The 110,744-nt window shown below is 38.0% G+C and overlaps 5 protein-coding genes and 1 non-coding gene across 6 annotated transcripts; 3 read left to right on the plus strand and 3 right to left on the minus strand.

Annotated features, from left to right (window-relative positions):
• The first annotated feature begins 6,489 nt into the window (after positions 1–6,489).
• GYS2 (glycogen synthase 2) lies at positions 6,490–39,796 on the plus strand. Its single transcript, XM_016197488.2, has 16 exons — positions 6,490–6,610; positions 10,541–10,722; positions 13,096–13,287; positions 14,913–15,095; positions 18,500–18,644; positions 19,072–19,189; positions 19,374–19,494; positions 22,250–22,356; positions 23,248–23,307; positions 24,411–24,489; positions 25,444–25,557; positions 32,795–32,921; positions 34,699–34,794; positions 35,776–35,939; positions 37,419–37,499; positions 39,575–39,796. Exons 1-16 carry the CDS (start codon positions 6,490–6,492, stop codon positions 39,794–39,796), a joined length of 2,112 nt encoding a protein of 703 aa, XP_016052974.1.
• On the plus strand, positions 24,726–24,882 carry LOC148093894 (U1 spliceosomal RNA). The gene has a single exon (XR_015714110.1). It is a non-coding gene; the product is annotated as a U1 spliceosomal RNA (small nuclear RNA).
• Positions 39,797–42,618: 2,822 nt separating the features above from the next.
• Positions 42,619–51,777, minus strand: SPX (spexin hormone). The gene is made up of 5 exons (XM_087813780.1): positions 51,721–51,777; positions 48,802–48,877; positions 47,143–47,226; positions 45,214–45,297; positions 42,619–42,907 (listed from the first exon to the last, which is right to left on the minus strand). Exons 1-5 carry the CDS (start codon positions 51,775–51,777, stop codon positions 42,849–42,851), a joined length of 360 nt encoding a protein of 119 aa, XP_087669906.1. The 3' UTR covers positions 42,619–42,848.
• Positions 51,778–56,394: 4,617 nt separating this feature from the next.
• On the minus strand, positions 56,395–66,885 carry GOLT1B (golgi transport 1B). The gene is made up of 5 exons (XM_016197403.2): positions 66,744–66,885; positions 61,134–61,225; positions 59,832–60,010; positions 58,895–58,976; positions 56,395–57,099 (listed from the first exon to the last, which is right to left on the minus strand). Exons 1-5 carry the CDS (start codon positions 66,766–66,768, stop codon positions 57,061–57,063), a joined length of 417 nt encoding a protein of 138 aa, XP_016052889.1. The 5' UTR covers positions 66,769–66,885; the 3' UTR covers positions 56,395–57,060.
• RECQL (RecQ like helicase) lies at positions 66,838–90,406 on the plus strand. Its single transcript, XM_016197404.2, has 15 exons — positions 66,838–67,129; positions 69,346–69,393; positions 75,437–75,634; positions 76,890–77,069; positions 77,949–78,055; positions 80,084–80,282; positions 82,669–82,835; positions 83,280–83,361; positions 84,089–84,237; positions 84,329–84,446; positions 85,147–85,285; positions 86,681–86,772; positions 87,802–88,021; positions 88,756–88,885; positions 89,448–90,406. Exons 1-15 carry the CDS (start codon positions 66,838–66,840, stop codon positions 89,598–89,600), a joined length of 2,274 nt encoding a protein of 757 aa, XP_016052890.2. The 3' UTR covers positions 89,601–90,406.
• PYROXD1 (pyridine nucleotide-disulphide oxidoreductase domain 1) lies at positions 87,566–109,081 on the minus strand. The gene is made up of 12 exons (XM_016197408.2): positions 108,973–109,081; positions 106,746–106,826; positions 104,183–104,302; positions 101,306–101,434; positions 99,315–99,388; positions 97,651–97,811; positions 96,890–96,990; positions 96,398–96,533; positions 95,271–95,383; positions 94,302–94,424; positions 91,674–91,811; positions 87,566–90,710 (listed from the first exon to the last, which is right to left on the minus strand). Exons 1-12 carry the CDS (start codon positions 109,054–109,056, stop codon positions 90,462–90,464), a joined length of 1,509 nt encoding a protein of 502 aa, XP_016052894.2. The 5' UTR covers positions 109,057–109,081; the 3' UTR covers positions 87,566–90,461.
• Between the last annotated feature and the right edge of the window lie 1,663 nt (positions 109,082–110,744).

Here is a 110,744-nt window from a genome sequence, read left to right on the forward strand (position 1 = left end):
CTGTATAGAATTCACTACCCTCAAAGTCCTTTAATTACTTGTTTAATACTGGCTTTCCCTGCTAGAATATAAACATGAAGTCAAGGGTTATGATCACAGTACCTGATATACTGCACTTAATTCTCCATTTAAATCCTATTTCTGTAGTCTCAACAGTCAAATTACTCCCTTCCTTAAAACCAACCAATGATCTTATCACAGCCAGGATCAAATGCAAGCTGTTTACAAGCTTCTCTGGGACGAGTTCCCTGCTTTCATCTCCGACTCCCTCCCCACCAGACTCCCTCTCATTCATTACGCTCTGGGCCTCAGGCACTTTAGTCTTCTTTCTGTCCCTGTAAGTGTTAAAGGCATTGCTATCTCTCCTCCTAGATCTTAAGTGTTGCCTCTTTCTCATTACTTGTGTCTCATTTCAAATATCACTTCCTCCAAGCAGTCTTCCTTGCCACCCCCAGCTAAAGCCCCAATTTCTATGAAATAGCACTTTGTACCATTTTGCAGTTTTTCTTCTTCGGAAACTTAGCAGCACCTGAAATAATATAATTTGTTTACTTGTTTACATGATTAGTGTCTGTTCACAGGAAGGCAGGGACTTGTCTACTGTTCACTGGAAATATCTTCAGCTCCTAGAATAGTAGCACACAGTAGGTGCTCATAAATACATTAACTGAATCTATCTGGATATGCAGAAGCAGACTAATCAAGCCTTGGAAATCCCAAAAACTTTCAGGATGGTTGGTAAATGTCAGAACAAGAGTGGTTTTCTAAATGTATCTAGTGACCTCTGCTGGAAAAATTACCAAGGAAACCAAATACAAATCATGTTTTCCTAATAGCCTTCTCACCTCTTTTTATTGAATGATAAAATGTTAGTGTGAGTGTGAAATTGAGGATGAGGAACTTTTGAGATTTCTTTTCCCACCTTGGAGAAATCCCCCTTCCCTTTCTGTCTGGATGACTGTTCTTTTTCTGCTCTTAGCTCACCAATTTATGCTTTTAGTATAAATTCTAGAGAGTATTCAGGGATATTCAAAGTATATGGGAAGCAAAGAATTTTCTCTGATTTCCCCCAAGATCTTATTGCATAAATGAATGCCTTTATTTTCACATACACCTGAAAGAGGGGTATTCATCCAGATATGGACAGATGATGATATAGTCCATGGACATATTTCAGGTGGTTCCATTTATTTCACCTTTGTTGACTCAGGGAGCAATTTTGAAAATGGCATTCACCACTGAAAAGCAAAGAATTGGCAAAGTGTCCTCAGGTTGGGATAATAAGATCAAAAGAGTTATGTAACTCTACTTTGTGGGGTCATTAGGAGATGATGTGTTGCTGAGAGTGCTGGTACTTGAGGCAAACCCCCAAGTGAGAGCCAAGGATCAAAATTTTCAAAATATCAAAATAATGAGAGTAAGAATGAATGAAATATTCATGAGGTGATCTGATTTCAAAAACTGTTTTACTTATTCTGTGTATGGTATAAATATACATATATATATATACATGTTTATTGAAGAAAATTTGTAGAATACTAGTAAAGAAAAAGAGCACATAAATAATAATCATAATCAGTACCTCCTAAAGAAAACCATTGTAAGAATTTTGTTTATGTCTATTTCAGTCTTATATTCATATATATTTCACTAGAAGTATATGCATATTTTTTGTACAAAATTGGATAAATTGTACTATTTATTTTGCTTTATATGTTAGTTATTTTTATTTAGTATGTTATGAAATATTTTAGTTGACCTAAGGTTATTTTTTCCCCAAAATATAATTATTCGAGCAGATAACATATGCATGTGGCACAATATTCAAAAAATTAAAGAAAAATAAGCCTCTCTTCTACTTCTTTCCTTCACAATAGTAACTACCAGGAAATGCTTTTAATAGACCACTATATGTCATATAAATAAGACTGAAAGTTATTAAAGTGATTAATTTAGTGCCAGGCACTCTATTAAGTACCCTATATAAATGGTCTTATTCCTATTTTAGTAAGAAAACAAAAACTTAGTTAAGAAACTGGCTTGAGTTTACATAGTTGATAAGTGGCAGATTGGACATGACCCCAAGAATGATTATTTTACAACCAAGCACATGGTACCTGGCACTTGCTGTAAATGAACAAAGTGTTACAGCGTAATTTGGATATTGGGAACTGACTATCCTGGGGCTTGTTTATCCCTGGAAGAACCAATTGCAGGGTTGCTGAGACTAAACACTGCAAACTTGACTGTCATCACCCTGTCATCCCATTCTCACTTCTTGCCAGCATGCCTTTCTGTTTGGTTTTATTGGAATTTGTATTTGCCAGACTCACAGAGGTTATGTCAACACAAGCAAATCGTTTTGTAAAGGAGAAAGTCATTTTGATAATTTGGGCTCCTATCTTTACTATTTTAGTACTTGATTTTTTTTTTTTTTATTAACCATATAACTTTTTTCTTACCGATAGAATGAATAATAGACTATATACTTAAATTTACTTTTATAGATAAAGTTAAGAATCAAATATGTTGGGAATCATGAAAGATATTTAATCACTTGATTCACATTGATTTTTTAATACCAGATTTTTTAATTCAGTCAATAAGGCCAACTGTGCAAAAAAGTGGCTAAAGACCTAATAAAAGGTTACTAATAAGTAACAAATAGTAATAGTAATAATAATAAAAAACAGTAAAAAAAAATAGTGAGAGCATGAACAAGTAACAAATTATTTTCTGAGAATTCTGCTTGTAATTCTAATGTGAAAGATATTTTGTGTGAATTTCAGTTCTACTGCTTGCTGTATGGGATGATAAAGTACAAATATTGACTGTGAGCTAAATCTATAAAGTAAGATATTTCATAATTAAGCATGCTTGTGAATGTCGTTACTCCATTTAGGAACAACATAGAATGCGTCTCTGTGTGTAAGTAAATGAGCACAGTCATACTTATATACATACAAACACATGAAAAAGTATGTACATGGCATTTATTCACAAGGTGATACTGATTATATTTCAGAGCCTAATATATTTTGCATTCTTTCCTATATTTGAACATTTTTATATCCATTAAATTATTCTTTATCAATTTGAAAATATTTCAGGTAAATGTACAAATAGGACTAAAATTAATCTTATAATCTCATTAAAATGATGATCTGGGGAGAGAAATAAGACGGCGGCGTATGTAACAGCTGCACCCGCCGCCTCCCACAACCACGTCAACATCACAACTAAAATCAGAACCACCATCACTCAGAGCCTCCTGAGATCCGGCTGCACAGAAGCCCCACAACCGGGGAGCTGAAGGAGCATCGAGACCAGGAGGAGGGGCGGAGACGCGGGCGGATCCGGGCTGAATCCCAGAGACGCGGCCCCAGGTCCACACCCGGTGCCGCGGGGTAAACCCAGGAGGACATCTCAGTGGCAGAGGTTTCCCGGAGGAGGGAGGGGTCCCAGCCCCACAGCAGGCCCCCAGCCCAGGGCTGGGAAGAGACGTCCCCACAACTCCAGGCTGTGAAACCAGAGGGGACTGTCCCTGAGGGTCGCGGAGGCTGCGGGAGCCCCAGCAGCTCCTCTAAAGGGCCCGCGCACGGACTCACTCAGACGCTCCCTCTGAGCCCAGCGCCGGGCAGCAGCCTGAAGGGACCTGGGACACTCGGGGAGGAACTAACCTGCCTGAGATCCGGGCGAGAGCTGGAGGGGCGGCTTCCTCCCAGGCAGAAGGGCTGGCAGAGGCCATGGCTCCTTTGGCGAGTCCTCCCCGCACACAGCCGGCAGGCAGGCACCATATTTGAATCGTCAGCACCTGACTCGCACCTTTGGCCCCGCCCCGTGATTCCCGGAGGCCCCGCCCCTCCCCACCTGCAGCTCATCCGGGCCATTTCCAGGGGCTTTTCTGTGCAAGTGGCCTCTCAGGCCTCATGCTCAGGACTTTCCTAAAATCTCTCAAACAGGCAGCAGCAGGCCCCATAGGGCTTGATAAGTGGCCCCAGGCCTGGCACTAGCGGCAGCTGCATTGGCTCATAGCTTGGCCTCTCCTGGGCACCTCCAAGCCCAGCACAAGCAGCAGCCAACTATGGTTTGCTGCATAGCTCATGCTGGGTGGCCCTGGGCAAGGCACTGGCACAGGCTGACTTTGCATCTCCAGGGAGGCCCCAGAGACAGTGCACCTGGTGGTCAGACTCAACCACGCTGAATTACAACCCTACCACATCCACGAGTGACACACTCAAGGGGTACACTTGGTGAACACCAAAGCCCCACTGAAGTAAATCCTGCTCCATAGGGGTGTCTCCAGCACAGCAGCTCTTTGGCTGTAGTTGCAGCTGGTCCTCACAGCCAATTGGTCGGGGGGTCAATTCCTCCCAGTGATGCCAATAGTAACCAAGGCTCAACTGCAATAGCCCACATAGGGAGCACCTAGAAGGCCCAGCGCAGGTGACTGGGGAGGCTGAGCCACTGGACCCTATAGGACACCTACTACACAAAGCCACTCTACAAATTCCAGGAGACATAGCAGCTCTACCTAATACATAGAAACAAACACCTGGAAGCAGCCAAAATGCGGAGGCAAAGAAACATGTCACAAAGGAAAGAAGAGAACAAAATCTCCAGAAAATGAACTAAATGAAATAGAACCAAGCAAGCTGCTACATACAGAATTCAGAATAATGGTGATAAGGATGCTCAAGGATATTAGTAAGAGTATTACAAAAACAACTGAGAAAATCGATGACATAATAAAGGACCAATTTGAAGTGAAGGCTACATGAACTGAAATGAAGAATAATTTACAGGGAATCAACAGTAGAGTAGAGGACGCTGAGAATCAAATCAGCAATTTGGAATATGAGGAAATAAAAAACACCCAACCAGAAGAGCAAAAAGAAAAAAGAATCCAGAAATATGAAGATCATGTAAGGAGTCTCTGGGACAACTTCAAATGGCCCAACATTCATATTATTGAGGTGACAGAAGGAGAAGGAAGAGACCAAGAAATTGAAAACCTATTTGAAAAAATAGTTACAGAAAACTTCCCCTACCTGGGGAAAGAAATAGACTTACAAGTCCAGGAAGCACAGAGGGTCCCAAACAAGAGGAACCCAAAGAGGCCCACAGCAAGACACATCATCATTAAAATGCCAAAGGTCAAAGACAAAGAATCTTAAAAGCAGCAAGAGAAGAGCAGTTAGTTACCTACAAGGGAGCACCCATAAGACTGTCAGCTGATTTCTCAACAGAAATGTTGCAGGCCAGAAGGGAGTGGCAAGAAGTATTCAAAGAGATGACAAGCAAGAACCTACAACCAAGATTACTCTACCCAGCAAAGCTATCATTTAGAATTGAAGGTCAGATAAAGAGCTTCTCAGACAAGGAAAAGATAAAGGAGTTCATCACCACTAAACCAGCACTACAGGAAATGTTGAAGGGTCTTCTTTAAGGAGAAGCTAATGAACAAAAGAACCTGACAAACTAAATGGATCCAGAGACATTGATGCATGCAACAGATGATCATATTTCAGAGGGAAGAGGGAAGGGGACTGGAGGGTGGGAAGAGATTAACCAAAGATGCTATATGAATATATGCATAACCCATGGACACAGACAATAACGGGGTGAAGGCCTGGGGAGAGGGTGGGAGTGAGGTGGAGGGGGTCAATTGGGGGGAAAAATGTGACACCTGTCATACTTTCAACAAAAAAGATAAATTTTAAAAAATAAATAAATGATATGATCATCAGTCAAAATTGCATTCTTTGTTTTTATACCCAAACACACGCTTGCATTTATACGTTTTCATAGGGAAATTTTAAAGAAAAGTGATTAAGCAAAGGAATACCAAAATCTATACTTATCTTCCAAATTAAATTTGCAGATGTAGAATACAATAACTAGGAGTACTTTTTTTAATGCTCTAGAGATGACAACCAAAAGAAAGAACAATACTTAGGAAATATAAAGTGATTGAAAACATAGAAATACGTCCCATTAAATTCTCTGTGTAACCTGAAATGGTCTGCAAGCTTTGTAAGGGGAATCGCTAATCTTGGATCAATTTGGAAGTGATGAAATCAGGATTGGTGACTGTGTGAGTCTAGGAATTTGGTCAAAAGGACAAGGGGTAAAGGTCTGGACCTGTATCACGATGAGCCTCTGAGGATGCCCCTATCAGACGGGGTGCTTGCCTAAACCCCGGACTGAGGCTTTTACTTGTGATAGTTCTGGGTTGTGTGGGTAGATTCTGATCGGAGATACTGTCCTCAGTGGACCCACCTGGAAAGACTGCAGAGAACCTGACAATTCCCCCTTCCACCGGGAGTTCTCTGGGAAGCTCACGAGACTTCACTCTGCTGGTTTACTCCTATGAGAAGCTACCCGAGCCTGAGGCCTACCAGCTTGAACTTCCACTCTCTAAATCTCACGGCTCCTACAGTTCATTGAAAGGGTGACTCAGACAAGTTCCCGAGGACTGGAGGAAGAATGCTCCGAGGCCGGTCCCTGTCTGTGACCTCCCTGAGTGGGCTTCCCCAGTGGGAAGTTGAAGAGCTTCCTGTGGAAGATTTACTGCTCTTTGAAGTCGCTTGGGAAGTGACCAATAAAGGTTTGTACTGGCCCTGAATGCGGCTATTTGACAGATTGCTGAAGAACGTAGATTAGGAGAGTGAGTTAATAAAGTGAATTACCAGTAAGTAGGTATTCAGACTGAAAATGAGTTTAGGTTACATTTAACCAGGTCTGTTTCAACAGGCAATGAAAACTGAGACTTGTGTAGATGTGTTGAAGAGAGAAAAAGTTGAAAATATTAGTCTTTGCCAGGGAATGTGCATTTAAATTAAAATTTGAAATCCATACTGTGGCAAAATAGAAGTAAAAAGTTAACATTTACTTTTTTGGTTGCATGATGTTTTTTCAGCAAAAAGCACAATTTTGTGCTTTATTTTAGGGCGAACTGTACCTGATCAGGACCAATTAGAAACTTTAACTCCATATACTGATAGCAATTTTATGAAATATTTATTAATGTTTCTAATAAATCAAGATTAGATTGGAATTAAAGTTTTAATTTAGAAGCAGCTCAGAAGACATAATACTGAGCTCCTATCATGAAGAACAGAATTAATTTTTCAATAATATATACATAGAAATGATAAAATAAGGAAGGAAATAAAATTAACAAAATTAAAATAATTTCCCAATAAGGTATAATTCCATTTGTGTTGGATTGTAAAAGGCAAAGTGGAACTCAACCTAAATGATATTAATAAGAAAGGTACTTGTAAAATTATAAAAACAGAAATTCCTTATGGATCGATATCCTCTAATTTTAAAATGTCAAGAATATTGAGGGAATATTAGTAAGAAAAAGTAAGTTTTGAAGGTTGAATTCTCCAGGGTCATGAAGGACCAGGCCATGTGACTGATGGGTGAAAGGCAGAGGTACCTTGTGGAATTTGAAGGGCCTGAAATGATACCATGAATACGATTACATTACTTCCTTTTGGCTAATCAGAGCCAGCATAAGCGCAGAAGTGGGGGAATTATATTTGGCATCTGTTCAGACTTTCCCCATTATGCTAAAAGTTCAAAGTTCTCATGTGTATGCTTTCATAAAAATCATAACATCAAAATTAAAAATCAGTTCTGCCTGTGTAGAAACGCACAGAATGAACATAAGAACAAAGCACAGCCTTTTTCTTTGAGGTTTAGTGAGGGGGAAGCAAAGAACAGAAACCTTATTATGGAGAGGGGAAGTATTTTATGAATACCTGTTTCTAATGTTCTTTTTCCCCCAGTCTCAAGGTTTTTAAATAGGCCCAATGTTCCTGGGAACAGAGCCATGCCTGTTACACATAAACCTCAGACTGTGCCTTTAAATAAAGGTTTGCTCTACGGAGTAGGCAGGAACTCGGGAATACAGCTTGTTGGTGGAAAAACTTGGAGGGACTTATTAGCACCAGGAAACAGTTCAGAAGATGTCTATGTGAGTTCCAGCACCTAAGCAGAGAGCCCTTTCTTCTTCCTTCTGTCCTCTCTATTTAACAAACCTTAATGCAACATTGTCTCCCGGTGCTGGGCTCACACTGGTGAAAACTGTTATCCATGAATCTTGTATCCTGATGACACGCACGCTAATGCGAAGGCCCGGAATGGTGCCTGGCACAAAGGAAATGCTCAAAGGGATTTTTTTTTTCTTTTAAATGAAGGAATGAATACATTTATTTTCAACCTCTACTCTTCCTTTGATACTTACTTTCTTTCATTTCCCATGCAAGAGAAAGGGAATTTTGTTGTCTCTAGAGGGGACTCACAATGTGATTTACCCACGTTGATATCATCTCTAATATATCTTTTTTTAAAATATCTATTACAGTCTGATTTTTCAGAGATGTTTATATGAATGGACAATTATTGTGTTCATCTCTGGCAATACACTGACATCATAGTTTCTTTTTAAATTTTACTTTGAACTTTTATTTTCCTCCAGTTCATAGCCAGGCTATGAGACATCGTAGAGGTCATGACCCAAGCCCTCTGTTTCATAGATGAAAACAGACATCCACAGACATTAATGACCAAGCAGACTGCAGGGTTGGGACTAGCAGTTAGATCTCTGAGTCCACTTCTCTTTTTAATTACCACACAAGAATAAAAATGAAAACATCCATTGCCTAAGTAAATTTCCTATAGATGAAAGAACGTAGTACCTGCACTCAAAGATCATAGATTTTTGAGACTTTGTAAAAACATCCCTTAAACTATCTGTCAGTTTCTTCATGAATGAAATGAATGTAATGTTTCAGCCATCTTACAGTGGCTTGTAGTGGCAAATAGGAAATATATTTATATCCAAGAAAACACCAGGTGAAACACACAATCTATGGAAAAGCCATGCTTGGTACACACATAGCTTTAAGAGGAGCCCTAGTCACCCCACTCCCTTTTTGTCCCGATTGCTATGTCTGAGCCTCTCCTGTACAAAATACGGGCTGTCACTGTGGTATAATCAGGGTGGGGTGTGCACATGGTCTTGCTCTAAGGGTCTCACCTCCCACTACCTGAGACTGCAGCTGCTTTGATTTGAACCACAGACCCAGCAAAGCGCTGGGCACGCAAACATTTGCTGACCGTTGTCACCAGTAACATTTACTTTCTATCCTACCAGACCTACTTCCTCAAAGAATGATATTCTAACTGTATAATGACTACTCCTGCTTCTACAACTGTGTCTTGAGACAGAAGGGTCCAATTATTAGCTATGTAATACTGAAGCCATATGATTTTCAAATTCCGTAACTTTTAAACATTTAAAAAATAGTGAAGATACATCCTAATTTATATGCACATATAAAATGCCTTATTTGGCTGCTGTACATATTCCATACTGCTTTGGAATCCTGGTTTTAGCAACATCAGCAGTGTTTTTAGATGAGAACTTGGGGTTGTAGCTGCTTCAATGACATATATGCCAAGGGGGCTCGTCTTTTCTTTCTTATGAAAAGCCTGATACTTTGCCCTCACATTAAACATAGCTCCCATGTTGTTTCAGGGAAAAATATAGATCAATAAAATACAAAGTACATGTTTGAAAGTGAAAGGTAAGTTCAAATTCAGTGATCTACACTGTGGCAAAAACAAAGATTCAATAAAAAATATGTGTTGGTGAAACTCTGGTTTATACCTCACATTTGAAAATAGGAATGGCCCTATGTCTATGCCATCGACTATAATTAGCATGCCAAGAGAGGAGTTTGTAGTAAACAGAGTAAAAATCAAGGGAAACTAGTTGGTGTATAAATATGGGAAGGACAGAGAGAAGCTAAATTGGTGCTGGAGCACATGAAATTTCAGCAGTAGCTGTTACTTGGACACAGCGTAGCCCCTTCTTGGACCACTGTAGGAGGAGTGAAAGGTGAGCATTGCTGCTGAGGGCGTGTGTCCTGACAATGGCTATTTGCCCCATTTTGATGATTCAATGTGGATAGAGCATTAAGTCAAGTACTGCTTCATTCCAATTGTCTCTTCAGATTTCTTTGAAATGTTTATACTGCTCTGGTGTTGCCAACATGCTATTCTCTGACATTCACCCAGAAGGGGCTTTAAAATATCCATGAATGGGTATTTAAAATAGTGACTATTTGTTAGTGTCCTTTAAGCACCTTCTTTTAGAAAGTTAAATAAACCCTTGTGTTTGATGGATCCTAAATAGTTACTTAAAAATGGAATCCTAGCCTGGCCAGGTGTTGCTCAGCGGTTGAGTATCGACCTAGGATCCAGGAGATCTCAGTTCGATTCCCAGTCAGGGTACATGCCCAGGTCTCGGGCTCGATCCCTAGTAGGGGGCCTGCAGGAGACAGTCAATCAATGACTCTCTCATCACTGATGTTTCTATCTGTCTCTCCCCCTCTCCCTTCCTCTCTCTGAAATCAATAAAAATATTTATTCTTAAAAAAATGGGAACCTATTTTCATGCCATTATCACTTAAATGCATTATTAACCTGAATGATAATGGAATTTTTTTCTTTTCAACAGTTGGTGGCATCTATACTGTGATTCAGACAAAGGCTAGAACAACAGCAGACGAATGGGGAGACAGTTATTTTCTGATTGGTCCATATTTTGAGCAAAATATGAAGACTCAGGTGGAACAGTGTGAACCTGTAAATGAAGCTGTAAGAAGGGCAGTGGAGACAATGAATAAGCATGGCTGCCAGGTAAAGCATCCTGACCTCAACTTCACTTGACAAGTCTCAGTAAGCCGTTATGGGAAAGCAGTCACAATTTACATTAACTGCCAAGAAAAGACCATTCATCTACTTAGGAAAAAGGAGCAAGTTTGTGAGAAAGATGATGAACTTGACTTTAAATAGGTACATTTTGAGGCAGGTTGTGAGGACCATAGGGAAACTCTCTAGTAGTATAATAGGTTTACAGACCAGCAGAAGGTACAGGGCAAAGATATTTCTGGGGAAGTCATTTGTGTCTAAAATGTAATTGAAATCACTGGTGTTGATAACATGCAGTGGAAGTTTATAGACTAAAAGCAGAAGTTTTGATCCAAACTTTGGGGATGTCAGCATGTTAGAACGTTTACAGTAAAAGAAGTCAGAGATTGCAGAAGTAGCAGCACAGCTTGTGATGTAGAACCAAGGATGTCCAAATCCTAATCCTCAGAACCTATGAAAATATTACCTTATGTAGCAAAAAGGACCTTGCAGATGTGATTATATTAAGGATCTTGAGATGGGGAAATTACCCTGGATTTTCAAGGTGGGCCCAATGTGATCCCAAATCTCCGGGGTCTTTATAAGAGGGAGGTGGTAGAATCAGACTTGAGAGATGTAACAATGGAAGCAGAGGTTGGCGTGATGAGCTTTGAAGATGGAGGAGGGGACATGAGCCAAGGAAAGCAGGGGGCCTCTAGAGACTGGAAAGGCCAGAAAATCGATTCTCTTCTAGAGAATACAAATGGAATGAAACTCTGCCAGCATGTTGATTTTAACCCGTAAGACCGATTTCACACTACAACCCCCAGAGCAGTAAGACAATTAGTTTGTGTTATTTTAAGCCACTAGTTTTCTGATAATTTGTTGCCATAACCACAGGAATAATGAGGTCAAGACAAGGGAGAGAGAGTCTCGAGTATGAAGGAGGGACTAAGTCAACAAAGGATGCACCAAGGTCATTTTGGTTTAGCAATATTAAGGTCATTCGTGGTAACCTTGTTAAATGCAGTTTGAAAGGAAAGGGGAGTTAAGTCAGATTGCAGTGGGTTGAAGAATGAATGAATGGTGAGAAAAGAGTATAGAAGCTGTGGCTGTGAGATTTTTCTATGAAGAGGTAAAATGAATTAAGTAGTTTCAGAGAGGCATGATTTTGAGAATTAGTGTTTTATTAAATGTGAGGCCTGAACATATTTATATGCCAAAAATAAATATCTAGCAGATGGAGAAGCTGGAAGTTCAGAAGAAATGGGTGACTGAAGAAAGTAAGGCCACTGAGAATGGGAGAGAGAACATGATCCAAAGCGCTAGTGAGAGGGTCATTCTGCCCCCCTTTCACTTAAACAAGGAATAAAGGATGAATGAAGAATTCAGCACGGTCTCACCCAATGTTTCTGATGACCTTATTAAAGTAGGAGTTAAGGTCATCTTACAAATATTAGGAGGCAAGTGTTAAAACAAGAGACTTTGAAGAGAACTTGAAGTTCTTAAAAGTGTTCAAGGAATATATAAAAGAATTTCTGTACATCTTTGATGTGCAGCCATGTCTTTTTAGTGTCACAGGTGTACATGACTGTGACTCTCCAGCAGCCATCAGCAGCCTGAGTGAAAGTGCAGAAACATGAATAGATAAAGATTCAGTGTTGTTTAATTTCAGCATTTGTGTGATGGGGCAAATTGGCAAAAGTCTTAGAGGTAGCTGTGTGACTGACTGAATTAATGGTTGAATTGATGGACAGTCATTTTGAAAAATGTAATAGGATTAGAGTTTGGGCTGCTAGATTAACTAGATAATGCATTTTAGACAATATATTTAACTAGATATCTGGCAGCAACCATATCAGTAAACACTTTGAGTAACATTTTTTAGTAGGAGGGATAAGAGAAATCATGCACATTTGTCAACAGAAAAACACACACCATATTTCTATCAGGAAATATTTTAAGTCCTGTTGCATAAAGGAAAATAAGTGACACCATAGAAATTATATCCAGTTGCAAGTTGTTAAAGATACAGAGCAGTTCATCTTATGACTCTATCATAAAAACATAGACTATAATATTAAATCCTAAAACCATGAGCTCAAGGTCACAAGAGTGATCACATGATCTAGATGCCTTGTTTCTAAGTGACCAAATTTAATGAAAAACAAAAACTTGGGGATTTTAGATGAATGGATGCAAGCCCATTATAACTTCAGGCTCAACTTATCAGATGCTTTGTGGTATCACTGAGGTTTTCTATAGAGCCTACGTAATCTGCAATTGAGTTCTAAATAGAGCTTACATCTTCTGAGCACAAATACATTTCCTCCCTTCCATTCCCCAGCATTACTACATGGTTCTGTGTTCTTTTTATGGCAGGTACACTTCGGAAGATGGCTGATAGAGGGGAGTCCTTATGTGGTGCTCTTTGACATAGGCTATTCGGCTTGGAATTTGGACAGGTGGAAGGGTGACCTCTGGGAAGCATGCAGTGTCGGCATCCCTTATCATGACCGAGAAGCCAACGATATGCTGATATTTGGATCTTTAACGGCCTGGTTCTTAAAAGAGGTACAGTTTACTGTATAGTGATACAGTGAAACAACAGAGGAGCTGCATGATTGTGTCCTGTGCCCAGCATTGCCCAGCAATGATTCCATGACCCTTAGATTAAGTAAATTTTGAGACGATACCATTATTGATTGTCCTAGTACATTTCTGAGAAAATGTTCAGCATTTCTCAAACTAAGTACCAGTCTTTGGAACAGGGTAATAATAATGCTTATTAATATATAGAATGATGCATATAAAAATTCAATTATATTTCCTGCTACATAGATAGTACTCAATATATACTCAAGAAAAAAATAATATACATCATGCACCATGTATATGAATTCTAGAATCTGGGGAATAGAAAACAGCTTGAAATATTTGGTTTTGATTATGCATGAGTACTTGTGTAACTGCAGTGACTTTCAGATATTTTCATCGTTAGTTAAGGTCTGAAGGGATCCCAGCAGGTGCTAAGGAGTCTGTAGCAGTGAAATATCCCATAGATGCAAAAAAAAAAGAATATTAGAAACTAGTACTTTTTAAATGAACCAGGCCTGCACTCTCATAAGTCCTCAAAGCATGGCAGCTCACTTTGTTTGCCTTCTTTGTATTACCTCAAGATAATGATGCCTAACCTAAAAATTAGATGGTGAAGGAAGAGCGTCCCTAGCAAAGCCGGGATGTGGCCTAAGGCCAAATCACAGAACTCCATGCGGGGAGTGTGTTCCATCTGCCTACTCTTTTTGCTGATGAAGTCATATTCCAATAGCCATAACGGGCTGCCTCGATGACGTAAAGGAGAGGGTGGAAAATCAGTCCTACTGCTTCGTGTTGGTGACAGAATAGGAGAAGGGCGAGGGTGCTGGCAGATCTGGGCTAATGACCCATACGAACTCTTGTTTTAGCATCTGTTAGTTTCATCAACTCTTTCTCTGCTAACTCCTCCCTGAGCCACTTCCCCCAGGGCCGGAGCCAGCTTTAGAGTGTGGGTGTGCGCACATGTGTGTGTCTGCCCCTCCTTTCTGTCAAAGGGAACAGAGGGAGAGAAGCACGAAAGTAAGAGCCCAACTGCCTCTAAAGTAAAGTGGTTCCAGAGAGAGAGATTGTCATTGGTTCAAAAGGTAAACAAAGACACTGAGCAAACACCCCAAGGCTTTTCTGGGCAAGTTCTGTTTCACTGTCTGTCACCTGTTTCTGCTGCACCATTGATGTGTGCAGCTGTTCACAGCTGCGGGGAACTTTGTGATGAGCAGATACTTTAAAATGCAAATGTTTTAGCCTAAATCAGTGGTTCTCAGAGTGTTTCCCAGACTGTCAGTAGCATTCAAACTTGTAAGAAATGCAAATTCTTGCCCCCCAGTCCAGAATCATTGAATTAAATGATGTGGGAATGGGACCCAGATGTCAGTGCTTAACAAGCTTCCAAGTGAGCCGAGGTATGCTAAGTGTGAGAACCACTGGGCTTCATGAACATGCCACTGAATCTTATAAAACACACTTGCTGAATCTGCATGCTTCACATTTAGATCCCTTCAAATTGTGCTAGAACTTTCAGGCACAGTACCTTTCCTTATGCTGTGGGCCATGAGCAAGATCAAGCTTCACCCACAGCTTTTCTAAATGCTCCTTTCCTGATGTAGGTGACAGACCATGTAGAAGGCAAACATGTCATCGCCCAGTTCCACGAATGGCAGGCGGGGACTGGACTGATCCTGTCTCGAGCCCGGAAACTTCCTATCGCTACAATTTTTACCACTCATGCCACACTGCTTGGGAGGTATCTCTGCGCTGCAAACATTGATTTCTACAACCACCTGGATAAGGTAACTAGTCCTACCACCTTCCCCTTACTGCCCTTTGTTCTGATCTTGGAAGCTGAAGGATGAGAAGTATTGATCTTGACATTTCATCTGCCAGTGAGGTGGCAGAAATGCCCTTTTAACACATCAATATGCATGACAAAGCCGCCCCCGGTGACAGAAAGCTCCTAGGGTTTAACTGCTCAGAGTGCCCCAGGGTGCAGCAGTGCGGGGCAGTGCGGGGCAGTGCAGCTACTTCGGAGCAATAGATCCAAGATCCAAAGGGGCGGGGAGGGGAGGGAGTAAAACTCTGGACACAGGGTTGAACTCCTGTCTGCCCTGGAGCTTGGGAAATGCTGTGAGGATTCTGGACCCACACACAGCCCTGAGTGGCAGGTAGGGACGGGAATTCTACACATACAGCTTGCACCAGGAGCCTTACCGCCTCTATCCTCCAAGTGAACAGATGGTCAGATTTTTCCTGTAACTCTGCAATGCATAGGTGGATTTTTTTGTAGGGGTCAAATAAGACAGAATTTATTAAAAACAGGAGCGTGACCCGGCTGGCTGGTGTGGCTCAGCAGTTTAGCACCGACCTAGGATCCAGGAGATCACAGTTAGATTCCCCATCAGGGCACATGCCCAGGTTGCGGGCTTGATCCACAGCAGGGGACGTGCAGGAGGCAGCCGATCAATGACTCTCATCACTGATGTTTCTATCTCTCTCTCTCCCTCTCCCTTCCTCTCTCTGAAATCAAAAAATATATAGTTTTAAAAAACAAAATAAAAAACAGGGATATGGGTCCGTGGTGACCAAATAATTATATGTTTGCTCATTTGAGAAGACTGTGTGATTCTAGGAACCAAAGTTATTCAGTTTTGACTTCTTTCTTCTATTTTCCATCAGTTAAACCAGATTAAAGTATGTCTTTTATATTTTATATCAATAATATCAAAAAACATGTGCATACCATAAAGTTAGGAGCTTTGCAATTTGGTATCTATATTGCCAATCAAATCAGTTTACCACTTTAAGGTTCTGTTGCACTATCAGGAAAATTAGGGCACTGGAAAGTTGATTTTTTTTTTTTTTAATGGTTTTATTGATTTTAGAGAGAGAGGAAGGGAGAGGGAGAGAGAGAAACATCAATGATGAGAGAGTCATTGATCGGCTGCCTCCTGCACACCCCTGACTGGGGATCGAGCCTGCAACCCGGGCATGTGCCCTGGCGGGGAATCGAACCACAATCTCCTGGATCCTAGGTCGATGCTCAACCGCTGAGCCACATCAGTCAGGCGGAAAGTTGATTTCTAAAGAGTTCCCAGTTTAAAAAACTGCTAGGATTCTATGAAACAGAATGTGTGTGTATGCATGTGTGTAATACATAAATAATCCTTAGGTAATGGCTGTGAAAAGCTATACTGCTATCTCAAAGACACTTTCACACTGAATGCAGGAAAGTTTTTTTCTGACAAACTTTAACGCTTGGAAAGCAACGAATGGTCCTAATGAGAGTTGACCTGTAAAAAGGTCAGCCTACCCTAAAGGTCAATTGTAAACTTAAGGTGTACATTTAAAATAAAGTCACCAAGGGATTCAGAAAGTCAGAAGATCAGGGAAATTTCTTAATGGCATACGATATTGGTAGACTAATAAGGGCAAACCAGTGATCTGTGATAAGCTCAATGACCATGTTTCCTGGAGAAAAGCAGACTTTAATTTTTGAGAAAGAGAAAATGTTAGAGAGGCATATAAAATATTTACTGCAGAATACTTAAGAGCACAGAGCACAGTCACACTGGACATTTTGCTATTTTCTGCACATGCCATATGACTTTATATAACTTGTTTTTTAGGGCAGCTAATTTTTCATCCTAAAATAACCTTTCCCGAAATTGAACTTTCACGTCCCAGTCCAAATGCCATTTTATTCATCCAACCAACTTGGAGACATAGAGATGAGTAACTCATGGTTCTTGCCCTAGAAAATCTTACATTCTAGAGGTAATACTGACAATAAACTTACATAGTGTGAGATGCTTTTCTCTATCCTGCTCTGACCTTGTACCTTACTCAGGCACTTACTCATTTCTGCCTAATTTTTACCCATTTTCTCACTAATTTATTTATAAACTCTTTGAAGGTAACAGAAACACATAAATTATTCAACTAATATTGGTTGTATGAGAGATTTGGATGAATAAATGAGACCAGCCATATAAAGATTTTAAGAAAGACTTCCGCTGATCCAAGGATACCACCTAGAACCCTGATTCAAGCATTTTTAGAGATGTTTGCAAATATTACAGTCAAGAAAGAATATTCTAAGAATTTCCTTGTTCTAATATTTAGAATCATTTAATAAATCTTTTTTTTTAGTATTTTCCTGTATATGATATAAGACAGTAATTGTTGGGACTTACTTGTTGACTGAGTTAGAGCCTGAGTGAGAAAAAAGCAGGTGAGAGCACAAGCTTGGAGTCAGGCTGATTTGGATCAATAGGGCTCTGCTAAGATGCTTACTAGGAATGTGACCTTGAGGGAGTTCTTTAACCTTTAAAAGTTTCAAAACCCCCTCTATAAAATGAAGACAAAATAAGTGTCTTGGTAGTTTATGAGGATTAAATATGATATCCTGCTTAAAAGAGTGCCTTCTGATACAATGCCAGAAACTATATAGCTTTTTCTCTTAGACACTGCTACTTCCATATGCAGCTATATTAGACATAACATTCAGTAACTAAGCCAAATGGCAAAAGCCCACAACTGTTGCCAACTATTTAATTGTGGGGGGTTGGCTTATTGTGTTTGTGTGTGTTTTAAGTTAAGATAGCAGAATACTCAGAATACTGAATGATTGCACCATCTAACACACTACCTAATTAAAGTAACAGTCCACTCTTGAAATTATATAGTGGTAGGACTTCTATAACCATGGAAAATCATTTATCCTTTCTCTTTGTCAGTTTCCCTTTCAGTGAATTAACAATAATTATAAATATCTTAATTTTTGGTATCAAGTTTAATGTCAGATTTATTTCATTGTTTATGGGCAAATATATGATAAGGACCTTGGGGAAAGAGTTTAGCTGAGTATTTATAAAATGTGGGACAAGTAAAAGTATAATTAAAATGCCAAAAAAATATCAAGATTTCTATGTGATTATAACAAAGTGGAAATATCATTTACTCAGGGGGTTAAATAGCAGTTTAGAAGCAGAAATGAAATAAGCAACACCTTTTTATGCATAAGTAGCTCTGCACTTAGTGGGTTTAATAAAAATTTTCCTTACTTTTTTGTGGGCATAAAATTTTACATAGCCTTGGGGGAACACAATATGAGAGCCTGTGATTTTGTTTGGCTTGTGCAGAAGGGTCAGTGTAAATAAATGTATATGTGCTTGTTTTTGTGTTTTGTTTTTAACAGTTTGACATAGACAAAGAGGCTGGGGAAAGGCAGATTTACCACCGGTACTGCATGGAGCGGGCTTCAGTCCATTGTGCTCATGTGTTCACCACGGTGTCTGAAATAACAGCAATAGAGGCAGAGCATATGCTGAAGAGAAAACCTGGTAATGATTACCCCAGCATTTCCCACTGATCTTTCAGTTCCAAATGACTTGAGAGTCTGAGAATTTCGTTTAAAACAAACAAACAAAAGGCATAAAACAGTAGAGGAAAAAAAGTTTTGGCTGCTGAAAATGCAGATAAGAGCATCTGCTCCATTGGTTGTTCACAGTAGGCAGTAAAACTATTATAATCATCATTATTGCTTTTAATTATACTATGCCATTGTACCAATGTTATTTTGGTCATGTACTCTTGATTTCTTATTTCCACAATTTATTGTGAAAATTTATGAATTTTCAATTCTATGATAGTCATAAGCTAGAAATATTATTCGACATCTAACTTTATAAATTTAAATACTCTTTTACTGCAATGGTACCCTCTCTCAAAAGAGCATTTTCATAATGATTTTATTTTTTGCTTTTCCAGATGTAGTTACTCCAAATGGCTTGAATGTTAAGAAATTTTCAGCAGTACATGAGTTTCAAAATCTACATGCAATGTACAAAGCTAGGATACAAGATTTTGTTCGAGGTCACTTTTATGGGTATGTTTTTCTTTATTTAAAAAAAAATTGTGTGCGATTTTAGAGATCTCTAGTATAGAGAAAACAGTGTTGTTATAGTACATGTTTATCTTTCCCAGAATGCTTTGTACTTTAAGAGAATTCCTGCGTACATTTTGTTTGAAATGTGCTTTATTTCATTTGAAACTGTTTTGTTTTGTTCTAGTCATCTGGACTTTGATCTTGAAAAAACTTTGTTCTTTTTCATTGCTGGGAGGTATGAGTTTTCAAACAAAGGAGCTGACATCTTCCTGGAGTCCCTATCCAGGCTAAATTTCCTGCTGAGGGTAAGGAAGCTCCAAGATGTAATAAAATGCTTTTGTAGGAGGACTTGCTTCTGGGGGGCAGTAAAGAGCTTTCTGGCTTCTTAAGTAGTTTTCCTGAGGATGTAAGATTTTAAAGCTTTAAAATGACAATCTTATTATAAAAATGGCTTTGATTATTCCATTTCTGTATTGGGATTGCTACACTGTCCACTTGTGTATTTATGTCGTCAGGTGTATTTTTAAGAGAGTCACAAGCTTATGCTCTATGTTTTAAGATGACATTATAACGTTCTCCCAGATGAGTTTGTAACCACTTGGAAAATAAATATAGAGAAATCAAGCAAATAAGAACAACAGTTTACCTTTTCAAACACTGATAAGGATTAATAACAGAAGAGGTGGCTTGGGTGTACGGAACAATAGGCTTCCTGATGCTGAACTTTGGCATTAAGCTTCGCCGTGTGGCCCAGGCAGCCCTGGCCGTCGCCACCCTCTCCCAGCTGACCTTCCGAGGAACAAGCACAGCACAGCTGTCCTCTGCAGAGCCGGGCAGACACACACAAGCCCTGTCCCTCGCCCAACTCGACGACCACGCCTCCCCCCCAGACTGAGAGGCCTGGACAGCGAAACTAGGAGATCACTCACCCACCACACAGAGACATGAAGGAAGGGGAAGGAGGCCCCCTACTCCCAACAATGGAGAATCACTTTTTGCTCAGAAAGGTGGGATTTAAAATAGGTTATCAACTAAGCAAGAAAAAAAATTTTTTAAAACCTGTGCCAATAAAAGCAACCATAAAGATGGTACCACATCAAACTACTGATTAAAATTATTGGCTTATATTAAAATCCTATCACCTGAAATATAAAATAAATAACAGTAAAATGCTCACAGGTGATCAGTGTAAAATTTCAATCTTATCGCAATACTGAGACAATCTAAACTTTCCTGAGCTCTATAATACTCTCCAACTAAATATTTATTTTTTGGACATAGATTTATTCTCGCCTTAGAGCAAACATTGTAGCATGTGTGCTAAAGATTTACAGAAACCACATTAATAAGGAAGAAATACACTAATAAAAACCCAAGTCTGCAAAATAAGACTGACGACCAGAAAGATTATTCTAGTTTATATAGCTTATTTTAAGTAAATAAGTTTATTTTTTCTAGACTCTCATATGATTGAAATTATAAGATGTTTACGCTTTCTGCCCCGGGCTACCCTCACTCAGCATATTCATATTGAGATTCATCAATGGAGCTTATATGAGTAGTTCATTCTTTTCATATTGCTGAGAAGTAGGATGTTCTATAGCTATACCACTTTGTTCCTTCATTCATCTGTTTGTGGATATTTGGGTTGTTTCCAGTTTTGAGTTGTTGGAAAAAAGCTGTTATTTAGATTTTAATGCAAAAAAAAAAAAAAGGTTTCACCAGAAGGTGTGTAGATTTTCCTTGGAGACCTTGGCTCTGGTAGGACTGGCACTGAATCTGGAGAACCTTAAAAAAAAAGGCTATGGTACTTGAGTCTTATTTCATCACATTTTCTGGTATACACCTATTCACAAACTTTAAAGATGGACTCACAACTATATCAAACATGTATTATGTTTAGGGACATTATGAATTAATTTATGCACACATTTATTAAATATTCACTTTGTTTTTAGATGTGAAGAAAGAGCCAATTACTATTATTCTAAACATCAAAGATAATTACATCCCTGGAGAAATGAAAAGAAGGCATTCTCTTTCCATATGGTACATTTACTCTTTTATAGCACATCGGCTACTCCTGAGTGAGTTTCCTATTCTATGGCTTCCATAAACTTGAAGAAATTGTCAGGCCCTAGAGTGCAGAGCTGCATTTAGGTGGTAAAATGCCCCACACTCAGGAGATAGTCATTCCCAGAATGCACGAGCATTCATCTGTTCATGGTTTAAGTGAGTTTATGCTTTCATTCCCATGGCTGTTTGGAATGCCATTTCCTTCTGAGAGATGCTAGGCCAATGGTATTTGTGGGAAGAGGGAAAAAACCCATAGATTCTAGAGTCAATAAACACCAGTTTGAATCTCAGCTTTGCCAATAATCTGTTAGAGGAGGTCAGATTCCTGTATCCCACCTCCATGCCTCTCTTCTGACATTAGTAAAACAAGGGGAGTGACATCTATTGTGCACAGTGATTACTACGATTGGGTTAAATTATGCATATAAAGCGCCCAGCCCAGTGCCCACCACAAAAAAATTTGCTGAACATATGCTTATTTCTCTACCTTAGGACTAAAAAAATAAAATGCAGTATCATGAAAATCAAGACAAAAAATGTAAATAAGCTCATGTGTAAATCAATGTGTATAAGCTAAGGAAAGAAAATAGGATAAACCCAAACTAAATCCTCATTAAGTTTCCAATTTGAAATTTTAAAGAACAAATTTTGACCCTGTAGTATTATCTCACATTTATATTACTTTTTTAACCAGAGAGATTGTGATATCAATATCAATTGCTAGGTATTTTAGATGCTTGATACCATGAAAATATTTTATGTCTGAATTTTCAAATTGTTAATCAACAAATGTCTATTGAAAGCCCTATTTAAATTAAAAGTTTTGCAAAAGTCTCAGGAAGGTGGGTACAGTTTCTTTGTGAACATTATTCTTTTTGTCTCAAGATATTTTTAAACCCTGTTTTTTTAAAGTTTAAGGTCCGTCTGTCACACGTTCATTTTATCTTTGGTCATTGACTGCCGTGTTTTCTGATCCCTCGTCAGATGCATAAAAGCGATGTCACAGTGGTGGTGTTTTTCATAATGCCTGCCAAGACAAATAACTTCAATGTGGAAACCCTGAAAGGCCAGGCAGTGCGAAAGCAGCTGTGGTAATCTCATGTCTTATAAACGTTCTCAAACAAGAAACGTAAAGGCTTATTTTTACGTGCATGATTTCTGATATAGTTCCCTAAACTATTTTTCCTTAAGATTATTATAGGATAAATCCTGCTTGGATCTCTTCTCATTGCCCTATGATGTTAGATTATGTAATGGCTATACAACTGTGTTACTATAAAACTTTGGAATATGCTACCATGAAAGGATAAAGCCTCTGTAGAAATCTTTTTTTTTTATAATATATTTTTATTAATTTCAGAGAGAGAGAAAGGGAGAGTGAGAGAGAGAGGAGAAACGTTAGTGATGAGAGAGTCATTGATGGGCTGCCTCCTACATGCTCTCGACTGGGGGTCGAGCCCGCAACCCGGGCCTGTGCCCTGACTGGGAATCGAACCTCGATCTCCTGGATCCTAGGTTGACTCTCAACCACTGAGCTATGCCTGGCCAGGCTGTAGAAATCTTTAAAGATGGGTTGAATTAAAAAAAAATTAGTGTGGAAATATAAAAACATATGTCGAAGTAAAGAAATTAGTATAATGACTTCTTACATGCCTATGGCCCATATTCAGCAATTATTGACCCTTTCCCAATCTTGTTACACCTATAGCTACACCCACTCCCCCTCCCAGTCCTCTGCCCTGCCCTGAATATGCTCAAGCAAAAAAAAAATACGTGTTAAGCTCTGTGGGCTGGTCAGGGGTTTCTGCTGCCTCAGCTCTGGAGGTTTTAACTCAGGCTAAACTGGCAAACGCAAACATAATAGAACAGGCTATACAAAAGAGGCAAGTAATTTCAACAGTGCACTAACAAAAAACAGCATTATCATGACAAAGATTTAAAATTGTGACACTGTTTAAATTATAAATATTTTTCTTGCATAGGGACATTGCACATTCTGTGAAGGAAAAGTTTGGAAAGAAACTCTATGACGCCTTGTTAAGGTAGGTGCTCCGGACACTCACCAGGTCAAACATTTGGGGGTCACTATTCAAAACAAACTTGGCAGGTTTAGTGCTACAGTGTATTTGTGTTGTTCCAAATATAAAGAAATTAGTAACCTTCCAAGATGTGTGACATCATGTCAGTAGGTTTTCTTTCACCCTTCATCTGACAAACACTTGTGAACAGGTCCTACAAAGAACATATTTATATATGCAGAGAGGTTCTAATTCAATGAGAATCTCATTAAATGTTAATATGCCAACCTGAAGCTGAGACAGTTCATGAGATGTTAAGTGAAAACATATGTATATTGACTTAATATAGTAAATATATTGGCTTATAAATTAAATTGGAATATATTTATAATTAACATATTAATTAATATTAATCTAGATGTATTTACATAATAAATAATAAATGACATATATATAAATATATAGATGCAATAAAATCTAAATAATAAGATCAAATTAAAATGTATTATAAAATAATAATAATATTAAAACATATGAATTTTGCTGTGATATGAAGAGAAAGCTGTGTTGTTTCCTGACCCATGGTGGCAGGTGAGCATCATTTCTCTTTATCAATTTATAGATGGACAAGTAATGGCCAATTTAGAACACAGTACTCAGAAATAGGCAAAACATTATAAGAGCATCCCCCTGACGGTCAGCATGAATGCTATAAAAATGAATTTTGATTTCTTATGCTATTTTTTTATATCCTCACCTAAAGATGTGCTTATTGGTTTTAGATAGAGAGAGAGAGAAACATCAATATGAGAGAAAAACATCAATTGGTTTCCTCCCAGACCCACCCCGACCGGGGATTGAACCTGCAACCTAGGTATGTGCCCTGACCAGGAACCAAACCCACAACCTTTTTGGTGCACAGGAGGATGCTCCAACCAGCTGAGCCACCGGCTGGGGCAGTGCTATCTTTTATCAAACTTCTCCACACTGTAGGAATTTGTCTGTGAGCTTCATCAGGAAACAGTTTACTTTTATTCTTAAAGTGCTTAGAACAGTATCTGACAGATAGGAAGCACTGAATTAGTGCCAGTTGTTTGTTTTTATTATTAATATTGTTTTTCCCACAGAGGAGAAATTCCTGATATGAACAATATTTTGGATCGAGATGATATAACAATTATGAAAAGGGCCATCTTTTCAACTCAGGTAGTAAAGAAAAAAGTGCCTATCACTTCCCGTAATTGTTAAAATCAATTTAGATCAATATTTTAATTTACTGGAATGGGCTAATTTGGGAAATTTTTAAACCCGAGTGCTAGAAAAGTCATTCTTATGTATTCACCTAAATGACAACTTTGTATTCTCTTTTATGCGTGGTTTTCAGGGCTCCTTTTATAAATCTCAAGGAACTTGTCTTTGTATCCAATTTAAAAATTCATTTAATACTTAGTTGGCAGGGGAGATACCATGATCCCAAAGGTGGTTTTCCCAGGGTGAGGCTCACCCATTTCATTCTGGGTGTGCTGACCCCGTGATTTCCCCAAATGTGGGAAACTCAACTGCATGAGTAGTGGGGGACTGTGTTTGTGCTCTCCCTGGCACCAAAAAAAAAAAAAAAAAATTAGAACTGTTATATCCAATTGAAAAACTGTGCATATTGCAATGACAACAAAAGCCTAAATTTTTCAAACAGCATAGAATTTTGAGTTACATAGAGAAAAGGTGAATGTTTCTCAGGCAAGTGGAATTATTGCAGAGAAGAAAAGGTAAATGTTACATTAGGCATACACCCAAATCTCTTCCTAATCGTGAGGCATCAGGCACTGGAGGACAGCCCCACCGGAAGGATCCAAAAGAGTAGCTCATTGAGTCAAGATTTCAGGACACTCTTATTCCAAATAAGTCCCAGGAGCAGGCAAGATGTCTTGGCCTTTCACATAGTGGCTTCAGGTGAAAAACCAAAGTATCATGTGTTCACAATAGCCACAGGCAGCGCTTCAACCCCTTGTCCTTCTCTGAGACACACAAAACTTTGTCATCCTCATTAGCGCCTTCTCAAGAGGCTGGAGGCAGACAGGTAGGGTGTCGCCAACGACCTATTGTTGAAGTTAGTCACACATTAATTCTTTGCACAATTGACATTTCCTTTCGTTACTTCAGCGACAGTCTTTGCCTCCAGTGACCACTCACAACATGATTGATGACTCCACTGACCCCATCCTCAGCACCATTAGACGGATCGGACTTTTCAACAGCCGCACAGACAGAGTCAAGGTAGAACTAAATGTTGCTCTAGGTCACTTCAAAATGACAGATATATTTACTGAGAATTTATTAGAAGCCTCTCGTATTTGTCTTAACAACTATCAAAAATATTTTAAGTATTTCTAAAGAAAATTAATTTTGTTTCCTGTCTTGGGTAATTAAAACGTAATGACTATTTTGCTATCATTCTTGAGAACTGAAGAATATTTAGGGCTTTGAGCCATAATTCTAACATTTATTTTCACTGTACAATCTGTCAGCCTCAGGAGATTAAATATTTTCTATTTAAATGATTTAAATATTTTCTAAGAATTAACAAATCTCTGAGATTACATGAATTGTCTTTGTTTCTTTCTGATAAAGTTCAACTTAAAAGGAAAATATGAGAAGCTTTTAGTTTTAGAGAATGTGACTAACGATGTTTTTATGTAATTTTCTATAGACCAATTTATATTTTGTACTCTTTTCTGCAATGACTAGGCACAGTGCTAGTTGCATGAATAAGACCTGGTTTCTACGACTGTGATACCTAACCTCTGTGACGTTTACTGAGGGCCTCTTATGTTCCAGGCATTTGCTAGGTGTGGTTGGTATTGGTGAACATGTCAACAAATGATTGCTTAACCCTCCTCAATTTCATTCACCAGTATTCAAGATCAAGGTGTCACGAGCTTTTACCAATCTTTTCAAAGGTCTCCCTTTCCCTTCCTTCTTTCACCTTTAGCAGATCACGTCATTGAGAATTCAAGGAGTATAAACTTCTTCGGAGTCCCTCCATACTGGCCTCAAAGATCGATTTTTAACCTATTCTTGCTTCCTTTCCTTGAGGTTCTGAGGGTTTTTATGGGAAGTCATTTCCTCTCACATTCATGGGAAACTTACCCTGTTTACCCTTTCTTAAAGTGCAGGCAATGACAGACAACTCTTTTCTTTGCTCTTTACAAATATTCTTTTAATTTCTCCTCATTCAAAAGAAAAAACAACTTTTATTTAGTCCTTGATATACACATGGGTGGATGTAGTAGAAGGAAACAAATTAAAGACAGACTTACTGCAACAGTCCAGGCGAGGGGTGATGAGGCCCCTCGCAAAGGCCGCGTCAGATTTACTGGAGAGGGTGAAACAATGGGAGAGGTGGTTGCACTTAGAAAAGATCACGCTTAGTGACCAATGGGCTTTGGGAGTGAGAAAGACAGAAGGCAAGAATAACAGCCTTCTGGCTTCAGTATTAACCTATACTTTCTAAATATTAAGGAAAGGCTTTAACAGAAGTTGGTTTGAAGGTCATGTCATGAATTGAGTTCAGTTTTTGATAGAATGAGTTTGAGTTACCTGTGAGATATTCAAGTTGATATGTTAAATAATTACTTAGAAAACATAGGTATGGGGTTTACAAAGATAGTTGTGAATGGAGCTATCAGTGCATGGATGGTAGTGGAGACCAGGGCACGACCACCCTGCCATGCTGAAGACCAGGCTGAATGACTGGAGATTTATTTAAGAGGGGGATTATACGATGAAAAGCCAGGGAAAGAAAAAGCAGAGAATTAGAAGTGAAAAATATTGCAGAAATTAAAAAAAACTCTCTTGATAGTAAGAGGAGCTCATAATGCAGCATTAAATGATTCAAACTATTTATTTATAAAATGTTCCATGCTGTGTTAGCCTTTTTATTTCAAACATATTCTGCACACACACACATACATGCATATATATGGGTATATTGCCCTGGGCCATACAATTATGAGTGGTTTGCATTTTCTCATTTGTGTTTCTGCATTTCCAAAATTTTCAACACCTAGCACCCCCCCAATAATAAATAGTCAGGCTACAAAATTTTCCCTGGAAATGCAGGAATGAGGAATGTCTCTGCCAAAGATACCCTTCCTTTACGTTTTTAAGCAGGACTGGATCCACAGAGACTCATCACAGAGTGTATTAACAGTGCTTGGCTTCCTCATATAATTTATCCTTGACTGGTTCTTCTTTTTATATATATATATAAATATATATATATATATTTATATATATATTTATTTCCTTTCCAAGAGAATATATATATATTTATTTATATATATATATATATATATTTATATATATATATATATTTATTTCCTTTCCAAGAGAATATATATATATTCTCTTGGAAAGGAAATAAATAGTGGGAGCAAGAAAGCCTCTTCTTTTCCTATAGGTTTCTGTTTTTCTCAGAACCTTTTATGTCATACCATGCCTGTGGATCTTCCTCTGACAATGTGTGTGTGTCTGGCACATGTTATATGTACAATAAATACAAATGGAAGTGGGGAATGTGGGAGGGCGGGAGAAGAAATGAAGCTGCCTTCCTTTGCTCTTGGGAGGACTGTGACTGGAGGTCCCTTGAAATTTTGAACAAAGTATGCTTTGCTGATCTGTTTTTTTTTTTAAAAAGTATTATAACAGTGAGGCAATTTACCAGAAATGGGCAGGAACCTCATTTAATGAACATATTAAACACTTTCACTTTCACATCCCTGTGTCATGGCTAATGTTATTCTCTCTGTCTGAAATAGCCTTATCTCAATCATTGTAACTATCCCTCAGGGATCCAACCTAAAAGCCATCTCTTCCTCGCATTTCCCTTAATACACAATCACCTATTCCCAACAGGACAATTGTTTCCTTATCTTCATTCCCAAGACACTTCCTATCTACTAAAATTAATCAAATGACCACAATGAAAAAACACACACATATATATGTGTGTATTTTTAAATGTGTCCATTTCTTCAGAGAGACTGAGTTCTTTGAGGCAGTGATCACGTCTTGGGTATTTTTTCTCAGTTTTCATTGTCTGAGAAGCAGACACTAAGGCAGGATTAGATATGAAAACACTTGTTGGAGGAAATGCACTGGAGGGTAGAGGTGAAAGTGTGAGCAGGCAGGGAGGTGCAGGCAGGCACTGAGCGGAGCAGGAAGGAAGGGTGCGTAAGGAGAGCCACAGGCTGCAGCCTGCTTCTAAAAACAGTCTCAGCCTTTTTTTTCTCCAAAGGCGAAAGTCATCTGTAATTAACAAAAAAACTACAATTCATAATGATGAACAAATACATGAAAAATATACACACATAGCAGCACTATGTAGTGACTCAGAAAGGGGGAAAGCAGTGAAACACACACATGGGCACACGTGCCCACAAAAACAAACTAAAAAACAAGAAAATAGTTTTCAACAGCTAACAAATTCAGTATTTACAATAATTCCTTCCTCCCTCCCTCCCTCCCTCCCTCCCCTCCTTCTTTTCTTTTAATTCTCACCAGGAGATATTTTTTCCATTGCTTTTCAGAGAGAGTGGGAGAGAAACATCAATGTGACATTGGTTGGTTGCCTCCTACAGGGCCCCAACTGGGGCTGGGGGTCAAGCCTGCAACCAAGGTACGTGCCCTTGGCTGGAATCGAACCCAGGACCTTTCAGTCTGAGGGCCGATGTTCTAACCACTGAGCCAAACTGGCTAGGGCTCAATGTTTCCTTTCTTAATACAAAAGACACCTGTGTGTGTGTGTGTTATGTGTGTGTTTAATATGGTTGACTTATTTTAAATATATAAGTGTTACTACATACAACATCGTGCTGTATTTAACAGCTTTTTCTTTATGTTTTACCTTCATGTGTATCTTCTACCTACCAAAGCAGTTTCAGGTTGGCTGGCAGATGGCTGCCTTGTTCTGTGAGCAGCTGGATGCAGCTGTTTTAATGGGGATTCATATGAATAGCGACAGTATTCCTCCAAAAAAATTACCCTTAAAAGAATCACCCATTGGGTGGACATGGATTGGCACTAGTACCCATGTCTGCCTGTCTAGAGGTCAGGGGCAGCTGCTGTGGCGGATCGAGAGTAGGTGCAGTTGGAGCCATCAGTCAAGATCCCCAGGTCTAGGATGTCTTAGAGGAAATCTGAGCAGCAAATTCAGGACGGTCACATGTCAAGGCAGGCAACATAACAAGTCCTTAAAGACTGTACTCACACTGTCTGGCTTCAAACCTCTGCTACTGATGCAGTTTGTGAGTTTACTTAATCTGCCTGTACCTCAATCTTCTCATCTGTAAAATGATAATAAAACAGGCCCACACTTATAGAATTGTTGTGGGATTTAAAAAGTAATAGATGCTGCATTTATACAGTATTGGCACATGGTCAGTGCGTAATACATGTTAGCTTTTATTTGTACGTAGTCCAGTAACAGCACATGATGGATACTTAACAATTTTTAGAAGAGAGGTATGGACAGGGTTTGGTGAGAACTGAAGATGGAAGATTTGTCTTTCCTGCAGGATTTGATAAAATGTTTTATAAAAGACCTGACATGTTAGCTAGCTCTTGATTGTTGAGCAGGAAGGAGTTCATCATGCAAATAACAGGAGGGAGGGCTCACCTGGCAGAAGAAGTAGAGATACGATAGCACATGGCTTATATAGAGTGAATGGAGACGGAAGCTCATCTCAAACTATTTATGCAGTTAAACTCACAAATATTGAGATATCCGTTTATTATCATAAAGCAAATGGACACACTCACACAAAAGGAATAAAATAACCCTTTCCTAACAATATACCTTCAAAGTGCTGAGACAAACTTTGATCAGTTCAGAATTAGGCATTGTGTTTTATTAACAATATCCTTTAAGGGCTTGACACTAACTCAGGGTTTGTGCTAATATAAGTCCTATTTCATAATCTGTATATTTATATAACCCTATAGAGTAGTTCTTAACTCTCAGAGTGAATTGGCAAGTTTTTTTTTAATATATAAATGTGACCATTTGATTCAGGAAACATTACAGATTATTTTGACTTTCCCTTCTGTCAGCAGTGTGGTGGTATAGTGAGAAAAGCCTAGACTGCAGATTTCAGGTCACCACCCTGTGCTGACACTGTGAAAGGAACTAACTTCCTGGGGCCTTACTTGCCTCCTGAGATAAACACAGTCAAACACATTTTTGTTCATTTTTTTTTTTTCCCCTACTGATCCATGGCTTTCTATGAGCCAGGTGCTCTGCCGGGGGCTTTTGTAGACAGGATCTCCTTTAATCCTCTCTATAACCATGGGCTGACCTCTAATATCCTTTCTTCCACCTTGGGCTTCTGCAATTGGCTGTTTTAAGGCCCAGAGCAGCTGTCTTCTTATTTTAGTTGTTTGATCATTCTGTTTGGCTAGGAACAAAACAAACAAGCCATAGTGTTTTCATGTTCTAAATGGGCTTTGGAGAGTACAACTTTTCCTATGTGTGGAAATGCCAAATAGACACAATGCCTTTCAAATCCCCCTTACCTGATATTTGCCAAGAGAGCATAGTGGCCTGTTGATGTGATGGTTGCCCAGACAGTCACATCTGTCCCTTTTCCTAGTGTAGTACTTTGCATGTAATAGAAACCCAAATCATGCTTTCTAGAAAAAAATATCTTATCCATTTTTACTTTGCCAGTGTGTGATTCTTATGATTGAATGAGTCATTTTTATGGTACTGGTTTTGGACATTTACCATTTTCTTTCTTCTTATGTTTAATGTATCTCCTATTTATGAATCTACTGATACATGTATAACTAATGCCTGTTAACTTACTAAAATTAGGACAGTAAGAATGACCATTCTAATTATCTCACAATGTTGCAAAGATTAAATGAGGCAATATATGAAAATTATTTGTAATATAGAAAGTATTATAAAAAGCTAATATTATCATTATTGTTATATATCCAAATTAGGGTTTTTCTTCAAAGTGATCTCTTTGGAAGATTATAAACTTATTCTATGAATAAAGAGTGTAGTGTGCTTGTTAAAACAAAGTGTCTTTTTCCTCTTTGTCTTTCTCTTTTCCCTTCCCTCCCCAAATAATTCAGTCCTAAAGCCATTAGGTGGGGCAACACAAGGTAGGAGTCTACACTGGAAGGAGCAGTGTGCTACAACCGTCCCGAGAAAGGGGTCAGAGCCCAGGGGTGAGGAAGGTCCACACAGTGGGGAGCAGCCCTGCTGCTGGGCTCGCTGCAGTGAGGCGGGTGTCTGTGCACCGAGGGAGATGAGTTCAATGGGTTCCATAGAGGGCAGGTGTCTTAGTCTGTTCAGGCTGCTAGCAAAACACCACCAGATGGGTGGCTTGTAAACAATAGACATTTATTTCTCCTAATTCTGTAAGCTGGGAAGTCCACCATCAAGCTGCCAGTGTGGTTGAGTTCTGGTGAAGGCCCTTTTCCTGGTTCACAGATGGTACCATCTTGCTGTGTCCTCGCATGGGGAAAGGGGCCAGGGATCTTTCCCCCTTTTATAAGGCACTAATATATGTAATATATAACATATGACATTTTAATATATTATTATATAAAAATAATGTAAATATATGTTAATTATATAATTATATTATTATATTATATATTATACTATTAATTATATCTTATGGTAAATATTATATTATATAACTATAGATATATGTATAATCCCAGCACCTTAAAATCAGATTTTATTTTCAATGATTACTTAGATATGAGGGGAGGCTGACAGATTACGTAATAATCATTCAATGAGAACTCTAACAGGTTTTTGTGTGTATGTTTTTTATTGTTTAGAAATTGTATGCTATAATGATATCTTTCATATCAGTAAAATTTACTATAAACTCATGTACAAATATATATTTATACTTGTCTTTTGGTTCTTGAACATTTACCGGCACGCCACTGCATAAAGGCCACCGTAAACACTTTGGCTTTTGCTCCGAGTGGAATGGGAGGCCACCGAGGGATTCTGAGCAGGGAAGTGGCTGACGTTTTAAAGGTTCACTCGGGTTGTTGTGCTGAGACCTTAGCGAAGTAGAAGCAGTTAGAGAACCAAATAAAACCTTTGCTGCCAATAAAGGCTGGGTTGGAGAACAGCAGTGGCACACAAAGTCCCTTTCTCCAGCCTAGGCCTTGGAATCAGAGGGAAAGGTAGTCCACAGAGCAGATACTTACTCAGATTTTTTTTTTTTTTTTAATTTTATTTTTGTTTAAAATATTACAGATGTCCCTTTTTCTCGCCAATGACCATCTTACCCAGATTGTTGAGAGGGGGAAAGAAGCAGCAGGCTTTTTTCTTTCTGTTCTCTTTTTCCCCCCTAAATCTAGAACACAAGGATTCTACAGTATTAAAATAACCAAATTGTAGGAGGTTTGTATTTCTTTTTGCTTCAGTTTCTTCTTCTTCTCTTTTTTCCTCATCAGAATTTTCTTTTTTTAGGTGATTTTGCACCCAGAGTTCCTGTCCTCCACCAGCCCCTTGTTACCCATGGATTATGAAGAGTTTGTCCGAGGTTGTCATCTTGGAGTATTTCCGTCATACTATGAACCCTGGGGTTATACTCCAGGTAGGTGACATGTACAGATTGTGGAATGTTTTGAAGTTTATTTAATGCATATGTGTGTGATAGTCAAAGTTGACATATAATTTACTATTGGAGAGAGAAGCACAAAATGAAAGCTTAAATGCCTGAGGGAATACGGGAAATCATTACTGTCAGATAAAGAGAATGATTTATAACTTATGACAGACTTTCCACCCAAATGTCATTTTACAGGACAAAGTTAAACTTAACCTGAAATGATAGAGAAGTTATATCCAGTTTTTTAAGGTGGTATAAAACATAACTAGAAAAAAATTAAACACGTTTGGGAAATACTCCATTGTGAATGAGTTATTCTGTTTTGAATTAACCCAGGGAAGTTGGCCACTCCTCACCTAACCTATAATTGCAGAAATAATGAAACCTCGGGTGCTCTAAGTTTGATGTTAGCATATTAGATAACTCTCTAATATTTTATAAGAATAATCATTCTATGTAATACTAACTCTATCTCACTCCAGAAAGTATTCATTAAAGTTTGTGTTTTGAGAAAGCCCAATGAATATAAGCACTTATTTCATATACTGAGTTTACATGGATACCTGGCATTTTGTAACATGTGTTAATGCACATTTAATAAAACATAAAGATCTATTAAGTTTCATAGAATTTTAGGCAAAATTATATAGATATAATATATATATATTATATATATATGAATTTTTCTAGGGAAGAGATCCAGAGCTTTTATCAGATTCTCAAATGGGTCAATAATCCCATTCTACCTTCCTCTCTCCCACCCCTCCATCCTAAATTAAGAACTACTGCTCTCTAGAGATAAACCAAGAGGAAATACTTGCAGAGAAGGAGAAAAAGCCACTATTTAAATTGTGTTACTTCATGGGCAATAAGGAAATATATATATATTTTTTTACCCAACCTCACTAGCCAATCAAGAGTTATTCCACAATCAAATGCAATTTCCCTGTTAAAAATGCAGATATTCTCACCTTGGCCCATGTGGCTCAGCTGGACATCATCTCTTGCAACAAAAGGTTGCGGGATCCATTCCCAGTCAGGGCACATGCCGGGGTTGCTGTCTTGATTCCTGGTGGGAGGCATGTAGGAGGCAGCTGATGGATGTTTCGCTCTCACATCAGTTTCTCTCTCTTTCCCTCTCCTTTTCTCTCTAAAAATCAAAAAATCTTAAAAAAAAATTAAATAAAATGCAAATATCCTTGAGAGTGGTAATGTTTCATAAAAAATATCTGATATTTTCTGAAAAACAGGTTTTGACCAAAAGGTGAGAGGATTGAGAGAGACCACGGGGTTCACTGAGCACCTGAGAACGTGGAAGGCATTTGTGTGGAGGGAGATTTCCAAAGCATGTCCAAAACATTTACCTACCCCATTAACTTGCTAAATACTTAGAAACATAAGCTTAGAATGGAGTGAAAAGCAAAACCAGTACTGAGAGGCCGTTCCCAGCAAGAGCTCTGGAGCTGGGCACCTGGCTTCAAGTCCCAGCTCTCCCCCGCCCCTTGGCTTTGTGAAGTTGGACAAGCTGTTTAACTTTTCTGTGCCTTACTTTCTTCATCTGTTCCATGGAAATTATGGTAGCCTCACTTCATATGGTTGTTAGAAGATTAAATGAGTTAATACTTGTAAATAGCTTAGTACGGAGCCTGGCACAAAGTAAACATCACTATTACTAGATAGACAGGAGCTTTTTCTCCTCTGCGTGCATAAGAAGACATAGGAGCTGGCCTGAAACCAAGCCTCTGTCTGTTTCCCCTGGCAGCCGAGTGCACAGTGATGGGCATCCCCAGCGTGACAACCAACCTCTCCGGCTTTGGCTGTTTCATGCAGGAGCACGTGGCTGATCCTACTGCCTACGGTGAGATTTTCCATCATTAACCCAACCCAAGGAGAAGTGACATTTAACCGAACAAAGCACAGGGTCTTTACAGAGCCCGACTCTAAAGCTATCCTGATTAAACTAATGTTCACATTTCTTGTTCAATAAAATGATTTAATTATGTGGCCTACAGAAAAGATTAAAATGCTATTAATATTAAATATATTGCCCAAAAGACAAACTACAAGAGGAGTTAAATGAACTAAATTGAAACAGAAAAACAAAACAAAACTGCAAAAGGAGTGTTAAAATTGGATAAACCTGCCCTTTACCTTTTTTTTTCCTTTTTTTTTCCCCTCTACTCCTTTGGCCCTCTGCTACCGAGAAGGGATGTTACAATAACTATGGTCTTAGGGGTGATGTTACAATAATTGCATTGGTCAGCATAGCTATTTTAAAAGTTTGTGCCAAGTTAGCAAAATTCACCTACATAGTTTAAGAGGAAGGAGGGTTTGCATATCACCATCTCTATGTCTGTGTTGCCTAGCAGCAAGCGAAGTTTGAATGGGCTGGATCCTCTGCCTACACATGGTCAGTTCCCTGGCCCTTGGCAGTTGCAGTGCCCCTGCTCTTTCCTCAGGCTAGAGCTCTGGTTCTCAGCCATGGATGCGCACTGGGAACACTGGGGAGTCTAAAAAGCACTGACACCCAGGTCTCCCCCCAGACACTGGCTAGTGAGCAGCCCCAGGGAGAGTCGCCAATCCAGGGTGTCCCTATACTGCCAGGTTTTGTTTAAAAGCAAGATTCATTTTGTTGGCTGTGTGTTGGCGACATTTCTAAACTGTTAAAAGATCGCGGACGATATACAGCCTTGGAGGGAAAAGATAAAGTAGAGGCAGGAGGGGGTCATGGAGTAGAGAATGCCTGTGGTCTACCGTAAACCCAAGGAGTGCTCTAGGAGAAGAGATGCTCTAAGGGGAGCCCTGCTTTTCACCTGTGCATTGGCTTTGTGCCCCTCAGGTATTTACATTGTTGACAGGCGGTTCCGCTCTCCGGATGATTCTTGCAATCAGCTGACTCAGTTTCTCTACGGATTTTGCAAGCAGTCGCGCCGCCAAAGAGTTATCCAGAGGAACCGAACGGAGAGGCTCTCAGACCTTCTGGACTGGAGATACTTAGGCAGAGTAAGCAAGCTGGTGATCAATACTGAGGATGCCTTGAAAAATCCCGCTGGGCCACAGACGTCTTGGTTCTAGTCGTAATCTGTAAAGTCAACTCCGTAACATAGTTGTTAAATAATCTCAGTGATTTTTAAGTACTTTTTTTTTTTTTTACATATTATGAATTTGCAAGACCCTAACCCCGGTTCTTCACGTTTAGTCTGACCCGTAAGAGCGAGCCTGTCAGGATCTAGCGCTGCTCTTACTAGCTCTCCTGTCGTCATTGCTTCACTTGGTGCATTGCAGGCATGCAGGGGTGTTTCATGACGATGAGGAGAGCGTCACGAGAAAAATCCCTACTTTGTTTCACTCTGAGAGCTAATGTGATCCTATCCCTCAGCTACAGTGGGTAACGGGAATAATACTGTTTTTCAAAATGACAAGTGCAGAGGGAAATACCTTCGTTCATGCAGTAGGTTTGTAAATTCCCAGATGTTCATATAGCTTAGCGCTGGGTGATTTAATAAAGGATGAACTCACTTTGCCTTCACATGATGTATCTGCTTAGGTACTGCTAAACATCCCCAGACAACTGATAGATGCTGCCATTTGCTGATTCTCTATGAACACTAATCCTGGGGCTCATTGCAGCCCTGGATGATTAATTTTATTGTCTCCACTTTAGAATGAAAGCAGAATGATTAGGCTCGTAGGCAGTGATTTCGAACCTTTTTCATCTCATGGCACACATAAACTAACTACAAAACCTCCGCAGCACACCAAAACATACATAGGGTGTCCCCAAAAATGTATACACACAGGGTCTCTAGACTCTACTACATTTTGAAAATGAATGGTATTTTAATAAACACTGTCTTTATAATTATTCAAAGTGTGTATAAATTTTGGGGGGACACCCCGTATATTTTGCTGATCAGACAAAAAACATGGGTATAATTTTGATTCACTCACACCAGACGGCTATTGCTGTATTGGCTATTGTCATTTTTTTTATTTGACGACCTAAGGGAAAAGAGGGTAGTGCCCTGACTAGTCAGGTATTGCATGTTTTAGAAATTCTTGGCAGCACGCCGTCTTGAAAATCACTGCTCCTAGGATTTATATTTCTTACCTAAGGTCTAAAGTGGGATTTAAATCCAGCTTGTCTGATTATTCAGGCCTCATCTTTTTCCCCCCACACCATACTGCTTCTTTGTAGAATGAAACCAATGTTTTCAGTCCCCTTTGCATGAATTCAAAGTTCAGTAAGGCTGGTAAGACTTTTCCCTCCAATGTTTTGGAGTATTTCTGTACCTATTCATTGAAAAATAATAAAACTATACACTGTCTTTTTCCCCCCTCATTCTCAAATTTAGAATGAATAGAATCTGTCACTTTTTAAAAAATACATTTCATAACTAGAGAAGAATATTTTATATAGTAACTTGGTTGTTGAAGCATATAGATCTTTTTTTTAACCTACGAATTGGTCTTTGATCACAGTATTACCAGCATGCCAGGCACCTGACATTAAGCAGAGCCTTTCCAGATAAGTTCCATGTGGAACTCACATCACCACCAACGGTAAGTACTTTATGTGTTGTTTGTTTTGAAAGCTAAATTTCTTATTTATGATAAGTCCTAACAATACCTGTTAATTTGGAAGTAGCTAAGTACACAAAGTATTATACTTTTTCATAGTGTCTCATCAAAGCAAAGAATAGAGGAACTGACAAATCAGATCAACTTGAAGCCCTTGGTTCAGAGTTAGCCTAAAGTATAAGACAAGTCAGTCAGCCAGCTCACGTCATTAGAGAAGCTCCTCCACATTAAACCTCTCTTGGTCTTAGTGTTCAAAACCACTCCATTAAGTGCCCATTCTTTTGAGAGTTGTTCAAAAATAAAGTAGCCTGCTTTAACAGGAATTTACTTCGCTACCCGAGGAAGTGTTTAAATATAGGGTGACGACTTGGCAAGAGTAATACAGACTGAATTCAAGCACCACAGGAGGAATTGGACAAGATAGGCATTCATGTTCCACTCAGCAGTGTCCACTAGGGAGCCTTCTAAAGCCCAACTAGACATTATGGTTATGGGACAACACAGGCTGCTTGTCGTCAGACTCACTTAGACGGATACAAGCTAAAAAACACAGCTTGAAGCAGGCTAGACATTTCTCTTCAGTGGGATTGTCCTTAGAGCAGTTTACGTAGTGGTCCAAGAGCTACACTTCTTTGTCACCCTAACTCTCAGGTAATATGTTAGGTGCAAGAAGATGAGACCCATACCATTGGGTATGAGATCCACTTTAGCTTCTCTGACTCACAGGAGCCAGTATCTTGTGTGTGAATTTCCACAGACACCTTCCATGGTCTCTGCAGGAATATGCCCAATTACAAGGCTCATCAAATTCAGGGGTTCCCCAAAGCTATGGACCCTCTTTTAATATTTTATAGATTCTCCAAGTTCAGATGTTAACTTCCCAATCAGGGGTCACTTTTACCATATACAATTTTGCCTAATAATACAACTTCTATTCCATCTATATCAGGTGTCCTGGAGAACAGACCTAGAAAGTTAACACAAGACACAATTTGCCCATAGAGAAGGAGAAAGGGTTTTGTAAATCCCTCAATCTATGAATTTCATTCTCATGTTCATGATTTTAGCAGAGTTAATTGCTTAGCTTTTTTAGAGGCGAACACTCCACTTGAAGGTAATTCAGCTATATTCCTCCATTAATCTACTCATTCAGTGATTAAGTATTGAGCATCTCCTCTGAGCCAAGTCCTAAGTGCAGGACTTAGCTTTTTTTCTGTGTTGCTTTCAGGTAGACTGTCTGACCCTTGAAATGACTGTACAAGTATGACATCATAATAGTGTCAAAATAGTTGAAAGATAGTGACAAGTACTATGACCACTTTATGCGTGTGCACCCTAGAGGGCAGGGGTTGTGTTTTTCGTCTGTTTCCCTAGTACCATTGTCATGCCTGACCTATACTCGGTGCTTAGTATGTGTTTATAAAATGAGTTATCTCGGTGAATTGTAGGTAGAAGGGCAATTTAATGAAAACCTAGTGATATTTGCTAACTGAAATAAAAAGAGCTGGTGGAACTTCGGAGTTTGCTCAGTGGCCTGGTTTTCAAGATTCTTTGCAGTGGTGGCTGCCCATGGCATGTTGAGGTGGCCCATGTTGTGCAGTTTCACTGAGCAAATCTAAAGGATGACATAGAAACCCGCATGTGTAACCTAACAGTTGAGATGAAAGGTCCTGGGGGAATCCTCACCCAGGTACACATCTTCGCTCTACTACGTATGTGCTGTATGACCTTGGGCAAGTCATTTGGCCTTTCTAAGCCTTAATTTTCCTCTGTAAATGGGAAAAACAAATTCACTGGAGTGCTGTTACAAAGATTAAATAAGATAACATATAGGTGGTACCTGGCACATGTCAATGCTTAATAAAATGAAGCGATTTATTTAATGAATCTCTCTTGAGTTTGTTGGTACCAGAATCAAAATGAATCAAAGTTAGTAGCTCCTGAACGGACCACAAAAAATACCCAACTCTTTTTTTTATAAAATGCACATGCAAAATGTTTACATATTGGAAAATTAAGAGGTTATGATGTTTGTGTCTGATTTTTGTCTTTGGCAGACAGAGGGATTTAAATACCCCAGGCCTTCCTCAGTACCACCTTCTCCCTCAGGGTCTCAGGCCTCCAGCCCTCAGAGCAGTGATGTGGAAGGTGACAGTGACGACGAGAGGTACGACGAGGAAGAGGAGGCGGAAAGGGACCGCTTAAATATTAAGTCTCCATTTGCTCTGGGCCACGTTCCTTACCGCAAGAAAAAGCTGCACGGTGAATATAAGAACTGAACTGCCCATGGGCTGAACAGAGCTCATTTAGCAAGAGCACAGTAAGAATGATTATGTAAAGAATGCAAATGCCACCAATTTCATCTTCTTTTAAATATCACAATGGGGCTTATTCTCTGCCTAAAAAGTAGAGATTAAGTGAAGAGCAATTTTATAATTGAAATAGAATCCAAGTTATTTTCTTCGATTCCTTTCCCCCAGTAAATTTAATTTAAGGAGGAAGACTGGAAGTGTTTTTAAAGTGGTTAATTTAAGCAATAATGATTTTTTACTAATGTTTTGAAAATCATCACCACCTTAGTCCTTTGCTTATTATTGATACAGATTCTATACCTACCAAACAAGTCTCCCCTTCCTCTCCCCAAAGATCCTGTTCTCGGCCATGGAAGTACACTACCTATATATTTCAAACAACTCCATCTTTAATGATTATTTTCATTTTTCATGAGTCAGAAACACGAATTTACATCTAGCTTTGCAGGCTACCAAAATCTATAATAAAGCAGTTATCCTAAGTCCAGATCTTGATGCACATTTGTGCATGTTTTCAAGGCCACTTCTCAAATTAATGACAGGAAGATGTTACCATGTGTACTGTAGCATCTGATTGTGACTTTTTACTGTTTAAAAGGAAAGCTTATTTGATTAGAAATGAACTCTTCCTGAAGGAACTTACAGTCCAGAAGGAGGAGACCGAGAGGTTACATTCTCAGCTTCCTTTTCTCCTGAAACTGAAGTAAAATAATGTAACTCAAGGTTGATAGGATACAGACTTTTATTTCTCATAACTAGGTAAAGAAAGAAGTGTGAATTGGAGGCTTATTCAGGGCCTCTTCGCCTTCCCTTCTCTCTCATGATCACAGTAGTGGTATGGGAGGAGAGGAGGTATTGTCAGGGGAAACCCAGGGAAACAAAGTGTAATGGAGAGCCCACACTGGGGTTTATATTTATATATATAAACAATGCCACAGATAGCCAGAGGGGAGGTAGGATAGAGAGGCAAAGCGGGGAAGAGCAACTGGAACTGTGCTAAAAGTGGCTGCAAGTCCAATCTGGAGGTGGGGGTATTCTAGTACATGGATATGCATGGGAGGCAGATAGTTCCCAATTTTAAAATCCAAGCCACACAATGTGAAAAACTTTGATCACTGATCATTTGTTCATTTCAGTGTTGAAAAAGACAGAAATAAAGAGAATTGCAAAAACACCCTAATGGAGATAGAAAGTTATAGCACACTGGGCATCGGGGCCTTTATGCAATGACTGTGTTAATCAGCATATCTGTGCAGCATAAGAGCATTCAAGGAATTCAAGTACTTATGATACATGGAGCTGGGATTATTTTAACAGCTACTGATCATTTAGACAGCTTATAAAGACTGTTTTGGGTGAAATATTTGAGATTGTTCTAGTTCACTCTCAGAAGAATTGCTTCATAAGATAGATTTAAAAGTGTTCTGGGAATAGCCCTGGCCAGTCTCGGTTGGAGAGTTGTTGTGTACACCAAAAGTCATGAGTTCAATTCCCGGTCAGGGCACATGCCTAGTTGTGGGTTTGGTCCCCGATTCCCTGGTTGGGGCAGGTATGGGAGGCAACCAATTGATGTTTCTCACATCAATCTTTCTCTTTCCCTTCCTCTCTGTAAAAATCAATAAACATGTTTTAAAAAGTGTTCTGGGAATAGACATAATGTTTAAATAGCCAAGTCTATGTCACATGAGTAAATAATTATCAATAAACTGGATATATGTACTGTCTAGAATATCCACTTTAAAATCATATCATAATTAATGACAGGTGCCTATTATAATGCCACATAGATTTTTTTAATGTTAGCATATTTTTTGGCAGAGATCTATGTTGCATTAACTTGAACATAGTTGCATTATTCAATTATGAAACAAGTCACAGACAAACCTTATAAGCAGGGTTTTGATTGCTTAACACAGTCAAATTGTAATTCCAAGTTACAGAGACATTCACAAAAGGATATTCTTTAGCTACTGAATAATGGTTATATATTGATGACAATAAGAATTAACAATACTTTCTACTTATGACATTTATCAATAACAACTTTCAATTAATTCCGTTAATAATTAACATGATGGTCATATTGTAATTACAAGTAAATATGTGATTATGCTTGTTGTAGGCGTATGTGTGTGTATATGTTTTTCAGATAGTACTGAACCCAAGTTGACTTTAAAAAGAAGTAAATTAGGCACATTACCATGCACTTACATTATTAGGGAGCCTTTATATAATGTTTTGATGTCAAAGTCTAGAGTTCTGGTCGATTAGAGTAAGCAGTCTTTGAGTCTGTGTAGCCATAGGAAATGGGTTACCTCTAAAAAGCTGGTCTGTTCTTTTTGTACAGTGTACAGAGGAGCAGAGTGTGTCTCATCTGCTTATTTCCCAGTCACTTTTAGATCCATGTTTCTACACTGAATTCAGGGCGATCCCAGAGAGCACAAGGGGGAGCTCCAAGCTTCTCCAGCCTCACCAAAGATGCCCTCTCTCAGCCACGGCACTCCTGCTGCTCACAGGGCTTCTTCCCTTCCATCTCGCTCCCCCTTCCCTTCACACCTTCCTTCTCCCAGGATGAACTGCTAAGAGAATCACACTCTACTCTTTATCACCCTTCCATGCTTCCCCCCTTCACCCTCCTTGGAGGAGGAGATTTCCTGCTGAGTGACAAGACAATGCAAGTTGGTGACAGGAGGAGAAAATCAACAGCTAGTAATTATTAGGGTATTTCTTGCAACCAAAAAAACACTATAAAGAGTCTTCAGTCTTATAATTGTAATTGCACTAATAAAATTCAAGAGTAAGATAAAGGATATCTAAAGAGGACCTGAAATAATTTTAAAAAAAAGGCAATGATATTCTCAGCTACGAAATCCACCTTACTTTTGCTTCTAGAAGAATAAAACTAGCTGAGCATGTTCTTACGGCTGCAAATGAAGCAAAAAGGGTCCACGAGTTTTATTTACATGGCTTGTGTCTTCAACGAGCATGGAAGTGTAACTGCATGCAATTTGGTGTATTTTCACCAGTTTAGCAGACTGTTGTCCAGGAATCTGGGTGGGTCAAGGTTTTCTTCTCCAGCTGTAAGAAAAAAAATTACAGAAGATTTTTTTAACCATTCACTTGAGAGGCAGTGTGGGCGTCATTGAAAGAGCTCTAGAGTCACACAGACCTGACTTAAAATCCTAGTATCACTTCTTACTAACTGCGTGACTTTGGGAAAGTAAATATACCTCTTACAGATTTCAGTTTTCTGAGCTGAAAAGATGAACTCTAATATGGAAAGATTAATGTCTGACAGATACCATATGACTTCACTTATACGTGGAATCTAAAGAACAAAATAAACAAAAAACAAAATAGAAACAGACTCATAGACACAGAGAACAGACCGATGGTTGCCAAAGGGGGGGGGAGGGGTCAGGCAATTGGGTGAAAAAGGCGAAGGGATTAAGAAGTACAAATTCATAGTTACAAAACAGTCATAGGGGTATAAAGAAACATAGGAAATATAGTTAAAATATTGTAATAACTATGTATGGGGCCAGGTGGGTACATCAGGGGGCCCACTTTGTAAAGTATGTGATTGTCTAACCACTATGCTGTACACCTGAAACTAATACAGAATAGTACTCAATGTAAACTGTAATTGAAAAATAAAGCATAAATTAAAAAATTAATGTGTGATACATAGTAGATGTCCTCATATTGTCATTATTATTATTGCTCTCATCATTGCCCTATATGCCATAACCAGTCTCATCTTCCTTCACCAGGTCATCTCTCTGCTGAATAAGTTACCCTCTGTTCTTCACCCCAGTTCCAGTATGTACCTGCTCCATCATAGTGGGCAATTTACTTAATCTTTCTGTTCCTCTATTTCCTTAGCTGTAAAGGGTGGATAACATTGGTGCTTACCTCCCTGGGTTACTGTGAGGATTAAATGTGTTAATCCATATCAAGTGTTTAGAACAGTGCCTGACCCACTGCATTTTAGTAAGCCCTCGATTATTACGAGCTACAGGTAGTAGAAATAGTAGTAGTTGTCATCATAGCTCTATCATGACCACTACTCTGACATTCTGCTATTCTGCTGACTGCTCACCCCATCTTTTCACTCAAAGGCCACTCTCATTCTTGCTTTTCCCCTGCCTGCCACAGAGCCTGGTACGTAGCAGGCATTAATGCTATTTGCTGCAATAAGTATTATAATCCCCTCTACTCACACAAGTCAGCCCAGCCCCTGCTATAAATTCAGAAGACCCCTTTATCCCACTCTTGCATTTGCTTCTCATAGGTATTTTTTCACAACAAAGCCAGAAAGTGCCTTCTGCTCTCTTCCCTCCCCCACACAGCCTGTCCAATACTAGGCACAGAGCATGTATGTTTCTTCCATTAGCACAAGTGTCAGAGCACTGGGCCAGCAGCCTGTGCTTTGATCACCAGACTACTCACTGTATTTGTTATACATTTTAACATTTAAATTATGTCATAAATATGGCATCATGACAATTTTTGAGGAAAAAAAATCTAGGTCTATTTATTATGCTTCGATAGCCTCTATTTTCAATAGTCATATACATTATAACTACTAAAGGTATAACTTATATACCTTGTTCATTTGGCTCTTAGCAGCCCTGCATATGGATATCATTATTCCATTTTACCAGTGATTCTAAGGCTCAAGGTCACCCAGCTAGTCAAGCAGCAGAGCAGGAATCTGAACCAAGTACTGTTCTAGACTCCAAAAGCCCTGGCTAATCCACTATCAAGATGCCTTAATTCAACTAGTAGTTTTAACGCTACACAGACAGAGTGTCTCTATTTGAAGGTTATACCTAATCCTGGCACAAAAGAAACTGTCTAGTGTAGTTAAAAGTACACAGGCTTAGAATCAAAACTGGCCCATATCTATTAGGGTGAACCACATGAAACTGCTGTGTTTTTAAGTGAAAAAAAAGGGGGGGGGTTGATTTTCAGCAACTTCATTTGGTTCAGCCTTTAATAGTGAGCAACTGAATTTGCGATTATTTAAACCTCTTTGGACTCAGGTTTTTCAACTATAAAATAATGAAGCTGAACTTTGAGCTTTTTCAGTTCTAAAATTCTAAGAGAAATAAAGGTTACAATAGGCTATGGACTGTAGAATTCATATGAAATTCCCTAGTCTCACCAAGGAAATATTTTTATGTTCTTAAGACTCACTTTAATGAGAAATATACTGGTCTTTAAATAATCAATATTCTGTGAATTTCTGAGGTAGGGGCAAATGTTAATTATTTTTAAAAACCTGAATAAATAAAGGCAACTTTGTTGTACAACACAGGAGCCCAAAAGTAATCAAAGCTTTTCTGTCCTGCAGTTGAAAGAGGTCACTATATTTGTACCTTCTTGTGGTTTCTGCAAGGAAGCCAACAGCAGAGCTGCTGCCTCTGGAAGGGTTAGCAGTCGGGCATTTGGACTTCGCCTTTCTGGAGAAACAAAAATGTATACAGATCCTATTAGCGTTTAAATATTCATTGAGATAAATCCTATCCCATTATGCTATAATACTAGAAAAACCTCTATGAAATAGATCTGTGATCCCTCACAGAGGGCCCCTACACAGAAGACTGATTTTTAAGAACTAGAAATGTTTCACACTTCCCTTGGACATTACTTACAACTGGTTATGCTGTATATTACAGGGTATGGAAGAGAATTTAAGCTGTATATGACACAGAACTTCTTGAAAGCTAGAAGGATTAAGATAGCCCACGAGAAATTTCTCCCTCCAGAGCTTTATGTGGGATGTCTGGGCAGAACGGTTTAGATGTGATCCTGCTTGGAGCCTGGACAACCTCCTCTCTCATTCCTTCCAAAGCAGTTTGAGATCATCTACATTCTTGGCCACAAGTAAGGCAGCTATTTGACTGAAGGAGTATCTGCTAAATATTCGAAATTATTTCAAATCCAAGTTGACAGAGGACAAAACATCGTGATTCAACACAGACCACGATTTTTAGTTTGGGAGCAACTGAAGTGGGAAAACGTAGCGCTTGCCTGGTAAAGTAAATAAGCTTAATTACACTGTAGTTTTGAAGAAGGAAAACGAATATGTGTTAAGCACCTACTATGTGCTGAACACAGAGTTTGGTATCTTTCAAAATAAATATACTTTTTAATTTTAGCATTTCAGTCCTTAAATTTTATAAAAATTAATTGTACTTTTATAATTCAGTAGCATGGAGAGGTTTATCATGAAAAATAACATTCCCCGGTACCATTCTTTATAGCCTCTGTTTCTTAACTATTTCCGGTTTGGAACATTTTGATAGTCCTTTCTAGTAATATAAAAGGCATACGTCTGAAGTTTCTAGGAAAATCACTATGTTAATAATAATAAAGAACAGTGTTTAACAGGAAACTGTGTAAAGGTCCTGTGGTAACGGGAGGTACATTTTGGGGGCAGCTGTACAGTTCTCCCTACTCCTCCTTAATCCCCGGAGTTGAACCCCAGGCCTTGGATGACTGCCCCAGGATTTCCGCACCCCGGGGGCCAGAGGGCCACTTTCAGCAGCTGCGACCAAGTCAAGTTCGGGGAGCCGCAGCGCCGGGCCGGGCCGGGCCGGGGCGTCCCGATGCCCGGGCTCTGCGCTCTGCCCCTCGGGCCGGGCCGGGGCGGGGCGTCCCGGGGCCCGGGCTCTGCGCTCTGCCCCTCGGGCCGGGCCGGGGCGGGGCGTCCCGGGGCCGGGGCTCGGAGCTCTGCCCCTCGGGCCGGGCCGGGGCGGGGCGTCCCGATGCCCGGGCTCTGCGCTCTGCCCCTCGGGCCGGGCCGGGGCGGGGCGTCCCGATGCCCGGGCTCGGAGCTCTGGCCCTCGGGCCGGGCCGGGGCGGGGCGTCCCGGGGCCGGGGCTCTGCGCTCTGCCCCTCGGGCCGGGCCGGGGCGGGGCGTCCCGATGCCCGGGCTCCGCGCTCTGCCCCTCGGGCCGGGCCGGGGCGGGGCGTCCCGATGCCCGGGCTCCGCGCTCTGCCCCTCGGGCCGGGCCGGGGCGGGGCGTCCCGGGGCCCGGGCTCTGCGCTCTGCCCCTCGGGCCGGGCCGGGGCGGGGCGTCCCGGGGCCCGGGCTCTGCGCTCTGCCCCTCGGGCCGGGCCGGGGCGTCCCGATGCCCGGGCTCTGCGCTCTGCCCCTCGGGCCGGGCCGGGGCGGGCTCTGCGGGCGGCCCCTGCGCCGCGTCCGGCCGGCGGGAGGCGCTTTCCTTCCGCGCGGGCGGAGCGCGCCCCGTCCGCTCGCTCCCCCTAACTCGCCGGCCGCCCCTCGCTCCCCGCTCACTCACCCGGCGGCGGCCGCCCGGAGAGGTCCTTCTTCCGACTCTGGTCCGCGATGAAGCGGCGTCCCTCTGCGAGGCAGGGATGCGGGGCTCAGCGCCCGCCCGGCCCGGGACCACCGGGGTTAAACCGCAGCCGCCCCGCGCGCGCGGCCCCGCGGGGCAAAGCGGAGGCTGGAGGCCCCTGCTCGGGACCCGCGCGGCTGCGGGGCTCCGGGCGCTGGGCGCGCCCCCCGGGGCGGAGCCGGGCTCGGACGCAGAGCCGGGGAGGAGGGTCCCGCGCGCCCCCGCCCGACGCGGAGGGTGGGCTTTGGAGCGGCGGTCGGGGTCCCGGGCGGTGCGAGGTTTCCCAGGCAACCCCGGGGCTGTCCCTTGTGGCCAGAGCCAGCGACCCTCCCTAGGGTGCAGGGTTTCAGAGTCTTCACTTTCACCCCCCCCCCCTACTACCCCGCCACCGTCCCTTTCCGTGGATTAGCTGAGACCCGATGACCTTGACCTTGACCACTGAAGGTAACAAACTTGATCTAATTCTCTCCCCGCAGCTCTCCATCCATCCCACGGCTCATGCACCCCCGGGACCTTCTTTATTGCGGGAGGGGGAGCAAAGCTTTGGAACGTACGTGCCCCCTTGAGGTAAAGCATGGCCTGAGGGGTCCAGTTCCTCCTCTCGGGGAGCCCCTGCAGCCGCGGGGGGAGAGGCCCGCGGTGAGTGAGGCGCCGGCGCGCCGCGCGCTGTCGGGGAGGGCGAGGGGGCAGAAAGGAGGGGCCGGGGGGAGAGAAACGGAGGAGAGAGTTAAGGGAAACGAAAGGAGGGAGGGAGAGGGGGGAAGGAAAGGACTTTGAAGAGCTTCATTGGGGGGGGGGATTACCTGTGGTGCAGCGCTGGAATTTCCCAGGAGAGAGAACACCAGCAGGAGAGCCAGGGCTGTGGCCGCCAGACCTCTGAGTCCCTACAAGAAACCATCCCTCACAGAAGGTCATTTCTGTGCCTGTAGGAACCTCTGCGCTCTTCCTTGACGCCCCAGCAATCGCAAACCCCTTCCTTTTTGCTCTGTTTTCTTTTAATAGTATGGGAAGGGGGAAGGTTCCCCAGTCTGCCTTTTAGTTAATCCACAAGAGTTCTCTTTAAAAAAAAAAAAAAATTTCGAAATAGATTTTCATTATTTAATCCAAATGATAAACTGTGTGAATAAGTGAATTTTTTCCTTAGTAACATCAAATAATTCTAATATGTTACGGCATATGGTTGAAATATCCTCTAAAATGCTTATTAAACATACAATAGGTAAAAAGCTATAGAGCTTTTTGTAAAGTAGTTTAAAAGTCTTAAGTAAATAAAACCATTACTTGCCTTCATGTTTTCCTCCTTTCCAGAACCTGTGATAACTATAACTTCACCTGTGAGTTTTCCAGTCTTGTTCTGAAAATGAGGCTTTTAAAGTCTGAGTCAAGGACCCCTCCTTGACACTTCTGTAGAGTCAGGGAATCCACAGGGACTTCTTGTCAGTCAAGAGTGAGAGGACCTGATGACTCCTCTAGGAAGATTCACTTGCAGGAAGTAGAGAAATGATGATTGATGGGTGGACAGGATTTGTTTAGATACTGACCCAGTCAACCGGGAGATATTCTGAAAATATCAGCATTATTGCCTTTGCTTTTCCCACTAACTTTCCAAAGCGTTATCGTCATCATCAGCATCATCTTCTTCCTTTTTATCATCATCATCAAAGAAAATGATTAATAACTTTTGGCACAATCAAAACTAAATGAATGAAGTTAAAAAAAAAACCCCAAAAAACAGGTGTTCAGGTGACTAGCTATCAAGCTAACAGTGATGACTAACTGTGAATCATCTGGGCAGAAATGAAAAGGTCAGGGCATCTCAGTGGAATTTGACATCAGTTTTTCATTTAGTTATCCATTCAATTATTTAACAAATGTTTGTTGAATACCTACGTTGCATTAGACATTCCTCCTTTTAGTTTAAGGGACACAGCCATGCATTAAAAAGACACCATCTCTGCTTTGACCAATCTTATCTCCTAGTCAGGGGAGAAATACTCTAAACTAGTAAACAGGTAAATAAGGTAATTACCGAATGTTTTAAATGTGTTACAAAGTTTAAGGAAGCATCATGATGTGATAAAGTGGTGGGCTACTTTAGAGAAGGTAAAAATCGAGGGGGGCAGGGTCTGGAAGGATAAGGTGGAATCAGACATGGGATGAGTCTGAGTGGGAATTAGTATTCCAGGCAGAAGAAAGTAAAGCAGAATCTTGGGATGGCAAAGAGCTAGGCTTATTTGAGAAGTAGAAAGGAAACCAGTGGAGTCACAGTTGCTCGGGCACCCTGGACAGCACTTTGAAATGAGGTTGGAAAGGAAGCAATCGGCTAGTTCATTTGGTAACATGGTTATAAGCAGGGAATGATGATGGCTTAGGCTTGGGTGATACTTGCAGAGAATGAAGAGCTGTAAGTGAATTTGGGTTGCAGGTTGGAGGTAGAAAATATAGAACTTGTGGGTAAATGGATAGTAGAGTGTGACAGAAATAAAACAAGGATGAGTCTTAGGTTTTTGGCTTACACACTGGGTGAATGATGAAACCATATATTGGAGAGGCTTCATAAGGAAGCAGTTAAGAGAGTGAACTTAAGAGTTGTCTTTTGGGCATATTAAAATTAAAATGTATGTTAGACATCCAAGTAGCAGTAGGAAGTAGGGAATTGGAAATGCAAAACTCTGTAGAGCTCAGCAAAGAGGTGACCAGCCTGTAGATATTTTTCTAAAGACAAGAATTGTCAGATTTCAGAATTTTAAGATTTCTGAGAACTATAAGGCAGGAAAAAGATTGGCAGTGAATGGTAACACCTAGGGAGTGAATGGAGTTGAAGAAGAGAGGCAGGGACGGAGCTATGACTAAACATACAGAGAATGGGCAGAGGGAGAGCCAGCAAGGAAGCTGAGGGAAGCAGTCAGAAGGGGGGAATTCCAGGAGACCATCCACTGTGTTGAAAGGTCAGACTAGATAAGAGTGGAAAAGTGTACACTGGATTTGGGAATATGATGGTTTTTGAGGACATTAACTAGATTGGATTGGGATGAAATTGAGTAAGATATGAGGAATTAAAGAGAAACGTGGACAACCTCTTTTAGGAATTTCACCAAAAGGGGAAAAGGACAATTTTTTTTTTTTTTTTAAATACATCTTTATTGATTTCAGAGAGAGGAAAGGAGGGAGGGAGACAGACAGAAACATCAATGATGACAGAGTCATTGGGGATGGAGCCCGCAACCCGGGCATGTGTCCTGACCGGGAATCGAACCACGATCTCCTGAATCATAGGTCTACCCTCAACCGCTGAGTCACTCCCGGCCGGGCAGGACAAATATTTTTTAAAGATAAGATATTTGAGTGTGGTTGAAGTGTGATATTTTGGGGGGCCTCAACAACATCTGAACCCTTTTATTTTTAGGGAATTCCTAAAATTTCCTAAATTATGAATTATGGAATTAGGCTACTTGGTAGGAAGCAGAGACTTCTTTTTGATATATCTTTATTGATTTCAGAGAGGAAGGGAGAGGGAGAGAGAGAGTTGAAACATCAATGATGAGAGAGTCATCACTGATCAGCTGCCTCCTGCACGCCCCCAACTGGGGATTGAGCCCACAACCCAGGCACGTGCCCTGACCGGGAATCGAACCACAATCTTCTGGATCCTAGATCCATGCTCAACCCCTGAGCCACATCTGGCTGGGCAATCAGAGACTTTTTTTATTGTAGAAGCTAGAAATGCCAGCATCCCTTCCAGGTAGGATGTGGGCATATGATGCAGGCTTCACCAGCCAGATGTACCCACTCATACGGGCAATCTGGAGCGAGAATTGAAGCAAGTGGGGGTCACGAGAAACACTGGTGCAGTGGTGGCTGTGGTAAGCTTGAGTTTGTGGGGGCAATTCTGCCTGCAGTGCTAGTAGCAGATTCCAAGATGGTGTTACCACCGGTAGTGTCCTTATAATGAAGTTCTTTTACTCAAATCAGTTGTTTGTTGGTTTCTCTGGAGGACAACTGGGAAACCATTTGCAGGACATGTATGCTGATGGAGACAATCGGCAGAGAAGGAGAAAGGGATGACGCAGGATAACTGCAGAAAGGAATCTACAGAAGGCAAGAGGATAGGATCAAAGTGTGTCAGTATTCAGTTGAAACGGTTATATAAACAGATATTGAACAAGGACCCGAGTACCCACCGGGCTAAGATACAGTGGATAAGGGAGATGGTCCCTTTCTTCTAAAAGTAATAGGTATTAATGAATCACCCAGGAATTTTGCTAAAATGCAGATTCTGATTCAGTATAGCTGGGGTGGGGCCTGAAATTCTGCTTTTCTAATAAACTTCCAGGTGATGCTGCTGCATGCTGCTCAATTGTTGGACATTTCGAATAGTAAAGCTGTAGAGGATATGAGAAGTGATAAAAGGTAAACCTTAGGATCTGTGTGGCTGGGAAATGGCTAGCAGTAGAAATATTAGAGTATGGGGAGAGAACAGATAGTTTGGTTGGGGACTGAGGTTTGAGGGGATGATGGTACCTGCAGATCTTTTTGTATAAGAGACTGGGATTGGGGCACTTGATATTTAGACTTCATGGTCACATGCAGACCAGAAAATTGGCATTTGGTTAGTAAATGAGAATGGAATATAGAAAGTAGAAACTTAAGGAATATTTACTCCCTTTAAAGAATAAAGGAAGAGCCAAAGCTTTTAGTGTAGTGCTTTCCACTGTCTTAGGAGAGGAGAAAGATTAAAAAACAAAACACTAAAGATCAAAAAGTTAACACTAAAACTAGATTAAATCTTACTATTCCTTTAAATATTAAATTTTAGGATTTAATTTCCAAAGAAGAGCAATTTAATAATAAAAGTATGCATGTGTTGATTTAAATGAACTTTCAAGTAAAACCTAATTACTAGGTTACCTAACAAGTAAAAAGCCTTTTTTGTCTCTCTATACTAAAGACACATAAAGGTTTTATAAAGAGAAGAGGAAAATGAATCATTACTAAAACTGTGTTTTGAATTTGCAATTTTAAGGAAAAATAAATGAATGCAGTTTGCTTAAAAGTTTAGCTAATGAATTACAAGTGGATGCTTGACGTCAAAGCTGCCATTTTCAGTATAATACGCACAAGTGAAGAGAATGGCTTTGACAGATTATCAATGTTGTAGTCTTATCAAAATTAGCATGCCAGAATGTGTTTGTTCTAAAAGGGCACTGACTTCCAATAAAATGTTTTTGTTAAATCACAAAATTTTAAGATTTTTACAGATCTAAACCTAGAGATGGGCTAAGAAAAGTTATTTGATAAAAAAAAAAAAAAAGTTGGTAAAACCACTGAATTTTATTTTGCTGACCAGGCAGTGGGCATTGAACAAATTGGATCCTAAGCCTTTTTAAAAGGCATAGTCAGTGAAGACCATTTTGCCTGCATAGCTGATGTTATTTGAATTTTTCTAGTTGACTCAAGGGTGCTCAGGTCCCATTTTTTTTTAAAATATATTTTTATTGATTTCTGAGAGAGGGAGAGGGAGATAGAAACATCAATGATGAGAGTCGTCATTGATTGGCTGCCTCCTGCACGCCCCCCACTGGGGGATTGAGCCCGGAAACTTGGGCATGTGCCCTGACCAGGAATCGAACCCCGATCTCCTGGATCCTAGGTTGATGCTCAACCGCTGAGCCACGCCCTGCCGGACTCAGGTCAAATTTTAACAATGCCGCCCGGCCAGGCGTGGCTCAGCAGTTGAGTGTAGACCTAGGATCCAGGAGATCGGGGTTTGATTCCCAGTCAGGGTACATGCCCACGTTGCAGACTCGATCCCTAGTTGGGGGTGTGCAGGAGGCAGCCCATCAATGACGACTCTCATCATTGATGTTTCTGTCTCGCTCTCTCCCTCTCCCTCTCCCTTCCTCTCTCTGAAATCAGTAAAGATATATTTAAAAACAAAACCAAAAAAAACAAACCAGTTACTGTCACTGTTGAAACTGCGTTCTTACAAGGTCAGAGATTATTGTGTTCACATAGAAAACAGCTATCTTGGGTAAGGTTACCTGGGCAATATGGCTATAATGATACTAAAATATCCAAATTTCTTCTTTGATGAAAGAATAGAGATTTTGAAATAGTATGAAGTCATTGGGTTCAATCTCTTACTTTGGCTTTATTCTGTGCCAGGGTCAGTTTGTCCCATAGGCCAGCTGTTTCACAAACAGAAGAAATAATTTCCCCAAACGGGTACCAGTTTTAGAAGGGGCTTTAGGGGCACTGAGGCCTGCTATCCAAAATAAAACTCCCCATTCATTGGCCAGTATCTTTACCACCGTCCTTTTACTTAAGGCTTTGAACCTCAAGAATCTCTTTCCCATAACCAAAGAAAAAGTTAAGTGGAAAGTTCTATGAGGATTCAAGGACCAGCTGTTTTGGCCTAGTGGGTCGAAAAAGATGAATAGGGGTGACCTTTTAATTACGTCTTGAGAGGCAGTAAAGGCAAGGTCATGAAAAAGTGTCAGTCTATTGAGGATTTTGGGGTATGCTACTTCTGTGTACAACTTCCTACATGGATACAGGTAGCAAAAGGACAGAGGTTGGAACCTTTCAGTCCTGAGGAGAAAGTTAGTGATATGCTGGATACTTAATAACAGATTCAAGACTTCGAATTCATCAGACAGTAGTCAAGACTTGCAGTTTAATTGGATTCAACGAGCACTTATTTGGTACTTTAGTAGACTTGGCAAATTTTTTGTTTTCTATGGCCTTACCAAAATTTGTGAGCAAAACACTGCAGACGTTAAATGGTTTTATTTAAGTCACAAATACTTAATACAAGTAGATATTACTTCTACCTTGAGGAAAAAGTATTTAAGCATTGCTTCACTAATTTTTAAATTTACTGCCTACTTTTTTGGTTTACCTGAAGTCCATTCCTAATTATGATTACATTTACACAACTTGGGAATGAAAGATGTGATAACCATTTTATAAAATAGAAAATTGTATATAAGGCTAATTTTTAAAAAATAAGGTGGGTTGCATAATGCTAAAGTAATTTTTAGAATCTCATAATGATGATATTTGACCACTGTTACAGACTTAATGTGTATTCCTCCAAAATTCTTGTTGAAGCCCTAACATCAATATGATGGTACTTGGAGGTGGGGCCTTTGGGAGGGAATTAGTTTTAGTTGAGAGTATAAAGGTGGGGCCCTCCATGATGGATTAGTGTCCTTGTAAGAAGAGGAAGAGAGCCCATAGGCTTTCTCTCTACCATGTGAGGACCCAATGAGAAGGCAGCCATCTGCAAGCAAGAGAAAGGGTCCTCAGCAGGAACTGAATCTGCCAGCACCTTGATTTCAGACTTCTTAGCATCCAGAACTGTAAGAAATGTCTGTTGTTTAAGCCATCCGGTCCATGGAGTTTTGTTGTAGCAGTCCAGCTCACTAAGACAGTAACAGATTAATAGAAAAGTACCCTTTTATTGAGAGAGAAGACAAGTGTATTTACAATATTCAATGGTTAAATCATAGTCTGACTGTGAGACTTTTAAAAGCAGCAGTATTCCAGGAATTACAATTTATAAGGGGAAAAGAAAAACATTTCAAATAGGTTTCTGTTATAGAAAATACATTTGAACAATGACAGAAACACTTAAGGCTAAGTAGAATTAGACCTTTTCCTCCATCTTTATAGCAATAATCAAAGTACTTTTTTTTGTCACTAAGGAGGCTAATTTTGGAAAGGAAGAAACAACACGGTTTAGACAAACTGAAATAGCGGAGGACTAGTATGTTTAAAAATAGAGCCTCCTCAATGGTTATGAATAAGAAATATACAACGCTGCCATGCAGTCTCAAACTCACATTTGAGATTAACCATGGACTCTTTAAAACTGAAAACTGCTCCAGCCTCTCTATCTTACTAAGGATCGGGAGATTAGCAAATCCTTTACACATTCCTGTCTATAATGCTTTCTGAAATAACATTGTTGAAAGAGATCTGTTACAGTGCAAAGAACATTTTGATAGATATGCATGTCCACAAAGGAGTTAAATAATACAGATGTTCCTTACATTAACAGACACTGTTTTGCTCTAAAAAGGTAGAGTTATTTAAGCCTTTGTAAATAGTATGGGTCAGTCAAAAATATGTATAACAGAGTCCTACAGGGCAACTTGTGTAAGTCAGTCCCCAAAATATGTATATATTTGACACTCTCCAAGTGAGGGTATTACTTTTTTGAAGAACATTAGACACAATACTAAGTCTCTTATGCCATGAACTATTGAGGTAGGAGTCTTATTTTGTCAATATCATCTATTTTTCACAGATTATGTCATAAATCATATGCCAGTACCAAAAAGACAGTAATCCACAAAACTGAACCATTAGATTATACACCAAGTCTTTCCTTCTTTAAATGAGCAAGGTTGGGATTCTCTGTGCATCAAGAGATTTAACTAAAAGTAACATAGGTATAATACATTTTGTAGGCGTTTGTAAATATATACCACAAATTTCAATTATGATTTCATGTATTAAAAAGCTTTGTAACTTAAAAAAAAGTAAATAGTGCAATCATTAGTGGTAAAACAAATAGTACAATGGCTGTTGAAATGTGTTCCTGTATCTACCACAAAAGTTGCCACTGGAGAAAACTACTAATGAAGAAACAAGTTTCTTACTGCCTGCCTCGCAAGCAGCAATGGTAGAAAAGAACAACACATCATTTTTTAGTGTCACATTTTTAAGAAATAACCAATTTAATTACAATAAAATAACCTCAGCATGTGAACTCAGATATTTTCTCCATGGCTCAAGATGAAGTGTGATCATATGAAGTATACATATTGATTTTTATGTTATGAAAAAGCTGAAAATAAGGGAAAACTCAGCTTACGTGAATAGCCTTTAAAAATAGCTGTAAGTTGAACCTTTTAACATGTTAAGTCTTAAAGTAGTTAGTTATTTTAGTTTGTAAAAAACATAACCACTGCTAATTTTTTTTTAAATAAAAAAAATCTACATCATGACATGGAAAACTCATTTGGTTTGCAATCAATATCTTATATAAAAGGCTGTTCAATGAAATAAGTTACGTAACAGACTACTTCATGGTCAAGAATGCTTTTTGTTAAATGCCTACATGTAATGAATGATACAGATATAGTCTTAGACTCCCAAGAAGTAAGAGTATTTCCAGAGTTGCACTGCTGACCAAAGAAGTGCTCAGCTATAATTTAGAAACTAAAAGCTAGTAAAGAATGACCTTTGCATATTCCAACAGAGAATACCTAGTTCAGGTTTTCACCTGGTTTTAAAATATTAAGATTCAGAAGAATCGCAAAAGTTTTATTTTCACCATGTTTACCAAAAAAAAGTGATTCATACATCAAAACTGGGTTTTCCTTGGTTTTCATACATTAAAGTAACATCATCCAATTTAACTCATGCATCACTTTCAGAGACACAGTGCAAGTGGAAATATTTTTCCAATTGTAGTGGACATTTCTAAAAAGCAAATGCCTACAGGTGCTCCTGAACCTTCAAGATAAAAAGAATCAGGCACCATAGCTCTCTGAGGATGGCTGAGTTTCGCATATTGTGGAAAAACAATAAAAATTGCCTTCACGAGTTTCAATATGCATTGTAACAGATTTCATCTCCTTCAGCTTGCTTGCTGACTTCTTACATCACTTGATTAGAAGCCTGTTTTCACTGCTTCTTTGTAAACTGCTGTTGGTACTTTGTTGGTATACATTTTAAACTTCTGTAAAGAACATTACAAGCTATTTCATGTAATTTAATCTGTGATGAATATTCTTCAAAGGACTTTATAAATAAGACTATTTTAAATGAGTCTTCAATTCACTGTTGTTATACCATATTGTTGCTTTCTCCAACTTTATCTACAAACTGCAAGAAGAAAAACAGATAATTAAAAGAAGCCTTCAGCATTATAAAATATATCAACATTTTAAATATTGATTTAAAAACCCACTTTATCAGATTTGTGGAGATTTAAGGTATGACTGACAATGATTAATCCAGTACTACTCACCACCATCTTCTGACACGTAAATGTGTGTAAAAAAAATTTTTTTTCTAAAAGTTATTTTTGCACGACATGTTACACATATGAGTTTAAGGGTGCAACATGAGAAATACAACACAATGAATAAAAAAATTGGACAAAATGAAGTTAACACTGATAGCTTAACAAAAGAATAAAAAATTAAAAAGCTGAAATGTCACAGCCATTCATTCATTCATTAATGAACCCAATAAGATATTTCAACTGACCATTACTGTGGATCTCTTCTGGGCCTACGTAGTCTTTGAACAAACAGATTTAAGTCCATTAAGTACAATAATTAACAACAGCTATTGACTAAAAATACTTTAAATGTGTATCTGGACTATAGATGGAAAAGTGGTAATGACATTTAAATAGATGTAATGATGCAATCATAAATTTATAATTTTAACATACTTATATGTAAGTGGTTATTTACTTTGGTTACCCCACCCCAAATATAAAGCAACTGGGCTTTCATCAGCATTCCAGATGGTGATGCAAACAAATATTAAAGCAAACTAATAGTGGAGATATTAAAAGTCATGCAACCAAAGTGGTTATAATACCATCAAAATCTAGCAATCACCTAACTCTTTCATTGCACTATTCACATTTTCACTTAAGCATTTGTTATAATGAAGTAATAATAACAAGACACATAATTTGGGTGTTGATTTATGCAAATACTGAAGAATCCTTAAATTAAGGATATGAATAATGATTACAATTCTATAACTAGAAGTTTCACTAATTCCATGCTAAGTATAAACAGCACTGACTACTGTGAGTTTGGAGATTAATACCAATGAAATCAGGATATACCCCTACGTTCCAACATCTTTTTTTTTTTTAAATTTTATATTATGGCAAATAGGTGACTGGCACACTATAACAAAAAGTTGCTCTGAAAGTACTAATAGATTCATTAGAATTTTAAGGTAAATTTAGGTGGTGAGAAAGCACATTTTCTCTTCAAAGGTAACTTCTAATATGTAGGTTGTGTGGGCTGAAAGGTTCTGACTCTACCACTGACTTGAGGATAAAAAAAAAAAATTAGGCTTATAGTGGTACCTCTGGTTCTTTGAGAATTCAGTACATGCTATGGACTGTCTCTCAAGAAACATCTACAAAAATCTATGTGCAACTTTAGCCCCACATTGGAGAAATAGGTCAGAGAGAGCTGGGGACAGAATTTTATCATCTGATTTTCAGTATAATAGTGCTTCATTTAATTGTCTTAATGCATCTCATTTGGTGAGCTAGTCTAAAAAAGAAAATAAGAAATAGTGATGTCATTTTATGTTGCTTCTAAAATTAGAGATGATATAAAAGTTACCTGAAAAGTACCTTGAACTCTCAAAGTGAAAGGGAGCATAGCATATCAATCCGAGTTGTATTAAAAAATAGAGAACAGTATTAAAGAGGAGTACAGTGAGACAAAATTTCAGGCTTTAGATTTACCAATGATGATTTTCTCTGGTATTCATGGTAACTGTCATCTATGTGATGCAACCACTTATATTATAACAAAAACATCAATCATGTGGCAATTACTCTAATTTCTGGAAGTAAAGAGCATCAAAGAGTATTTTGATGGTTTAAAAATTATATCTTTAAATACAGATTACTTACTGATCTAATTCCGGGTAAATTTAAGATGGACCCAAGGACTGGCACTCTTCTAATGAAGCCAACGACCACAGGAAAGAAGCCCCTAGGAGAAGAAAACAACTGTTGTCTGTACTTGCACACTTTATTATCAAAGCAAACTGCTAACCAAGTAAAAAGAATGTGTCAAAATTTTGAATATTTTAGAGACTTCAAACTTCAGTTAACTTTTCTCACCTCTCCCAGGATTTGATTCCTTCCTTATGTTCTTATAACATTTACATATATACCTTTAACAGCATTACTACTATAATCCTACTAGTATCTTTATGTATTTTCCATATTGGAAAAGAGATTCTCTAAAGCAGATTTGGCACTTAATTCATATTTATGTCTCCTGTGGATAATATGACAAAAGACAAAATATTTACATTCCTTTAACACATTATTAAACCAATTTTACTTAAAGGTATTTTCTTACATTGCATACTATTGTTCACTCGGTAGCTGGCATTTGTAAAATACTAACTGTTCAAACCTCCCACAGTTTATTTAGTACAAAACTTTCTAATATGTATAAGCATTAAAGAAATTGCTATTAAGTGGCAGTAATTATGCAGTATCAGGTTCTACATATTAAAATGCTGGATCTATCTATCACTTTTAGTTGATGAAAATAGCAAACATAAAGAAAGTGCCTAAAAAGGCCAATAAAATGAATTTTATTAAATTAAAAATACTTTACAAGATAATTCATATCCTTACACAGGCAATTATTCACACCTGATAAATATTTTATAGTTGATTAAATTACTAAAACTATAATAAAAAATTCAGTGTTATCAAAAATCCATTCAAGAAAACTACAGTCTTCTTACTCATGCTGATGCAACTATCTGGGTTTCTGGAATTATTTGACAACTGTTTTATTGAAAGGAAAAAAGTGCAGTGAGTGCCTTACCTGAACAAGAGAAAGAATCCATAAATTTCGAAGATCATGCCTATCAAAGGCCAACCAATAAGGACTACAAATACGCCACCCAAGAAAAATCCTGTGGCTTTCATTTTATGTTTTTGGAAGAAGAATCTGAATGTCCTTTCTAAACCAATTACAAAAGCCAAGCCAGCTACAAATAAAACCTAAAGAAGAAATAAAATGCAACATAGAAAAAGTAGGTAAGCACACTGCATAAATTTGACTGTCAAAGGTAAATATTAAAAAAAAGGAGCACATCTGGCTTTTAATATGGGCAACTGGCCAGAGAAAACTACACTGCACACCAAGAAGCAGACCAAGGAGTGGGCTAAGCATGGTGAGAGCTGCAGCAGTACCCCGCTCTTCTCAATCCTTCCCTATCGTGAGTAAATGGAGAGAAAGAGAAACGAGGAAAGGTTAGTTACCAACCGCACTGCACCAGCAGTGACTTTCCCAGGGTAAGCTAGATGGCGGTGGCTTAATCAAATAGACGAATGGCAAGACGAAAGAGGGAAGCTGCCCATAAATATATCCTTGGTCTGCACACTTCACCCTGGGCTATAGGAGCTCCTATGGATGGGAGAAATACTGACATGGCCAAGGTGATGGAAGAAGAAACCATGCAAAGCCAGGAGAAGGATTCCAGTTTTATCAACTCCAGAATATCTGGTGATAGCAGTAATAAAAATATGGCTATGTGTTCTCAAATACATCTATATTTTGTATGTTTTCAGACAGTGGACAAGAAATGGTGATCTATTAGAAGCTTGTTTTTCCCCAAGTTTTATTTCCAAAAATCCTTGCCTTTCTTCATTAACTTTCTTCAGTGAAAAATACTTCATATATATATTGATTAATAAGTCAATGGTTAAGCTTCATATTCTGATGCCAATGCTGTTTACATTATTTATTAAAACATCAATTTTGAACAATTTTGTTACCCTTTATATTTACCAATTTGCAATTAAAAGCCCAATGGTAATATACACTCAAAGATATTTAATGGGGGCTATCAAGTCATCTACTTTTAACTCCTATTTAGAGGCAGCCTTGATTTATTTTACTGTAAATCATGTATCAAACACTTAACGTAGTCATGGAATTAGAAAACCTCATTAAGTGTTTACCTCTTGTTTAAACAGAGAGCTAACAGGTTTCATTCCTGATGGAAACAGAGAATGTAACAGAAATTTAAGTGAATTATTTACCCTAAATTTAATAGCAGGCAAGAATTCATTTGTAGCTAAAATTTTCTTACGAGGTTAAAATATATATTGAAAAACTCACATTTCCAATAGCCAGTAGTGCTTTGTCAAAAAAGAGAATCATTCCGAAGAACAGGAAAAACACTCCAAATCCTGTTAATCCCATTCCAATTTCTGCAATATAAATTATATGGTTAAGGGTAGAGAAAAATTACAGTTCCATTTAAATCTCTGTAAACTAAGATAATTTTTCAGTTTTTCTTTTGGCTGATATAAGAAAAAAGGTCTCCAATATTGCAGGTTAACTTTGTAATGACATTCACTAAGATTTATAACAAATTAACATCAACAAATTACCTTGAAATTTAAAATATAAATGGGAATTTCTAATTCTTATATAAGAGAGCATTTCTTATACACATACCCATAATAGAGAAAGATAAATCAGGATTATAAACCTTTGGTTATATATTTTTTTCCTTCCAAGAATCCCTCTGGCATCAGACATAAATATATGGGTTTACTTTTATTATTTATTTCCTTTCATATTCTATGACTATTATTTATATGGACCCTATCTGCAGTTCCTTCTTTCCCCTCTAAAGTTAATTCCTTCTATAACCCATAGAAATTGCTATGGTAGGTTAGTACAATTTATTTCAATACATTAGCAACAGGAAATACTTTGAGAATCAGGTAGTGGTCTCCTCAAAAGTTAAGTTTCAAAAGGTTAGGGATCCCTTTTAACTTCTTGATGTCTTATTATGTTATCTTCTACAAATTTATAGAAACTATGAATCCATTCACCTATTTAGTCTGTGTCCTTAAATAGCCTCTCCAAAGTTTCAAAGAATACTGTTTTACCTAATATTAATAGTCTGGGTTTCTGCTCTTTCATTCAGACGAGATCAGGCGAGTTCAGGGTGGTATGGCCGTAGACTGCTCTTTCATTCAAAAACAAAGAATTGTCGACCAACTCTTAGATGCCAGCAACTGTTCTAAGTACTAAGTGGTGGGTAAAGTGTAAGCTTTGAAGTCTGTGTATAGAACTAGGAATTTTATTGCCTTTATATTCTCCAGAACTCATCTTTTATAGTTTGAAGAACCTAACTTTCTAAGGTTACAGTTGTACATTTCTGTTAGTACTACAAAGCACAATCAATCCACTAAGTCACTTCCTTGATCAGTTTAGTTTTGTTTTTAGGAAATAGTTACCAATTCTAATTTTTCTAGAAGCACTATCTGCATAACATAATGAATCAGGGCAGAAACACAATCCTAAATACATTGTTAGTGATTTCTGATCTGTTACTTAACCTTTTTGCCTGGGCTCCAGAAAGCTAAAATCTAGGTGACAGCTACTTAAAAAAATTTTAAGCCATGTAAAATGTTTTGATGAATTTAAAATTTATATCATATACCTTTTTCTACATTCTCTACTTCATCAATTTACAGTTAACTACTGCCTTCCATTCCATGACCTCTTTCTCCCAGTTAGTCTGAAAGAATTCAGGTACCTGTCTATAAATACACTGATAAGTGTTTCCACAGACACTAATTTTTTATGAAAATTTGGGGCTGATACTTTCATGCTTAAATGCCTTAAAAGAATTTACCAAAATAACTGTTTCTATGGCAGACATAATTTCCCAGGAGAAAAGATGAACATAAGAGCAAGTGAAATTCCATTAAATAACTAATGAGCAGTTAGGATTTAACCACTGGCAGCTGAGTTAAATGAACATGACTAATTTCTATCTTTTCACAAATTATACTAATTACGTACAAATTTTGAGATGACTGTTCAAAAAGGAAATTATATGGAAATACATCTATTATGCATTGAGAATTTACCAGAAGTAGCCATTATAAGGTGCTTTCCACACCTTACGTAACTTAATCCTCCCAATACTACTTCAAGGTAGGTGTTATTGTTTTAGAGATGCCAGAACTTGAGGTTTAGAGGACTTAATTTGCCTAAAGTCACATTTCTTAAGCATTTGAACTCAGGTCCATTTGAAGCCAAAGTCTGTGTGCTTAGCCATTATGCCATACTGCTTCCCACAGAATTTTCAGGTTAAATATGCTTTGGTCCAATGAAACTTAGTGTACATTAGAGTACACTGAACTTCTGGGGAAGCATCTTTAGTTGGTTCAGGCTTAATATAATTAGCTTATCTAATATAACTACATAGGTGTTAGTAGAACTATTAGAAATTGACTGCAATCCTGGCCAGTGAGACTCAACTGGTTGTCATCCTGTGTACCGAAAAGTCACCAATTCGATTCCTGGTCAGGGCACATGCCCGGGTTGTGGACTTGATCCCCGGTAGGGATGTGGGCCGGGTGTGTACAAGAGGCAGCCGATCAATGTTTCTCTCTCTCTCTCCCTCTGTCTAAAATCAATTACATAGATATACACACACACACATATACATATAAAGAAATCGCAGTGAAAAAAAGACAATGTCTAAATATGGTTTTATATTTAATGAAATGTTTATACAAATATGTTGTAATTCCTTTAACAAACTGTGAGATGAAAAGTAGCACCAGCCCCATGTTTTGTATGGGCAACCAAAGACCACAGAGATTTGTAACCTAACCTTGACCAAAGATCAGCAAATGTGTATGTGGTGGTGGGCGCAGGGGCTGGAGAGGACAGGTGGTGGTGGTGTGGTCAGGCTGGGAATTCAAATCCAGTCTATAAGACTCCACAGTCTGAACAATAACATGGAAACCAAAACATTCTTGCTACTTTTTCCAGTGCAGTCAAGCAGATCTTTTTAGCATCTCTTCCAAAACTGGTACTAGCGTGATGCTCCCAAGTATTCCCTGATCTGAAGGGGTCAAAGTCTCAAACTGGCCTCATTGTGCCTTTTTCTCATCTCCAGAATTCCTTCTTCCCTATGCATGTGCATTCATAAGCCCATTGGTTATTAAAGCCCTACACAGATATACTTGCTCACCACCAGAATCAGACCCAGTAAGATAAACTTATCTTCCTCTAGTGCACTATCAAACCTTCATTCCTTTTGCCTGTGTTTAACAAACAATCTGATAAAAAGTAATCTAGTAAAATGAATTTGTCTAAAATAAAGTTTATTGTAGAAATTTTGTAAGAAAAGATATGCTTAATCCAATGGCAATTACTGTTCGCACTGTGGCATCTGATTTTAAATATTACTTTAAAGCAGCATTGTCTTTCTTTCTACGCCTTTTAAAAAAAAGAAAATGTCAGAATAAAGAACTCGAGTGACTATCAACTGAATTGAACTCAACTGAATATCATGGTAGAATTTCAGGCTATGTGATATAATGAAGTAAAGATTTAGAGGCAGCAAGAGAACTGCCCCACTCAGTTCCACTCAATAAATCTTTTTTTTTTGGGGGGGGGGGGGGGAGAGAGGGCTATTACAGAATCCCTTAAAACAGCCATGAATTGCTATTTATTCTACTCTGATCAGTACTTGGTCACCCTCTCCCAGAATCAGAATCCCAGAATAATATTGGCAAATCACTGGAATGATGGCCAATTCTTGCAGTTAAACACACACACAAATACCATTTGAAGTCCAAAAGGCTTTTGGTTCATTAATCATTTTGTGTTCCAATCCACTCTCCTACCTAAAACATTTGGCAGAAGAGCAGCAAAGAGCCCAATTTCATCTTTCTCATTAACTTAATGAAGTGAGGAGAATGCTTCCCATTCTGCCCATCTTTCAACCCCACTGTCTTGTTCTGATTTTTGGAAGGATGTAAATCAGGCACTTGTCCTGTAATAAGTCTTCAACACAAGAGAATGCCCATGCACAGGATAAAAAAATTCATATTTTTATCTAGGCAATAATATTGACTCAGCCAGATAGGAGTAATAATAATTTATAGTTAGACAGGAAAGCTACGTAGAGTTTAAGTACTTCTTCCAAGTAATTAGAATTAGACATAAATTCTAGCAATTTATGTATACAATTCTGCTAATTTCCTTGGACAACCTAATTTTAATTTTGGGTTGTAATCAAGAGGAACTGTGCTTCATAAAGAAAATAGGCTCCGAACTGCCTATGAAATTTCTCAAAAAAAAACCACAAAAAAAAACCTCTATAAGATCTCTCTTACTGTTGGAGCTATTTTTGCTATGAAAGAATTTCACCATTCTAAGACAGATCTCAAAGTTTACAACATCTTTTATATGCTAGTAGGGTACAAAAAGAGCAAAGGTTTTTAAGCCAGCAGAGTTGGGATCAAGCCTTGTTTTTCTAATTATGACGATACATTGAATTGCTTTAGAGCCTCCTTTAATGTATAAAAGAGATATATTCCTCTCTACTTTACAGGGCTCTTATAAGAATTAAGTGTAATTATTTATATGAAAGCACATGGTAAACTTAAAGATGCCATTATGCAACTGCTAGTTTTTATTATTTATTATTATTATTTTTTAAAGGACTATATATATTTAGATTTTCTCTGGTCAGAACAGATGAGGCCAAACGACCAAAATAAGAACTCTTCCTCGGCCAGGGCAGGTGGCCCCAAGGTGCAGACTCAGTCCAATCTCAGGAAAGAAGAGAAGAGAGCCTGACTGGGGTGCAGTGTGTGTGCACAACCTTAGGAGCTCTGTGAAGTTCAAGTCAGCCACAGCTTGAATCCAAACCTTAATACTCCACTTTAAAATAGAGCATTTAAAATGAAGTGTAATTTTCATTTCCATAAACTGTTTAATTCTTAAAATCTTGAAAATCCAAGTAAGTTAACCAGAATAAGAAATAAAAGGCGTGGCTGATAAAACAAAATGAGACAAAAAGACTATCCCGACCATCCAAAGATAGGTAGCACAAGGTAGATAATGTAAATAAAAATTATTTAGACTGGTAAAAAGGAGTAGAAAAGTCGAAGTGTTATAGTGAGAGAAAAAGAAACACATAGCAATGCCAATCTTAGAGATAAGAGAGTCCTGGAGAACTCCGAGGCATGCAGAAAGAGATGCTAAAATAATAAGCCACAAAGCACAATATACAATATCAACAAAAGAAATCCTTCAATGAACACAAAATGACTTTTTACTCTTTTGGAAGCATTAGCTGGTAGGAAAGTGAAGTCATTTCACGGGATTTTTGGAGGGCTGCTTCCATTGCTGGCAAAAGGCGCACATTCGAAATACGTATGAGCATATTTTCAAAAGGAGTCTATAATAGGTGACGTTTAAAATTCCGCCTCCCAGACAATCAGCCAGTAACTTGCAGGCGACCCCAAGTCAGTTATGCCCAGAAACGTCCTCAAGAGTGGGCCGCGGACGCCGCACCGCAAACTTTCCCCAGGGGCGGACCGTCCGCAGGAACAAAGCGCCCATCTCCCCGCGGGCGAGAGCGGCGCGAGCCCGACCCGAGCCGGACCCAGGGCGAGCGCTCCCCTCCCAGCTCGGGCGTCTCCCCGGACCCCACTGCCTCTCCTCCCGGGCCAGGTCTGCCCCTGCAAGTGCAACCCTCGCCCCCTCAAAACAGCCCTTCAGGTTCCCACAGCCCCAGCTCGGTTTCGCAGGCCGCCGCTCCCAACTCGGAGCTTCATTCATTTACCAGCACGGGGAGGGGGGCGGGGAGGGAAGGGGAGGGTGGGCGAGGGCGAGACCAAGCCCCAGCCCCAGCACGGGGTGTGCTGGGCTCAAGGCAGGGACCCCGGGGCAGGTGCTTACTCTGGGTGTCCGTTAAGGAGATCATGGCTGCAGGGGTGAGGACAACGACGACGGCGCCTCGAGGAACCCAGGGTGTGAAGCCAAGACCAGAGGAATGAAGCCGGGAAACAACCCAGGAGAGAGCCGCCACGTCTTCCGGAAACACGCAGCCACCGCATCCCAGCTCCAAGACGGCGTTCTATTGGCTAAACCCGCTCCCAATATCAACCAATTATCCGGAATCTTGTTCGGTGACTCAACGGTGGCCACACCCCCTGACCAATTAGAGGAGGGTCTTACTTGCAATTGGCTGAGCCCACCGACCCGGAAGGGTGGATGCTCGGGGCTGGAGAGAACGGAAAGCCTGGTGGCGGGAACTTTTTATTGGACCGCAGCGGCTGAAAGCGGTGGGTAGCGGTATTCGATTCGCGGCACTTTGGGGTGAGAGACCGGGGTGGCCGGGTTGGGGGGTTCATTGGCCCCTTGGAGAGAGTTTCTGCGGTCACTCCGGTTACGCTTGGAAAGGGCTAGTTTTCCCTTTTCCTGCCTGAAGGCGAGGCCAGTCTCTGGGGGTGCCTTCCTTCCACTTTGGCAGGGGAGAAACGAGGGCATTAATCGGCGTCCAGCTCGGGGGAACTCGGACCTTTAGACGCCTTCATTTTATCCGGCCTTTTCCATGCGGGCAGCTTGGTTACCACAGCCTGTTTATTGGCTCCCGTCGTTTATTGGGAAACAGCACTGGGGACGCCTGAGCTAAGGGAGGGTGTTATTAAATATCTGTTGCCTCTCAGCGCAGGTGGCGGGGCGAGGGGGGAGCTGTGTCTCCTGAACCGGTGGTACCTCAGTGGCGTGTCCTCCAGCATCAGTGACTGGGTGTGACACTGTAAACGGTTTCTTGCGCGTGCTGCCAAAAATTCAGGAACACCAGAAGTCAACCCAGTGAGTCACGGAAGTAGTGAAAGTTGCCTGTTCACCAAAAAGACGGTTCGCTCGCTGGGAGCAATGAAACCAAAACATGTAACGAGGCTCAAGGGTGAATTGTTAAAGCAGCTTCTATAGGCAGAAGGTAGTGGCTGCTCATCTTCACACTGATTGGTTGTGATGTTAACATCTTATGAAATGGTAGGGCATTTGGTTAGTGGTTACCCCATTTCACTTCACGATTGTTCCAGTGTGCGTCAATGAGAGACGACCCAGGTTAAGTTAGTTTTACAAAGTAAGCTAAGTTAAGCTTTGTTTGTGTGACTGAACTGGTTTTGTCTGCTCAGGTGATTTTCAAGACTGGACTTCGTTTTTTATTTTAACAGTGCCTAGCTGTACTTCTGACCGACACATCAGCTATAGCTTATTAATTTCTGAACATATTGAGATATCTTTAATATTAAAACACATCATTTGGGGAAGGAATTTATGAGCATTTTTGGACAGTGTAATCTAAGAAGTCATTTAAAATAGTGTGTGTGTGTGTGGGGGGGGTTATAGGATATATTCTTTCATAAGGGGAGAGGTAGCTTCTGCTTTCAGTCTGAGCAAACCTGAGCCTGCACTATATTCAAAGCGGTTTGCTAGGCTATGTGAATACAGAGAAGAGACTCAGCCCCTGCCCTGCTGGAAAACCTTGCAGTCTAGAGAAGAATTGTTTCCACACAGTGGTGAAGAGATGTCTATATAGATAAAGAATTGAAAATCTTTGGTTTACCCCACTACTTCAATATGTTATAATGCCATGGCTATTCTGAACTCCTTAGCAAGGCAAAGACAACCTGCCAGAATTCTATGTGAGGACTAGCATAAGGTCAGCTTCTGGTTAAGGGTAGGACCATGCTGAAGCTACCTTTGGGAAATATTCTAAGTTACTTTTAGAAAATGTTGATTGTCCATATCAGAGTTATGGGAGGTGTTCATGGGGATTGTGGGCAACTTAAAGTTCCTGCCCTCAAGTCTCATCTCCTTTTGCTCATATGTATTCATATGTTTTAGTCATTCATAGGTAGGGAGAGGTCCTTAACACAAACCATGTTTTTTCCCTGTTCTCAGCTTTTCAGGCTCTCTCCTGAAATTTATACTCCGCTCCCCACCATGGAATAACAAACCCTTTTTTAAGATTGAGCCTAAATTGTAACTCTATAAAGCAAGTGTTATGTAAAATGTTAAATGATTAATTTTGGTATTTATGTTGATGAATTTTGCTTGATCTGGGACATTTGAATCTATCCAACTTGTTATTTATAAGATGGCTTCTATCCCAGTTTTACAAGTAGGGAAAGAAGCTGAGAGGAACAGGGTGTGTAATTTTGCTAAAATTATGCAGTGATTTAGTACAACAACTATTTAACCTCAAATATTTGCTCTTTTTGTTAAATCACTTTGTATCTGGTGATTCTTGTTGTATTATTTACATTGTACTTATTATATATTTATGCGACTTTGGATACTTCTCTGAAAAATAGAGAATTTTTCATAAAAATTAGTGTGGTAAGAGCCATGTAGTCTTTATTTCAAAGGTCCTTATTTAAATGTTACTTTCTAACATTTTTTGTACTTAGTGGTAACAGATAATCACTGAGCATAATCTATAGTACTGTTCTAAGAAATGTTGCTATGATTTTTCTTTCATTTTTAGAAAGATGTTTGGATCTCCAATTCAGTTTTAGAATGGCATCTATTTCAGGTTAGTGGAAATGATTACATTTTGTTTTTTATTCTGTTCTATTTTTACTTGCATGTTCTTTGAAAAAAATTTTGCTTTTCTCTGTAGCTTCACCTCATATTTGCTGTGAACTTAAAACTGCTCTAACTAAAAGTATTAATAAAAAGAAAATAAATTTAAAATATATTTGTTTTCATATATTAATCAAAGAACTTATATGTTTATAAGCACAACCCATGGACACAGACACTGGTCTGGGGAAGGCTTGGGGGTGGGGTGGATGTGGGGTGGAGGGGATCAATGGGTGTAAAAAGGAGACATCTGTAATATTTTCAACAATATTCAAATAAAATAAAAAAATATATATTTGTTTTAAAAATTCTGATTATAGCCCTGGCCAGGTAGCTGCTCAGTTGGTTAGAGTGTCATTGTGATATGCCAAGGTTGTGGGTTCCATCTCCGATCAGGGCACATAACAAGAATCAACCAATGAATGCATAAATAAGTGGAACCACAAATCAATGTTTCTCTCTCTCTCTCTCTGTCTCTTTCTCTCTCCTTCCTCCTCCTCCTCTCTAAAATCAATCAATAAATAAAAAGTTTTAAAATTCTGATTATAGAATTGCTGTTTTTTCAGTTTTTTAAAAATTATGGTAAATATACATACAAAATTTACCATTTTAACTTTTTTTAATTTTCACCCGAGGGTATGTTTTTCATTGATTCTAGAAATTGAGGAAGGGCGAAGGAGAGAAAGAAAGAGAGAAACACTGATGTAAGAGAGAAAGATTCATCGGTTGCCTCCCGTATATACCCTAATGGGGATCGAACCCACAACCTGGGTGTGTGTGCCCTACTGGGACTCGAACCCACAACCTTTTGGTGTATGGGATGATGTTCCAACCAACTGAGCCACACTGGCCAGGGCACCATTTTAACTATTTTTAAGTGTACAATTCAATGGCATTAAGTGCCTTCACATTGTTGTGCATCCATCACCAGTATCCATCTCCAGAATTTTTTCATCTTCCCAAACTGAAACTCAGTGTTAAACAATAACTCCTAATTGCCCCCTTCCTTGCAACTCTTGGTAACACTATTCTACTTTCTGTCTCTAGGAATTTGACTGTTCTAGGCCCTTCATTTAAGTGGAATCATACAATATTTGTCCTTTTGTGTCTAGATTATTTCACTTAGCATAATGTCTTTGAAGTTCATCCACTTTGTGACATGTATCTTTTTAAGGCTGAATAATATTCCATTGTATGTATATAACACCTTTTGCTTATCCATTTGTCTGTCACTGGACGTTTGGGTTGTTGCACCTTTTGGCTAATTGTGAATAATGCTGCTATGAACATTGGTGTACAAATATCTGAGTTCCTGCTTTCAGTTGTTTGGGTATATATCTTGAAATGGAATTGCTAGATCATAGGTTGAAGCTTTTGAGTAACCACCGTACTGTTTTACATAGTGGCTGCACCATTTTATGTTCCCACCAGCAATGCATAAAGGTTCCAAGGAGAATGATATGGTTTTTTTTGATAAAATTCTAGGAACCTAAAAATTGTAAAGTAGAAAATATAAATCACTTCAAATCTTATGCTCAGATTAATACTATCACATTTAATTTATTAAAATTTTAAAAATATTTTGTATGTATTGTTTTGTAACATGATTTTTAAAAAAGCGTAATGCAATGTAGATTATAGACATAGTGTTAAATAAATTCTGTGTTGTAAATATTCTAATACCTGCACTGTGTTTTGTTGTTTTGAAGTGACATTAAATAAATAATGTTACTTAATTTTTTAGTGTTGAACTTTTATACTATTTCTGTTTTTAAAACATAAAAAAATGCTGCCTTAAACATCTATGAATTGAAAGCCTTGTGTGCTTCTCTGATTATTTCCTTAAGATACATTCCTATAAGTGGAGTTATTTGAGATGTTTTTAAAGTATAAAAGAAAAACATCCATTTTCTTTTTCCCAGGCAGATACTCTTGGTATTTTGATATATGTCTATCCGTTATTTGTTCCTCTAAACTTGACCAGATTGCACTGTGCATATTAGTGATATCTTGCTATTTATTCAAGAGGTAGATGGCAGAGTTGAGGAACTTTTACTATGGTTATTTTTCAGTCTGCCCTTTGCTACATACTAGCTCTAATAGTAGAGTGACAAGATTAGGTTTTTTTCAAACTGTAAAGAAATGACTTTCTTAAATATGAGTCCTCCTCTACCCCCCCCCCCCCCAGCTTTACAAGTTATTTAAATATGAACATGAAAAAACAGTTACATAGGTTTTGGCTTTGCTCATTCCTCATTTTCACACTCTGAGGGTTATTAATAAATGGTAAGAATTTAAGTTATATTAAATGCTAACCGAAGCAGTCTTTACTTAGAGATTAAAATGAGGGTTTAAGAGATGCCACTGAACCTCAACTCAGTTCAGTGTGATAATTTTTTGGATTGCATATATTATTTTACTTAGTAAGACTTCAACTTGGTCAATGGGATATGACTTAAAAATAGCTGAACAATGAAATAGATAAATTTTATTTAAGAAGAGATGCTTATTTCAAATAATTGCTTTCGTAATATTGTACCTGTTTCAAATAAACCTACCTCTCTATTGTTCTATCCACATGTTGAACTATATTTGAAGTGCCTCTTTGAAATTGCCTTCAGATAGTTTGTTACTTTGGATCTGATCTTCCATGGTGGCAAATCACTTTCCTTTCAGTGTTAACTTCAGTTTGTGATATTGTTAGAAAATGTGCTGTTTCTGAAGAATGGCACCTCCCATGCATCAGCTGTAAGCTTAGGAACACTGCAGTGTGATCCCCACTCAATTCATTGTGCTCTTGAGATATAGTTGCCATAATAAGCCCTGTGCATTTGTAGCCCCTTTGTTATGGATCGTTGAAATCATATATTTGACTTTTCAATCTCATTTCATGTAGTAAAGTCTTGTGTTGTATATGCCAGCATTAGAGGTGATATATTTTGAACAAAAACATTAAAATACCCGACTTATTACAATTAGCTGTACTTTTTTATATTTTTAGACAATCAGGATTTTGTCTAAGATGCGATATGACTTTGTACCATGGGTTGACATTAACATCTCTGTCAGGTAGGGTTTGATCAGAGAAGCAGAGGCGCTGTGAGTGATATAAGGGATTTATTATAGGGATTAAACCTTACGTGATTATGGGAAGTGGTTAAGCTCTTTATGTATGTTTGTGGTGTGCCTGGCACTGGGCCTGAAGTTGGCAGAAGCAGCAGTCAGAAAAGAAGATGTGGCGGGGAGTGCAAAAACCAACTGCTACCTATGAAGGTGAACTTATCTTTCTTACTAGAACCTGTATTAGTCTCTCATTGCCTCATACCTTCCAATTTGGATGATGCAGAAGACATGTCAAAGAGCTGGAGTACTTCACATGGCGTTGCATCCACCTGGCTGAGGCTTCAGAGAAGCTGAAGAAGGAGAACCAACAGGATCTGGAGGAGCTGCAGGCCCTGCTGTTTCCCCAGAGAAATTTAGCAGCAGCTGCAGTTGTGGGCCCAGCTGCTGCCCCATGCCAGTGAGGTCACCAGCCCTGACCTTATGCTGACCTTCTTAAATATGGAAAATATGGCCACTGCTTCACTTCTGCCTTCCAGATCTCTGGCAGAATTCTCTTTGCCCTAACCTAGAGCTGCTCCTGGGCACTATTTTAGCACACTAAATCCAGAGTTTCTTATTGAGTCCATACCAATATATTTAGCTTCCTTCAATATTATATTCCATCCACCCTGATTTAGTACCCTTAGGAGCTCTTCCCATATATATTCCCTAGGTTTCTGGTGATAGATACTGACAAATGCATCTCTGGTGTGTTTTGTGTCTTCTCATGGGTGGACCACTTTTGTATCTCATCCTCTAGAGCTTTCTGGGTCTTAAAGCTCTTAATGAGAGGTGGTGGTGGGGAGAGCCTTAGGGGGATTAGCAATCCCCTTCAAAACAACCACTTCAGACCATTATAGGCATTTCAGGCAGGAGAAGACTATTTCAGAAAGGGAAGGAAGGGCAAAAGAGACTTGGCAGATTTAGTGACTCAAGGTCTCTATTTTGTTGGAATCTGCCCAGGTGGTCCCATTCCAATTGCAGAGTGTCACTTTGTCCTAATCAATGCCTTAACTTTAATAGGATTACCTGCAAAGTTGGAAATTCAGTTTGCATTATATTTCAGCCATCTGCAGGATTTATACTTAGGGTTGGTATTTAGTAATCTGGACCTTATAGCCACAGGAGGTAACGTTTCTTTTAGGACAGTCATAGCAACTTTGAGGTCCCTTTACTCTGATCCTGCATTTCTCTCCCAAAGTTCTCCAGCACATTTCAAAGCAGCCAATCATTCCCATTATTTTCACCAAAATGTTCTATGACAGGAAACACTTGGCCACTGAAGGGTTAAGTATCTCTAGATACTTAATTACTGGTGTCTATAGATTATAATTTAAATAACTTTATCTATTGCATACCATGGAGCACCATTGCCTCTTTTATTACTGCAAACAAAGGACATTCATATCTTTAAATCTAATCAGATCAGAGACCCAATCTCTGGTGGCCCAGAAGCAGTTCAGAGAACCCACCCTTAAGTTTCTGTTCATCTGGAACAGCACTGGGTGTTGGTTAGGTTTCAATCAGATGTAAGGGATTTATTATGGGGATTAGTCCCTGCCTTATCACAGGAGCAGGTTAAGCAGTCCACTGCTGGTCCTGAAGTCAGTTTTCCCAGCATTAGGGATGGAAAGATAGATGTGAAGTGTGGACAGGTAAGGATCAGCTGAAACCCACAAGGACAATGTGGAACCCGCTTGTTTCTCACTGCGACTTATGTTGATATGTCACTGCCAACAAGGCTCTGACTCCCGGGATGCTGGTACCTTGCGGAAGAGCTGGTGTACTTGCTACAGGAAGTTGGTAAAGAATTCAGAGAAGCTGTGGGCCAAGCTATTGCCCCAAGGAGAATCGTCAGGGGCTGGAGGAACTGGCTTCTACTCCATGCCAACAAGGTGAGCCAGAAGATCCATGACGACATGAGTGCGCTGCAACAGCATTTGACTTTATGCCAACCATCTGAATGTAAATCTGTCTATTTTTCCCACTTTCCCAGTCTCATGCAGAGTTCACTTGCGGCCAATCCTTACCCAGAATCCTACAGGGAAGGGAATTCTGGCAGTTGGTACAATACAAAGTCGCCATAACATTTTATTTTAAATCATAGCCATAAGACTTTATCTCATGAAAAGGCTTTCAAAGTGGACACTGAATAATGCAGGCAGATATTTGGAAGCACCAAGGACATCTTTAAATTTTTTCCAGCTTCTGTTGATGTGATGTCAAAAGGAATCTCACTTGGACTTTGTTTGATTAGAATCATCCATTAAGGCTTCTTTATAAATTAGTTATGATGGGGTTGTAATGCCAATTCCAATAGCACGCTTGATTTATTTTTTTACTTTTTCCATCATCTTGTTTATAATCATCCAATCCTTATCATGCCACCATGTGAGCCCAAATGTGAATGTTTTTGTGAAGTAATAGCTAAGAAGTTAGGGGACTACTTTTAAATCGCTTGCTTTTGCTTCATAGTCGGATCATTACTTGATTTAGGAGATTTTTGGACCAATGCCCTACAACATAATTAAAATAGATATCATTTATTAAGTGCATAACTGTGTATCAGGTACTGTATCGAGAACCTTCAATATGTTATCTCACTTAATTCTTTACAATAGTGCTTTGAAAACTAGATATTATCCTCATTTTACAGATGGGGAAATTGATGCTCAGTTAAGTACCTTGCCTGAAGTCACTCAGCAGGTAAGGGGAGGACCTGAGATTTAAGTCAGGTCTGTGTGACTCCACAACAAATGTTCTTAACCTCTCTGCAACACTTGTAAGTTTGTCTGTGATTTAGATGGTAAGAAATATCCAAAAATCCATAGGGAAGTCTAAAATTGTAATTGACTCTGTGTAGTCATTGAATCTTTTTTCGTCTCTCATAGCTCTAACCGAGGAATTGGACTCTGTGAACAACGAGCTACATGCAGTAGACATTCAAATTCAGGATCTTCTGGAAAGGCAACAAGAGCTTACTCAGAAAAGAAACACCCTAACAAAGAGAATAAAGCAGTGTTTGGAAGATTCTGATGCTGGAGGAAGCAATGAATGTGATTCTTCACCTGCCTCTTGGAATAAAGAAGGTTTACTCTTTTTTTTTTTTTTCTTTGCTAGTTTTTTTCTTCTTGTTTCTTTAAACTGGAGTCAAATCATTGTGCCTGGGTCAGTACTTTTCAGTAGGCTTAGAGGTATAACTGGCCATTCCTTACTTGGCATGGGAAACTTATAGGCAGACCATTCTTTATTCATATTCTGTAGTCTTTTTGAATTAAGCTTCTATTATTCAGACTTTATTATTTTTTCCAATATTTTAACTAAATTTTTACTAGAAAAATTAAACAATTAAAAAAACCTCAAACTTTTTGCCAAAGTCTAGTTCATTTTCCTGCTCTAGTAAACAAACCTTTTTTGATTTAAGATCCTGCCAAGCATCATGCGTATCATTAATTATAGTGGAACACACAGAAAGACAGATATCATATGATTTCACTTATATGTGGAATCTAAAAAAACCAAAACAGAAATAGACTCATAAATGCAGAGAACAAACTGAGGGTTGCCAGATGGAACAGGGGTTTGGGGAATGGGTGAAAAGGTGAAGGAATTAAGAAGTACAAATTGGCAGTTACAAAATAGTCACAGGGATGTAAAGTTCAGCATAGGGAATATAGTCAGTTGCATTATAATAACTGTATGGTGCCAAGTGGGTTCTAGACTTATGGAGGGATCATTTGTAAGTTATATAAATGTCTCACAACTATGCTGTACACTTGAAATTAATATAATATTGAATTTCAACTGTAATTGAAAAATAAACATTGGTGAACGACCAAAAAATGTAATAAAAGGAGTAGTTTAACTTGAGAACGAATTGCACTGCTTTTGTGGGCCTTGTTTTCTAGTGATTCACTTCTAAACAAAATATTTACACCAAAAATTCCAGGTAATTGTTAACTTTGTTCATGATATTTGAGTTTTTTTATGATACTTTGAATTCCTTAGTTGACAGTCACATGGTTTTTCAAATATCTGATCAAGCAACTTCTTTTGTGTAGGTTAATCCTCAACTGGCAAATGCTTTGAATTTTTTCTTTTTCTGATGTACTAGGTTTTTTCTGATGTACTATTACTTACAATATATCATTAAATTTGTTTTTGCTTTAGCTTAGTGAATTAAACTAATCTTAAAATTGTTATTATGAAAGTTAAATTTTCCATAGTATTAAAAGTCTCATGTATATTTATCTGATCCTGCTCTATTATAAAAGCAGCCATGCGTATGTGCCTCATTATAAACCTAAATGATCTAATGTATTTAGCTTATTTTTCTCTTTGTAGATTTTCCATGGTCTAATAAAGTTAAAGATGTTCTGCACAATGTCTTTAAACTGGAGAAGTTCAGACGGCTTCAGCTCGAAACTATTAATGTAACAATGTCTGGAAAGGATGTATTCCTTGTTATGCCTACAGGAGGTGGAAAGAGCTTATGCTACCAGTTACCAGCATTATGTTCAGATGGTATGTATTAATAAAGATGTTTTTAAATTGAAGAAATGTTATTTCTCTTTATATATATTTAAGTATTTTTTATTGATTTTAGAGAGAGAGAGAGAAACATAGATCAGCTGCCTCCCGTACACACCAGACTGGGGCCTGAACCCGCAACCTGGGCACGTGCACTAACCAGGAATTGAACCGATGACCTTTTATTGCACTGAACGATGCTCATCCAACTGAGCCATGCCAGCTAGGGTTCTCTTAATATATTTTTGAGTGTTTTAAAAAAGTTAAATAGTTCTGCCCTCTTCCTGAGGTTGTTTTAAGGAACAAACTATAGAAACATGAAGTCATATATTTTTAACCATGTAGAGTACTCTTATAGCTGTCAACAATTTCAATTATAAGAGAAAGGGGATAACTTCATTTAGTCAATAAACTATTCACTGATTTCTACTCAGAGTAAATTAATCTGGTGCATTAAGTGGACGAGCGCCAATGTAATATTTTCAACTCTACAGATTGCTATAGTTTTTTTTTGTGGGGGGGAGGATTTGGAATAAATTTTTCCTGATGTAATTGGATAGTATTTGACTTGATTTATATTAGTTCACTGAGATTACCAAAAATTCAAGGTGATAATACCTATCTTTATTTTTGTAGGACTGAATAAGGGAAGAGATTTCTGCTTAATCTTATATTTGCTTATTTGGCTTAGGATCATTTATTTGTATCTTCCTCCTTTATTAATGAGGGTAAGAAATAGTATATTGCTAAAGCTGCATTGGAAATTAGTCTGAATTGATGGGTGGTGCCCACAAGTTATGGTAAAGAAGGTGACTGGTTGAAACTTGTTCTGGTGGTGGTATAAAATTTAAAGTAGATTTTTCTCTCTTTCAGGTTTTACACTCGTGATTTGCCCATTGATCTCTCTTATGGAAGACCAATTAATGGTTTTAAAACAATTAGAAATTTCAGCTACCATGTTAAATGCTTCTAGTTCTAAGGTATAGTTCTGTATTTGTTTTGTTTTGTTTGTGTTTTTAACTCTTCACTGAAATAGGAGATTTAGCTCCAATTGAGTTGCTTATAAAATTAAAACTGATTTGCTATTTATATCAGGAGTTGCAAACTACTGCTAATGGGACATTTCTAGCCCACTGCCTATTTTGTATGGTTCATGAGTTAAGATTGATTTTTATATTTTCAAGTGATTAAAAAAATAACATTTTTTGAAGTGTGAAAATTATATGAAATTGAGATTTTAGTAACCATAAATAAAGTTTCATTGGAACATAACCATGCTCGCTCATTACATGTTGTCTATAACTTTGCACACTATAATGTCAGAGTTGAGCAGTTGTGATAGAGCCTGTATGGTTCACAAAACCTAACATTTGCTATCTGGCACTTTACAGGAAGTATTTGCTGACCCGTTTTGTATTGTCCGTTATAAAATAGCAAGGATTTTTAATTGTGTAATATAATTAAATACAAAAAATGAATGACTAACAGGATACCCTACTCATATGGAATTTCTCCTGTTTGGGAATGGGCTCTCATACCTTCATCTGCAGAATAAAGCATTTCCCAACTATTCTTTTTTAAAAAGCATATTATTAAAATTTTCAAAAGCATATAAAAGTAGAGAATAGTATAAAAACTGTCATATACCCATTAACTACCTTTAATGCTTATCAAATTATGGCCCCTCTTTCTTCATCTATCCACCTCCAATTTTCCTTACCTCCTTTCTCTTGATTTATTTATTTGAAACAAACCCCAGACATCATATTATTTTATTTGAACTTCTTCGATATTTTAAATCAATTCCTTAAAATCATCAAATAAAAATACTCAGCTTTCTCTGTCTCATCAAATCGTATATATATATGATATATATTTATTATAATATAAATATATATTTATTATATAGATTATTTATTTATTTATGTATTTATTTAAAATCATGGTCTAGATCAGATTTATTCATGATGTTGTATTTGGTTGATATATCCATAGATTCCCCTATTGCTTTTTTGCTTCTTGTGCAAATTATTTGTTGTAGAAACCAGGTCCTTTGTCCTGTAGTTTTCTACACTCCGAATTTTCCTGATTGTATCCTTGTGAAGTTATTTAACTTGTTAGATCTAAAAGCTTTATTGGATTTAGATTTGGATTTTTTTTTTTTTTTTTGCAAGGGTATGTTTCCTATGGCATCAGTCAGGAGTAATACCTTGTTATTTTTTGGGATGTTAATCTTGATCAGTGGGTTCAGGTAATGTCTGCCTGCTCTGTAATCAATTTCTCTGTCAGCTTTTCATCTAGTGGTTTTGGCAGCCACTGATGATTATTTCTTACCTCAGAGCTGCTATTTAATTAGGGGGTTACAAAATGATAGTTTCTAATTCTATCACTCCTTTATATATTAGCTAAACTTTTTCTGTAAAGAACTTTTTTCTTATTAACTTTTTACAGATTGAAAATTCTTTTCTTTACCAGTTTTCATAAAGAGTTGGTTTCCAGCATTTTTCAAAGGTAGTTAATAAAGTCTTCCCCCCCCAAGATTATGAGTAGATTTGACAGCATTATTAAAGTAGGTAATCAAGAATATATTGTGTTCACAGAGATATGTAGTGATTACAAATATAATGTTAAAATTAATAACACCTTTATAACCATAGTTATTGCACTTAGATCACATTTTGGCACTTATTACGAACAATCTAGAATTATGCCTTCATAGAATAAGTGCTTATTAAAATAATTTGACATTCATTTCTTGTTATTTTTTTGTCAAATGAGATTATACTTTTATCAACAGTTTGGGTATAAGTAAATAGCCAAAATTCTATTTACACAGCTGTCGTGAAGTTTAGTACTGGAACATGGTTTCAGTTTTAATGAACTAAATATCTGCTGTTAAACAGCCCAGGGCTATTGCTTTTGAGTAATGAGCATCTTCATTGACCACTTAGTATTGCAGCCCACTAGCTTAGTTCTATTGTCATTGTGTCTGTTTTTTCTTTCAATAGGAGCATGTGAAATGGGTTCATGCTGAAATGGTAAATAAAAACTCCAAGCTAAAGCTAATTTATGTGACTCCAGAGAAAATTGCAAAAAGCAAAATGTTTATGTCAAGACTAGAGAAAGCCTATGAAGCAAAGAGACTTACACGAATAGCTGTGGATGAAGTTCACTGCTGTAGTCACTGGGGTCATGATTTCAGACCTGGTATGTATGTTGTATCTGGAAAACTTGGATGCTGGGGACTATTTTCTTACACAGCTTTATATGATGGAAAATTCCTGCTTCCATTAAAATTATCCTCTTGGGTAGTTATTACTCCTTTTCTCTTACCTTAATATAAGGAGAGCCAAGACGCAAAATCTTTAATCTCTTTTACTCCCTCCAAGGTAATGTTTAGCCTAATTGCCTTTATCCTTTAAAGCATATATCTGTTAGCAAATACACTGTTCCACCTTTAGCCGTAAAGATTTACTGATCTAGGTTCTTCACATCTGGTGAGGAATTCACATCTGCTTCAGAGTTTTCGTTAGCATCCACTTCAGGACGTACACCTAACTAACTCGTCAGTGGTAAAGTTCTATCGGATATTTTAGTAACCCTTTTCTTTACTCTATCCTAATTCTACCATCATAGCCTGAAGCAGGTTACTCAGACTTGTTCTGTGTAAAAAAATCTTAAGTTAAAAAAATTTTGCTCTATGATTTCAACCTTTTACTTTCACACTCATATGGACCCCTGAGTTCCTGAGTTTATTGAATCACACTCCCTCCTCCACCACCCTACTCAGAGGTCACCGAGGACCCCACTTCCCACTGGGTAAATCCAGTGGTCTCATCTTCATTCCTCTTCCACTTAACTTCAACAGCATTTTATACTGTTCACCTCTCACCTTTACACTTTCCTCTCCTTTGGTTATTATGATTTTTTCCCCTCCCCATTCTCACTTCATTTTTCTTCCTTTGCCACCTCCTTAAATATTATTGTTGCCTTTGTCTCTGATCTGTCTTCACTTTTTCTTACACTTCCCCAGGGATAGTAGACTCATGGCCTGAAGACAGTTCTCTACCTTCAGAAATATTTGGGGCACAGGTATTTTTAAAAATTTTGGTTTAAATGCCTTAGGCTGTATGTATAGGTGTTCTACTGAGGGCCCTTCTATCTTAACCAGACTACTTCACAGAGTTGTAATTTACTGTTTGGATTCCTGTAGCTTTGTAGTATCATTTGAAATCCAGAAATGTGACACTTTCAACTTTGTTCTTCTTTCTCAAGATTGCTTTGGCTATTTGGGGGTCTCTTGTAGTTCCAAATAAATTTTAGAATTATTTGTTCTAAGTATTTTGAAAAATGCCACTGGTATTTTGATAAGGGATTGCATTGACTCTGCAGATTGCTTAGGGTAGTATTGACATAACAATATTAATTATTCTATTCGTGAGTACGGTGTATACTTCTATTTATTTGTGTTTTGTTCAGTTTCTTTCATTAATGCTTTATCGTTTCAGTTGTATAGGTCTTTCACCACCTTGGATAAATATATTTCTAGGTTATTTTATTATTTTTATGCAACTGTAAATGGGATTATTTTCTTAATTTCTCTTTCTGACATTTGTTATTAGTGTGTAGAAACACAACTTATTTTTGTATGTTGATTTTGTATTCTGCAACTACTGAATTTATTAGTTTTAATAGTGTTTTGGTGTAATCTGTAGGATTTTCTATGTATAATAACATGTTATCTGAAAATAGTAACAGTTTTACTTCTGTTAAAATTTGGATGCCTTTTTTTTTTCTTGCCTAATTGCTCTGGCTAGGACTTCCAATACTATGTTGAATAAAAGTGGGGAGAGTGGGCACCCTTGCCTTGTTCATGGTCTTAGAGGGAAAGCTTTCAGTTCTAACTTGGAACCATATAGGAAATATAGTTTCCTGCTTACTGGTGTGCAGTAGATCCAAGCAGCACATTCCTCTGTGATTTAGCCTCACTGAACTGCTTGCTGTTATCTCAGCCCCGCTGAGTAAGTTTCATGCCAGTGTGTCTGCAGTCTTCATGCTGTTTCCTCTGCCTGATGTTTTCCTCATCCCTTCCTAAGAACTTCTGCTTATTCTTCAAGACCCAACTCAAATGTTAGCTCCTTCAAACCTTCACAATTTCCCAAGTGGCTACTCTCCTCTGTAGTTTCATTGCCACTCATGGATGTTCCTGGTGATAGAAGGGTTTAGGCTGATGGCCTCTTTTATCTCGTCAGTTGTAATAGACTCAAACACTATGGCTACTCTCACTGCCTCTTAAATCCCCAGTTCAGCAGGTGTAGGCCAGTGCATAGCTTACTGCAAATGTTAAGTATTCACTCTCTTCAACAGGAAGTTCCACCCGTGACCAAGAACAGTGTTTTCCAAGAACCAGTTAAAAGTATAATAAAACCAATCTATGCAAAAAGGCTAGGCTGCAACTGCAGATTTCCTGAGATAGCTAGCTATGGAAATCAAATTACAGTAATCCTTGATGATTTCCATCATGTTAAAAGGCTTCATTTACACTGTTCCTTAAAGGATAGAAACAGGGCCACTTTGTATATTCTTTTTCCAGATTATAAAGCACTTGGTATCTTAAAGCGGCAGTTCCCGAACACAGCACTGATTGGGCTGACTGCAACTGCAACAAGTCATGTTTTGAAGGATGCTCAGAAAATATTGTGTGTTGAGAAGTGTTTTACTTTTACAGCTTCTTTTAATCGGCCAAATCTTTATTACGAGGTATGTAACTTGTATATCAACTAACAGCTTCTGTGAAGGGTTGTGGCAGAGAGGTTACCTTTTCCTTGGTTATTTACATGAGTAACAATTATTTTTCTTTCTTTTTAATCCTTTTAAGAATAGACTTAATATTTTTTTAGTTTTCATTGAATAGTTAGTTATGCCGTGGTTTATGTTTTTATAAAAGTAGCCCCAGAAAATAAAGTCTCAGTCTTTACAAGTTATTCACTGAGTCTGTGCCTCCTCAGCTCTGGTAAATTAAAAACTAAGGATGAAGGAGCTGGGAGGCGGTGAGGTGAGGCAGACGGAGTGAGTCAGAGGAGGGGCGTGAAAGAACCAGAGAGAAAACAGTGTTCATGAAAGAAGGCACCTTGCAAGTTGTACGTAAGTGACTACTTGGATGGAACTCATTAATTTACTTTTTAATAAGTTAGCTTTCTTTAGGTTCGTCAAAAGCCTTCAAACACTGAAGATTTTATTGAGGATGTTGTAAAGGTCATTAATGGGAGATACAAAGGGCAATCAGGTAATAAAATAACAAACCCACTTTGAAGACTTGAGAGAGAACTTTCAAAAAGTAACTGATATTACACTGATATATTAATTAATGATTAGCACCAAAAAATATTAATGCATGGCAGAAGATACTTGAGCATGTTACAGTGATAAAATTAATTTGCTTGGCCATCTTAGAAACTGGGTGTGGCACTTGCTAACAGCACAGATTATGAGTCACAAAATTGTCTGATTTATTTTTGCTTATTTACACTTAACTGCTTTAAGGAAGGCACCTATTGACATAATGTTAATTTTCAATAGCACATATTCAGTAAGCATCTACTGTGTAAAAGATAGAAGGTTAAGCACTGATGATCTAAAGGGTTATAAAATTTAGTCCCTTATAGTAAATGACACATTAAAGAAAGAAATAGAACATATTGAATGAGTTAAGTATATAGATGGAATTGAGAGTATATGTAAATATATTTCAAGATTAACGAACAGGCAGAGAGAAAAGAGGCAATGGGATCAAACACCTGTGGCTCAGGGCTCATTTCTGCTTTAGATCAAGCTGGTGATCAAATTGTGAATTATACCAAAAAGTCAATATGGGTTCAGAGCCTTGAAATTTTTCATAAATCCTTTCCCCCCATGTATTGTATTAATCACTATCTTGAGTGTTAAAAATTCTCTTCCAGGAATATGTTTTCTTTATATATATATATATAACAGTTGGACATATTTTATTACAGGAATCATATATTGTTTTTCTCAGAAGGACTCTGAGCAAGTTACAGTTAGTTTACAGAAATTGGGAATTCGTGCAGGTGCATACCATGCCAATATGGAACCAGAAGATAAGACCAAGGTTCATACAAGATGGTCAGCCAGTGAAATTCAGGTTCAGTATATATCTTCAATAAAAGCTGAATTCATTTCTAAGAATATTTTCGTTTGACTTAATTAACATATAAAATGTTAAAACATTTTAGGTAGTGGTAGCAACGGTTGCATTTGGTATGGGAATTGATAAGCCAGATGTGAGATTTGTTATTCATCATTCAATGAGTAAATCTATGGAAAATTATTACCAAGAGAGTGGACGTGCAGGTATGTATAACTCAAATCCAGAAGTCATTTTAAAAAAAGCTTTTTTAGAAAAAACACTCTAAGTGATGTTTAACAATTCTGTATTTTTAATCTTTGGCTGCTATTTTTAGAATAAACAATTAAGTCTTTTTCACAGTTTTATACTTATTTGCCTATGGAGAAATTTTACTTGTTCTATTAGAGGGTTATGAATTGTTTCTTCTGTTTGCTAAGATAATTTGATATCCATTTTAGCCTCCTGAATTTTTAATTAGTGGTTTCAACTCCATAACTTAAATAACTGGATTACTTATGGGCACATATTTTTTTTAATCCTTACCCGAGGATACATTTTCATTGATTTTAGAGAAAGAATGGGGAGAGAGAGAGATCGATCCGTTGTCTCCTGTACGCTCCCCGACCGGGGATTGAACCTGAACCTTTTGGTGTACAGGGCAATGTTTCAGCCAACTGAGCCACCTGGCCAGGGCTGGACACATTTTTTTTTATTGGTAAAACTGAATGTTGATAAATCTTCTAGTCATTTTTTTAAAAAATTTGAGGGAAGTTGTTACAAATTAACTTTCACATTTCTGTCTGAAATTTCTAGATGTATTATACTTAGACAATGAAGCATGGCCAGCTGATTTCACATGTATTATTTTTGCTTGCTTTGAATTTTTAAAGTAATTATGCAATCCCACGATCTTTCCTACTACAGGTCGAGATGACACGAAAGCAGACTGTATTTTATACTATGGCTTTGGAGACATATTCAGAATCAGTTCAATGGTGGTGATGGAAAATGTGGGGCAACAGAAGCTTTATGAGATGGTGTCATACTGTCAAAACATAAGCAAGTAAGCCACATGCCTTTTCATAACTTTTTTCAGTTAAAGACAAACACAGTGTGAAAGTATATGATATTACTTGGAGTACTTAGGAAAGTCAGTAAATACACTGGTAGAACATCAAGTACAAACATGTAAAAGCAGGTGTCTGAAGGGTAAGAACCAGTATGTGAACCCACAGGATTTGCCTTAATCCAAGAAAAGATATTCTCTCTCTCTAATTCTTCAAAACTGTTTTATTGAAGGGTCTAATACAGATAGTTCAAGCTTTTTTTTCTCTGGCACTGGTGTGTAGCTGTTTCCTTTAACAATTTTGTACAGGTGTTTAAGAGGCGTTTTGAGAGTTGAGCTTAGAAACAAATACCAACCATACTACTAGCTGATGGGTTGATGAAATAATTGAGAGCAGGGTCAAGTTTCTCAAGAAATAAATTAAAATCTATTTAGGGTGGATTTAGTTAGACCATATAGCTTCCTGATGGCTTTTCTGTCACAGTCATCTTTGTACTTTTATTACCCATCACATAAAAATGACTCAAAAATTTTGAAATAAGCAGTAACCAGACAGTGCCAGAAAATGTATTTCTTTCTTATAGATGCTACAATAATCTAGTTAAAGAAATGAGAAAAAAATTTCTTAGATGTCCAGTAGACCCCCATGAAGCATATTTTGGGGTTTAGACTCAAATGGATTCTATAAAATACAAGAAACTGCTATCAGGAAGATTTTTTTTAAATAGTAAAATATTGAATCTCAAAGTGAATCTTGGACAACTTTTAAAAGCTGTTTATTAAGTACATATGGAAAAAACTATATGTGATGGGCAGACTAATGGTCCCCACAGATGTCCACATCCAAATTCCTAGAACTTGTGAGTGTATTACTATACAAGGCAAAAGGGACTTAAGGTTACAAATGGAATTAAGGTTGCTAATCAGCAGATCTTAAAATAGGGAGATTAGCTTGGATTATTTGGGTGGGCCCAGTATAATCACAAGGGTCCTTAAATGTGGAAGGAGGCAGAAAGAGGGTAGGGGTCAGAGTGATGTGATGTGAAGACTCAACCCACTGTGCTTGGCTTTAAAGGGGAAGGAAAGAGGGTCATGAGCCAAAGAATGCAGGTAGTCTCTAGAAACTGGAAAGGCAAGAAAACAGATTCTATCCTAGAGCCTCCAGAAGAAATACATTCCTGCTGACACCTTGATTTTACTCCAGTGAGACCCACGTCAGACTTTTAGCCTATAGAAATGTAACATAATAAATTTGTGTTTTAAGCCACTAAATTTGTGGTAATGATATGGCAGCAATAGGAAATTAATACAATTTATAATCCTGTATTTTGAAGTAGAGATTCTTCAAACGTTATTTGTTTACTTAAGTTGTATCTCTAAATGTGTTGGCAGATGTCGCCGTGTATTGATAGCTCAACACTTTGATGAAGTATGGAACTCAGAAGCGTGTAACAAAATGTGTGATAATTGCTGTAAAGACATTTGTGAGTTCATTGTTTTTTAAATCTTTATAGGCTAATATATATGGGTAGGGCTACATAAAGGCATGTCATCTGAAAGTAGATTTAAAAGATTGAATGAGGTGTGAATAGAATTTTCCAGATTAAAAAATAACATGGTTTTGAAACAAAGGCAAATAAAAGGAAAAGCCATGTGTGTATGTTTTATGTTGCTATTACTGAGGGCATGTGAAATTTTTAAGAAATTAAGGAAAAAGTTTAAATTATTTGAATACAAATGCTATTTATATAAAAAAACGGCTTAACCTCATGATAATATCAAATACTTTATAGCAACAGATTAGGAAAAGAAACTGATAGTGAATCGTTTTTGGTGTAGATAATGGCTAATTACTCATAAGACACTGACTTACCAGTGTTTTAAAACTATATTTTAACTTTATTTCATTCTGTGTATGGGTGTTATATTCGAAGAGCTGGACTAACCAGTTCTTCACTGAGTTCTGATGCCTTGGTGGATGAAGGTCACTACAATTTTAACTTTACAGCTAGAGAAACTTACTTGTATAAGTTTACTAGACTGTATTTTGCTGACCAAATTCACAAGAGTCTGATATATTAAATAGAGTGCTAGTATCAATTAATAACTGGGGATTCTCTGTCCAGGACACTCTTGTCTCTAAATCTGACTAGCTATGAAGCCGTACTAGTTTTCATGGTATTGCTTAATGAGCACACATCAGGTAAATATGCAGAATAGATGGACTCAACTATAACCACCTCTGGCAGACACTTTGGTTCCTAGAGTATACCCAAAGGCCTTCTGGTACTAGGTTATTTTCTTTACATCACTGTAAATCCCAGTGATATAAACTTAGTTCAGTGCTAGAGACTTGGGGGAATAGCCTAGTTTTAATTCAGAACACATTAATAAATCAGTGTGGAGGGTGGCTCACATTGATGACTTGTTTTTAAACCAGTTTAACCACTTAGAAGATCTTGGCCCTAATTTCTAAATCCCAATTGCCTGTAACCATGTCTGTTTCATTATAGCATTTGAAAGAAAGAATGTAACAGCCTACTGCAGAGATCTAGTCAAAATCCTGCAGCAGGCAGAGGAAATGAATGAAAAGCTCACGCCACTAAAACTGATCGATTCTTGGTTGGGAAAGGGAGCAGCAAAATTGAGAGTAGCAGGTGTTGTTCCTCCCACACTACCTCGTGAAGACCTGGAGAAAATCATTGCGCACTTTCTTCTGCAGCAGTATCTTAAGTATATACAAACCCATTTCTTGTCCTTTCATGTTGTCTTTAAACAGTACACTATATTTTTATTCATGGAATAAGTATATTTTCTTCCAAAAAGATTACTGTGGAGAAAAACTCTAATTTGGATATATAACAATAACAATAATTATAGAATACTTTACATATTCTATTTTACATATATTACCTCATTTAATCTTAGCAACATGGTGAACTGAGAATAGACATTCTCATTATCTTACTTTTAGAGACAAGGAATCTCAGATTTTACAGGCATTAGTTATACCTCAGTAGAGCCATAAATAGGAGATATGTTAAACTTAAGAAGAAATAATAAAATGCCTAAAACCAGTACCATAAGAATGATGGTTTACTCAATCACAAGAATCAAAAATTGGCAAAGTAAAATATTTCTTTCCTCAGAACATCATGCATCTTTATTGACTGTTTCTCATTTTTATAATTGCCTCAAAACAAATGGTTTGGTGGTTGTTTCATGTGAACTTTAAACACTATACAAAATTTACTTAATAAACTCCAACTATAATTGATCACTGTCCCTATCAAAAAAAGCACAAAACTAAAATACTTTCTATAAAGATAAATTGCATTTTTATAGTGTATCTTTCATAATTTCATATCAGTATATTAAAATTATTGCACTTATGGATTTTATAAACTTCAGTTTGTTTTCTCTAACTCCTCAAAACCTCTCTGATTGGTGGCCTTTATCTTTTGCAGAGAAGACTACAGTTTTACAGCTTATGCCACCATTTCGTATTTGAAAATAGGACCTAAAGCTAATCTTCTGAACAATGAGGCACATGTTATTACTATGCAAGTAAAGACGTCCACACAGACCTGTTTCAGGGTAACTACTAATTTTCAAATATTTAAAAAATACATTAAAGCCTACAGATGCTTTTAACTAGTACTCTTCTAGGTCCAGTTGAACATAAGAAGAGGTAAGTCAGTGTTCTTAGAATTGGGGTATGGAAGACATTAAGTGGGAGAATTTAGCCTTTTAATATAGACTAGGAATTTCTAACCTTTTGGAATGTGAAGACTCCACTGTAATGTCTAATTTTGTGATGCACCCAGCCCTCATGATATTGGCTGTGATCAGTGTTGGTTGAGAAGTTTGCGTCTGTGGCAGAGGTTGAGCAGCAGTTATAAACAAGCCTATCAAGCCTGCAAAAGCATGCCATGTACAGTTGTGCCTAAGGACACTTCATGTGTTCTTTAGGGTTTCTTTGACAGCACAAACCTACCCTTCTATTCAAGATGGGACTCATATTTGAGTAGAAATCTGAAAAAGAAAAACCAGACCACTGGATACTTAAAAAACTGATATAGGACTATTGAGACTGAATCTCATGAGAAAACAGAATAGCTGAATTTTAACCAGTGTTTGCTTTGTTATTGTTTTGTAGATTGAATCATCTCAAACTTGTCATTCTGAAGGCTCTGATAAAAAGAGGGAAGAAAAAAATTCGAGTAACTTACAGAAGAGATCTGCAAACATGCTTCAGCAATCTGATTCTAAGAATAGAGGGGCTAAGAAAAGAAAAATTGATGATGCATGAGTGTTTCTAAATTTTCCAAGAAAATAACGTTTTTTTTGCATGCATGCACCATTATTTTTGTAGTTAATCAGAAGTTAAAATTTTAAGACACTTTCATTAATATTTTATACACATGGAGCTAGCTATATTTTAACAACTCTCTAAAGTACTGAAGACTTGAGAATTTGAGACCTTTTGAAAATTTAGAGCATGAATTACATACACTTACAGTGTGAAATGAGGGAAAAGTGTTTTAATGTAAAGTCCTTTAAATGTAAAATACTTGAGAGTAATTTCACATAACTATCTTAAGCTCTTTATGCCTTGTATTTTTCTTTTTACATAAGTATCTTTTGACAGAATTGTTGTTATACTGAAAATTCTACACAGGCTCATCACAGAAAGTGAGTGACTTCAGGTTATAACAGATGTAGAATCCAAACAAAAAGAATAGTAAGGTATCAGTACAAATATTAGCAAGTAAGATGGCTACATCTCTTTTTAAGTAAAATAAAACCCTAAGCTTGAAACCATAGCCCTATTTTGACATTTCACAAAGAATGGATCTGGTTTACACCAGACCAACCTAGCTAAATTTGCTCCAAAACTAAACCACAAATGAACACATCTAAGTTTAAATAACTTGAAAATTCTTACATAAGTGGTCATAAGAGGTCAGTTTTATGTGAGAAAAAAATCTGTAAATATATTATCCAAACTGATTTCATCTTTAGAATATTATTTTTAAATACTTTTCCAATAAAATCATTATCATGTCTGTATTTTTAACTTCAATTAGTCACCATTAAATCAGTGCATTTACTTTACTGACTTGACATTTTGTCTTATTTGAAAATTTATGTGGTTCTTGAAATGTCCATTTTAGTCAAAATAATCTTCTATATCAATATTTGGATCTAGAAGATCTTCTCCATACGATGAAAGATTCATCTGGTTTAATATTAAGTTTTCAAATGTTTCTTCTAAATCGGTTTCACCAATTAAGACAGCTCCCATCATTCGTCCATTCTGCATGACGACTTTGATGTATTCTTGTCCTTTGGTACATCTCAGCATTAATTCATGATCTGAACCCAAGTTCTGTGCATTGTATTTTCCCAACAGTACAACCTGTACATACATATGTAGGGATAAAAAAGTTATTCTAGTAAGTGCCTAAAAGGAAACATAATAGGCATTTATTTTGTTATGTTGGAAAGGCCAGCAGAAAAATCTGTTCACAAAATTTTACAGCTAAAAATGTCATTGGGGCATGTTCCAAAGAAAACATTTGAATGGTATGCATTTATTCTAGAGATGACAATACCATACAGTCTACACGAACATTAACAGTATCTAGTGAAGCCTTAGCTGCTGTGGCTCCCTAGTTAGAGCATCAGCCCACCAACTGAAGGGTCACGTGTTCAATTCCCAGTCAAGGGCATGTACCTGGGTTGCAGGAGGCAACCAATTGATGTCTCTCCCCCCGACCCCTAAAAATCAAGGGGAAAAATATCCTTGGGTGAGGATAAAAAAATATATATATATATCTATGTATCTAGTGAATATATAAATAAGTAGGATATGGACATGAGCCTGGAGTCATGATTTAAAGATTTAATAAGGAACTGAGTTAGATCTTTCATGGGCAAATTATATTATCTTCCTGAACCTTGTGTATGTGTTTGTGTGTTTCTCCTTATCAATAAATTAGGAACAATATCTTTCCTCAGACTAATGTACAGAGAATTAAGATAATTTGTATGGGAAATCACTTGGTTCACTATTGAGTATGATAGCTATTAGTTCCCCTTACAAAGAAATAATGAATCTCAAATAAAAATTAGAAATGCACCAACAGGGAACAGTCCCCTAAAGTGCCAAACAGTATAGTGGGAAGGGAGGTAATGGTTATCAGATAATTAGAAATTAATATCAGCAATAATATCAAGTACTGACTTGCATAAAATGAGAATATTTCATTTTTTTGGAAAAATGATTAAAACCATATGAATTTTTACTCAAGTAAGAAAATTAGATTATAATTAGTAACTAACAAGCAGAAAGAGGCACTAATTTGCTTATCTATCTTACCTTATAGTTAAAAAACTTTGTTACATGAGCAAAAAGTTCGAAGCTGAAATCCATGTCAATAGAGTCTCCTGAGTTAGCTGCAGCCATGCACTTCGCCGCATACCATCCCATCTGTCTAGCCTGGGTCCACAGCCTCATCTGAAATGAAAAATGTTACGCAGTATAATTTTTCATTATCGTTACCTGAAAAATGTTATCACCTTAACCTTGTAACATACCTTAAAGTGCTTCAATGCTTGACAGTCCTTGACATTGGTTAGGTCTAGATTGGTTAAAATGGTTAGATGTTTGGTTGGATCATCTTTGCCTTAGAAGCAATCACCAGTCCACACAAACCAAATTGATTTTGGTATCTGATAATTCTATCTAAATTACTGCCTCTAAAATTAAAAGATGACTCCAACTTTTATGTTTCAATAAATTTTCTCTTAAAAAATCACTAAAATACTTCAGGCTACACCAGGTGATGATAACATTTTAATGAACCAGCCTCCATTTCAGAGTAAATTTCTCATCAGCATTAATAGAAAAGCCAAATTATCCTGAAAAATTTGTTCCTTTTCCTAATCCTCAGTTTTTGGTGCTAGATAGTTAAGGCCTACCGTGCAATTTAACCTCAATGGTCAGTCAGATTTATCACTTAGTGCCCAACCCCAAGACATCATTTCAGATTTCAGCGACTGATTCTGGGAAGTCACTTAAAATTCTTCTGTACAGCAGTATTAATTTCTTCTGTATTTTATTTTTATTGTGTTTCTACAAAGTTTTGGGATTCCCTAGTATAACAGAACACTGGCTTGGAAGTCAGTAGATTTGCATATCAACTCTTCCACATATTTAATTTTTCTGAGCCTCAGTTTCTTCACTTGAAACAAACATATACCACCTCCTCTGTGGCTCTTGGGAAAATTAAATAGGTTAGCTTATAATAAGCAATTAGTTTCTTTACACCCCTATGTGTTTGTGGAACTAATGCTGTCCTTTTGTGTGCAAAAACGATACCACAATCATGGATGTAAGCTTCAAGCATTTCTGATAAAAGGGATTTTTATTTTATTTTATTCAGCCTCCTCCCCGTATACAAGTGAGGTTTAATGAAGTACAAGAGCAGAGCAAACTGAGCACAATAAAACTAGAGGATGGCTAAAGGAAGTGGCCTGCAATATACACTGCTGGACTATTGCCTAATTGATAAACTCCAGCTTCAAAGTCCCTTTGCATCTGAGACTATGTAAAACAAATTTTAGTGTACTTGCTGCTGCTATAAATTAAGAGATGGGATCTCATAAGATTTACTCAAAACAAGACACTTGCTTATTTTTGGCTATTTCTTTCCTATATCAGAGTATGATGCACATTAAAGATAGAATTTATCCTGGAGGGTTTTCAATGTTCTTAAAAAAATCCTCCAAACTCTAATTCCTAATTGAGAGTTTGTGACAGATATGCCCCATAAATGACATGGGATGACTACAGAAAAAACTGAAAAGCTACTTTGGAACATTTTAGAAGCAGGCTGAAAGCACTCTCTTGTCACTGATGTTCTCTGCTGTACATAAAAAACACACAAAATAATGCAGCTGCTTCTTGAAAAACATCTAGCTCTTCTAACATTTCACACTCCATGGTTAATCTGAATGAATAATATCACGACTTGTGGAGCTGGTCCCTCACCAAGATAGGTATTGACTGGTCCTTTTATCTCTAATAAATCTACCTATCTCTACTGCTCTGAAGACAACCTCACCTATAGCTACTGTGTGAGTATCTTCCTCTAGTATTTTTGCTCCACCATTAGGAGGCAGGCAACACTGTGAGGGCAGGAGGAAGTCTAGATCCAGCTGGAAGCAGCTGTTAGGCCGAAGGCCGAGGAAGCCTGTTCACTATAGGAACACTTTTTTTTTTTAATAATTCCCATAGGGGCAGAAAAGGGTCATCAGGAACACATTGTTTTTTCTATATGGCTTATAATACAGTGGTACCTCGGTTTTCGAACGTCTCTGATGACAAACATTTCGGGTTACGAACAATGTAAACCCGGAGGTAAATGCTTTGGTTTTTGAACACGCCTCAGAAGTCGAACATGCCACACAGCTTCCACTGAGGGCAAGGTCCTGAGGCCCAGCTGTCGGCTGTGGATCCCTCAGTTTTCCAACATTTCAGAACTCGGTCTTCCAGAACGGATTACATTAGAAAACTGAGGTACCACTGTATCTATAACTGTTGTTTTTTTACTCTAAAGCTGTGATGTACAATATGGTAGCCACTAGCCATATGTAGCTATTTAAATTAATTAAAAGTAAATAAAATTTAGTTCCTCAGTCACATCAACCACATTTCAAGTGCTCAATACACACATGTGGCTAGTGGAGACCTGACTGGGCAATGCAGAAGTACAGAACATTTTCATCATCATAGACAGTTCCACTGTAATTGTAATCACTGTAATTGTAATTCACCAAAAGGGAAACATTCTAAATTTTTTTTTAAATGTCACAAAAAACTTCTAAGATAGCTTTCTATTTAAAGTAGAAAAGTTGGAAAACCAGGAAGTTGGATTTGCTGGTAGCAACTTTTGTTTTCAGATGGAATCTTGGATAAAAACATGTGATCTTGTATGCAGCTTACCTGCTGCCAGAGTGGGCTGGGTTGCCAGGACGCAGTACAGATGTCACCTGCAGCATAGATATCAGGAAGGGATGTGTGCATATGATCATCCACTTTCAGGCCACCGTCTTCTCCTAGATCAAACTAAACAATGTTCCTCATGAGCATATGTGGTAAGAAAAATGAAACATGACTTTTCATTCTAAAGTAAAAGAACAAGTAAAATTTTTATACCATGAGTTCATCATTAATGAGAAAGTGAAAAGTAGCTGCAAAATTTAGGGAACTAAGCTGAATTTCCAGAGAATCAAATTCCTAATAAGACACAATCTCATAAAATCCTTAGAATTTCAACATCAAAAATAAACCCAATAACTTCCCTGGCCAGTGTGGCTCAAGTGGTTTAGTGTCCTCCCCTGCACCGAGAGGTCACTGGTTTGATTCCAGGTCAGGGCACATGCCTGCCTGGGGTGCCGGCTGGATGACCCCCAGTATGGGGCGTGCAGGAGGCAGCCAATATTTTTCTCCTGGATGTTTTTCTTTCCTCCTTCCTCTCTCTCTAAAAAATCAATAAAAAAATAAAAAATACCCAATAACCACATGACTAACCCACTCATAATTACAAGATTATTCTTCAGTTTTTGGAAGCTTCAAATGATATAAAGCAAAAATTTAAAGACGGTTTTTCCAAAATACCACTTTTAAGAATTCATAGCAGGTGCCAGTCTCTTACCAATATTTAGATTAAGTAAATTACACATTGAGTCCCATCAATGATGACACTTACACTGGGATTTTAAATGCTTAGGAGCTTTAAGCAGTAACAGAGTATTTCAAATCAAGATATGGGTAGAAATGAAGTTGTTTTCAGTCACTAAGTTACAGGTTTGTACAAACACGTTGAACAATTATTCAGGCTCCAGAATTAGAGATCTTAATAAATAATGAGTACTTTACAAATATGCACAGAGACAAAAAATTCCACCTTACGTTGTTGCCACAGAGAAAAGGTTCTATATTTGGAGTAACTCCCGTAGCACTAACAATGAAGTCACAGCCATATATCTTGTCGTTGGTGAGTTCCACATATACAGGCCATATCTCTTTAAAAAAAGAGGTAAAGTTTATTCTCAAATGTAATCACCACCAACTGTCCAGAGCGTTAGGTGAATATAATGACTAGAACAAATAAAGAAACAGGCAGGCAGGAGATGACTTTAAAACAACATCCGTTAATATTTTGTCTAAGGCTCATTTGCTAAAACAACTTTTAATACAATTAATGCCATCTCCTTGTTTTGGGTATGATTACCAAACTATGGCATTCTAAACATTTTTCCTTCAAATTTAGACATAGAAATTCTAACCAACTAAATTTAAATTGGTATTCATTTTACAAATTATTTCTTTTAAAATCTTTATTAATAGAGTATACTCCACTGACACTTACACTGGGATTTTAAATGCTTACGAGCTTCAAGCAGTAACAGAGTATTTCAAATTAAGACAAGATCAAACAGACTGAAAATGTATATAAATTTGGAACTACGACACAGATCTCCTAATTCCTATTCCACACTCCTGTGAGAATACTATAGTTTAGTCCAAGTAGGTTACTCACTTTTCAGTGTTTTCCCTTACTATTCAAATTAAAACTTTCCCTTTTCTATGGAAAAATTCAAAAAACGCATGACTGGAATATCTCATACACCAGGTTTGGCTGAATGTTTTTCTTCAAACGATAGTATTCTCACAGGAGTGTGGAATAGGAATTAGGAGATCTGTGTCGTAGTTCCAAATTTATATACATTTTCAGTCTGTTTGATCTCGGGGAAGTCACTTACCTCTGAGAACATCAGGTTTTTTAGTATTTGTTTTGTGTTAATCTGCAAGATATTCTGATTGACTCACAGGGTTATGAAAGTCAAACACAATGAGTCAAGCTCTATACAATTTAATTTATTAGAAAACTTAAAAAGTCATAAAAATGAAATGACTTATTTTTACTTTTTATGTTTAAATTTTATATGGAAAGCTGAAGTTGTTTTTTAATATAATAATAAAGATTAAGTTGTTTTCCTTTTAAATAAGCAGTTATTTTTTATTTTATTACTTACCTTTATCAGTTATAACTGACTGATTATGATGGTCTCTTGGAAATGTCAAGGACTTTTTCTTAGAAATTCTAAATTCTTTCTGAAGGTAGATATTCCTTACTTCACACATAGTTTCAATGTGAATCTTATGAGAAAACTAAAACAGAAATATTTTATTTAGAATCCATCTATTAACCTTTAAAATACTGTAATGCATCTGAAATGACCTTTAAGAAAATATTAATTTAAAATAGGACAGGTGTATTCCCTGTAGTCTGTATATGGAGATCTCTATCTCTTGGGATATAGAAAGAAGGCTGAGAGTCAGTTTTAGATGAATTTAATATCCACCCATCTGGTGGGCATGTGGGCCAAGTCCTTTCTTAGCACTATGGATTTTAAGTAAAGTGACTCAGCAATCCTTTGACTACATATTTGTAACCAGTCTTCAACAAATGATTCAAGAATTTAAAATTGCATTGAGACATGTTTAATCAGCATATGAAACCATACCTCTTTTGTTCCTTTAAGATTCAAGCCTTCATGCCAATCAGGTCCCAAGGCACTGCCTATATTACTGGCATTAACTTTGGTTCCAGCTTCCTTTTTCTTTCCTGAAGAGATAAACTCAATTCAAAATTCAAATGATATAAAAATTGCCAGGCAGAGAATTATGCTTGTGTTCTGCAGCTTTTAGGCCAATGATTCTTATGCATAAGTACATACAGAATGACTAAACAATCATCTGTATTAATCATTTTATTCATTATTTTAATATTTTGTGATGTAGAGCTATAAAATGGATACTCTTTCAATCAAGTATTAAGTATAAACACAATGTTTTTTGGATGTTATATATACTGATTATTTATGAAGGGTAAGAACATTAGCCAACAAATTTTGAAAATGTTGTAAATTTGGGGGATGCCCTAAACTTACAAAATTTTTAAATTTTATAAGCCATACTTTTGTTTTTTTAAAAAACTTTTTAAACAATAATTGTGAAGCTTGTAAACTCATTGCATTTTTTATAAAATTACCTTAGGTGTTGTCTAATTGTAGCATCTGTTTACAAAGATGCAGGTGGACTGGTTTATTTTTCATAAAAATATATATTCTAGAAAATCTAAGGAGTCACATAAGGATATATAGAAATAAATACTACCTGTATTCCTAGCTCCAAAATATATTTTGCTAAGTTTTCTTATAGTCTTTTTCTTTATGGTTAAAAAATAGCTATATCTGTGAATTAATGAGTTAGATGCTATATTTACCTTCAGTTGTATATCTGGTTCTTTTATGTGCAATTTTAGCCTCTGGTTTTTTGGCAATGAGCTTTGAGGTCAAGAATTCAGCTGCTCCTGCATCAAAGAAAGTATTCCCAATAGCCTTATCTTTAATGGCCCAAATTACTTCACATCCTTCAATTTCATACCTAAAAGGAATATTAAAGTTACTTAGAGTAGTTTCAAAAGTCTGAGTAGGTACAAAGATATGTACCTGCAAATAACAATTCTCTCCTAAGGCACAAGTAAAGAAAATATTTTAAGGCAAACTTAGAATGAATAAAAAAGGGAATGTAACATTCGTTCAGGATAAGAGTTAAAGCAGAATAAATAATAAAAGAAATTTAACCAGTTTCCTGAAAGAACATATAAGTGATATGTATACTGACCATCAGGTAAAGTTTCATTACAATAAATGTCATTTCAAAGTGTTCTGTTTCTACAACATGGTTATAATTCAGTGTCCCGCAGGGTTCCCAGGAGTGAAATGCTTCATCTGGTTATAGTGTAATCAATTATGGATGGATGGATGGATGGTACACAGCTACTATACTGAGAATTGCAGACCTCTTTGATAACAGATATTTTATATATTACAGAAATAGTAAGATTAAATGTTGTGATACTTTGAACATTTTTTAAGGTAAGAAAGCATTTCATTGTAAATAACAGTATTAAATTATAGTTTTGCTGATAGCTGACGGAGAAAACCTGTTACTTGTGCATAAGGATTTGAAGTCCCTCTTAAAATAAATCTGTGCCTCCTCCCTTTTGGCCCAGTCTGGTTTTGATACTCTAGTTTTTCTCTGCATTTCACAAATTTCATAATTACAAATAATGACTGTTATTCCTAGTACTCAGGCAACTGAAGAACTCTTAGAGGCTTCCAACAGGATTCATCATCCTCTAAAAAACAGGGGCAAAAACTGAGTCTGAGAGTTGGAATGGATAAAATTGAGCAAAGACAGGGCTTTAGCAGATTTCTTATTTTGATACAAATTTGTCCTTTTTGTAATCAGACCTAACTTTCTGGTCTGAAAAATATCAAGACTATTCCTTGTTAGCCATCTGCTGGAAGATAAAATCACAAAGAAAGTGAATCAATGCTCTGTAGACTATAGCAGGATATTCTTCAGTGATCTGTGAATTTGAAATATCATCGTAAGATGATAATATTTCATATTCATTAATGTGTTCACATTTCCCAAACTTCCCAAAACCAGGAGCTGGGAGTGCCATATATCCTGAAACAGGAGTGACAAACCCTTTGGGTTTCATGGGCCAGACACGTAATATAACTGAGTAAACAGGACGGGCATAAGCAATAAAAAGTGGTAGGGACTATGACTAGAAATCTCTCAAGGTGTACACATTCAAACTGTTTTTTAATATAGTACACACTATAAAACATATGGGTCAAATCTAGCCGCTCACCAGTGGATGACCCTTTGAGCCTAAAGCACTGCCTAAACTCATGTTTGATAACATTTCTGCAACTGAATCCCATGAAAGTTAAAATAATTAAGTGGATTTTTGTTCTTGAAAATATATGGAAAACAATTATATTTATCTTTGATTTTTAGGATACTAAGATCTTTTCTAGTCGGCCAATAATCACATGAATCACAGAGTTTTTAAAAATACATACTTACACCAATTCAAGTGCGATACCACCATTCCCTATGATCATTATTCTTTTAGCGTTAGTAAGCTGTTTCTGAAATTCCTATATTAAAAAGAAAATGACAGTGTTTTGTATAGTGGGTAATACTGGAAGCAAGAGGCTTCACTGATAATAAATCTCCCTTTCCCACTCTGCCAGGATGCACCCTCCCAACTAATACTACAAATGTTCTCTATGTTTCACTCTAAACTGCCTTGACAGCAATGCCTCTCCTGGTCCTTGCTTTTATGTCATTACATTTGGAGTACTATTCAGAATTTCAGCAGGAGGCCCTGTCTTCAGTTTACTACATTCCCAACTATTTGACCAAATCAATTTACTAGCATAACACTGATCTGTATCATGGATACAGGGTTCTTCCTTTTCTTCTAGTCCCTCAGTCGATACACCCTGCACTTGAAACCTGCAGCATAATGGTTAAGAGCACAACCTCTGGAGTCCCTGGTTCTAGCAGTTATTAACTGGGGGCCACGGGCAAGTCGCTTAACCTCTCGAGCTTGATTCAACTATAAATGGAAGAAAGAAGGGACTATATCTCAAGGTTTCTGTAAGCATTAAGAGGATGTAGATAAAGCTGTTAGGAGTAGCATGCACATAATAATGTCTAACATTTCTTTTTAAAAATGTTATTACCATTATAAGACAGCTACTTGTTACCACCACCCTCCCTAAAAAGATCACAATGAGCTTGGAGAAAAGCCAGTGGTCACTCTTAGGAGACTTTCAAAAGTACAGAATAGTACCAATGCTTCAGACTGACATCCGAATAGCTAAATTCCTCCTAAGTTACCGTTTCTATTAAATTGACCCCGAAAGTTATTGTGATATTCAATAAATAACCACTGAAACTGACTTCTTAAAAATTCTAAAACAAAAAAAAGTTAAGTTTAATTTGTCCTTTATTGAAGGAAGTAGATAATTTAAGATCTGTAAAGAGCACTGGACATGGAGATGAATGGCATGAGTTTAAACTGTACTCTGATAAACTTAATAACTACCTTAGTATAAGTAAATTGCTTAGTATCTCTATTTCTATGTCCTATTTGTAGAATGGGAGTAATGACTGTCACACAGAATTACCACAAGGACTCAATGAGTTCATGTATGTAGAGAGCGTCGCTGGAACATAGTTATGAATGCAGTCTTTGATCATATGAACCCCAAATGTTTACAAGAAGATAATCAAGTTCAAGTTTTCTCTAAACTCCGAATTATTTAAGAATAGGTTGAAACTATCGATTTTCAAGAATATAAAACACTGTTACATAAGTGTAACATTATCACCTCATGGGACAGAACAAGGAACTTGAAGTAAGACAGAGTATTGTGATTTGAAACCAGGAAAAGCAGGTTTGCAATAAGGGTCAACACCCTGAAACAAATTATCAAAAGAAGTAGTATAAGGTTCCACAGATAGAGTTTCACCTTACTGGGAGAGCTATTACTGTTCTTGAGCAGAACAATAAAGTGAGTGACTTTTCTGGCTTTAGGATTCTGTCATGATTCTGTACCAGAGATCTTCTGAGTATTAATTTCTTTGCTGAGGAATAAGTTCAGTAAGTTTTGGGTATGCTATATATTTTGGGGGAAAAATCATTACATTATTTAGGTTACAAATCACACATTCCCAATCACAGTAGAGTAATGAGTGTGTGCACAACGTAAGCTGTACCCTTCAGCATAGTCATTAAATTTGGGACATCATTTAACAGAAGGAACACAGAATATCAGCATGAATAGTAAACAAGATAGACTATCAACTAAAAACAAACTGAACTTGGCCATAATAGAACCTTATAACTACTTTCTGGTTTATGGGTCACAAAACAAAAAACTTCTCTTCTGCTCCTACAGTTTAGAGATTAACATTGTAAGTGGTACATTTTCATTCAAATGTAGAAAAAGACATCTAAGAAAAAATCTTCATGTTTATTTCTCATAACTCAACCCCAGTATTACCTGAGCACTATCTGTATCACGAATTCCTATGACGTAAGGATTTCCTTCACATATCAACTTTGGTTTAGCTCCAGCACACAGACAGAGTTGCTTATATACATGCTGACTGCCATCTTCTGTTAAAATGCACTGTAAAAACATAGAGCAATGAAGGGGAGAAGGGGAGCATTTATAAATGGGAACAATTTAATTTTAAACAGTCAAAACACAAAAGCAAAAAGTATATTAAGGTTGCCTCTTGGTGTCATTCAATAGTTTGTCACAGCAAATGCAAAGCAAAGTAAGCACAGGAATGCATTCAATCCAGTGATTCTTAATTGTCTTAGGGCCATGAATTATTTTGAGAATCTGATGAAAACTAGCCTTTCTCCCATGGAAGAAAAGGTATATTTTGCATAAAACTTAGGGAATCTCATGATGTTTAGAAAGAAATGTTGACCTTAGATGAAAATGTAAACATTTTGAAATTTTAAAATTGAGCATTCTGATGAATATTTCTCATCTCAGTGGAAGTTATTGTAAGAAGATCTAGTGAGTCTAATGGTGTAATACCTTAATCTCTATTATGGGTAAGGGGAGTTAAGTAGTGTGTGGTAGAAGAGGCTACAATGTATCTTCTTAATCCAAAAAGATTAGAAGCGCTAAAAAAGTATTGACATTCTTAGGTACAAATAATCACTTTACCAGCAAACTACACACTCTTTGGGGATTATATTTTCACCTAAGTGACAAACATGTTAAACTTAAATCCTAGCATGTACTGGCTTTGAAGATATTTATATTAATTTTTAATAACATCAATGAGTCTAAAACATTTCATAGATCCATTGTTTTTGTTTCTTAATATTGAGGAAAATCTACAGATAAGTAGTAGCATTTAGAAAGCAGATATACATGAGAGATGCTGGACTCTGTTGGAATGGTTTAGGGGTTAACATTTTTGCCATGTGTTTGGAATTATAAAACTTGGCAAATCATAACATAGCACTTACTATCCATTGAGACATTTCTGACTCATGTTAACTCTTTAGCTGCATAACATACACAAAAGCAATAATCCAACATAGTATAATGCATATAAAAACTTCATACAAGTCTTCCTTCAGACAATCTGGTTAGAGTTTTATCTGACAAACAGAAGTGAGTTACAGGCACTGACCAAATTTAAAAAATAATTTTCGCTCTGGCCAGTTGCTCAATGGTTAGAGTGTCAGCCTGCAGACCGAAGGGTCTTGGGTTCAATTTCCGGTCAAGGCACATGCCTCGGTTGCAGGTTCGATTCCTGGCCCCGGTCAACGTGAGCAGGAGGCAACCAATCGAAGTGTCTCTGTCACACTGATGTCTCTCTCTCTCTGCCCCCCTGCCAAAAAAAAATCAACAGAAAAAATACCCTTGGGTGAGGATAAAAAATTCTTTTTTAAAATTTGCATTTAACTACTGTAAAAACAAACACAAACACTCTTCATTAGCTACTGTTAATTTTTTAGAAGTAGACACGAAGATAAAACAAATTATTTCTAATTCACTAAAGAATATGAAAGATGTATGAGAGAATGTGGACATGAACCTCATGCGAGGGCACTTTCCAAGTGACAATGGGTGGCACTCTGCTTCATCCAAATGCCCTAATATGAAGGTTCCCTCACAGTTCATTAGTGTACTTCTAAGCCTACTTCAATTTGCAAATTAACTGACAGGGCTGTTATACTGAATAAGTACTACCACTATAAGTATTAGAAACTTACTCTGGTTTTTGGATGCAGATTTTTTATTCTTTTTTCATAAAATTCATTACTTTTTCTTAATTTTTTTCCTGTCCAATTATTCGTGTTCCAAATGTGGTGTATATGTGTTTTATCCCTAAGGGAGGATTCATAAATTAGAGCTGCTTTAGAGAAACAACTACAAACTCTACTTCACATCTTGCCTAAAGCTCACTTGATACTGCTGATCACCTGATAACATCCTTTTCTGAGACTGCCTTATTCCTGACACTGTTTGGTTTTGGCCTTATATATATCATTTTGGACTATTACAACCACCTTCTAATTTGGTTGTTGTCCAGTAGCCACTCATTCCACTCCAGTTCATCCTTGACACTTATGTCAGATATATTTTTCTAAAAGAACACGTATTTCATCATTTCTGCCTCCACTTAAAATCTCTTTACTATTTCTCCCTTGATTATCAATGAACTCAATTTCTTGGCATGACATAAAAAGCTCTTCACAGTCTTATTTATTTATTTCTCCAGCCCTGTCTGCCAATCTCCTTTACTTAGCCCCACCCAAATCCCACTGACAACATTACTGTTCCACATCCCCCTTTTCCTTTCTTTGAGTCTTTGCACATGCAATCTCTTTCTGGAATGCCCCTTTCCATCTAAAGAACTCTTAATTCATCTATATTTTAAAACACAGCTCAAATATTACTCAGTCTGTGAAGTCTTTCTAAATATCTACTATCAGAGCTTTGATAATATTTCAATGACTGTGCTTTTCACATGTCCATATAATTATATGTATACATGTCTATATTCCCTATGACACTGAGAGCTCCTAGGAACAGATTCCTTATATTATTACTTATTCCTATATTATTGTGCTGACTTAATGTAGTGCCCAGAGAAGAGTGGACAGTATATAAATGTTAATGCTAATTTGAAATGTAAAACCTAAAACACCAAAAGTAAACTAATCACACAATCCCAATAAACTCACAAAAAAGTGTAAATGATTCTAATAATGGAAATCAATGTCACTAAAATTTACATGCTAGGGACTTTGGTGGTGGTACAGGTGGGGTCAAAGGAAGCTAGGCTAAAACCTCACCAAGATTTAACAAATCAAAATGTCATTAAGGAAAATATTCTCTTACATGTTCTCCACTCTTCAGTTGCTTTACTCCACATTCTATGACCTTAATGTTGGGAAAGCGGTTTTCTAACATGGTACTTGGTTGTTCTTCAACATCAAACTCTTCCAATACTTTAGAAACCTGTATTTGATCAAAGAGGTAAGAATATAAGAATATATTTTTAAAAAATTTACTTCAAGAATTTTAAATAATAAAAATAGTTCCATTTCTTTTTATACACTACTTATTTCATGTTCATAAAACAAGGACGTTGGCCAACTGCAGGAAATACAGTTGAAAGAGGGATAGATTCTGCATTTTAAGACTTAAACTCAAATACTAGTCTTACCACTCTTGGGCAAGTTGGTTAGGTCACTAAGCCTTAGTTTCCTGTCCTGTAAAATGAAGGCTACTCACCTGTAACATGAGGGTTAACACTACTTACTTCTGTGTAGTTTAATCAAACAGCTTATTTCTTTATCCTTGCAGCTTTCTCTTTTCACTTACTAGAAAACCTTATTGTGATCTAGTCTTTGGACTCTTCTTTCCTGTTCTCCAAAATCACTGGCATCCCCTTGGACTCACTTTCCCTCCTATCCTGCTGAGACTCCACTGTGGATCATTCCATCTTTTGCCCAAACCCTTTATTTCCTTGCTCTCTTATCCTTAACCATTAATTACCAGAAAATCTCCCAACCACAGATCAAACTACCTGCTTTCTCTAGTCTTTTACCCAGTTTGCTGTTGAAGAACCACACATCTTGCAGATTGGTATCTGACCTCAGTTATTCCTTTTACACTGCATGGAAATCCTACTATGTGGCCACAGCAGTTCTCAAACTTCTTAGTGTCATGACCCCTTTACACTCTTACAAATGACTGAGGACCCCAAACGGCTTTTGTTTGAGTTATACCTAGCAGTATTTGCTGCATTAGAAATGAAAGCTTATGCCTTCCTTGGCTTCAGGGATACTACTCTTTCAGTTTTCCACTTCGAACTAAGGCTTTAAGTGAAATGACATATAACAAAACCAATTTTATCACAGTCTAACTGATATAAACAAGAGTTAAGTTCCTATGGCATTTCATCGACGTTTTAACAAAATGATATTGAATGAAACAACCTTACTCAAGCATCTACCGTACATCCTAAGTCCACAACCTTGTAAAGTAAGCAAGAGTGTATTACCTGAATATTACAGGTGAAACAACTCAGGTACAGAGATTTGCCAAAGTTACAGAGCCAGTAATACCAGAGTTAGGCCTAGAACCCAAGTCATTTTCTTCTATTGTACAAAACTTACAAAACTGGCAAAAACTGAACTCAAGTCTTATAACTCTGGGATCATTACATCAAATTAAGTCTCCTGGAAAGACATGTATAAGAACCAGTTATACATCTTTCTCTTACGTATGTGTGCTTAAACTTGTAAAAAAATATCCCCTTTTTTCTTTTAGAGATTAATAGCCATAATTGTTCTCTGGTTCTTCCAATCCCATGTCTTTTGGTTGTACCTAGGTACTAAGATATCTTATGTATCTTTAGGCAGGTCATAAAGGAGTAATATATGGAACTAACTTACCCTTGGTCTTAGGGGTTTATATATATGAGAATGAGGTGCGCTAACTACACATTGACCTCTTCCCTGGGAGACAATATGTAAAAGAACTTGCATAAAATATACTTTAAGACTGGAAAGGTGTGTCTGTGGGAGACGGGTAGGAGGAAGGTGGTTTTTCTTTCTTGACATCAAGTCTATTAACCTTTACATGAATAAATAATAAATCTTAGACAATGAAAAGGTTATATTCTACTATCAGGATATTATAAGGGAAAACATTTTAAATCAAAGACTACGGTTGTAGTCTTCACTGAAGTGTGGAAAAAAATATTTGTTTTTTTACCTTTTTATTCATTTATTTATTTTTTTTTGCATAGGCATTGTAACACTCATAATTATAGCACTGCAGCACAGGAATATAACTTATAAATGTATATATACTAGAATCTGAATGCAAAACTTTTTAATAGGTAAGCTACAGGATCAAAAAAATGTTTGGAGACCATTCTTCTATCATATTATGACCCAAATGATCTTAGACTCCTAATATAATGTTATAACACGTGTAATATAAATTCATGGAACTGCAAAGTGTTCTGAGATGCTTATTGTACATCTGAAACATTAATTATCTACAACTGTAAACTTGGCTCAGAAGCATTTTTGATTTGTAAATACACATGCACACATATGTATTTTATAATAAAAATATAAATACACATATATTTAGATTTCATAGCATCTTTACCCAAAAGAATCTGATTTTAAATTTTCAGAAAAGTAATTCAGAGTGGTAGGAAAAGATAGCAGGGAAAAACAGAAGACTAGAAATTCAGTATCATTCTGGGTACTTCTGGTATTCGATCTGAAAAACCCTAAACTTTGAGCTATAATTTTAAAATGAATATCAAAAGAACGTTTGTCATTTTAAACAAGTAAAACAGTACAGTTACACTGCCTGCTATGCAAGTTATTGCAATTTTGAAAAATTAATACTAAGAAAGTTATACAAAGGTTCTTACCTGCTTGAAATTTGTAACTGCTTTAATAACAGGAGAAGCTGTTACCAGGAGAATCTCTTCTGATGGAAAGTGAATCGCCAACTTATTAAAAAAAAAAGTAGGAAAAGTATATGATAAATAACTTTAGGTATTAGTATGCATGGCATGTAGGGTGAGAGAGGGATAGTACAATTTTAATAAAGTTATTAACCTAGGAAACTAACCACTGTTTCTCATCTAAGGTTTCCATTATCTGGAGTCTTGTTCATATTTACAGTGAGTAGTGTTCAACTGTGGTATTGATTAAAATGAATAATACATTTATACTAAACACCAACAAAGATCTGAACAAGAAAAGTGACATAAATAGGTATTCCTTATTTACTTAAACTATTTTATATGACAATTGAAAGTTATCATGCAGAAGATAAGGAGAAACCACCTTCCTAATTAACAATTAAACCAACTTCTATTTATTGTAAAACATTTTCATTTGCCTTCAGTAGGATGAAATTACAGTAAACCTCAATAATAAACGCTTAGAATCTTAGCCCTTTCCCCAAGTGCCTTGGCACTCCTATCCTGCCTCTTCTAAATGCCCAATCAGTAGATATTCTGGGAAGACCAAGCCATTTTAATATCAGCCTTAACAAAATGTGGTGGCTTAACATGATAGTTTCATCACTTTCCTCTAGCTACAAAAGTCTATCACTTTATACTTATTGAAAGCATTTTCCTAACTCATGCTCCAGTTTCTCAACTCCACCAATCTTTATTTCTATCCCTACTATACTATTATCCTCTGTTCAATTTAACTATACATCCTTTAAACCCACAGATTCTTTTTAATATCATCTTATTTAAATTTTCTACAGTATTTGACAATATCATCACTCTTCCCCATCTTTCTTTCCTTTGAGTATTCTGTAATCCCCCCTCCTCCAGCTTTCTGTTTCCATTGCTAGCCCAGGCCCTCAAAGCTTCTTTATACTACTAAAATCACCTTTCAATTGGCCTTCCAGTCTCATATTAACCAGCTGCCTCTGCCCCACATTATAACGAATCTTTTAAACTTTTTCATTTGATCACATTACTCCACTGCTCAAAATCATCTGACTATTTGCAAGTTCCTGGTAATTTCTTAGCATGACTTACAAGATCCTTTATGATCTGGTCTCTGCCAACCTTGCTGGCATCTCTGGTCACCTCCCCTCAGCACCATGTGCTTTAAGTTTTGCTGCTCCCAGATGATGCCATGCTTCTCCACCTGAGGCTTTACCACTGCTTCCCTGTGGAACGTCTGTCTTTTCTTGTTTAAGGGATGAATTTTCACTCATTGTTCCACACTGAGACAAAAGTATACCTCCTTGGAGAAACAATACCTCTTTCCTAATTCACTCCCTACCAACTCAGCAGGCACCCCTAAGATAGCAAACACCCGGATGAAAACGTACATGTCTCTTCTACTAGGCTGTGAACCCCTAAAAAGTAGGTTCCTAAAATAAGGTAACATACTGTTTATATTCGACTAATAAGCCCTTAGTGCCTGGATCATGGGTGTTTACTTGGCAAATAAGTGGAAAATACACATTAAGATTAAAAGAGTGAAAGTTAAAAACTCTTGAATTTCTTGTAACATTTCTCATGACTCCAGTGATTGTTTACTTTATATAAAAATAATTTAGTCCTTTTTGGAATATAAAAATATGTATATCTATGGTCTGATTACTCAGTATAAGCTGAAAAGCATTCCCTAGCTGCATTCCGAATATATCTTGCTGGTTGTTTTACAAAACATTACTAGGGATGAAATATCTTCTATCTTGGGAGTTCAAAGTACAGGAAACTTATGTAAGGGCTACGATGCACCGAGGACTTGGCACCAATCTGGGAGCTGAATTCAATCTAATTACAAAGGGGGCTGAGTTTTCTGACCAAGTACTTAACCAGTCACAAGCCCTCCGCTCTGCTCTGACGTCACTAGACCGGGTCCCCAGCTCGCTCCCCGCCGCGCCCCAGGCTCTGCGCCCCGAGCGAAGCTCGCGCGGCATTAAAGACACCGGGGCCTCCCCGCAGCCTCCAATACCCCCGAGCAGGAGAGCAGGCGGGGGAGAGAGTCTCGGAGGGCCGGGGAAGGGGGCCGAGGGGCGGGAGGGGGCGGGGAGGAGGAGGGGAGGGGGCGGGAGGGCGCCCCCGGAGCTGCGGCCTCCGGGGTCGAGGAAGAGGCGGAGCCTCCCGCCCGCCCTACCTGCTCCGCACAAGTGACACCCGCGATGCCACCGCCGACCACCACGAACTTCCCCGCCGTCGGAGGAGGGCGCGCTGCCTCCATGCTCAGGCTTCTGATGCTTTACCGCCGACCGCCGGGGAGCCGAGGCGATCGCGTCCCCGCCACTTCCGGGGCCCGAGCGGCGACTCCGCCTACGGGTGCCCCGCAGCTCACACTTAGTCTCTTCGCGCATTGGCCGGGGACTGCGCTCCGGAGCTTGCAGCCGCGTCTTGGCACCCGGGCTCCGCGTGATGGTTACTACGCCTGAATGTAGTTTTCTCCGCGTACATTCGATAGAGAGAAGACAGAAAACAAAAATTAAAGAAGATGGGTCGCCAACGGAGGCTTGGCAGATTGTCTAAAGACAGACCAGTGATCTCCCGGGGCAGAACATTCTTAAAATAAATGAATTGCTCTGATGTGCTCCCTACAAGCTCCTGTGAGAAATTAAGCATCTTAAGATGACTCGGGGACCACAGTGGGCTCTTGGGAAACTCACTCAAACTTCCCCCAGCAAGCTGTGAAAGTGCATGCGAACCTAGCAGCATCTTTCTGCTGTCAGGCCACCTAGCTAACCACATCTCTGCCTTCAGCGGAAAGGGGTGCCGGCTCCTGTGACCCCCCACTCCAGGCATACAGGTAAAGCCCCCCAAATACATCTCTCGAACTTTTCACCTGTGCGAGGGACAGGGACCAGCTCTAGGACTGTGAGTGTGTTGGAACTGGGGGGATGGTTTCCTACCAGCATTGTACGACTTTCTTCCAAAGAATTCTTATTACAGCCTTCTGCAACTTGTCAATGGGTTGTTTACTTTCCCGTGTTTAGCCTAAAGAAATATAATGGGCTAACGCCGGCAAAAACAGTTTTATCATCTCTTAGCACGCACCTACGTTCTAAGCTTTCAGCATGGTCTAGCATCTTGTGTTAAAGGCATTGGGGTAGTTGGTACCTATTATACTGTTCTTAGCTTCTGGAGCTGAACAAACCAGAAAAATTGCATTTAACTCCACAGTATACCAGGCACACCATTTTTGTTCTATAAATATCAGATTCGTGCCATTTAGAAAACTGGAGGCATTTCTTACACTACACCCCATCACCCCAAAATTCAATTGATCAAGTCTCGGCAACTCAGAAGTGCGCCTCAGCTTCCTTATTTTAGTTTTTATTGTGACTGCCCTATTGTAAGCCTTCTTCTCCCACTCGAACTATTAAAAAAGGCTCCTCATGGGTCTTTCATCCTGTTCTCTGCTTCTAATGTACCCCTATGCTGCCCTAAGAGTTATCTTACTAAAAGGGAAATGTTGTTACCTTCCCTCCCCACCACTTCTTCTGGCCCAATTCCAGTTCCCTGAACACATCGACTTTTCTTGTCTCTTCCATTCCAGGCTCTCTTGTCCCACCTATAGAAGCCTGTGGATCTATGAATGGCAAGCTCAAATACTACCTTCCCCACCAATCTCTGGCAGAAATAATCATGTTCATAGTACTTGATTGCATTTAACAGTGTTTATTGTGTTTGAGTTGGCTGTGTCCCTATTGGGCTTCCTCTTCGAGGAAAGGAAGTGTATTTTATACACTTTGGTTTTTCTTGCCTATGTCTCTAATCCCAGCATTTAGCACAATGACTTCAGTGATATATACTCAATAAATGTTTCTTGACACTTTAGAATAAGCATGGTAAACCTGATCTTATAAAGTTTGGGCCCTCATTGTGTGGTTATACCCACCAATTTGAGGTAAGAATTGG

Source organism: Miniopterus natalensis, chromosome 2, assembly GCF_054644295.1.
Source record: "Miniopterus natalensis isolate mMinNat1 chromosome 2, mMinNat1.hap1, whole genome shotgun sequence".
In the NCBI taxonomy this organism is placed as follows: Eukaryota; Metazoa; Chordata; class Mammalia; order Chiroptera; family Miniopteridae; genus Miniopterus; species Miniopterus natalensis.

Coding starts and splice junctions, on each gene's coding strand:
- PYROXD1 (XM_016197408.2), bottom strand. CDS start 109,056: ATGGAGGCAGCGCGCCCTCCTCCGACGGCGGGGAAGTTCGTGGTGGTC. Junction 104,303..106,745: donor CAGTTACAAATTTCAAGCAG/GTAAGAACCTTT, acceptor GATCAAATACAG/GTTTCTAAAGTATTGGAAGA. Junction 94,425..95,270: donor CTTTTCTCTGTGGCAACAAC/GTAAGGTGGAAT, acceptor AACATTGTTTAG/TTTGATCTAGGAGAAGACGG.
- SPX (XM_087813780.1), bottom strand. CDS start 51,777: ATGAAGTCTAAATATCAAGTGCCCCAATCCCAGTCTCTTATACAAAAA. Junction 47,227..48,801: donor TGACGATAACGCTTTGGAAA/GTTAGTGGGAAA, acceptor GCGGGCGCTGAG/CCCCGCATCCCTGCCTCGCA. Junction 42,908..45,213: donor CTTGCAGAAACCACAAGAAG/GTACAAATATAG, acceptor TTTTTCTTACAG/CTGGAGAAGAAAACCTTGAC.
- RECQL (XM_016197404.2), top strand. CDS start 66,838: ATGAAGCCGGGAAACAACCCAGGAGAGAGCCGCCACGTCTTCCGGAAA. Junction 84,447..85,146: donor CCAAGAGAGTGGACGTGCAG/GTATGTATAACT, acceptor TTCCTACTACAG/GTCGAGATGACACGAAAGCA. Junction 85,286..86,680: donor TACTGTCAAAACATAAGCAA/GTAAGCCACATG, acceptor ATGTGTTGGCAG/ATGTCGCCGTGTATTGATAG.
- GYS2 (XM_016197488.2), top strand. CDS start 6,490: ATGCTCCGAGGCCGGTCCCTGTCTGTGACCTCCCTGAGTGGGCTTCCC. Junction 10,723..13,095: donor TGAATAAGCATGGCTGCCAG/GTAAAGCATCCT, acceptor TTTTTATGGCAG/GTACACTTCGGAAGATGGCT. Junction 13,288..14,912: donor CGGCCTGGTTCTTAAAAGAG/GTACAGTTTACT, acceptor TTCCTGATGTAG/GTGACAGACCATGTAGAAGG.
- GOLT1B (XM_016197403.2), bottom strand. CDS start 66,768: ATGATCTCCTTAACGGACACCCAGA. Junction 61,226..66,743: donor CTCCTTAACGGACACCCAGA/GTAAGCACCTGC, acceptor TTTATATTGCAG/AAATTGGAATGGGATTAACA. Junction 57,100..58,894: donor ATTTACCCGGAATTAGATCA/GTAAGTAATCTG, acceptor TTCTTCTTGCAG/TTTGTAGATAAAGTTGGAGA.